The sequence below is a fragment of the Neolamprologus brichardi genome, chromosome 2, assembly GCF_056152115.1.
Source record: "Neolamprologus brichardi isolate AB-2024 chromosome 2, ASM5615211v1, whole genome shotgun sequence".
Taxonomy (NCBI): domain Eukaryota; kingdom Metazoa; phylum Chordata; class Actinopteri; order Cichliformes; family Cichlidae; genus Neolamprologus; species Neolamprologus brichardi.
Window position 1 is genome coordinate 8336641 of NC_142105.1, and position 142667 is coordinate 8479307.

The 142667-nt window shown below is 43.0% G+C and overlaps 6 protein-coding genes across 9 annotated transcripts in view; 3 read left to right on the top strand and 3 right to left on the bottom strand.

Annotated features, from left to right (window-relative positions):
* Positions 1 to 4413: 4413 nt before the first annotated feature.
* On the top strand, positions 4414 to 14455 carry rest (RE1-silencing transcription factor). The gene is made up of 6 exons (XM_006798918.2): positions 4414 to 4542; positions 6801 to 7080; positions 7818 to 8390; positions 8519 to 8679; positions 8793 to 8876; positions 10220 to 14455. The coding sequence occupies exons 2-6, from the start codon at positions 6836 to 6838 to the stop codon at positions 12073 to 12075; spliced, it is 2919 nt and encodes a 972-aa protein (XP_006798981.2). The 5' UTR covers positions 4414 to 4542; positions 6801 to 6835; the 3' UTR covers positions 12076 to 14455.
* Positions 14456 to 14783: 328 nt separating this feature from the next.
* On the bottom strand, positions 14784 to 20328 carry noa1 (nitric oxide associated 1). The gene is made up of 9 exons (XM_087846959.1): positions 20083 to 20328; positions 18538 to 19512; positions 17830 to 17994; positions 17652 to 17762; positions 17305 to 17396; positions 16882 to 17013; positions 16027 to 16143; positions 15832 to 15949; positions 14784 to 15750 (listed from the first exon to the last, which is right to left on the bottom strand). Exons 1-9 carry the CDS (start codon positions 20261 to 20263, stop codon positions 15512 to 15514), a joined length of 2130 nt encoding a protein of 709 aa, XP_087703085.1. The 5' UTR covers positions 20264 to 20328; the 3' UTR covers positions 14784 to 15511.
* A 644-nt stretch (positions 20329 to 20972) lies between these two features.
* nipsnap3a (nipsnap homolog 3A (C. elegans)) lies at positions 20973 to 29481 on the top strand. The gene is made up of 6 exons (XM_087846963.1): positions 20973 to 21236; positions 28216 to 28423; positions 28517 to 28678; positions 28763 to 28912; positions 29004 to 29090; positions 29174 to 29481. Exons 1-6 carry the CDS (start codon positions 21168 to 21170, stop codon positions 29248 to 29250), a joined length of 753 nt encoding a protein of 250 aa, XP_087703089.1. The 5' UTR covers positions 20973 to 21167; the 3' UTR covers positions 29251 to 29481.
* Positions 29482 to 30792: 1311 nt separating this feature from the next.
* abca1b (ATP binding cassette subfamily A member 1b) lies at positions 30793 to 72695 on the bottom strand. Its single transcript, XM_087846951.1, has 49 exons — positions 72614 to 72695; positions 68502 to 68620; positions 67346 to 67439; positions 60949 to 61090; positions 59299 to 59417; positions 53465 to 53586; positions 52663 to 52866; positions 51343 to 51432; positions 47940 to 48180; positions 47481 to 47620; positions 47268 to 47384; positions 46937 to 47131; positions 46646 to 46851; positions 45191 to 45367; positions 44881 to 45103; positions 44520 to 44741; positions 44236 to 44440; positions 43891 to 44004; positions 43579 to 43753; positions 43362 to 43493; positions 42987 to 43264; positions 42687 to 42907; positions 42349 to 42424; positions 42019 to 42269; positions 41857 to 41908; positions 41657 to 41779; positions 41302 to 41450; positions 41089 to 41213; positions 40904 to 41002; positions 40576 to 40765; positions 39920 to 40014; positions 39713 to 39745; positions 39519 to 39624; positions 39120 to 39194; positions 38410 to 38579; positions 38120 to 38297; positions 37925 to 38040; positions 37657 to 37801; positions 37435 to 37558; positions 37197 to 37326; positions 36971 to 37097; positions 36362 to 36424; positions 36148 to 36254; positions 35235 to 35376; positions 34917 to 35051; positions 33272 to 33375; positions 32844 to 32936; positions 32419 to 32662; positions 30793 to 32340 (listed from the first exon to the last, which is right to left on the bottom strand). Exons 1-49 carry the CDS (start codon positions 72678 to 72680, stop codon positions 32185 to 32187), a joined length of 7011 nt encoding a protein of 2336 aa, XP_087703077.1. The 5' UTR covers positions 72681 to 72695; the 3' UTR covers positions 30793 to 32184.
* A 10519-nt stretch (positions 72696 to 83214) lies between these two features.
* Positions 83215 to 114551, top strand: slc44a1b (solute carrier family 44 member 1b). 4 transcript variants are annotated; one of them, XM_006797601.2, is made up of 16 exons: positions 83215 to 83308; positions 87780 to 87869; positions 93027 to 93169; positions 95151 to 95287; positions 99981 to 100074; positions 100155 to 100324; positions 100448 to 100537; positions 100627 to 100784; positions 100870 to 101056; positions 101515 to 101683; positions 103316 to 103472; positions 104494 to 104577; positions 104653 to 104790; positions 105456 to 105692; positions 111064 to 112458; positions 113455 to 114551. In XM_006797601.2, exons 1-15 carry the CDS (start codon positions 83252 to 83254, stop codon positions 111490 to 111492), a joined length of 2340 nt encoding a protein of 779 aa, XP_006797664.2. In that variant the 5' UTR covers positions 83215 to 83251; the 3' UTR covers positions 111493 to 112458; positions 113455 to 114551. The 4 variants fall into 4 exon arrangements, with proteins under 4 accessions (XP_006797664.2, XP_087703093.1, XP_006797665.2 ...); XM_087846967.1 differs by lacking the exon at positions 83215 to 83308 and adding an exon at positions 87011 to 87381; XM_006797602.3 differs by lacking the exon at positions 83215 to 83308 and adding an exon at positions 87011 to 87381 and having other exon boundaries at positions 111064 to 112454.
* Positions 114552 to 125957: 11406 nt separating this feature from the next.
* The window catches only part of tbc1d2 (TBC1 domain family, member 2), a 21986-nt gene continuing 5276 nt past the window's right edge, over positions 125958 to 142667 (bottom strand). The window contains exons 2-17 of the mRNA XM_006797606.3: positions 141590 to 142598; positions 141390 to 141504; positions 133739 to 133859; positions 133514 to 133629; positions 132111 to 132367; positions 131759 to 132028; positions 130157 to 130285; positions 129847 to 129957; positions 129548 to 129720; positions 129259 to 129370; positions 128710 to 128910; positions 128412 to 128599; positions 128208 to 128328; positions 127938 to 128123; positions 127197 to 127318; positions 125958 to 126867 (exon numbers count right to left, since the gene is read on the bottom strand). Of these exons, the coding sequence (XP_006797669.2) occupies positions 126666 to 126867; positions 127197 to 127318; positions 127938 to 128123; positions 128208 to 128328; positions 128412 to 128599; positions 128710 to 128910; positions 129259 to 129370; positions 129548 to 129720; positions 129847 to 129957; positions 130157 to 130285; positions 131759 to 132028; positions 132111 to 132367; positions 133514 to 133629; positions 133739 to 133859; positions 141390 to 141504; positions 141590 to 142597 (3432 nt within the window). The 5' untranslated portion in view covers position 142598 and the 3' untranslated portion in view covers positions 125958 to 126665. The remainder of the gene's footprint in view (positions 126868 to 127196; positions 127319 to 127937; positions 128124 to 128207; positions 128329 to 128411; positions 128600 to 128709; positions 128911 to 129258; positions 129371 to 129547; positions 129721 to 129846; positions 129958 to 130156; positions 130286 to 131758; positions 132029 to 132110; positions 132368 to 133513; positions 133630 to 133738; positions 133860 to 141389; positions 141505 to 141589; positions 142599 to 142667) is intronic.

Below are 142667 nucleotides of genomic sequence, written 5' to 3' on the forward strand. Positions count from 1 at the left end.
TCTCCGAACTCCTCCCACACCCGAGTTTTTTCTTCAGCCACTGCCCGAGCCGCATTCCGCTTGGCCTGTCGATACCTGTCGGCTGCCTCCGGAGTCCCACAGGCTAACCAAGCCCGATGAGACTCCTTCTTCAGCCTGGTGGCTCCCTTCACCTCTGGTGTCCACCATTTGGTTCGGGGATTACCACCACGGCAGGCACCAACCACCTTGCGGCCACAGCTCAATGCAGCAGCTTCGGCAATGGAGACGCTGAACATGGTCCATTCGGACTCAATGTCCCCAGTCTCCCTCAGAATGCTGTTGAAGCTCTGCCGGAGGTGTGCATTGAAGAGCTCGCGGACTGGGGCCTCTGCTAGACATTCCCAGCACACCCTCACTACCACCTTGCGTCCACAGCTCAATGCAGCAGCTTCGGCAATGGAGACGCTGAACATGGTCCATTCGGACTCAATGTCCCCAGTCTCCCTCGGAATGCTGTTGAAGCTCTGCCGGAGGTGTGCATTGAAGAGCTCGCGGACTGGGGCCTCTGCTAGACGTTCCCAGCACACCCTCACTACGCGTTTAGGTGCACCGGGTCTGTCCAGCATCCTCCCCCGCCACCTGATCCAACTCACCACCAGGTGGTGATCAGTTGACAGCTCAGCCCCTCTCTTTACCCGAGTGTCCAGAACATATGGTCGCAGGTCTGGTGATACGATTACAAAATCGATCATCGACCTGCGGCATAGAGCATCCTGGTGCCACATGCGCTTATGGACACTCTTATGTTCGAACAAGGTGTTCGTTATGGCCAAACTGTGATTTGCACAGAAGTCCAATAACAAAACACCACTCGGGTTCAGATTGGGGAGGCCGTTCCTCCCAATCACGCCCCTCCAGGTCTCGCTGTTGTTACCCCGTGAGCATTGAAGTCTCCCAGCAGGACAACAGAGTCTCCAGGTGGAGCACCTTCCAGCACCCCACCCAGGGACTCTAAGAAGGCTGGGTACTCTGAACTGCCACTCAGCGCATAAGCGCAGATGACAGTCAGGACCCGTTCCCGAGAGAGAGAGAGAGAGAGAGAGAGCCCAAGCCATTCATAGAGGTGAGCCCGACTATATCTAGCCGGTACCTCTCAACCTCACACACTAACTCAGGCTCCTTCCCCACCAGAGAGGTGACATTCCATGTCCCAATTGCCAGTCTTGGCAGCCGGGGATCAGTACGCCAGGGCCTCCGCTCCTGGCTGCCGCCCGGCACATAATGCACCCGACCCCTATGGCGTCTCCTGCGGGTGGTGGGCCTGTGGGAGGATCGGCCCATGTCCCCTTTTCGGGCTGTACCTGGCCGGGCCCCATGGACTAAGGCCCGGCCACCAGACGCTCAACCTCGGGCACCCTCCCCGGGCCTGGCTCCAGGGCGGGGCCCCGGTAACCCTATCCCGGGCAGGGTAAACTGTTCCCTTGATGTTTTCTTCATAAGGGTCTTTTGAATCGCTCTTTGTCTGGTCCCTCACCCAGGACCAATTTGCCATGGGAGACCCTACCAGGGGGCAAAAGCCCCCAGACAACATAGCCCCTGGGATCCCTGGGACACACAATAAGGTAGCGATTCATGGAGATTCTCCGTGAATTGAACTTAACAATGTAATTTTAATTGGAAAATATTTCATTCACAAATGCAGATTCTGGACGAATGATCTAAAGCTGTTTAGTAAGTCTCTGAAAGCAGTTCAAAATGGATCAGTCTATAAATTACTCTCATTACTTTGTAATTTAAATTTAATATGTGTGTGCCTTTTTTTCTTTTTTCTCTGTCTTTTTGTATAATTTTTATTTATTGACATATTTATTTTTCATGTTTATATTTATGGATCATTGTATTTGGTCAGCCTGTGTTGTTACAATATGTTCAATACAGCTTTTTGCCTGGCAAAAAAGAAATCAAGTATCCATCCATACATTTAAAGTTTATGCTGGACTTGGAATCAGTTTGTGTGATGGCATGCCACACATGGTAAGCTCCACACCTCACCACCCGTTGATTCACTTTAGTTTAATTTACAGTCACTACTTTAAAATAGTCTAGTCTATTGTTCAATATTGTTTCTTTATTAAATGTATTTATTTTTCCATCACACCTTCCAATGTTTATATGGCGTGCACACATATTAACCTTGCAAGGTCAAAGTTCTGTTTTATGTTATATTAATACATCTTTCTTTGTTTGAGTTACCTGGGAGTTGGCTTCTCCGTCTGTCTGGCAAAAGGTGTGGCAAAGGGCTGGTAGACCTGAAGTACCACTGACAGCCTAATTGGATTGCACCACATGCTTCATTGTCTGGGGGGTGTTTCATGTTTGTTTAATTGTTTTGTATTAGTTGCTTATATGGCAGCCATTTTGTTTTCCCCCGTGTGTCATTTGATTTAGCTAAACCGGTATTTAAGTTCCCCCATGTGTCATTTCAGCAGGTCAGTTTATCTTGTGTTTGTTTGAGGTTTTGTTAATTATTATCTTCAGTTTAGTCTATTGAGTTGACCTCTTTTATTGGTCTGCCTATTTAAGTTTTGGCTTTGTTAAATATATTTTCATATTTTTTGGGTCAATAAAACCCCCTTTTTGAATTAAACACCTGTGTCCTTTATGCTTTACTGCTTGGTCCCTGACAGTTTCGTTATGTTTTTCCAGAAGCGTTTAGCAGCACCTGCAGTCTTCCTCGGCCGGCAGTCTTTGCTCTGTCGTCTGTGCAAACTGAAGGAGAAGTGATAATACCTGTAAGTAAGCTGCTGGTTGTTTCTCACTGTGGATGAAACTTTTAATGTTAGGCAGGCTCCAGATGGAGGCCCAGAGGTACCAAACCCCCACTTTCTCTCCTCATTCTCATTTCTTTTTTAAGTGGTAACTGCTCCAAGATTGTTTTAGAAAAATCTAAATAAATAAGGTTTGTATTTTGTTTTGTATCTCCTGTCACTTGTTTCCAGTAATGCTGCCCAGGTATCATCTTCTTGAATTAGCTGTGTCTCGTTACCCTGATGTTTTCTGTATTGCTGAATACTGCTCACTGCTCTTGTTAAACCCCAGGGACCTTGTTCTTGAAAATAGGTACCAACACACTTCTATTCCATTTCTCAGTCATCCTCTCCAGAGCACGCCTTCGCCTGTCCGGGCTCTTTTCCAGCTGTTCCCTACTCTCATTGTGTTAAACAATCTGATCAAAAGGTCCACTGCCCTCTCTCCTAGACATCTCCTTCGCAGGTATGTCATCTGGACCATCTGCCTTTCCACTCTTTGTCCTCATCATAGCTGCCCTCATTTCCTCCCTACGAATCATCAGCTCTTCCTGATTCACTCTTTCCACCATCCATCCTCCACTCTCTCTCTCATTTTCTTCATTCATCTCTTCTCAAAGTACTAATTTTGAGTGTTAGTACACTTCCATCTCTGCCCTTAACCACCCTAACCTGTTGCACATCCTTTCCAGTTTGATATCTCTGCCTAGCCAGTTCATACAAGTTCTTTTCTCATGCCATCCAACCTCCTATAAAATTCACTATCGGCCTTTTCCTATGCTTTTACCAGTCTGTTAGCACTGTTTTGATATACTCAGATGTTAATTTTGTGTTTAAAATCATTCAATAAGGAATCAAACCTGATTCACTGAAACAAAAATGATTCTGAGAAATCAGTGGTGTGAGCATTTTTAACCCTTTATTATACTGATTCATATACTTTCATCAATAATGGGATAATCTAGTTGAACGATAGGTGTGTATGGAGGTTTTACAATTTGTATAAATTTCATGGTCAGGTGAGGGTGAGGACTATGTACAGTTATGTCCAAAGAATTTGGGGAAGCAATATATTTTGTCTCTGTCCACACCACAGTGGGTTTAAAATAAAATTACAAACAAACAAAAAACAAGATGTGATTGAGGCACAGACTTTCAGCTTTAATTCAAAGAGTTTAACAAGAGCACTGCATTAGCTGTTTAGGAGACAGACATTTCTATAGTCTCCCATTTTCTTTCTTTCTTCCTTTTTTTTTTTTTTTTAACAGGAACTGGCTATTTGGTGTAGCAAGCACAAGAGTTCCATAACAATACAAGGCTACTTTTTGGCACGACACTGAAACAACAGAGTATAACTTTTTGTTTTGAATTAAAAAGCAAAACAAAAAACTGTCTTTATTGTTCCGTATGAGGGAAAAGTCATCTTCTAGGTAACTGTGACATTTTATATATTAAAAAAAATAAATCAACTGGATGTATCAGGTACAATAATCATAATAAAGTGAATACAATTAATAAATTATGCTATTTAATAAATAAATAAATACATAAATAATACGGTTACTTTAAAATAAAAGATTGGGAGCTGATTTCCACACCTCCTCGCGCTGTGTGAACGACGTGCTGACGTCACGGTCGTGCGTCGCTGTGGAGGAATGTGCGGAAAGTTGTGTTCACTTTTCTCCGTGCGCTGTTCGTCGAAGGGAGAAAGAAAAACTACAAACAGAAGCAGAAGTCCAGGAAAAGTTTCGTAGAGTTCGGACGTGAGGAGCCGGTGAGTGTCCGGGCTGCAGGGCGGGAAGTGTCGGGCTGAAAGCGCATCTGTGCGGGGTTTTTGTCGGAGCGGAGCGGCTGCAAAGTTGAAGTCAGTTTGGGAAAATGGAGGCGGTGAGGTGGTGAAGAAGGCGCTGTCCGGGGCTGATCAGGACCATGGCTAACACTCTAACACATCGACCCACACTTTCCCCACATTTTCCCGGCTGCCAGTTGCAGATTCACCGCTGGAAAACAGCTGGAAAAGCTCCTGTAACACTTTAGACCGACTCCGAAGTCCCGCAGTAAAATGTCGCTGTTTGATTCGACTTGTGCGCTTCCGCAAACGAAGTTTGGTGAAACTCCGTAAGGATCTGAAATGGTGGCTGTAAATTACAACGGCAGCTTTACAGCTACCATTTTTACACGAGTAAAATATAATCTCATGGGTTCAAGTTTAAAGTGATTTAATCAAACGTCTCAGGAAAAAAAATCGTGAGTGAGATTTTTTTTTTCTACAGAAAATAGTTCCTGATGTTGTTAGTCCCCAGACATCTTAAATCTGGGCAGATTATTGGACTTTCACTTTTTAATCCTTCACTTAAAACCTCCTTCTTTTGTCCACTCTGACCTTATTTATCTTAATCCAAATCAGCTGAACAAGTTTACTTCCACCACTGCTAATTCAATGTCGACAGATTTATGGAGGTATTTGTGTTTTTATGTGGCTGAGTTTTAGGTTTTTGCCACTTCTGTTTTCCCACCATAAATTCGGCTTATTTTCTGCTGAATAACTTTGACCTTTAGTTGGTGAGATGTGGGGTTTAAGTAGCTGCCAGGCGGCCTCCTTCCCCGCGGGGTGGTCCTCTAAACTTGGTGTTTTTCCAGAGGGACTTCTGTGTGGCGCTGTCGACTGAGCCGTGGTGCTGCTTTCAAAATGGCCGACAAAGCGATGCAGTGAAAGTTTTCAGTTGTTATTTCAGCGTCTTTACTGCAGGATGTTTATTCTGAGAGGAAGGAAAATTACCCTGTAATGACTTCCTCTTTTTCTATAATAGGAAAATTCATCTCCCGGGAGGCTCATTGATTAGTAAGAGCTAATATTTAAAACCGGTAAATTAAAAAGACCTAAGCCGCAAGTGACCGAGCTAAGCGACTAACATGACCAACGAATCGCTTTTTTTTATTATGAAAAATATTTTAAACAAAATAAAATAAAATGAAGTCCCATTTTTTTTTTACGATAAGTTAAAAACACACACATTGTATCAGTAAAATGTATCATACAGTCCAAGTATTACAAATATTTTTAAAAGGTTTTAGTAATACTAGGAAAAGAATACATTTTTTAAAAGTTAAGACAAGCATTGTTTCTATGACACATTTTATTCTACGTAGGAGTACTCTGTGCATATGCCAGTGATTTATCAGTAATTTTATACCTGACTGTGTTTGTACTCTACCCTCAAACTTAGATGTAACAGCATGAGAACAAATAGTGGCCCTTTTCTTAGGAAAAATCACAAGTCTTTAAATAGAAAACTGCTGCTAATAACAATAATAAAACCATTGTCGTTATTATTGCCCTTTGGTCATCATCTACAGTTTGCAAAAATCCCCCAAACAAACCATAATGTCTCAGTCATCCAGGTCATGTTAGCCTAGGAAGCTTTAGAAGAAGGCAACTGGACTCATTTAAATTTCTTGAAAACGTTTCACGTCTCATCCAAGAGGTTTCTTTAGTTCTAAAGCCAAAGTGGAAGTGATAAAGTGGAACCTTGCTTACCCCCCATTTTCTTGCCTTAGCGATGCAGGTTTCTCTCTTAAAACATCGTCACCACTTCCGCTTCAACTGGAGGTAAACTAGAGGAGTGATAGAGAAGTAGTGGCAGTATGCAGATTGCACAAGCCTGTTGGTTCAGAATGAGTCTGATTTAGTAACATACGAAAACAAGCCGGTCCACATGTTTTGTAGATTATTTTTTTTGCACAGGGTAGGAACGGTTCCACTCAAATATTCAGAAATGAGGGCCATGAGCTTGTGTGGATTTGCAGATTTGCATTTATCTGTAGTTATGGACATTATTAAGTAGATTGCACTCAAATCCTACATGAGAAAAACTGTTATCTGTGGTCCGTCTTAGGCAGAGAGGATTTAGAACGCTTCATGTTCAGTGTTACACATAAGTTAAAGGAAAAAATAACCAGAAACACATATGTGGTTATGATTCTGAGATCGCAGTTATTAAAAATATTCCTCCCGTGTCGTCGTCCCTGCAGCTTTCCGTGTGTCTAGGTGAAGCGCTGAACTCCACATGGCAGTTCAGCCTGTGTTCTCGCTCGATATGTTCCCCGTGGGTGTTCCTCTGATGGAGGATGGGCAGAATCTCAGCGACATGCCCAGGAACACGCTGCCCGCCCCTCAGTTGGTGATGCTGGCAAACGTGGCAGCGGTGACAGCGGCGGAGAGCGGCGGTGGCTGTGATAGTGAGAAGGAGATGATGGAGCTGAAGACCGTGGGAGGCAGCTACTCGGACAGCGAGGACGAGAGTGTGATCAGGTGAGGAAGTGAGAACGAGTCCGACCTCGGCTTGACCCCCATATTAACCAAGGGAAACTTTAACCAAATCTTGAAACTTTTTTTTAACATAGTAATTTAATTTTATTGGCCAGTTGTGATGCTCCATGGGTTGTTTGCTATTCCTGGAAACATCCAGCCGTTTCTATATTTGCCATTAAGAGAAAAAACCTTCAGCGACAGCTCCTCTGAATGGCAGAAATCATAATCACACTTTTTTTCTGTTGAGATTGCGTTTGGTCCAACATGATTACACACACAGGGTTCCTGCAGGTCATTAAAAAGTCTGGATTTAAAATGAAGGAAGCTAAGATCTATAAATGTTTTATGTTTCCCTGTGAAGTTGCAAAAGGCGTTACATATTCCAGTTAAGGACAGCCCGTGAAGCTCCCATGTGCTTCCAGTTCAGAAGCGAGTTATCTGCCTTTTTTGCTGTCATGAAGAATGAGTTGTTGCTTTTGTAGTCATTTTCCCTTTCCAGCAGCACTTGGTGTGGGTAGTTTGGTTTGATTTCAGCTTAACTGTGAGTGCGTATTGTGAGGAATTCCCTTGTTTGTGCAAAGGATGCCCACAGCAGGCAAAATATTTTAAAGCATGCTCTAGATTTTCTGATTGAGATATTACTGATAATAAAAGAAAGACCTGTTCTATAGAACCTGATAGTAATATTGCAGATACCTGTTTCATCTGGCCACTAACTCACCTGTGTGTGCGATCAGGTATGGCTACGAGAACCAGAATCAGCGAGATGCCGGTATTGAGAAGTATCCCGAGACTCTGGGCCCAGGTATCCGTGCTGTGGTTGTTGGAAACAGGACAGAGGAGAATGAGAACGAGGATGAGGAAGACAAAGCTGAAGATCTGTCCTGCCCGCCTCAGCCCCGCTCCTCCTCTGCCACCACCACCAAAACACCACCTCCCCAGGGTGCCAAACGCAAAGAGACCCCACCTGCTGTGACGGAGAGCACGAAGAAGAAGAAACCGTTCCACTGCAAACCATGTCACTTCCAGGCGGAAAATGAGCAGGAGTTTGTGGATCATCTAAGCACCCACAGTATCAGCAAGATGATGGTGGTGAACCGGGTGGAGGGGAGGAGCAAGACCAAGGCAAAGGAGGCGGAAGCACCCGAGGCCCCGGCAGGTGGGGAGGCCGAGAGCGGCGGGGAGGTGGCAGCCAATGCAGATGACATCAAAGGGCTGATCAGGTGTGAGCGCTGCGGCTACAACACCAACCGATACGACCACTACATCGCCCACCTGAAACACCACAACAAGGAGGGTGAAGACCACAGGTAAGACCTGCACTTGTGCACTGACACACACACTTTGCCTCGATATACCAGCATTTTGCAGGAAAATTAATGACCAGTAGTTTTACCGACCTGAGTAACGACTGTGTGCTGCCGCTGTGTCTCTGCAGGGTGTTTAAGTGTACTCTGTGTCCATACACCACCGTCAGTCAGTACCACTGGAGAAAACATCTAAGGAATCACTTCCCCAGCAAACTGCACACCTGCAGCCAGTGCTCCTACTTCTCTGACCGCAAGAGCAACTATATCCAACACATTCGGACTCACACTGGTACGACGACCCTCAGCGTTTCTGTCTTTTGCCTGTTTGAAGTCTTTTAGGCACTAAAAGTGTCTGTATGTAGGTGGTCGTTGGACCTCAGTGTTATTTTCTGTCTATTTCAGGTGTTCGCCCATTCCAGTGTCCATACTGCGACTACTCAAGCTCACAGAAGACCCACCTGACCCGACACATGAGGACTCACTCAGGTAAAACTAACTGTAGAGGCTAATAAATCAGTTGGAGAGTTGAATAGTAAACTGTTAAATCAGTTGCCAGCCAGAGTGAGTGGTTTGCTCTCTTTGTTTGGTACTTGTTCCAGGATTAAGCAGATGGCGTAAAGACCCGGGCAGTTTGTCAGGGCAGTAGTAGTAGTAGTTTCTTGTCCCTTGAAAGCAGGATTTGTCCCATATTTATAAAATACGGCCAAGTTTGACACCCTTGGTCTAGATTGTGAAATGTACCTTTCTTTCTTATCTAGCTCATAGTTGAATATTCCAGACTTGACAGTAAAACTGTTAAAGTATTAGTATTACAGTAGTTGTAGTGCTCACACTGCTGTACTTTAGTAGATGTACCATGGCGATATTAGTGATATATGATAGGACTAAGTAGAATTAATATCACTGATGTTTTCGCTCTGTTTTTGTTCCTCTGACTCACTCTGAACATTTCTGTTTGTGTTGCTCTCACTGAAGCTGTCGCTGTTGGACTAACATGGTAACAGCAGAACTATATGCTACCACCTCCTGTGTTGTGTTGTGTTGTGTTGCTCTGTGGGGCATTCACACCAAGGAGCAGATGAATCTGAAAACAGATCAGCGGGGTCAGAAAACGGCCTCTGATTAAGTGGTTTCAGTTTTATCTGCTCTTCTGTGATCCTCAAACTCCTGCATGAACAATCCTGTTTCAGTTGTTTGGCTTCCATCGGGATACACGAATAAACCTGAATGATTTGAAAGTAATAATTTTGCAGATTTTACTAAACAAGATACAATTTATAGATTTGCTGAGAAAAGGTTAAATAAAAACTCCACCTATAAAAAGCAAAAAGCACATTAACAGCAATTTGACCAATCTCCACGTAACCAAATTTTGTGAGGAGGGTAAGATGGTAAAGTTTTGTTGGTTTGGTCAGCAGTAATTGCCCTCCCTCACACCGTTGGATAAATGTTTGGTCTCTGGGCTCCAGCTGGAGACAGTTCAACTTCAGCAGTGATGATCTTTGGAAGCTAGTTTGCTCGATTTCACCATGGAGCTCATTCAAAAAACAGCAGCCACAATGGGAAGTTGTCCACAGGTGCACAAGGAGATTACTTTGAACTAGAGATCAGTCAGACTTATGCATGGTGTGTTTTTTGTTCATTATGGTTAAAAAAGGGAACTCAGGGTTGTGAATACAGACATATAGCAATTACAGACAAACATAAGGAATCAGTCTACTGACGTATATAGATCCTCAAGTATCAGACTCACCTGCTGCATGAAGCTTTTCTATATCCTACTGCCTTCACTGCAGGAGTGTAACACCTTCTCACTTTCTTGTGTGCAGGTGAGCGTCCTTTCAAATGCGAGAGCTGTACCTACCTGGCAGCCAACCAACACGAGGTGACTCGACATGCTCGACAGGTCCACAATGGCCCCAAACCTCTTTCCTGCCCCTACTGTGAGTACAAGACCGCCGATCGCAGCAACTACAAGAAGCATGTTGAACTCCACCTCAATCCTCGGCAGTTTCTCTGTCCCCTCTGCAAGTATGCTGCCTCCAAGAAATGCAACCTGCAGTATCACATCAAGTCTAGGCACTCTGGCTGCAATGTTGCCCTGGATGTTTCCAAAGTCAAGCTGCGAGTCAAGAAACCAGGTCCCGAGAGTGCAGAGGGAAAGTCAGACTCTGGAGCAAATAAGCTTGATGATTCATCCAGCATTGAGGAAGACCTGGACATGGACGAGGGGGAGGAGGAGTCGAGTCCTATCAATCTGTCAATCAGAAAGAACACTCGGCCCAGCACTGGCCAATCGGTACAGACTGAAACACCTGACAAGGTTCAGAAGAAATCAACCATCACATCTGAGAAACTGACAAAAGCGAAGGACAAAGTGGAACCAGAGAAAAAGATCACAAGACAGAAGAAGGTTGAGAAGGTCACTGAGAGTCCGGTGGAGAACGCATCTGTTAAAGAAATCCAGATGGAGACAGAAAGTGTAGAGAACAAGGTGAAGAGACGAGCCAAGAAGCTTGCAACAGGGAAAGTAGCTGTTCAGAACCAAGCAGAAGCACGTATAACCCAGAAAGACCCAGCAGAGAGAGAGAAATCTGACCAACAAAGACCAGAGGAGGCAAGATCAGCCAGGCAGAAGCTGGACAAAGAGGAACAAAAAGGGATGCCTGAGAAAGAGAAAGAAAACCAGAAGAATGACAGGAAAAATGCCAGCAAAGCCAGAAAGTCTGGAACAAAGAAGTCTGAGAAGACTGCAGAGCACGTCAAACAAGCTCCACAGAAACACAAGTGTCCAGAGAAAGGTCAGAAGGAAAAGGTAGTCAAGGAAAAGGCATTAAAGAGGAGAGCTGTGGAGGCTTTAGATCTTTCCAGCAAGCCCTGCACTCCATCCAAGACCAGGAGGGTGAAAGCCTCAGCTGTGGAGGATGTTCAGTCTAAACCTGCCTCACAAGACACCAGCAAGGTAACTGAGTCCAGTCTGACAGCACACAAGTCCAATGGGGCAATACCAGCAAAGCAGAAGAAGACGAGGAGCTCCAACAAGAAAGCCCCCACCCCTCAGCCTGCTGTGGAGCCAGCAGAGGGTCGAGCAACTTCAATCAACAGTCCATGCTCAGAGGCTCCGAAAGTTTCTCCTCATCTGGACAACTCAAAGGAAACCGCTCACAGCGACCCAACAGAACACAGCCCTGCAGCAAGAACCACCGCAAGTACACATGCTCCACCAGAGCCGGAAAAGACTCCAAACAAACCCTCTGAGAAGACGGACATTTCACCCACCTGCAGCTCCGGTGAGGACACGCCTTCTCCTGCTGAAGAACAACCTGCGCCAACATTCCTAAAACCCAAGTCACCACCTTCTCTGGTGCTCCCTGGGCAGCGAAGCAAACCCACAGAGCCTGAGGATGACGAGGGCATCCACAGCAGCCACGAAGGAGGGAGTGACATCAGCGACAGCGCCTCTGAGGGCAGCGACGACTCCGGCCTCAATGGCAACGGCGCCGGGTCGACTAAGATGCCCAATGACCCAGAAACACCCACTGATGAGATCCCAACTCCTACTGAGCTAAAGAGTCACATGTGCATCTTTTGCGACCGCACGTTCCCCCTGGAGGTGGAGTATCGGCGCCACTTGAACCGCCACCTGGTGAACGTCTACTACATGGACAGCAGTTCCCAGAAATGAGGAGCTGTATCCAGCACACTGTGCATCTTTAGGACCCATCTCTGCTTTAAATTGCAGACACTCCAGTTGTGTGAAATAAGACTGCACAAACGTATAAACTGAACAAATGTCTCATCATTTGGTGTCTGAGCACCAACTCTTTAAATTTAGCAGCTGATTCTATTCAGTTATCACCAGATTTGCTCTTGTTTTGCTGATTTGAAGACTTCCTCCTGTGGAGTCCTGGAAGAGGGCTATGTTAGGTGCTCAGACCCTTTTGAACTTTTACATGCTGGTCTGGTCTGTAGGGTCAGTTTGAGCCGACACACTGGCATGTACATATGCTTTTCTCTCTCTCAGATCATGTCCACCTCAACTCTGCTGTTGCACATACAATGAATTTTAACATCATATCAATTTTCATGACCTCCACAGAACATCTGGAGACCTTTTTGAAACCTGTCAGTGTCGTAAAGTCTCCATGTAGGGAAAAAAAAAAGATTTTCTAGTGTAAAAGTGGAATTTTTCCCTTTTTTTTAAAAAAAGAAAAAAGAAAAAAACATTCAGTGCCTTTGACAATCAGCTGTTGAAATGTTGCGCTCTTATTCTCATTTGTTTTTATATTTGTCATCTGAAGGTTCAAGTCTGCAGAAAAATGCTTTTCTCCTTTGGTGTGTTCAAACAAAACCTGAAGCAGAGTCGCTGGAATGTTTTTGGACCTTTTCACAATCACATATATTAATAGCCAGTGGGATGACTGCTTCTTAATAAACCTCACCAATACCTGGAGTCATGTAACATTCAAATGAAGTCCTACGATTACTCTCCTAATCATTTAGCAACTGGCTTTTCCTCCATTTCTGGCTTGAAGAGAATGGACAGTCTGCAGGAAAATCGACACAGCTCAAAGCAAATCTGTTGAATTTGCGTTCAGTTCTTCACAACCTTTTCCACACTTTGTTTGTAATCACGCTGCACTTAAACTTCACTTTGCATTTGGTCTGAATATGCCATTTTTGTGTTAGGGACTAGTGTTAGGGCCACTTTATGGAAAAGATTGATTAAAACCAAACTAAATAGTAAGTCTACTTAAAATAACCAGATTTTTGAAAGGATGAAAACCTGCTCACACAATTATTTTGTGCTTCCACAAAAAAAAGTGTGTGTGTGTGTGTGTTGAGCAGGCTTCAAACCACACCTGCTAAAGCATTTATTGCCAGGTTAGCACCTGAGCCCCACGCCTTCAGGATCAAACACTTTAAGTGTCTCACCGTTTCCTGTGGTGGCCTCTCACTATTGTGACCACTGATGTTCTTGCATCTGTGGATTAGCAGCTATTTGAGTTTGCTCAAATGTGTCTAACTGGAATAGCTGAATTCCGGATACTTTTCACCAGACTTTGCAAATTTGTCAGCACAGGCCATATTATAGAGGCGCCAACAGGAAGATGAATTTTATTCTCAAAATTCCTTTTTCCCTTAGTATGGCCCTGGTACCAGTTTGTGAATGCTTTGATTAAAGATCTGGTTATTACACCAGCTGTAGTAAAACATTAAATTCCATTAATGCTTAGGGGTTGGGGGGTTATTTTTCATTACAGTTTCAGTGCAATATTCCTTTTAGTGGAGACGCCAAAGTGTTTTCTTTCCGACTGTACAGAGTGATTATCATCCGAGGACTGTTATTATTACAGAGGCTTATTACTATCAAATGAAAACGACATCATGCGTATGAGTCACTGCTTGTAAAGGTTTGTGTCAGCAGCAGCTTGTGTAGTTTCTGTAACTTAACGATGAGGATGGTGTTATTTGATCTTTTCTGTAATTAAGCTCATTGGGGCTCATCGAGTCTTCGCTCTCAGGCATCTCTAAGCCTAACTGAACTGTGACAGAAAGATGAAAATGATATTTTTAAAGAAAGGAACAAAATTTATTTGGGGCTGCGTTCAGAGGACACTACATTTATGTGAGCCAAAAAATCTGTCCAGTCAGTCCCGAAACAGCTTCTGTTGCTAATTCACACTGTGATCAGAAGGTTCTTCCTGCTTCTACAGACTTTGTATTTTAGTTTCCGTCTTGAAGCCTCAACTTGAGCACTTTGGCCTCCACCATGCCCCATGTACAGCTGAATATCAGAGTAACTGAGTGATGAAAATGATCAGATAATATTACACCAACTTTATCGTTTACAAAGGTTTACAGCCTGTTTAACAAGATGAAACGTCTTCTCCTGTCAGGAGGTTTAAATCAAATTAGAAATGTTTGTCTAACTGTCTGATGTTATTGTGAGCAGCTTGAGTGCGCTCTTCAGCTAAAAACTAACCGATTAAAGCTTTAATCTGTAACGTACTTTCTTCTGCTTTTTTGTAAATAAAGATTTCCAAACACTATCAGCAACTTCAGCATCTGTCTGCCCGTTTTTAAAGTTGGAACACATTCAGAATTAACCGGAGCTCGGAGTCTATTAAAAGCCTGTTTAGTCCTTAAAATCAGACATCAAAGAAAATCTGGTGTGACTTTAAATATAATCTCTATGCTGGTGACAACATTTTAAAATATCACACATGGATTTGTTTTTGCACAGAATGGAATCAAAGCATCACGACCAGCTAACACCAAAACTCCCCAAATTAACGGTTTGCCAACAAATCTTTGTGAATACGAGTTTAAATAGTAAAAAGATTTAATGTGAGGGTATTTCCACCTAGACCTCTGATTTTACACCTTACATTTAAAACAAATTAAATTTTATTTATATAGTGCCAAATCACAACAACAAGCATAAAGACATAAAGATAATCCCAACAATCAAATGACCCCTTATGAGCAAGCACTTGGTGACAGTGGAAAGGAAAAACTCCCCTTTACCAGGAATAGACCTTTAGCAGAACTGGCTCAGGGAAAATTAGTATACAACTTAATGAAATACAAAGTCTAATGTCACTTATGAGCTACGTCAATAAAATAAACCATTTCAAAGAAGATGCTCTGAAAAAAACAAAACAAATGATGAACACTGTCCAGGAGGTTAAAGTCTACCAGAGTGAAAGAAACAGGAGTTTCTCGGGGGAAACAAGTGAATTATTTATTTAAGAACCACAAATAAAGAAGTGAAGAAACTGCACTGGAGGCCCAGTTTGTGAGGATGTTGGTTTAAAAGTGTGAATTAAATTTTATTTCGATAGTATAACATATACTCATATTCATATTTATTGTGGCTGAATTTCAGCCTGTCACTGTCAGAACATTAAGACCCAGCTGTATAAACGCCATTGACGATAACAGTATGAAATATGTATATTTATTTAACAAAACGACACACATCCTCCAACAAAGCCAAATTGATCCAGAATCACATTCCCTGAGGTCAGAGGTCAGTTCTTTAGATGTGGCGCTACAACCACCTGCAGAGAGTCTTGGTGGTTTAGAGCGCCTCCTCCACATCCTCTACCCTTGGCTCAGTTCTTCTTCTTCCTCTTCACCTGCAGCCTCTCGGTTCCTGCAGCCGACAGTCCGCTGTGCAGCAGACCCACGGCTTTCATTGGTTTGTATGCAGCAGACTTGCGGATACGTTCTCCTTTCAGAGAGATGACGTGAGGAAGCAGCGATGGCGTCCTCAAACCGAAGCCTGCAGCTTGCGGCCCGTGAACTCTCAACAGTAGCTGATCGCCCTCCACTGCTGTCACAGCCACCCAGCCTGCAGAGAGACAGAGAGAGAGATGGGCAGGTGAGGCAGGTGAGACACTGAAGGTGCTGCAGGTGATGTTTATGAATTTACCTGCAGATGACAGTTTGATGTCAGCAGCAGCCTCCAGGTAACCCCGACCCTCCAAACTGAACTCCTGAGGAACCAATGCAGGAAACTCCTTCATGCGCTCCGAGCCTCCGACAGGCACCTGAACGCAGCATGGACACAAGCATTAATAATCACAGGCACTTGAAAGCAGCACTGTGCAGGGCTCATGCAACTCACCCCCAGCAGCACGTGTCCACCGTGTTTCTCATAAATGCTGTCGGCTTTTTCCAGGCTAGTGATGTGAACCGGCACCCGATCGGAGGCCACGACAGAAAACCAGCAGGACTTTTCTCCCTGTTGAGGACAGCGCAGATCAGCAGCTGATCAATCACTTATTAATCGCTCAGAAGCACCAAAGAGCTCATTTCTATTTGTGGCAGCAGCTGCTTCAGGCACATCCACATGTTCAAGTACCAGTGGTGCCGTTTCAGAGCCCAGGCTTACGTCCATGTGCCACTGTGATATTTTTAATCCTTAAACATCTCCAATCATGAATGTATCAATTTATTTAACAACATCTGGGTTTATTTAAACAGATACTGGCTCGTTGGTGTGGTCAGGATAACAGAAACTTGAAGTGTTCTTTGTCCAAAGTGGAATTATTGTACATCTTTAAAGACTTCAAAGGAAAAAAAAAGGTTGACAAGTTTGAAATTTATTTTGGATTTTCCCTTTAATTTTTTCCCCAGCCAACTGTGACATTCACACTCACGGTGAGTGGATAAAAACGTCTGACCACACCTGTACTCGTTAATAAATAAATGACTGAAGAATACGTTCAGTGGCCTCTCTAGCAAGCCTCATCCCGCTATTGGACTCTGATCCAAAAGTATTCCTTGTTCTGCCTTGCCGTACCCCCTCCCCCAAACTTCAAGGACTACAGTCACTAGCTCATCCAGCTCAGTGGAGATGGAGTCCGCTCTCACTGGTGCTGCTCCTCCACTCTGACTAACAGCTTGCTTCTCTTGCTCTTTTTCACTCTTCGCCACAGTTGTTGGATTTCAGTTCTTTTGTTCAGCTTCTTCTTCTCACCTGCAGGAAGTCGATCCTGGCCAGAGCTCCCACAAACAGACTCGTGCCGGGCTTCAGAACGAACGTTCGCGGGACAATGGCCTGGGTGGGAACCACCAACCTCACTTCCTGTTCATGCAGCAGGTTTAGAATCTGAGAAAGAGAGAGAGGAAAAGAAAGATTTGTGAACATCCAATGTCAGGAACACACTGAGGAGAAGTCTATTCAGTGGAGCAGTGCCCCCTGCTGTGTGGAGGCTGGCATTTACAGTTAACATGTAAAATCAGAGCTTCTGCCACTGATTTATAGTTAATGAAAGTATAAGGGTGACTCCAGAGATATTTGCTTAGAGAATGAACTCAGGTGACTACAATAATTGGGACAATCATAAGAAAGTCTTCTTAAAGGACTAGCTCCGAGCCTGAAGATTAAAATGAGCCTCACATCAAGCTCTTTCATGATTCCCGGCGTGTCGTACAGCCAGTGGGCGTCTTTTAGCTCGTTGTGACTCAGCTCCTCAGTTGACCTGCTGGCAGCTGGAAGGCAACGTCACACAGAGGTCAAAGGTCAAATCAGCAGTGTAGTAAAACTCTATAAGACTTGTAATAATTTATGAGCATCACAACTGGAGGCTTAGATGGGAGAGAAGATTAATGGAGTCTCCTGTGGAGTAAGTAAATATCAGGCTGAATACAGGAAGAAGGTAAAGCATGTTACAGCAAGATAACCACTTAAACATTTTTGGATTCTCATAAAATGCTTTCGACAGATTCCTGCATCAGTTCGCCCACCTGTTGTCGTCTCCTCGCCATCTTCGTTTTCTCCAAATGCCAGACTGTCAGGATCAAACTGGATCTCATTCGGTCTGAATCCTTCAACCCGGAATGTTCTGCCAATGCGACCTGAAGAGATAAACACGTGTTCAGACAGGAAGCACCTCCTCGTCTTTCCTGCTCCTTCACCACTTACCCACTAAGTATCCCTGCCTGCTGAAGTACTGCAGCCTTTTTAGCTCTTCCGGCGACAGCTCGCCCTCCTTTTGCTGCGATGCCTCCTTCAGTCGCTCCTGCCGCTTGAACATCCTGTACGGAGTCGGGTTGATGATGGGGAACTTCAGCAGGTTCAGAGTCGTCCCTGAATGCACCACAGCAGGAGGAAACAGTCACATGATGATGGGAAACTCAACAGTTTAACCAAGAGACAAGAATATCAGAAGTAATTGAAGAGGAGAAGAATTAAATCATTAAAACAGTATATATATATATATATATATATATATATATATATATATATTATTATTATTTTTTTTTTTATTGCCAAATGTCTTAAAATAAAAATAAAAATAAAAAGAGACTCTCTGACTCAATCTGTCGTGGGTGCAGCTGTCATTAGTAACTGTTAACTAAGCTCCTTTAAATCATTCTACGGGAAAACAGGAAACTCAAAAGAATAAATATGATCGGAGAAGATTTAACTAAAAATATAAAACCAGTAGCATTTGTCTTGAATGTATCTCTGACAGATTTGTTTGTGACAGAATTTTTTTTCCACCTGAATTAAGCAGCAGCCACTTCAAATTCATAAACATCTCCCATCATGCTCTGGGACTTCTCTGTGTCTGGATGAAAACAAAGATACGATAAATTGGGGAAAATGTACATGGAGTCTGGTGCAGACCTGGCCACGGTGAGATGGTAGCCTTGTGGATGACGTTTGAGGCTCTGGATTTGCAGTAGTCGGACTCCAGCAGCGTGTTGAAGAGCGTTGACTTCCCGGCATTGGTGCTGCCCACCAGGTACACATCGCCTTTGTACTTCCAGGACCGCTGCAGACTGGAGATCAGCTCCTCTATGCCGTACCCAGTCTTAGCACTGATCAGGTGGACGTCGGTCACCTGATCGCCAAAGCCGGCGTCCTTGCAGTACTGAGAGAGCTGCCGCTTGAGTCGCTGCATGTAGTTCGGCGAGTCTCCGGGCAGCAGGTCGATCTTGTTGCCAAGGACAACAATGTGTTTGTTGCGTCCCACCAGCTCAGGCAGGTCAGGGATGATGGAGTCCGGCACGTCGAGTAGGTCGACGATGAGCAGCACCAGAGCCTTGTGCGGGCGGATCTGCCGCACCACGTCCCGGTACTGGTCTTTGGTCAGTTGCAGGTTCAGGGCCTTGTGGTGGTGGGTGAGCAGGTGGCAGCGCTGACAGGTGGCGCCGCTCAGACGACCCTCCTGGACCAGCACCTTGTATTTCTCACTGGGCAGGTAGCCAGGGACAGCGGCGGCCGTGCAGTGCAGCACGGCGCCGCAGCCTGAGCAGCACGTGTCGCTGACCGGCTCGTCCACGTCGGGGGTGCCGAAGATCTTGTGCTCGCCTTTCCCCACAGACGCCTTCTTTTTCTTCTTTGCAGCCACGATGCTCTCGTCCAACGGGAAGTCCACATCATGGAACTGGATCAGGGAGTCCAGCTTTGCCTGCGGCTCCTTCAGGACGCCATCCCTCAACAGCTGCAGCTGACACTCCAGAGACCTCAGGTGTTTCTGCGGGGACAACTGAGTATCGACCAATGATCGGGGCGCAGCAGCGGAGGAGGAGGAGGAGGTGGTGGCACTCAGCTGATGGAGGAGCTCTTTCTCCTCCTGACTGGAGTCCTCATCTGCATCTGAACCAGGAGAGAAGAAGATAGACTCATGACACCTTTGCAGCAACTCTGCAGACACCTGTCCTCTGAAGCTGGAATTGGGGCTTAGCAAACTTTAAGGCTCGGTTTTCAGTGAGTGCACACCTAACCTGCTCCAGAGCAGCTTATGTTACAGAACCACCACCAACCAATCATTCCACTGTCTGTACCTGTTGATCATATGAACATAGCAGAAGACAGACAGGTAATGCTATGCTAATACCTTCACTGATCCAGCAGAAATAATAATAATAAATGAGAAAAGACTATTACTATAAACACCTACCTCCGGCAGGTAACCGGAGAGTTCAACTTTCCAGTTAAGGTTGAACTGTCAGCTGGTGCTTGATTTTAGTGTTTCTCTTTGATAAACAGATATATCTCCACATTTAACACATAAACAGAGATACACATAAACAGATATATCTCCACATTTAACACATATACAGAGATACACATAAACAGAGATATCTCTACATTAAACTGTTGCAGAACATCTAACCACCTGCTGGGCTGAGTCTGTTCTAATCCCTGTAGCACCTGCGCGCTCACCTGTGCAGTCCAGAAACACGAACTGCTCCTCCAGGTTCGGGTCTACGGTGCAGGTCCGGACCCCGGGCCGGCTCAGACCGCGACCCCCCGCGGCCACAGAGCCCCTCTGCGCTCCCGCAGCAGAAGAACACGCGCTCCTCCACAGGTGGCGGCGGACGCACACCTGCAGGACCTTTAGCATCCCGACGGCCGCACGCGCACCGACACTCAGCACACGCGGAGGAGCCGACCTCTCTGCTTCAACTTCCTCCTGTGGACGTGACGTAAAGCTAGTGGTTTGTTTATGTTCCGGTTTAATAAAAAATAATAATTTACTTAACATTTACTTTACTTTTTAAGCAATCAAAAATCAAACACTGCGCGTGAAATAGTGATAATAAAGTAATTCATAAATTCAGCCAAATGGAAAACGTTTTAAAAGTCGTGACGTCATAATGTCCTGCTATCTGAGACGTTAGGACAGGAGAGCTCACTCCGCCTCAAATTTAAAAAACAAAAAGCAAAAACAGTGTTTACAGATTGGCCTTAATTAATTTGCTTATTTTATTTTTTAGCACAGACAATTCACAATAAATATTTGTCACCAGATAGTATTTAAGTCTTATTTGTGTCTTTACTCCGTAGGTGGAGAAGCCTGGAGGCAGCTAGCAGCTACAGCCAAGTTATCTATGTGTTAATGATTGCTGTGGGTGTAAAATCCCTCATCGTGTCTCCACGTACATTGAAAAGGTACTGTCAGGCGTGGTTGGAGCCTTCTGAGTAACTCATTCAATGACCCCAGCTGGTGGTAAAGTAGGTGGTGGTGCAGCTGGATTGGAGCAGGGACTTGGTGCATCAGGCCAATCAGACACAGGGATAGTAAGGGGGCAGGTAAGAAAGAAGAGACATTAGGCAGAGTCAGTGCAATGTCCATTCCTATGCAGGGACTGACCAGTAGAATTAAAAAATACCCTGATAGGAATCATCTCATTGAGAGGGAGCGGAAGGAAGTACTAAGGAGTGAGACCTCACGCTCATAGAGGATCTGCACACGTCCTGCCTGAGTTTCTTCCTGCAGTTGCACTCGTTTCGGACACTTTGTCAACATGTTGAAGTTGAGCTGCTCTCTGAGGTCCGCCGCGCTACTCCTCAGACCCGCTGCTGCTGCTGCTCAGGTGAGTCCAGTTGCAGCCCAGAACCAGCCCAGCAGGTCAGTGCACCGAATCTGCACAGTGACCCTGACAGTGCACGCACGTCCGAGCTGGAACATGTAAACTTGAACCTGTGCATGCGCACATTCCTGCTCTGGACTTCATGTTTGTGAGCTCCGTGTTTGACCTGCTGAGCTTTGATCTGGGTCAAAGGTCACAAGTTTAAAATTAACCAGCAGCAGAAAAGCAGTGGGTTTACGTGAATACGCACACGAGTACACACGGAGACGCAAACAGAGCCTGCTCTGTGGTCCACGGTCACGTATCCCTCAGCTGCAGTGTTTTAAAGAGCCCAGCAGGTGGCAGCAGGATACAACTAAAACCGTTTTCGTGACGACAGTTTTGTGTTTATTTTTATCAGTGTCTGTCCTCCCATGCTGGGTTCTGGATGTTCCTCTAACACTGGTCATATCTCTAACACAGATTAAAGGGCTCACATGCCCCCAATACAGACTTATATACAGATTGTTTTGAGTTTTTGAATGTGGGACCCAAAAAGGCACGGGAGAAGGGGAGTGGTTAAATAAGAAACATCTCTGACAAATTAAAAAAAAACAAAAAAAAAACAAATGACCTCCTGCTACCTTAAACATGCTTTATGAGTTCTGGTTGTGGTTCTGCTGAAAAACAGCATCTCACAGAGGAGTTAGTGATATTAGGTACGCAGAAATAATTTCATGACCCTCACCCCCAATTTTATTTAGATAAAGGACAGTCTGATGTGATCCTGCGTTGTGTCTGATAACTCTCCCACAGGGGAATTGTAGAAAAGGGCTGGCATTTATTTTTACGTTGAACATAAAGTATGGATTTACACGTAACATATTTGACATAAGATAAAACAAAAACAACAACATGAAATCCGACATACCTGATCAAAAAAGGTAAAAGAAAGAAAGAAAGGCCTCCAAGTAAATCATTTGCCCACTCCAGCTCCTACGACCAAATACAAACAGTGGGGAAGAGGGTTAGCTCAACCCACCACAACTTCCAAGCTAGCATTTATGGCGCCTAAAACACATTTATAATACACACATACTACACGATGTCATGTATTGATACGGCTATGTCTTAATGTGATGACCTTTGAACCGGATGTTGTTGTCCGAAGGAGGCCCCGTTAAGTGGCTAGTTGTTAGATGGACAGTATTCAATAAAGCAAGATAAAGACCGTGCTTTATGTCCTGATTCAATTCAGAGTGCTCTGCCTAATTTAGTAATAAGGTGGGCACACAACAATGGCGACGAGGATGACACGGACCTGGATTTGTTTTTGTGAAAAGTAGACCCAGCGGCGGTACGGTGTTAGCGAAAAACTTGTGGGCTAACATGGAAAAGTCGGGTATTCAACCGTTCGCCTGCTACACTGATCCAGCTACGCTCGGACCGAGATGGACGCGGTGGTTAACATCCTTAGAGTTGTTTGCTGATGGGAAAGGTCTTATTTTGACGGATAATGCTACAGACGCAATCAGACAGCGGAGACGCGCTCTTCTACTGCACTTGGCCGGACAAGACGTGCAGGACGTCTTCTCCACTCTACCACAGACGGGAGAGGCAAAGGATTACACCGCTGTGGTGACTGCACTCAACACTTATTTTGTTCCTCAAGTGAATGCAGCATACGCACGCCAAACTTTCCACAAATTGTCCCAAACACCAGGTGAGACTGTGCAACAATTTTGTACACGTTTAAGGCGAGCTGCAAAAGACTGTGACTTTCAAGGTGACAATGATAACCAGATACGGGACGCTATCCTGAGTAAATGCACTTCTGAATATGTACGGAGAAAGCTGCTTGAGGAGGGTCCAGGCTTAACCCTAACTCGCACGTTGGAGGTGGCTTCACACTGCGAACGCGTGGAGGAGCAGATGGCGGCGATGAGCGTCGCCGGGGAAAAGAAAGGAGAGGACACGGTCAGCCGGATTTTTACAGCAAAGAAAGAGAAGAACAACAGACCAAAAGGAAAAATGAGAGATGATAATAAAACAGACAGACAATGTTACAGGTGTGGTTATACTGACCACATGGGCAAAGATCCCAAATGCCCAGCACGAGGACAAACATGTCACAAGTGTAATGGTAAGGACCACTTTTCAAAAATGTGTCGTACCAAAAGACAAAAGAAACAAAATGTGAATGCTGTTGAACAAGATGATTATGCATTTACTGTAAATGATGATAATGTACCTGAGAAACTTACCTTTTCTGTTGGGGGAATAGAGTTGAAAATGTTAGTTGACTCTGGAGCTACAAGTAATGTGATGGGAGACAACATATGGGAAAAGCTAAAAGCTGAAAAGATAAAATGTCACTCATATGTACCCAAAGAGCAGAGGAATTTATATGCATATTCCTCAGCACAGGCACTCACGGTTAAAGGTGCATTCAGATGCGAAATCAAGATTGGTGACAGGACTGAAGAGGCTGAATTTATTGTGATTAGAGGTAATGGTGAACCACTCCTGGGGAAAAAGACTGCCATAAAGTTAGGAGTGTTGAAAATAGGTGAAAATGTGGCGGCTGTCACAGATTTAAAGCACACTCTTAAAGAAAAGTATCCAAAAGTGTTCAAAGGAGTAGGAAAGCTAAACACCAAACAGATCAGCCTGTACATTGATCCAAATGTGAAACCAGTAGCACAGCCACTGAGGCGCATACCTTATCATTTGAGGGATGCAGTGGAGAAAAAGATTAATGAACTAATCGACATGGACATTATAGAACGTGTAGAAGGACCTACACCTTGGGTAAATCCTGTAGTGGTACTCCCAAAGAAATGTGACAATGATATCAGAATGTGCTTAGACATGAGAAAAGCAAATGAAGCAATAATCAGGGAAAGATACCCCATACCCACTGTGGATGAAATCTTGCAAGGACTAAACGGCTCTGCAATCTTCACCAAACTCGATCTCAAGTGGGGATACCATCAGCTAGAGCTTACCCCGGAGTCAAGAGAGATAACTACATTTGCAGTGCACAACGGAGTATACCGGTACAAAAGGCTAATATTTGGAGTCTCATCAGCTAGTGAGCAATATCAGCATGAGATTGCCAATGCACTAGCTGGCATTGAAGGAGTTGAGAACATTTCAGATGATGTAATCATACATGCGCCAGACCAGGAAACCCATGATAAGTGCCTGCATGCTGTGATGAAGAGACTCTCTGACTGTGGCCTGACACTAAACTCAGAGAAGTGTCAGTTCAACATGGACAGACTCGTGTTCATGGGAATACTGCTGACACAGAAAGGCATCGGCCCAACTGAAGAAAGAGTGAGAGCTGTGGTGGAAGCCCGAGAACCAAAGAATGCTACTGAGGTGAGAAGCTTTCTGGGACTGGTAGGCTTCAGTAGCAGGTTCATACCACAGTTTGCTACACTCTCTGAACCACTTAGACGTTTAACTCGAAAAGAAACTATGTTTACATTCGGGCCAGAACAAAAGCAAGCATTTGAAAGACTAAAGACTGAGTTAGCCAGAGCAGGTACCCTAGCCTATTTTGACAAAGAAGCCCCAACCAGAGTCATAGCAGATGCGAGCCCTGTAGGCTTGGGCGCAGTGCTAATACAAATACAGAACGGAGAAGAGGTACCAGTGTGCTACGTAAGTCGGAGTTTAACAGACTGTGAGCGAAGATATTCTCAAACAGAAAGAGAAGCCCTAGCACTGGTATGGGCATGTGAGAGACTACATCCATATGTGTATGGCAGGAAGTTTGACCTCATCACAGACCACAAGCCATTAGAGGTCATATATAGCCAGAGATCTAAACCTTGTGCACGCATAGAAAGATGGGTTCTCAGACTACAACCATATGATTTTAAAGTAGTGCACATTGCGGGAAAACAAAACATTGCGGATTCACTGTCAAGACTGCTGTCTGACACCACGTCAAAAGAGATACATAAGCATGAATCTGAAGAATATGTGAGATTTGTTGCAGTTAATGCTACTCCAAAAGCACTCACAACAAGAGAGGTTGAAGAAGCCTCTGCTACAGACTCAGAATTAACAGAAGTGCGAAGAGCTATTGAAAATGGACATTTTGAAAAATGCAAAACATATGCTCCCATTGCAAATGAACTGTGTGTCATCGGCTACATAGTTTTGCGGGGAACTCGAATTGTATTGCCAGAAAACCTCAGAGTTCAAGCACTTTCACTAGCTCATGAAGGACATTTAGGAATTGTTGGAACCAAACAGCATCTCAGAACAAAAGTTTGGTGGCCAGGGATGGACAAAGCTGCAGAAAAGTTTTGTAAAGCTTGTCACGGATGTCAAATAGTAGCCAGACCAGATCCACCTGAACCACTGAGAAACACACTGTTACCGGATGGACCATGGCGAGATGTGGCGGTAGACTTACTGGGACCGCTACCTTCGAACCACTCAATACTTGTACTGATAGATTACTACAGTCGGTACTATGAGTATGATGTAATGTCATCTACAACTGCTGAAAAAGTCATTGACTCTATTGACTGTATATTTAGCAGACATGGGCTACCAGTTACCATGAAATCTGATAACGGCCCACAGTTCAAATCTGAGCTGTTCAGAGAATATTGTGAAACTAATGGAATCAAACATATAAGAACTACACCAAAATGGGCTCAAGCAAATGGAGAAGTGGAACGGCAAAATGCGTCATTGATGAAAAGAATCAGGATCGCACAAGCCGAAGGACTTGACTGGAAGCGAGAGCTAAGAAAATATGTAACAGTGTATCGCAGCATTGAACATCCAACCACGGGCAAAAGTCCAGCAGAACTCCTGTTCAACCGCAAAATGAGAGGAAAGTTACCGAACATCGGTGAGGCAAAAACAACAGAGTTAGACGTGCGTGACAGAGACGCTGAACAGAAAGGAAAATCAAAGATTTATGCTGATGAACGAAGGGGAGCTGAGTATTCAAAAGGTGACACGGGAGACACAGTGCTGGTTCAACAAGACAAAGTGGACAAGTTTACAACACCATTCAACGCAACACCACACAAAGTTGTAAGCAGAACTGGAAACCAAGTCATTATTGAATCACCAACAGGAGCTCGCTATCACCGGAACACCACACATGTGAAGAAATGCGAGACAAATGAGACTAGAGAAGGACACTACGACACAATACCTGAAAGGCAGGAAGGTGAAACACCCACAAAGACTGACACCTTCACTCCAACACCACAAGAGGGCTCCCAGGGGCCAGAGAGATCAAGTAGATCACAAAGGGCTAAAAAGATACCTGAGAGGTTTCGTGATTTTGTGGTGAAATAAACTATAATATGTTAAGGTGAAGAGGTAACTGAAAATGGGCAAGTTTCAAGTTGCAAGTTCATATGTGTATGTCGACATGTATATATTGGAGAAAAAAAAAGGGGTACGTGTGGTGAGACAGTTAGAAAATATAATTGTTAGAAAGTAAGACAAGAAAAAAATGTTCAATGTTGAAGAGAAAAAAAAAAAGACATCAAAGTTATTAAGACTAAAGTTTGAATCTAAGGAAAAGGGGGATGTCATGTATTGATATGGCTATGTCTTAATGTGATGACCTTTGAACCGGATGTTGTTGTCCGAAGGAGGCCCCGTTAAGTGGCTAGTTGTTAGATGGACAGTATTCAATAAAGCAAGATAAAGACCGTGCTTTATGTCCTGATTCAATTCAGAGTGCTCTGCCTAATTTAGTATTAAGGTGGGCACACAACACACACTTATAACATCTAACAAAAACAGGCTTAATAATGACAATAATCGAACTAAAATCACAATCAGAAACATCCAGGTGGCTAAATATGCATTATATGAGCGTTTTACAGTGTTGGGAAAGAAATGACACCCACCTCTCCCACAGGGGAATTGTAGAAAAGGGGAGAGGCAAAAGGGGTACACTGTATTTATAGGGTTGCACCAAAGAAGAAGAAGAAAAGAATGAGGAGGGGCTCTAACTGATAATGAACATAACTACAGGCTTGGAGGTCCTAAAAGTCAGGTATAAAAGGAACAGTTTGGGGGTTTAGGACACATTTTGTGTAATTATAACAATGTGATTCATGACCCTGTTACACAGTGTTTTAAAGAGCCCAGCAGGTGGCAGCAGGATACAACTAAAACCGTTTTCGTGACGACAGTTTTGTGTTTATTTTTATCAGTGTCTGTCCTCCCATGCTGGGTTCTGGATGTTCCTCTAACACTGGTCATATCTCTAACACAGATTAAAGGGCTCACATGCCCCCAATACAGACTTATATACAGATTGTTTTGAGTTTTTGAATGTGGGACCCAAAAAGGCACGGGAGAAGGGGAGTGGTTAAATAAGAAACATCTCTGACAAATTAAAAAAAACAAAACAAAAACAAATGACCTCCTGCTACCTTAAACATGCTTTATGAGTTCTGGTTGTGGTTCTGCTGAAAAACAGCATCTCACAGAGGAGTTAGTGATATTAGGTACGCAGAAATAATTTCATGACCCTCACCCCCAATTTTATTTAGATAAAGGACAGTCTGATGGTACACACTCATTTGCTTATTTATTATAAAATTACCCATTCACACTGTTAATCTTCATCCTGTCAGTTTATGAGGGAGTATAGCCCTGTACACACTTCTGTACACTTCATTCAGCAGTCACATCATTAGTGATGTTTCCGGAAGTCATCCGGTGTTTCAGTCCTGTGACATCAGACGTCCTCGTTCAGGTGACCCAGCCAATGGCGATCGGTCCCTGACTCGTGCCCGAGCAGCATTGGCCCATGATTCAGACCTTTTGATCCAAATGTGTTTCTTTGTTTGCTGATTGGCTTGTGTGTTCTTGTTGCTGTATCATACAAACGTTGATTTTAGGACAACAGAAACCAGGATGTGTTTTGAGTATTGGTGAACTCCATGCTCCTTCTTTTCTGTCAGAGTGAGACCTCTGCTCTCCTCCCTCGTCTCTGCAGCCACGTGCGCACTTCGGCTCCGGTCCCCAGCAGAAACACAGAACCTTCTATGAGTTGCGCACCTACTGCATCCGCCCGGATCAGAATGCCGCCTTCCTCAAGCTGACCAATGAGAAGATCCACCTGCGCACTGCCCACTCCGAGCTGGTTGGCTACTGGAGCGTTGAGTACGGTGGCCTGAACAAGGCCTTCCACATATGGAAGTATGGTGAGGACCTGTTTCTTCTTCTCTCAGACAATATGAAGGTGTTTCTTCTTCATGGGGCTTTTAAAAGGTAACGGGTCCCTACCCACTCCTCAGACAGTTACGCCCAGCGGGCAGAGGTCAGGGCGACGCTCGCTCAGGATCCCGCCTGGGTGTCAGAGTACCTCTCCAAGGCCTTACCAATGCTGACGTCACAGGACAACGAAGTCACCTATATGGTTCCTTGGAGCCGCCTGCAAAGTCCGTTGCAGGAGGGTGGTAAGCCCCGCCCTCTGTGTTTCACGTGTCAGTGACATCATCCCCAGCTGGTCAACACTCACCTGTTTTGTTTGTTTGTTTCAGGTGTGTACGAGCTGGTTTCTTTCCAGATGCGTCCTGGTGGACCAGCAGTTTGGGGAAAGGCCTTTCAGGCCGCTATCAATGCCCATGATGCACCTGGGTACGGCAAGCTGATAGGAGTTTTCCACTGCGAGTTTGGACTGCAAAATAGAGGTAATAGAGGTATTGAGGTGACGATGTCACTGTGTGTGAGTGATCATGGGACTGTGAGTGGTTGACAATGTCACTGTGTGCATCTCATCAGTTCACGCCCTCTGGTGGTTTGAGAGCCCCGACCATAGAGCTGAAATCCGACACACAGCTCACCATGATGCCAGAGTGGTGGCTGCAGGTGAGACTCCGCCCATAATGACATCGCACACTGACGAAAATCCCTCATACATTAATCAATAATCGATAATCTGTGTCTTTCAGTGAGAAACAACATCGTCAATCTGGACTCTCAGAGGAACCAGCTCATGTTGCCGTGTCCTTTCTCGCCTCTGAAGTAACTTCCTGTCCTGATGCCCGCCTCTCACCCAGAACAAAGTTTAGCATGCAAACCTGATCTTTAGTTTGACCTACTTGGGCCTCTGTAGACGCAGACGCGCTCAGCAGCAAGTGTTGGCGACAGCATCCAATTGCACGGTGTGACTGCTAAAAGGTGGGCGGGGCTTCTCTTTGCTTTAGGTTAACTGACTGGCTGCTTTAAAGTGTGAAAATAAACTGTCACGTGCCTCTCAGACTCTGTGGACTGTTTTTCCGCTCATGGATGGAATTATTTTCCACAAAGCTGGGACTAAAAAATATTTAAATAAAGGAGATGATTTACACGTCATTTCACGCCTGTTATCCGATAACATCTGGAGCAGTTTACACATTCACCTAACAGGTGAAAGGTCCCTCATTTGGCTCAGAGAGTGGTTGCATCAGCCATGTATGGAGCTACCTGCTGTGAATAAAGGAGCAGCCCAAAGTAGCTTTATATATGATAATATCTGGTACAAAGACAACCTATAAAAAGGCTGAAAACTGAGAATCAAGTAGAGCTGGGTTAAAATCTGGAGCTTTTTAATGTAATTTTGATCGTGTTGTTTTCTGAGAAAACTTAAATTTTATCCAAAATGCACTTTTTAAGGCATTGTGTCACCACGTGTGATGGGTGGCTGCTCAAAACAAGTTGGAACATGTGAAAATTCCCATTTTCACCTATTTTTAACACCAGGATCAACATCCAGTCCCTTTTCTTCCACCAAAGGGAGAGAGCATGTAATCGGTCTGTTTGTCTGTTTGTTAGCAGTCAGGCGTCCACAGTTTAAGGTTTCATTTTTAAATTTTGTGTGATGGTCGCGGGTCAAGGTCACAGCAACTGTGAAAATCAGTAGAAACGTTCTACTTCCCACAATTTTTATACATAGTCTTCAAACTTTATATCAATACACAAAGGCCATGGGGGGCACGAGTACCAAGGTTGGCTAAGCATTTGATCTTCATTGTTGGGATCCAAGGTCAAAGCTGACCTTGGAAAAAAAAAACATGGAGTAATATATTATATGAAAAGACACAGAGACGCCATAACAGGTTGGTGGCATCGTGTGGTAATACAAACATCAAAGTTTTAATGCAGCCTTTAGCCTTCAGGGGGCGATGTGAGCTATGGATGCTCTCCTGCAGTTTTACTAGTATTCAGGTAAAATCAGCTGATTCTGATGAAATGACCCTAAAAGCTTATTTAACCCAGTGGGAAAGCATCTCATTCAAAATAAAGAAGAAAACTTAAGATTTCTAGAATTTGAAGATTTCTTGGTTTTAACATGTTTTCTTTTCTTTCACACAAAAACTTCAAACTGTGTGTAAATCTGAATTCTGTCTTTACAGTTTAGACTTTATTTTTATGCATGTCCGCCTCAGGGCCTTTAACCTTTGGCCACATGGATTATGAACAGTAACATTACTTGGTTCTTCCTTAAAAAGTGGGTGGACAAGCAGAAACCTGCAAACTGATCAGCACTGATAGCCAGCACGTCACAGAGAACTGCAGCAGAAGAAGAGTCTTTGCTTGAAATTTGATTTATTTGCTAATAAAAGCCTTTGAAACATGAAATGCTCACGATTGTTCTTCACTACAGCATAGAAACATGTAAAAAATAATAATAATAAAGAACATAGTGGCACAAATTTTGTTTCCACAAACATTTTTTAGTCATGAGCGTATATGAGAGGTCTGAGGAGATTCATCGGGATCCATCCATCCATCTTCCTGCCGGTTATCCAGGTACAGATCAGTGGGGCCAGCAGTCTAAACAGAGACGTCCTAACTGTCCTCTCCCCACACACCACCTCCCAGTCATCTGTGGGGATAGGGAGGTGTTCAGAAGCCTCCTACCTGTAGGGACATGGTCAAAATACCTCACAGAGGTGGTGTTCAGAATTGCTGGGTGAGATTCAGTGTCAGAAAGAAACTGATTCTGCTTTTTAAACTGAACTTTTCCAACTTTTCCAAACCTGAATTTATTTTTTACTGTTAGTGATTTAAAAAAACCTAAGAGAGGAGTGTGTGTGTGTGTCAGAGCGAAGTAAAGAGCCGGTGGAGGCAGGAGATTTGTTTCAGTTTAATCCTGGTTGTTCGGGTCGTAACAGCTCTTCATCCATCAGCCGCACGGTCAATAAACGTGATCAAGTTTGATTTCAGTGCAAAGACAAACTGATGGTGTTTGAACACTTCAAGTGCTGCAGTCACAGAGAGTCACCTTTAGCAGCTCGCCGACCAATCAGAGCGCCGATCGATCAGCAAGGCTGCTCATCAATACTGTAGTGTGCTTCAGAAGCTGATGAGGTATTTCACTGTTTCACACCCAAACTCACAAATCGGCTTTTCTTAGTATCCTTTCTTTAAAAAACAAAACTATAAAAATCAGTACATGTCTCCTCTGTATCAGGTGCTTTGATTGGCAGTTAAACACTACAGGAAACAGTTAATGACTCTGTCAAAATAAAACAACAAATTACACATGTCTCTTTTCACTACACATATAAATAAAGTCTGACAGTAGAAACGGAATCAAATGTTTTTTTGTTTTGTTTTGTTTTTTTAAACGTGTGATTTTATTTCTTCAAACAGCCCTTGGCTGTTCGAAATGATTCAGATTCTTCATCGTTTGTCACCAAAAACAGTCGCTCGCGTTCTTCGCCTTCAATCAGGAAGAGAAGAAGAGTCTCGGAGCCGCGGGAGGTCTGAAGGCACTCGTTCAAGTGTTTAAGTCGGCGCTGTCGGCAAAGCGCTCCCCGCCTCCAGAGGAAATCATTTGCATTGACTGGCATAAGGCAGCAGGTGACTCCACCCACTGCCATTTTTTTTTTTAAAATCAGTGTGACATCAGAGAAGAGGAAGGTGTCTTCTCTGCTGCGGGTCAAGTCCAGGCTGAAGCTTCAGCCTCACAGTGCGGTCACATGACGCTCTCCGACAGCCCGCCACCATCATGCGAGGCTCCGCTGGTCGAGCTCAGTACCGGGAGGTCGATGACGACGACGTCCTTCCGCCTCACAGAGTTGTCTTTGGAGTGATAGTCGTCGCTCTGGTCCTTCGCGAAGTTTACAAACACCTGAAAGTACAAACATCAGTCAGAGCCTCTGCAGGCCACACCCCCTTAGTACCGTCTTAGGTGCGTGCGAGTCTCTACCTGGTCCAGCGTGGTCTGAGTGACGGAGTAGTCCTCGATTCTCAGCGTCTCTTTATTTTTGGCCAGGATGGAGAAGATGTGAGCGAGCGAGGTGAGCGAGGACGGCAGCTGGTACTGCAGCATGTTCCGGTGCTTCTCCTTCAGCGTGCTGCCGCTCAGCTCGCTTTCAATGAACTTCATGACGGGCAGCAGGTCGGGGTTCGGCCCCGCCACCCGCAGGATGATGGTGTACCCATCGCCAAACCTGAGGCACAAAACCGGGAGTTCAACACTGAAGATACTCATTTAAAATAAACTCACATTAGAGGCTCTTCAGTATCCTGAACCTCTGAGCACAAACTTCTCTGACCGATCGATTTAAAAAGCTGGATTTGGAGGATGAATGTGTTTAAGTGTAGCTGCTGTCATGTGTCTGTGAGCGCTACCTGTTCTTCAGGTGCTGGACGCTGCCGAGACATCTGAACCTGCCGTTCACCATGATCGCCATCCTCGTGCACAGAGCCTCACATTCCTCCATGCTGAAACACACACAGCCGCTTTAATAAGCACATGCAGAGGGGACGCCAGCTGGTGTCACGATGACTGTTCAACATTTAAATGTTTGGCTGTGCTTGTAGATATCTATTACTGTTTTTATCACCAGCCAAAGGGTTAGTTACTGGTGTCAGCGAGCAATTTTGGAATCAATAAAGCTAAATCTGATCTGGAAATATAAAAGTGCCAAAAATGTTCTACAGATATGGTAAAAACATGTCTCAACCTTTCAAAATCTCTACCAACTAAACTGAGGGACTGACAGACCCACTATGAGGACGCATTAACCATGAAACCATCTGCCTGTCCTCGTGTTTACCTGTGCGAGGTGAGGACGACGGAGCGGCCCTGCTTGATGACGCTGTGGATGCAGTTCCAGAGGGCTCGGCGGGCCTTGGGGTCCATACCCGTGGTCGGCTCGTCCTGTAACGAGTAGGATAGCCAGGTTGAGGTTGGCCCACAGATGCAGCAGGAAGCAGAAGGTAAAGGTGAGAAGGAGGGGGAGGAGTGTCATTGTAGCCACACCTCCTCTACCTGCACCTGACAAAGTGCCGGCTCTCGTCGTTCTGTGCTTCAGACCTTCCCGTCTCCTACTCCTGTTTTCCTCAGCAGCTCCTTTAAATCCTTTTCCCATTACACAACCTCCACCCTTCCAACTCCACCTCACCCCCACACACACAAATCCTACTGTTAAGCATCTGCACTGTGATTGGCTGCCTTGGTTCTGCTGCTGTTGTGCAACAGCCTGTTTCTTTAGTTACAAGACGAGTGACAGATTAAAGGAAAAACCTGCAGTCTTGACCCCTGCGGTGAATCTGTGGCTCTGCTTCGATGCCCCTCGTGGTGATCTTACTGAATCTTACTTCAATCTAGTTTTACCTTTAACTAAAGTTAGGCAGTGAGGTGCATCTTACTCAGAGATGGGCAGTAACGCGTTACTTGTAAACCGTGATTTTTTTTGCGAGAATGTCTCATGACAGTGACGTAAGCAAGTGCGACGTTCGTGACAACAGCTGTGTGCAGATCAACAATGGATAATATATCGAGTGCGGGAGAGAGTATGAGCGTGCAGCGTTTAAAGCGTGGAAGTACTGACCTTACTTTGAGTTTGATTCCATAAAAAGTGACAAAAACATTAGTGTCCGTTGTGCGTGGGAAGAAAACTTCTTTTTACAGCGAAAAAAACCCCCCTAAACTTCCAAGAAAGCACCGAGTGCGCTACCACGTAATGGGAAACTCACAGAGAAACTCGTGGATTCTTCCACTGACCGCTGCGGCACACCTGCACCAGGGTAAACCTCCGCCTACCCCACTCCTGCTTTACAGGTGAAAATAGAGCAAAAGGACCGCTGAGTCTTTGATTTTATTTATTTTCTGCTGTGTTTTACTTGCATCTATTTGAAAGAGTGAGTGTAAACACAAATAAATATTTTATTTTATGTGCTGGAATGTGCAGAAAATTACGGAAGAGGATTAGGGCCACTGGAAAAAAAATCTGAGAAAAAAGTCAGAATTCTGACTTTTTCATCAAAATTTGTTTTTCTCAGAATTCAGGAAAAGAAGAAAAAAAAAAAAAGACGTGCCCACTTTTTTTCCCCCAGTGGCCCTAATCCTTTAAATGTTAAACAAATTTCTTCCAGTCAGAGAATGTTGCATATAATAAAATTTTTGCTTGATGCATAAAGTTAAAAGATTAAAACTAATAATAATAATAGTTTTAAAAAGAGACTTTTCCATTTGATTACATTTTATATGATGAATTATGCAGAAAGTAGAATTGGGCTGAAAGATCTATCGCTTTATCACCTATTCAGGTTGTAAATCGTGTTTTTAAAAAGTAACTAAGTAACTAATTACTTTTGAAAAAGTAATCAGTAAAGTAACGGGATTACTTTTTTGGGGAAGTAATCAGTAATTAGTTACTGATTACTTTTTTCAAGTAACTTGACCAACACTGATCTTACCAGAAACACTACAGGGGGCGCTCCGATCAGAGCCATGGATGTGGACAGCTTCCTCATGTTTCCTCCGCTGTAGCTTCCAGCTGCTTTATCTGCATACTTGACCAGACTCAGCTTCCTGATACCCCACTCTGCTACCTGTCAATCAAAAAGCAGCAGAATCATCATGATGAGCATTATCATGGGTAGCAGATGCACAGCAGTGTGTTGCTCAGGGTGTCTTATTATTTAAAACTGCATATCTACAATGTGTGTTGCCAGTGCATGTTTGCTTTGTGCTTTTGAGTGTTTGCAGTCTGTTGGCAGTGTGTTTACACTCACGTCACACACTTCCTTCTCAGGCACCCCTCTGAGGATGGCGTACAGCTCCAGATGCTCTCTTCCTGTCAGCAGCTCATTGATGGCGTCAAACTGAGGACAGTAACCCATGTTTCGATGCACCTCGTCGATCTCCCGCAGGATGCTGCAAACACACAGATATTAGCATGAAGAGCAGAAAAATACTTTAATTTAAATTTAGATTAATCCTCTTGCTGTCCCACCACTGCACCTGTGCCTAGTGTGACTTTTTGGGGGATGGAGGACGGTGTGTGAGGGCGAAGGCCCCGCAGGGAACATTGCGCAGCTCTGCACGTGAATTGCTGACAATTATAAAATAATGGAGCAACTTCCTGGCTTTGTTTTATCAACTTTGTTTGAGCTGCTGAACGAGGACCAGAGCAGCGAGTAATGAGCTGCTCGGCTGTTAAAGCTTCAGCTCAGGTTCTGTTTGCACAGTCAGAAGAAATCACGAGAAGACAAAGCCCTCAGAGATGAAGAGGCTCATGTCTTTAGTTAATTAATCAGTGTTCATGATTTGGAATAACATGGCGGCTGGCTCCACAGATTTTAAATCCATGATTTCTACCTTAGATGTTCTTCCTGATACAACCCCAAAGAGATTTCAGGATCGATCCAGAGATCTTTCACTTGTTTGAAACTTTTTTGAAACTTTTTTATGTGTCGCACATCGTCCTACCTTCTCTTTTAAAATGAGGTTAAATTATTTAATTACGACTTATGGCCTCCAATTTTAAGGCCCAACCACGTGAAGTGAAATGAGTTCTCAGTGAACTAAATCCTCAGAATAAATCTGCAGGAAACCAGGTCAATCCCCGACTCCAACACACAACAACAAGAACCCAGAAAGTTTCAGCTCCAATAAGCTCTGAGCTGCTTAGACCTTTGACCTCACCTCTTCCCAGCCAGGAAAGCCTCTCCTCTGGTCACTATGGTGTCTCCCGTCAGCATCTTGAAGGTGGTCGTCTTTCCGGCTCCGTTCACACCGAGGAGGCCGAAACACTGAGGACGCACATTTTAAAATCACCATTCACAGGTTAGTTTTTATGAAAGGTGATGGTTTGGTTTTAGAGGCTGAACTGAAACATGAGACTGCAGATTGAGCTCACCTCTCCGGGAGGAATCCCGACACACAGTCGATCCACCGCCGGCTTCTCCTTCCTCTTAAACACCTGCAGGACACAGTTCACTCGGTCACGAATCATTTACGTTGGATTAAAGTACTTCCTATCTCCAATAAAGATTAACAAGCATCATAAAAATACACATACACAACAACAGATTTGTTATAATCTGGGAGAAAGACAGAGTGACTCATTAGGTTTTTTTTCTCAGGCTCCTCCAGATTTGAGGAGGAGCCTGAGACATTCCCAAAAGAAGAATGGGCTGTGCTCAGGAGACGTACACGAGACTTGTTAAAAACTACAAGAAACGACTGCAAAAATTAAACAAAACTGACTGTTAGGATGGGGGCTAATGATCTTGACCCTGGTAGTTTCTAGTTTTGGTGAAAAAACTCTGTTTCTGTGTGGAAAGTAAAATAACGTAAGCATCTGAAATAAAACCAGATGTTTGGAAAAGTTAAAATTTCCTTGTGTTGGGTAACAGCTCTTAAGAAGTACTTGCTTTGTTTCATTAATATAGTTTATCAGCGTCATTCAGCCTCTGACTGTGTGTTTGGTTCAGGTGGAAAAAACAAGTTGGATAAAAATCTGCACCTTCGTCAGCTGCCGAAGTTCCACGATGTCTCCTTGTCCGAGGCCGTGGACGATCCTCTGTCTCTCTCGGGCCACGTCCTCATCCTCCTCACCCAGAGGTGCCAGTTTGGTGAGCTTACTGACCGGCCTGCACACACACAGACGCACAAAGACGGCGCTCATACCGGCTTTCCTGCAAACTGGTCTACATAAGACAAAATGAAGCAATCCAGGTGTGCTGACTCACTTGGGTTTGATGCAAAACCTGTACTGAATGAGGACGGTGATGAAGAAGAAGACAACTCCCTCCACAGCCATGGCGAGCAGGTTCTTTCCCACCATGTCCCACTCCAGAGGAGAGCGGAACCTGTTCTCACCTGGAACACGACCACAGCGTTCACAGAACCATTCGACAGCCTCACATCACGCTGACTGACTACAGACAACAAATAAATAAATGCTGCGATCAGAAACTGGAAAGCTACCGAATCTCTCGAGGGCGTCGGCCATCGCCTGGTTCTTCACCATGTCGATGAGACCTCGACCGAGACAGAAATGAGGGAAGATGAGGAGGACGTTTTTCAGGATGTCGTTGATTCCTCCGATTTCCTGAAAAGAATGGGAAGTCAAACCGCTGCTCTCGGGTTTATTTTCATTCGATCTGTGAATCGTTTTAAAATCTAGCGTCGGCGTCCGTGAGGACTCACGTTGTTTCCGAACAGCTCCATGACGAAGGTGGAGATGCTGCCGTTGATGCCGATGAGGATGTTGACGCTGGTGAGGACGACGTACGCCGTGCTGGGGATCTTGAACAAGAAGGAAGCCGGGTACATGAGCGGCGTGATTGACCAGCTGGGAGAAAAAGGAAAACAAAGGTTTCTGTTAGAGCACAAACTGGCTCAGTGCCACTGTAGTACGATACAGTGGCAGCATGCAGTACGCTGCAGTACTTTGCAGTATTTTGCAGTATCTGACCCGTAGAGCAGCAGCAGCAGGGCGAGGGTCGGCAGATTTGTGGATGATACGTAGGCTTTTTGTTGGAAGCAGATGAAGATGAGGATGACGAGCGTTGCCGGGACGACGTAGTTACACTGCAGAGACAAGCAGGCATCAGCAAGCACTCAGGCGCACAAACACACAGGACATAGGGGCACTTGTTTCGGGTCTCACCATGTCCCATATGAAGTTGGCGGTCCAGTAGAGCAGCGGATGGACGCCACTGATGAAATGCATGTGTTTGGTTTTGCTGACCCGCTCCTGGATGAGGAAGACCACGAAGCTCGCAGGCACGAAGGACATGGCGAAGATGACGCAGATGGACACCAGGACGTCCACGGAGGTCGTCACCCTGGAGATGAAGAGCAAAAGGAGGTGGTGGGGAGAGACAAAGAGGGGGGGTTAAGAGGACTGAGGTGCAAACAAAGACTGCCGACAGGTGTGTCGTTCAGGTGCGCACTCACAGAGCGACCTGGGACAGCTGCTCCTTGGTCAGGTTCAGCGGGTGGTTGACGGCGCTGATGCCGTACTTGCTGGCGTCTCTCCCCTGAGGGAGGTTTGCCCTGAGGATGGCGTTGTTCATCACGTTGATGAAGGCACCGATGCTGTGCCAGCCTTTGTTGTTAAACCAGATCTGAGGAGAGAGGATTTAAGGACAAACCAGTGAACAGCCTCTTCAGGTTAGCTGCGTCCCCTCCTCCCAACAGAGCCGTGAATGACCAGTTTTAATCAGCAAGTTTGACTAAACTGACTCTTTCAACAGTCAGTGGGTGAAGTGAGTCAAATATTTGATTGAAGGACTGATGGTTTTGTTTCTAACATGTAATTAGTAATAAAATAAAAACATATTACATTACAAACAAAACAACAAAGAAAAATGACATCAAGTTGTCTGTAAACCACACAATTTACCTGCCGCACGTTCATGTTGAGTCCACAAAAGTCCACTCGTATTATTAGATTTCAATAATTGGAAAAACATTTAACTATAAAACGATTTTAACTTAAGTGTTTCTCAACCCTGAAAAAACTGTCTTAATATCTCCTGTTTATATAAAGCACGAAATGCTGGAACGCTAATTCATAGTATAAAGACCAAACAGACCTTTATTGAAAATACTACAGTTATTATTGCAGTCATAGTCCTGAGGCCGGCGCCACCATGTGTTCTCACCTTGACATTGTTCTTTGTGTCGAGACCGTTGATGAAGCCAGACAGAGTGTCCAGGAATCGATCTCCAGCGGCTCCCTGCAGGAAACAGCAGTCACATTTCAAAGTCTTACTTTCCCTTTAAAGAACCAAGGACTGGTTCTGGATCAGACAGGTGGACTGGCTTTCCTCTGATGAACTTCATTAGACTAAAGATAAATTATTTCTGACCTAAAATATATCCACCATCTCAACTTAGACTGATGGTGTAATTGTCTTTTGAGTTCATCAGCCTGTGAGTTGAGCCTGAAGCCAACGTGTTTTTAGTAAAACGTCTGCTTTGTAATAAACCTGACAGCCTGGAGGAATGTCTGGACAATAAAAGCTGCAATGAGTCAAACATGTTGTTTCTCTCTGACTGACCTTCTGTAACTCAAAGATCTTTCGGACTCTCTCTATGGCGTCGTCGATCTCGTTAGCCGGAGGGAGGACTTGAGTGCTCCTGGCACCCAATGAGAAGCCTCCGTACCTGTAAAAATACCAAAAGAAAACAGCTGAGCACCTACAAATGACCAACAGATGGTGTTTATGATTTCAAAATAAAACCAGACACTGACCTGAATTCATTCACCCAGACTTTGTTCTTCAGGCTGTGAAAACAGAAACAAACTTTCAGTCTGGCTTGTGTTCAGGTGTGTGTGAGCAGGTGAGTCCTCTGAGTGTGTATGTGTGTGTGTGTGTGTGTGTGTGCGTGTGTGTGTGCGAGCAGGTGAGTCCTCTGAGTGTGTGTGTGTGAGCAGGTGAGTCCTCTGAGTGTGTCTTACCTCTTGCCAATGATCTGAGCGTAAGTCTTCACCAGGTAGTCGGAGATGTTTCTCCCAGTGAGGTTCTGCAGGATGTCCGTTTCACTCAGTTTCATCTGAACAACAGGAAGAGTCCCTTTTTATTTAACCACAATTTCACAGGATGCTGCACACAGGTGGGTCAGGCTTAGGTCAGGTAAATCTAAGACTAAAGTTGGGCCAAATGCAAAAAATAGAGTTTTTTTTAAAAACTATGTTAAAACTAATATTTTAATATTAAGTGTGTTCAGGTGATTCTTTTTAAAGTTTTTCTAAGCTTACAAAAAATTCCCCTTCAGAGAGCTCAAAGTGAAAAAGATTTGAGTGTTCTAATTCTTCTAGTAATAAATGTTGGGATGCTGTGTAAAATGTAAATACAATCATTTAAAGCGTCTGCATTTAATTCACAAAATAATTTAAAATAAAAAAATTGCTCGTCTTGAATTTGTTGTAGTAAGATGGCTTTGATAAAGTTATTACAGCTAAAAAAAACCGATTACACTAAAAACCTATTGTTGGAACATCTGCCAGCTAATGAGGTTAATTAGCAAGTTGACTGGGTATAAAATGAGCATCCCATAGAGGTTGAATGTGTGCGTCATCCTTTTGTATCCGCCCACCACTCCCCGTGCTCTGACCTCAGGTGGGGGCAGACCTCCAGCTCCAGCCGGGCAGTCTGGCAGCATCTTCTTCTTGCCATCGCAGCTGCACATGCAGGCTGGAGAGGGATCGTCCATGGTCCAGTTTCTGGAGCTAAAGAGCTCCAGGACGCTTTCAGGAACTTCAGGAGTGTACCAGTCCTCATCGCCCATCGTACAGGGTGCCTCTCTACAGGGAGGAGAGGAAGAGACAGAGGGTAGAAAAAAAATGCAGTGAGGTTTCAGGTGATTCGCTCACACGTTGATGAAGACTAGTTTAAAGTGGAGAAACAGAGAATTTAATGCTCAGGGTGTCGAAGTTTCTTACGGGATCGTGTATCCGTCCATGCAGCGAGTCCCAAATCCCGGAGCATTCAGCAGCGCATCTAAAAGCTTCTGCATGTTGGCATTTCCAGGAGCATCATCACTGAGAGGATGAAAAACACAACCACAGTCAGATCGCAGGAAATACCTCCGGATAACTCAGTGAGACAGTTCAGGGCAGTCATGGACCTGATGAAGGTCGCTTGTTCCTGGTACATCCACGGCTGCAGCTCCAAACTGGGATAAACTCCAAACGGCGGCACGATGAGACTGAAGACCAGAGCGATGCAGACGAACACGGCTGGGAGGACGATCTGAAACAGATTTTTTTTCCCGATGAGCCGCAGCAGGCCGGTTTGATCAGAAAGCAGCAGCGGGTTTTTATCGCTGGTGACGGCATACCTGAGCGAAGAAGCCCTTCCTGGAGCGCCGGGCATACAGAAACCGCTTCCACATCAGAGCCACAAACTGCTGCCTCCTCAGAGTCCAGCCTGTCACCTGATATGAGCCTTTACCATCAGTACAGTTCAGCCAGTCGGTTTCTTTGCACTCTGAGAGGAAACGAGGTCACATGATCAAATAAGAAAACTTGGAGAGTGCGCAGACAGGATGTTACAAACTTCTCATATTTGCACTCGTTACTTTGTACAGTTGGTGCTTTATTTTGAAATTCCAGAGTCTTTTGCGCCCCTGATATTTTATCTCATTGTAACTCTCTGTGAATAAATTTTGCTTTGCTGTGTGTTTTTTTTTGTACCTTGGTCTTCAGAATCATTGCAGTCATCAATGTCATCATCTGTTAACGGTCTCAAGCAGCTCTGAGGGTCTCCTCCACCGAAAGCATGAGTCCTCCTCCGCCTCTGAACAGGAAGTGTCCCGTCTAAACAAAAGAACTTGGAAATGTGATTTCAGGCTCTTATTTTGACATGTCACAGTCAGACATCACTCCTTCCTCACCTGAGGTCACTTCAGTGTCGACTCCGTTGTCTTCAGCCACTTTCAGAAAAATCTAAAGTGACATAAAGCATTAAAACTAATGTCATGCTTTTGTTTTCATGCTTCACAGTGATTCACTGAGAAGAATGCTTCACAAATCAGATTTACTCAAATGTGTCCCACCTCCTCCAGTGTGGTGTCCGACACTCCGTAGCTGGAAATGCCGAGGTCGGAAAGATTCGTGTCCAGATCTTTGAAGAGCTCCACGAAGGCTCCGTCTTTGGCAGCGCTGTATGGCAGGACATAGGTCAGCTCGTGTCCCAGGTCCTCCACCAGGCGGGCGTAGGGGACGTGACGCAGGATCAAGGCAGAAACCAGCGACACGTCCGGGGGTACAAAGGGGATATTGCAGATGGACGCCGCTGGGCCATTTTCTGAAGACGGAGTCACAAAACAAATCAGATCCACTGGACAGCGAACCAATCAAACGCTCTGTGGGAACAGAGAGCTCACCGATGGTAGCGGCCTCACTTTCATGTTCGCTGCCGAGTCCTGCGTCGCTGCTGCTGACCGAGCCGCACTCCTCCTCCTAAAACACAAATGGTTTTACTTTAAGTTATTGCTACTGCACAGGAAGAATTAATATTGCTAATTAATATTCCAAATGCTAAAGAAAAATACTATAAGGAGACAACTACACGGTAAAGCTAAAATACTGCAAAAATACTTTTCACTAACAGACAAACTGCTGAAAATTAATTAATTGTACTGGAATACAGTGTAAAGAAAGACCTATAAACTGCTGAAAACTGCAGAGCTAAGCATTACTAGTAAATAAATTCTACAGAGACCTTCTTGGTGAAGGAGACGGTGCTGGCTGAGTTCCTGCAGGAGCTGAGTGATGGCTCTGGGTTCTTCTTCACCAGCGTCAGGTAGTAGCCGGTCCCCAGCTGATTCTTCAGGTACAGAGATGAGCCCACGCAGCACAGCTTCCCGTGGCTGATGATGGCGATGCGGTCGCCGAGGATGTCCGCTTCGTCCATGTGGTGAGTGGACAGGATGATAGTCCGGCCTGAAAGGAGACCCAATGTTAAAAATCCAGTCAAAACGAAGAGAGTAGCTAAAATCTGACCAATCTGGGAGAACCTTACCCTGGCGGTACTTCAGCAACAAGTCCCAGATTCCTCTGCGGGCGTAAGGGTCCACGCCGGCTGTGGGCTCGTCCAGGATTACAACCTTTGACCCGCCGACGAAGGCCAGGGCCACGGAAAGCTTCCTCTGCATGCCCCCAGACAGAGTGCTGGTCCTGCAGTTGCGTTTGTGCGGCAGCCCTGTGTCCTGCAGGATCTGCTCGATCTCACCTTTCACGCGTTCCTCTGGCAGGCCTTTGAGCCGTGCGTAGAACCAGATGTGCTCCTCCACCGTGAGCCTGCAAAAGGTGCCACAACATGAGCAAGGTCACATAACAATCGAGGTAAAGACGGAGCGAAGACAGCATAACAAGCATGTTGAGGAAAAGCACTCACATGCTGAAGAGGACGTTGTGCTGTGGACAGACTCCCAGACTCTGCCTAATGGCGCTCAGCTCCGTCCGGATGTCTCTGCCCAGGATGTAGGCAGTGCCAGAGGTAGGTGGGAACAGGCCAGTAAGTATGGACCTGCAGGGAAAAGAGAGGAGGATGTTACCTGCACCAGGACCTGTGGCAGAATCTGTATCAGCAGTGTGGTGTGTCTGGCACTCACATGGTGGTGGTTTTTCCGGCTCCGTTGTGTCCCAGGAAGGAGGTGATTTGTCCCTCGTAGAAGCCGAGCGTCAGTCCATCCACCGCCAGCTTCTTACCATGACGGTAAACTTTCACCAGGTTCTCGATGTAGACTCCAGGCTCCAGATGAGCCGGCTCCTCCTCCATGCACACCGCTGCAGACATACAGACACATCTTACTGCACTGTTCAGGAAGTCTCTTTCACATTAAAAGCTCTGTTTAAAAATAAAGAGAACTCAGTTGTTGGTTTTTAGGAGGAAGTTCTGCAGCTTCGCAGCACAGCAATCTCACCTCCGGGGTTTCCTTTCCGATTCAGTGGGAGTTTGTTGGACTTTCCGTCCTTTTCTCCAATCCAATAGGATTTAGTGAAGGGGAAGTACCACGGCCGAGGGATCCCATACTGACCTGAGGAGCAGAACGAGCTTTATGGAGTCTTTGTTGTGTATCAGAGATTTTTCATGGTCAGTGTACAAACAGCCTGTGGACTGATCGATAGTTTGAAGAACTGGGGATGAGCTATTCAAAGGATGTGTTGATTATAACCGTTAATAATGTATAACTGACATTTACTTCTTGTAGCATGCTAAATAATGATGACTGCAGTTCAATAAACATATGAAGAAGAAAAGCTCTCACCTGGAAACACGGCTTCAAGGTACCAGGTCAGGACTCCGTACAGGAAGGAGTCAAAGTACATGATGATGATGGCGGTGCGGAGGCTGAAGTCATCCTCCTCCAGTGGGCTGGACACCAGGTTCTTCCACTGGATACCGACTCCCTGCTCCTCAAACAGGGCGAAGTACTCGCAGCCGAATCCGAACGCCACAGGGGACAGAAGGCTCTGCAGAGCGAGAGGTGGGCATGTGACTCGCCCCATCACATCACAACAACAAAATCGTGAAAAAGATGCGCAGCCTTACAGCGAAGACTTTCGTCCCGAAGCCGATGTACTCTTCCCAGGCGACGCAGAGCACGTATGGCAAGTAGAGGGTGAAGTAGATTATTCCTCCACAGGCGGCGGCGAGGTTGGCACGGGCAAATGCCGTGCTGAGCAGGAAGCACTGCATGATGGTCACCACAGCGAAAGACCCCAGGAAGAGGAATATGACGCCGGGGTCGCTGTAGGGTAGGAGGTTCCCCATCTGCACAGGAACCACGAGAAGAAGAGATGGGAAATTATTAATATTGCATTCTTGGAGATGTGTATGTGTGTGTGTGTGTGTGGATGCTCTGTTTTTCTAATGACACTGTTTTCTATGTATTTTGGTTTTTAGTCATCACCTTGAGCAGTAACACTAGCAGCCCGGCGCTGATGAGCAGAGGAATCAGGCTGCTGATGAACCAGCTGAACCACAGGATGCCGTTATCCAGACCCATGATCCTCATAGTCTCCTTCAGTCGAGCCTCCTTCTCATACACCACGCTCTTCAGGATGATGGCCACTGAGTACATCCAGGCAAGAGTCATGAAGAGCGGCATGGAGCGGCTCATCACCCGCAGGAAACTGAGACAGAGGACAGGAAGGACGGGGTTACAGACCGAGAGCGGCGAGGAGGGGACCAAACCTGGGAAATGATGTGAATAATCTCACATGTCATCTACGTAACACGGGTACGGCATCTGCTGGATGTAAACTCCCGTCTTCTCCTTGGTGCCCGTCACCGCTCTGATGATGCCTTGCTCAATAACGTCCTGAAGGTACGAGAACCCACCCCAGATGTAACGCATGTCCTCAAACGGGTCGGCACGAGGACCCGGGTCCCAGTATCTGAGAAGGAGGACAGAGTGCAGGAAGTGCTGCTAGTTAAACAGCAGGATGTGATAAAGAGCTACAGAATAGTACAAGACTGAGAGAAAGGTAATGCTCAAGCAAAGGAGCCAAGGCCATGACAATTTAGACCTCAAATGCATTATTTTGCATTGTAAGGTCTGTAACTTAAAAGTACATTAAAAAAAACTGTTGTTGTGAAAATGTAATTATTATAAGACAAATGTTAAGTGTTAAAATTTGCTCCAATGAATTTTAAAAAACAAACCTAAAACTCTGGTTTGCAGAGCATCAGCATTAGCACCGGATAACCTTTCACCCACATACTGTTTATGCTTTCTCTACAGTGTTGCCAGATACAGTTTTTACCTGTAGCTTACATCAGCGGTCTCCAACCCCCGGTCCGTGAGTCGTTTGGTACCGGGCCGCGAGAGGTGTGAAATGTATGGTTTTCAGGGTTTTTATCGGTTTTTAGCGTTATTTTGTTATCGTTTTTTTATTGTTGACTTGGTTTTCCTTGGTCTTCCTTTGTCTTTTCACGTGTGTTATGAATAAATCTTCTTTTTTTCGGTACCGGTACTAGTTTTATTTTGTTGTATTTATCCGCAACACGGATCCACGGTCTCACGGTCCCCAAAAGGTTGGGGACCGCTGGCTTACATCATTACAGTATAAACCAAAAAAAAAAAAATCTCAGATTTAATCAGCTTTAACGTCCGAACCTGAACCCCTGTATGAACTAATATAACTGAGATTTAAAGCTTCAGTCCCCACAGTGTTGGTGAGCATTCAGATCCAGGTCATCCTAATGCAGCTATGCAACAACACAAAACACTGAATCTCAGTCTTTATTTTCATTGAAGACTCACACAGTGCCTCAAGATGCACCATTAAATCAGCCATAAACCCGGTATGCCTACCAGAAACCCCAAAGTGAGCCCTGATAAAATGCACCTAGTAGCACCTCCAAATCTGACCGATTAAACCAGGTTTAAAGTTTTTTGGGAGGGGTTCTCTTTGAAGGTTTGTTTTCCAGGTTCCTTTGTAGCCTAATTTTGGTTTTCATGAGTCTGAATGCTTAGAGACAATAAAATCAGTTTCTTTTGCCCTGAAATTAAATGTTTTACATTACGGGGATGTCCTGGCTGTTACTGACTGAGAGGCGAGTCCTCACACGGACCGTGTACAAACCCACCTCTAAACTATTTGTGCTGGCTTTACTGGAGCAAATTCTGGAATTTAGGACACTTTTATCTGCCTGTGTGTGTGGCTCCTTACGCGTCTTTGATCTTATTGGTCCGCTCCACGTTGTCGATGTCCATTCTGATCTTGTAGTTGAGTTTGGGAGGTAGCTCTGTGGCGTTGGAAGGGACATCCAGAAACACAATCCCTGCCCAGAACTTCCTGTCTTCCAGTAGCTTCATGGACACGTTCACCATTCTCTCCTCGTTGGAGACCGGCTCCAGTTTGTCCAGGTTCACACACTTAAAATACACACAGACACAGATCAGGTCATGTGATCTGTGGACACCAACTACAGCCAGTTGCCCTGCATGCTTGGATACTGACCTCCATGAAGTGGGAGATGCTCATGATGGCCTGATCGGTCTCGTTGAACACATCCCTCCAGGTGAGGGTGCTGCCTGGTGGCTGCTGGTTATCTGCCTGCTTGGACAGGAAGTTGGAGATGTCCTCTACGGTCCAGTCCGTGTCAGCAAGCTGAGCGCGGAAGACTCTGGCGGTGATGTTGTTCTTTAGCAGAGTCTGAATGAAAGATAGGAAGGACAGAAGAAAGGAAAAAATGAAAAGGTATGAGAACATTTTGTCTAAAATAAAGCAGATGAGTTAGAAAGACATCGATGATGAAGAACACGTGAGGTGGTGGGCGGAGCCTGCTTACCCTGATCACGTTCATCTGCTCGCTGTTCTCCATGAAGTCCCAGACTTTGGGTCTTATCTCCTCCCACATCCCCCCCAGCTCCCTGAACACACCGAGCTCCTGGAAGGTCCGATTCACCTAAACACACCACAGAGACTTTTTACCCTGGGTTACTAGCTAAAGGTGACCAATCAGTTGCAGTCTGGAGCTTTTGCACAGGAAGTGACATCATACCTCGTGGATGATTTTCTGCGTGGCGGGCGTGTGGGGGGTGTACAGGAGCTTCCCTAACAGCAGGGGCTTCAGGGCCTGCCAGATCATCCTGGACATGGGGTTTGAGTCCATGTTCTTCACCAGGCTGTTACAGTACGGAGCTACAACACACACGTGATGGAGGTTACCACATACATGTAGCAGGCGTGTTTCAGGAATCACGATAACACAAAGAAAAATAAATACAGAAGTATCATAGTCTGACTTTAAAAGCACCGAGAGTGTTTGAAGTGGACATAATAGCTCATGTCCACCTCAGTGTTTTTATTCTTGGACTCGGACATATATCTGTTCACAGGAGGCTGTTATATAGCAGGATTTTAGTTTCTCTGACATGGGCTGTATTAGCTGAATGTTTGTCTACTGAATACAAAAGCTTCATTGGGGTTGGAAGGTCCGAGGATGACCCCGAGGACTCACTGGAGGAGTTGTCGTAGAGCGACGCCGACTCGTCCTCGCTGCTGTTGTAGTTTCCGAACAGAGCCTTGTAGTTGCTGTCTTCGTACCAGTTGAGGGATTTGATCTGCAGGCCGCCACCTTCAGGGTGACCACACACGATCCGGGAGACGGCCTGGTACATGGTGCTGGGCGACGACGTGGCGTTCTGCGTCAGGAAGACTATCTCGTTCCTCAGATCGATCCAGCTCTTCATACTGGCCAACTGTAGACCCAAGACAGAAGATACTGGTCAGACTGGTCGAGGGAGACTCGACTGATAGCTGAAGCTGGATCACGCGACCCTGAACCCTCCCTTAATTTACGCTGCTATATGCTCAAGGAGATGGGAGACTTCCCATCATGCACTGAGCATCCACTTCCCTCTTCAAAATGTTACATTTTGTCTGCACTTGACTGTAGCTTTTGTTTTGCCCTGTCTATCTACACTCTCATCTCTGTTCCTTCACCCCTCAGGTCAAGGCAGATGCTCCTCCCTGACCCAATGTTTGGGTTCTGTCTCTGTTGTTATGAACCAGCGCTAGATTTACATAAAAATTCTAAATTAAAATATATAAACATGTAATAAATGAAAAATATCAAAGTTAAGGCTCAAGTGGAAAACAATGCGTAATTAAAAATGAAATAAACTTTTAAAAGAGTCTGAACTCAGGAATTCGAGACATTTGCAGAAGGTTAAAAACTGAACATGCTAAAAATGGATCACAGAATGAAGCTGAACTCTCCCCTAGCTAAAAACTGCTGACAGTAAACTCATGTCTGGCTGCGCTTCCTGTTGAAGCTCAGACTAATTTTATACATATCATAACAAAAGTGTTGTAACAAAGCAAAAGTTCAGATGCAAAGAGCTGAGCCAGTTAATGTAACAAAAACAAAAAAAAAAAAAGGTTTAAGGTCCACATGCTTAATTTGAAGTAGCTTTTAAAAGTCTCACAGTTGTAACCAAAATATCTGATAACTCATTAGCAGTTTGGTTTTCTGCTCACAGATTAATCATTCGGTCCTTAAACCACGTCATGATTTATCCGTCTGCTCAGTCTCTAAAAATATCTCATTTAAAGGAGAATAAACCAAACAGATTTACAGATCTGAGCATCAACTTTTGCTTGTTTGACTCAAAATCTTTCCAGTTCTGCTATTTCACCTGTTTTTGGTAATTAGGTCCTTTTAAGCTCACAGATGTTCCCCAGGTGTGTCACAAAATAGGAACCAGAAAGAGCACATTCTTCTGTAACAACGTGATTTTCTTCTAATTTGACGGGAACACCACAGGAGTTTTGGTGCCTGCTGGCAGAATCTAAATATCAGCATTAAAAAAGTACCAATAGAGGAAAGGTAAAAGGAGCTTCAGATGTTATTATTTTTATTGCCTCAGGAGGAAGGAACCTCAAAGAGGAAGAGCCGCAGGTTACTTTAGGTCAGCGGCATCAGCAGAAGTGAAACTGCTGCAGCTCCAATCTGAGGAAAAGGGTAGTTATTGTCCCAAACATGTCCTCAATATGTCTACAGTTTTGTCCCAGTATTTCTTCAGTTTGTCCCCACCACCTCTTCAATATTTATCCGGATTATCTGCAAAAGTTTGAGTACTATGTGTCGAGTATCTCTAAAGTTTGTTTCCAGTATTTCTACGCTGGGTTTCCCGTTTTTGTCCTCAGCATGTTTATTGTTTCTCTACTGTCCCCAGCCTTTGTTGTCAGTGCTTCTATAGTGTGTCCCCTGGGCTCTGGGAAATTCAGACAGGCATGTTTTACTATTCATGTTAAAGCTGTTCAAGTTATTGTTGAAAGCACTCTTTTATGAACTGATTAAACAAATAAATATATTAACCAGGCAGTAAAATAAGGACAAATTTATTGTCGCCATATCATCAGATCAACATATCGCCTTTAAACCTCACAGCTGAGACGCTTGAAAGTAGGTCAGGTTTTGACAGCGTGGGCGTGTAAACTACGTGTTTACCTGTATGTGTTTTTCATATGACTGGGATCCTATCAAACAGATGGAACTCCAGATGTTTGAATAAAGTTATTTTAAACTGGGAGTTTTTCACAGAAAATGTAAAATGGGTTTTGTTCTAATGGTCCCATCACAGCTGAGTGTCTGAGTGTCTTCATCACATGATTTTTAATGCAGTGCTGGGAAAACACTTCCTCTCTGACCATGAGAACAAAGCAGAACGAAGGAGATAAGATTGTTAAAGTTATTTAGCTGTTCGGGTTTTTTTTTTTTTTTTTTTAACTAAATGTTGTAATTTCCTGGATTGCCAGTTCAATAATGCCCATCTTAAATCCCTTTTTCACAGGATCACACTCGTCCTGTCCCTGACTCAGCGCCTGCACAAACCAAACAAAACACTCTGTCACATGTTTTCACTTTAGCCCACAGAGCGATTGTGTGTACTGTGTGTTTTAAAGTGTGTGATAACCTCGGGGCAAAAAACAACAATCTGGGGAAGTCTAACTGAACTTTACTCTGATTATCAAACTGTTCACGCCAACCACAGTCTCCCACTCAAACTTTATTTCCAGTCTATTCCCACTGTAATCCCAGGCTGGAGGCTCTGCAGAGCTGCAGATGTGTCGCAAACCACTTTCTGCCGCACAATGCAGCTTTCAGAGCCCCCTCAGTGTCTCTGTGACCTCTAACATGGTCACTAAAGGCTGCATGCAGCCATCTGCGGTCTTCAGCGTCTCAGCAGGACGTAGACGGACGCTGAGTGTTTGCTGTTTGTTTGGACTCGTGCTTTCTCCTCCTGAGGCGGCTGTGAAGTGAAAACCCACTGAGACATTTGAGTCTTTGTTCAGCTGGGAACTCGTCTGTCTCTGCTGCAGGGAAACTGCTTTTATCTGGACACAAAGACTCGCAGAGACACTCGGAGCTGCCAAGTAAACCCAGTGGCCCCTGATGGTGCTGACGTGGCCCGGAAGACTCGATTGGGGGACGCGCATGTCCAGTAAAACGCTGACTGTGATATTTTGTGCCCTGATCTTTGTTCGTGAGACAAACACCATCATTAAAAACACATGATGAAAAGACACAAAGAAAAACTGACTGATGATCTTTGCATCAGCCTGAATCAAGCATCAGCCATAAGGGATGAAAAGTTAAGCTAAAGCTCCAGTTCCTCTAATGTCCACCAGAGGCTCCAGCAGTGAGCCAGTCCCCAAAGAGGCCAATTTAAAGCAAAAATAAACACCTTCAGAGCCTGATACAAAAGGGGAGTGGCCTCTTTGACTGACAGGTGGTTTAAGCTGCTAGCTTATGCTAAGCTAAACCTCAGTGTCTGAACTGGACCTGTGAACCAATAACACGGCTGCTGAGATATTAATCGTGCTAATAAAGGTCTGAGCTCCTGCTGATGACTTACCTCAACTGCCAGTGAACCCAGACTATCCAGCAGGTTGTCGGTTGCCCTGGCGACCTGTTGGACGGCCTCGGGGTCAGCCCTGACGTCCCTCTGAAAGACACAAAGAGACATTTTCAGTTTCAGCTCAACCTTGGCTGAAATAAATAATAACCCACTCATCTATCTTCAGTTTAGTTATTTCAGTGCATTTTTATTTTTACGTTTCACAGTCAGATGAGACAGAGACCTTCCCAGCAGTGTTGAAAGATACTGACTGATGACATAAGTCATCATATGAACGTTCTCTGGACCCTGAAAACAGAGAGATTTAGCACTCGTTCAGCAAACTGAACTCTTTAGGTGTTCTGCACTTCTAGCAGATCACCTGAACTCTGCTCGCTGTTGTTTATTTTTGGCTCATATTTGTGACGATTTCACTTCTCTGTCTCTGAGTATCTAACATTTCTTTGCTTTCGTGTTGTCCACTTTTCTCCGAACGTTGTCATTTGTCTGATTTTTAATCAAGTTTTAAAAGTTGCTGTGTCATAACTGGAGATAAATGCACGGCAATAATGGGTGTGGGAGATTTCCCCCTAAAATCTGGCTTTTAAGTCTAGTTCACTCTGTTTAAGATTCCTATAACTGATAACTAGCCAAACACCTATGACTTCTCTGAGACGAGGCTGCTGGATTTTCACGGACTTCGTTCTGTGCTGCTGTGGAAACTCGCACGGTTTCAGCTTCGCAGTCACTCGAAGCGCTCGTAGATTTCTGCACACAAAAGAGGCTGAGGCCTCTTGTGACATACGGCTGCATTGAATCCTTCAAACTCTTTAAAACTGGTCTCCGGGCTACGAAAACTGAGACTGTAAAGAGCCGGGACAGGCCGAGGCACGCCTCCTCCCACACACACACATTTAATATGCTGAGGACACGCCACCAGCACACCTTTGCTGTGTCACCTGAGCGGGGGGGGGAAGAAAGGAAAAAATGCCTTTGGACTATTCCAGTGTAAAATTCACGTTCTCAGACAAGTTTGTTATTTCAAGTATGTTAGAGGCAGCCTGAAAGACACACCTGCAGGCAGAACTCTGGGCTAAAAAGTGCTCAGTGTGCCAGTTCAAGTGTTTGACATCTATAAGGAACTTTATATCTGAGAAAGTATTTAACAGAAAAGAAGACAAGTCAAGATTTGAAATGTGTTCATACAGGATAAGCTGAAACGCTGCAGGAAGTGGTTTCACACTGGGAGAAAAAGTTTCTAAAAGTTTCAGGATGAAAAACCTGCTTTTAATGAGCAAAACATGAATCATATCAGTGGATTAGCAGGGCCGTATTTACCCGGATGGGTTTGAGGAAGTCCAAGTTGTCCAGAAAGTGCTCCTCGGCGTGGTTGAGCCAGGCGGGCGGAGCCTGGCAGATCTTTTCTTGAACCATCGCTGACACCTGTTTGTCCGAGATCGTCACAAATTCCTTCAGGCTCTGCTTGCCCCCCTTCCTGGGACACATGTCCCTCAGGTGGACCCCGAACCCCCCGAGGAGGACCTGAGACAGAAACAGAGGCCAAAGAGGGATTTCTTTATCTTCAGGTTTCGCTTCATATAGTCTGACTAATATTCTGAAATTAGTTTCAATCATTGTGTTTATTTCATGTTTTACTGTGTAACACGTACTCCAACATTTCAGTCTTTTATTCCATATACTCTGCAGATTTTCTGCAAGTCAGCAAATTCTATTTCAAGTGTTTAATCATTCACAAACTTTTCCTCCTTATTTTTTTTCCACCTCTCCACTTAATTCATATTTGCTTTTTCTTTCTTGTGTGCTGTACACCTGTTCACAATATTCCAGCTTTTATTGCATATTTTTTATTTATTTATTTTATTTAGTCTAACACTTTCTTCTTCTTTTACTCCATACTGTGTTGTGTTTCTGTGCATTTTATATATATTTTTAATTTTACCTATATTTTCAGACTTTCATCTGATATCTGTCAACGTTTTTATCTCGTATACTGTGGATGGTTTTACTCTACACTGTTAGTTTTCTCATGAATGAAAGTCGGAGTAAAATTCCTCCAGCTGCCCGTATCCATGTAGGGCTCACAGGGGTCAGACTGAGCATGTGCAGAATGCCTCCTCACCTTCTGCAGGTTTATGTCGGCCTCCGTGATCTGCTGGACGCTGTGTTCGGAGAAGGAGGCGTTCCTCAACAGAAAACTCGACAGAGTCTCATTGTCTCGCAGGAAATGCTTCAACTTGAAGCCTGTGGGAGAAAAAACAAAAACAGACAAAACAGAGCAGGTCAGAGAAACCTGACTCCTCCTTCTCCTCCTCCAGTAAATCAGAGGGTTTTGTCTTTTAAATGTGAACGTATTTGTGGCCACAAAGCAATTGTGTAATTTTTTTACAGAGGAGGGGGTGAAGCAGTTCCCCCAGCACATTTTTAAAATGACATCTCTGCTTTTGGTTTGACTAAAATCCGTCCAAGCTGAGAACGAGACAGGCTGATAAAACATTGGTTTCATTCAAGCTTTTAGGCCTCTCAGGTGACACACCACTGACTCGTGATTGGTGCAGGAGAAAGACTAACAGGTAACAGTCAGGCCATTAAACAGAGACCTTCCTCTATGTTCTTATGACATTGGTAAGTAAACTGTGAGGAATCCCTGAAAAACAAAATCCCTCAAACACCCCAAAAAACTGCGATGAGATAAATTCAATTGCACAAAAACACAGATCTGAGATTAAAATAAAGAAAAAAAAAACAAAAAACAGGTGTGACTGTTGGTAACAGAGCCGACTGCTACAGCAATAGAAACCTTTGTTGACAGATATTTGAACTATGAATAATCCCGGGAGATTGAGAGGTTTTATGTGTTTGGATTTGGACGGCTGGAGTGATTGTTAATGGTCCGATTTTCTATTTTAATCTGATGTCAGTTTGAATCTGAAAGTCAGATAGAAATCAATTTAGTGAAGGTACAGATGCTATAACTGCAGCCTGAGGAGGCGTTCGGACCATATTTGGGCTTGTCGGGGACACGTCCGTACCCGAGCGGCTGCAAGTGGGCCTTACGTTCAGTCTTTGCTACGTCATCGCTGCTCTTCGTTCGACCTGCGTGCCCACACACGCCTGCAGCTCAAACTTTCCACTCAGCTCCATCACAGCAGCTGGATGCACTTTTGCATGAAGCCCCCGCACGCATACATGTCCACCCCTCCCTGTCCTTTCTTCTTCTTCTGCAGGTTTGAACAGGCAGCTGCAACGAAGGCTGAGAGGAGCTTCTCTTGTCATTCATTTGAAACAAACAGGAAGCTAACGTGTGAAGCTTCTCTGCCTGTGTTGCTTCACTCTTTCAAAACGTGGAGATTTAAGATGACGGATCATCCAAGATTACAGTCGTTGCCGTGTTGCTGTCCTCCTGCCTCCAGCCTGCTGAACATCAGCAAACCACAGAAATGTATCGATCGATTGGTTTTATTTGCAGCTTTATGGACATCCATGAAGAAACGCTCTAACTGGTAAAATGCGGCTGCTGATCCATCAGCCAGCTTCCATCAGAAACCCTAAAATTCAATAAAAGCATCATCAAGCTTCCTCAGAAGCTTTTATCCTCCAGATTAGAACGACGTCACCGTTATTAATCGGCTCCTTCATCACTCTGTTTATCAGCAGGAGAGCATCAAACTGAGGCTTTTTATCCCTCTTCTGCTGCATTTTCCTGTTTCACTTCTTATTTTCCAAGATGTGATCTGTATTTTCATACATCCAATTAATATTTTTACCCTTCTATTCACAGACTTTATAAAACATGGACAAAGCCATTGTGCTGTCACACAATTGTTACCTTAGCTCACTCAAAGTGACTTAACATTAGTAGCTTGGCTCGTGCCGTGTTGGTTCTTTATATTCATATTTTATTACAGGTTTGTCACAAACGACCATATTTGGACCGGACAGTACAGGTACTTCCGGCTGCTTCCTTATTTTCCCCAGAGGATGCCATGGATGGATCTGCACATCTGCTTTCCCACAGATTTTACGCCTGATGCCCTTCCTGACGCAAACCTCCCACTTATCTGGGCTTGGGACTGACACTAGGAGTACGCTGGGTTGTGACAGCCCACACAATTTTCTTTACATTTTCTTTTAGTTCAGTTTTCGTGTGACAGCTTATTGTTTTCACTAAATGCACTTTGTCTTTGCACTTATGTCACGTAGCACAACTTTTTGGTTTACAAGCTTCGGTAAGCCTGGACGATCTACCATTTATCTATTTAAATTTTCCACTTTTCATTCAATGTTTGCAGACTTCAGCATGTTCAGCTAAAATACAGAGATCATATTTATGATTTATGTGATTTTGTTGTGAAAGAAATTATTTAAAATCAGCAGCCGTCACTCCTCAGCCTCAATCTGATTTCAGTGCCAGCCCAGATCAGCTACTCGCTTCACTTCCTGCTCGAGCAGGAGGAACCCTGAACAGATCAAGTTCAGGCAGGACCGCCGTAAAAGCAAGGAAGTATCATATGTTCTCTGATCCGTCTCTAATAAATCAATTGATGATTAATTTTCCTGTTTCAGCTCGAAGGCGACAATCATGTGGTGTTCATCTGCGCTGAGCGGAGGTATAGAGGCTCTTTGGGGACAAAAAGCGTTGTGACGGGTTAGTGACGGGTCAGAGGACGGGTCCAGCTGTCTGACATCAGCAGCTCGCAGTGATGTGATTGGTCAAATGAGAAGCAGTTTCCAGCAGAGAAGCCCGTCTGCTTCAATCACAACTTGCTATCATTAAACCGCCACACCACCACGTTCCAGTACCACATTAAAAAACTGGTTCTTGTCTGCCGCTCATCATGTTTGAACTTTTTGATAGTGTTTCAGAAACTAAAGATGTTCAAAGAGTCCTCCACTTTCATGACTTCAAGATCGCCGGATGGGTTTTAATCCACAGAGGAACTAACAGTCAGCTGCTAAACTGTACAGTAATGGTTATGTGAGATGCCTGCAGCGACCCAATCCAGGTTCAGGTCTGATGTGGACCCCCTTTAAGGCACTCTGAATTGCACGTTTGTACAGCTGCAGGGACACATCTGAACTCAGTGACGCTCTGCGGGATGGCGCCGAGCCGAGCAGCAGAAAACCCAACACGACATGGCGTCGCGAACATGCATGATACACACTGACCCTGTCAGTCCACCTGCAGGGGAGGGGCCACAGGGCCAGCCAATCAGAATCGGCTCCTGCTGCCACCCTTCTACCCCCCTCAGCAGAGTCAGAAGAGAGTTGTGCTAATATCAGAAAACTGCGTGTGGAGTGACGGCTCGCGATCAGATGACAACCGAAAGACAAAATCCACAACAGAGAGAAAACAACACAAAGTGGAAAAAAATCAAACACGAAGAGGGAACAATCTAATAGAAAGATGCAATAACTGAATACAAAGAAACAAAAACAATCACATAAAAATAAAAAAAGGACACAAAGTGGCAAATAAATAACCCATAGAACCATAGAAAAAAAATAACACAAACAGACACAAATCACAAACATGAAGAGGCAAAAACAAGATAAAAAGAAACAAAAACCAATAAGACACAAAACCACAAAAACAAAATCCAACACAGAGACAAAAACCAACTACAGAGAGCCAAAAACAACATAAACAGCCGAAAAAAAAATACAAAGAGAAGAAAACCAACACGAGACAAAGACAGGACACAAAATGACAAAAAAAAAACTACAAATAAATAAACCAGAGACAAAAAAAACATGTCATACAAAACAAACCAAAACATAAGACCAAAAACAACAAAACAAAACAACAAACCCAGCATAATGAGGCAAAAAACAACCACAGACAAATAAAAACACCACAAAAACAAAGACAAAAAACACAAAGAGGAAGAAATCAAACAGTAAGAGGCAAAAACTGGATACAAAGAAACAAAATATCATACAGAGACAAAAAGCAACTAGAAAAGAGACAAAAACAGACAAAAAGACAACGAATTAAACATGAAGAGACAAAAACCAGGACACAAACACAGACAAACAAAAACAACACAAAGTGACAAAACAAACTATAAAAACCACCAGAAACAAACAAACAAACAAAGGAAAAACTTTCAGTGTGTTTCAGTGTGCGGTCTTTGGTCTTAACGCCTCGATGTGAAAGTTGGAGGTCTTGGCTCATTTGAAGCTTGATAATTAACTGATTAGCTTTCTATGCTTGCTTTAGATTTAAAACTGACATGAAAATTGTCTGTCAGATGAAAATCTGTTTTATTGGTGCTGAATAAACCGTTAAAGGTCGCTTGCTGCAGAGAAACATTTGCATTTTCGCAAATCTGTTTCTAAGGCCTCGGGCTATGAAGTTTCCTGAGAACTGCTGAATCCTGGTTGCTGCCCTCTAACCAGGTGAGCTCACCTGGAAGGTAAGCAGGTAAACCTGCTGCGGCGTGTCATGCCGCCCCCTCATCACACCATCGCTCCACCTGACCAATAAAACTGCTTCATTTATTAACAGATTAGAGGGAATAAAGAGCAGAAACGTGCTGATGCTCAATCAACAGGGAGGAGAAGCAAGAGAGCCGGCAGGTCGGTGCAGGTAGGGAAAACAAACGCCCCCCACAGAGAGTCAAAGCTGCAAATTAACGCACAAAAGAGAGAAATTCTTTTTGTTCAGCGAGCCTGAAAACTCCTGCGGCAGAGAGAGGACGCCTAAAAACCTGCTGACCTTTGAGAGGCTCTGCAAAGACTCGCTAGCTGTTAGGTTCCTTCAGCGAGCTGATCTCAGAGATGATTTATTGACGAAGGTGGCATTCAAAAAAGAGCCTGCCCACAGTCATGACTCACAGGTTTATGAATTAAACTGTAGGATTAGTCAAGGCATTCTCTCCAAACATTAACCTCTGGGGCTAAAAAATAAAAGCTAAGGCTCCAGTTTCAAAAGCTGTAGTTCCTCTAACGTCCACTCGAGGCTCCAGCAGTTTTTTAATTTTTAGACAATTATCCGACCAATATTATGGCTGCTGTTAGCTTAATTGTATGAATACGGCGTCCAAGTTGTCTGTTAACTGTTTGTGTCCTACTGTACAGTCTATAGGTGAAGCTTGCTAACCAATGTAGCCAGCATTAGGTGAGAACTTCAGTCCATCTTCTCCTCTAACATGGTAACCTGGGGTTAAGGAATTCATCAGGTGCGTCTTAAAAGTCTGAAAAGACCAAGTCCTATAGCTGCCATAAAATCAGCACAAGAAATGTTTAAACCTTTGCCTCCAGCTTCCATGTTTTGCACGAGGAACTGTTCTCACAGAAATATGGAAGATGGGTGTTATGTGGCTGGTTTCCGAGGCTCTCATCTGACCCGAAGTCTCAGTCAGTTTAACTTCTTAACACCAATCAGGGCCCAGGTGACCAGTTTTAGGGTTCTGCTGGTTTTTTTACAACATTACTTTTCAAAATAAGTGCATGCATTTTGGCCTTTAGGTTCCTCTGTTAAAGGAATGGCGATAAAACCTTCACATTTAGGCACTGGCTGGATGTTAAAAGAAAATGTTCTACTTCTTTTAAATTCTGCATTTGTTCTGTTATACAGTTTTAAAATAATAATAATGAATATTATTACTATAGTCATGTTGACACATTAAGATTTTACTTTTCTTATCCAAAAGCTCCTTTTTTTAAAATCTTTGTTGCCGTGTGCAGGTTGTTAAGATTAAAACAAGAACATGTGTATAAATACACCTCATAGCTGGAACTTTCACCATTTAAACACGCTTTGAGTTTTTATCTACAGTGTATTTCTTATTTTGTGATGACGTGCATATCAGCCGTAAGGCTGATATGTCTGCTATCACTCCAACCCACACTGATGCTCAGATTAGCGAAATCAAACAAAGTCAAACTGCATCGCTAACCCTGATCTGAGCTCATCCCCACACAGTGAGGGTTGCGTTTCGCATGTCATACCTGAGCGGCTGGACTGCAGCACCTGCAGGGCTTGAGCCAGCTCCTTGAAGCCCTCGAGGTTTTTATCATTCTGACTGTACAGGAGGATCTTCTTGGCGTCCGAGAAAAGGCGAGAAATTCTGCAAAATAAAAGTAAAACATCAAACGTGAGCGACAAAGGAGCTCTTAGCATGCATACAAACACAGAGGGAAAGACCCGGCACATGCCAGCTTACAGTGAAAACAACAAACAGGTTAAAATGACACATTTCTGTTGACACTCAAAACAGTTAAAGTGTTAGTTTGTATGGAAGCAGTGACTAACTAAACTCCAGAGTTTAAGGTTTACATTCGCCTAACAAGCAAAAGATCCCCCGGTTTGATCACAGATCCAGTCTGCTGCTGAAGTGACCACCTTCTGAATAAGGGATCAGCCAAAAGTAAGTTCTAGATAAAAAAATAGTAGATATCTAAGGATACTACTTCAGTCCACAGGTTCAAAAGCTAACCTTCTTACACTGACTGTCTGCAGACAGAAAAGGGAGGAAGGTGTCAGCAGATGGTGCCATTTAAAATATGTGAAGTGAAACAGTGGAAAAAGGTTCAAAATTAAACTCTACAGGAAGTTTAAGTGTCACTTTAAAACAAGTAAAGAAACATGAAGTATTAAAGTGAAAAAGCTCAGATAAGTAATTTATATCGTAGTTTTAAGTCTTAAAAGTAGTTGATGTTTATGTGTCACAACATCTGAGAGTTATTGAGCTTCTGGCTCCTTAGGAGAATGAAAAAGTAGCAGGAATTTGATAAGCAACCAATAAGATTAAAGATTTGAGGCCTCAGTCACACAGGCCTAGAGACCAGCGAACCTCCAGCGACCTGTGGGTGATATTGGCTCACAAAGAAGATGTTGCACCAGAAACCTCTTTATGATCGATCTGGTCACCAGCAGATTCCCACGGTACACCACAGGTTGGATGAAAGATGCCGGTTAGTCTGCAAACGCTCGCCCACTAACCACAGAGTGGTGGTGAAAGTCAAAAACATACGACACAAACCAGAAAAAAAACAATGTTCGCCTTCAAAGTAAAAGCGACTCCTTATTGCTGAAACCAACACATTTCAAAAGGCCGCAGCTTTTACTTTGAAGGTCACTGTTCCAGTACCGCTTAACGAGCAGCTCCCGAGTGTAAACTAATAGCGAAAAAAGCGACCACAAAATCAGCTGATGTGTGTGATGTAATCAGTCATGATGAACCCTTACTGAATTTGGGTTTAGGCCATGAAAACAGCTGAAGCGTCAGCTTATACACAAACACTGAGAGCAGATGACCTCCCGGTGTTGGTTAGAGGTAAAAGCAGCTGAATTCAGTTTTGTCTGTTAATGTGTGAGAGGAGGAAAGTTAAAGTGTATCAATAAAGATTCAGAAATAAAGTCACTGACAGCCTGTTTCAGCTCTACAGATGGCATTTATGTAAGAACTGAGCTGAGATTTCACTCTATATGTAAATGTAAATAACAAGAAATGAAAGAATGTGAGGTACTATCAGAATAAAATTCATTTTACTTAAAAATGTCTGCTGATTAGTAAAAGATGAAACCACAAGCACGCTTTAGCAGTTTAATAAAGATGAGAAGTTTTCAGAATAAAAGCCTCTTTTTTGGCCACTCACATTGAGTCGTTGAAGTTGCCGACGATGCCCGGAGACTCGCCCGGTGTCGGATGTCTGAAGCAGGGGTTGTTGGCATTGCAGAGGATTCCCTGAAGCCAGGGCAGCGTGCCGGCTGATGGCATCGCCTTGTTTGGAAAATGACCTGCAGACAGGAAATGAAAACAGGAAGTCACAAGAAAGTCGGAAGATCTTGCAGTAAAAGTGACAGGAAAGCTGTGACCAGCTCCAAACAGGCTCACGGGAGATATAGTGCACATTTTTAGGCGCCCTCCAACTCACCTCTGCACTGTAACATGAAGAGAATAAAGCCCCTGTGTTTTCCAATGTAAGATATGCAGGTTTTAAAGCCATAGATGTGGTTTTGCCTGTGTGCTGCGGTCAGATTTAATCTGAAAGATGTTCTTTATCTTTCTGGTCTGATGGAACAAAGTGTTCCCACGTTCACCTGGACTCAGAGGTGTCAGATAAGCTGCAATTGGTTTATTGTCGCCCGCAGTCGAGCATCAGCGGCACCCGCTGCAGGTTGAAGCCGAGGGCAGAGGCACGAGCGGGTTTACTTTGAGAGCAAAGACCTTTACCCCTTTCTCTCATTTAGCTTCACCGTGTCAGCTGTACGCGCAGAGAAGGCGCTGATATCAGGGAACCTTTAAGACTGCCAACTGGCCTCTTTTTAATCAAAACACAGATAAGATAAACGAGAGGCGCAGATTCACTTCACTCGACAGCAGAGTGAGGGCCACACAGGTGGAACAACAGCTTCAGGATGAGCTCAGGAGTGAAAAACTCCCACAGGCTCCAGACCAAAACACCAGAGCTTGACTTGTTAAACTGGGTGTAAAACACACACTGCAGCTTAAATCTGTTAACTGATAATGCTCATAAAACATGTTAATAAATGGCCTGTATTTGTATAGCGCTTTACTAGTCCCTAAGAACCCCAAAACGCTTTACACATCCAATCATCCACCCATTCACACACTGGTGATGGCAAGCTACATTGGGGCGCACTGACAGAGGCGAGACTGCCGGACACTGGCACCACCGGGCCCTCTGACCACCACCAGTGTGAAGTGTCTTGCCCAAAGACACAACGACCGAGACTGTCCAAGCCAGGGCTCGAACTGGCAACCTTTCAATTACAAGGCAAACTCCCAACTCTTCAGCCACAAGTGCCACAGAACAAATGATGAACTGTGTGCTGCTTAATCAATTAATAGCTCGAGCAAAAGCTCCACCCGCTCGGACCTCCCTCCTGGTGTTTGTCAGGTTCAGATTTACATCGTAAGCAGGTCCATATGCAGCGGTCTGCCAACAATCCTCAAAAACAGGCAGGTAAACATAAACATGCAGGTTTAGGCAAATATTTTAATAAACTTATCACTACTGGTTTCATCATGTCTGCTGCCCGTGACAGAGAAGTCATGTTCATACACATAGACAGGTCAGATTAAGATTTTTCCCACTGGGGCTGAAAAAGAAAAAATTAGAGGAAGAAAGAAAGCTGAGGTTATGTGGGTGTTATGGTTGGTAACCTACGCTAGCTCGCTATCAGTGACGTCTGAATCATAGCCATAAACAGCCTTTTACACACTGTAATGAAAATAGTTATACTCTAAAGATGGCGCTAGTCTAGGCACAGACAGACTAAAGGGATATCCTTCAGTCCTCCACCTGTCCCAGCAGCAGGTGGAGACTCTCTTGTCTGTGCCTTATTATGAAACAGAACTTCTGTTTCGTGCTGCCAACTCAAACATGTGGATCTACGCGCTGTGGCCTGACTCTGCTGTGATAACTGCGTCACACCATCCACATCATCACGTTGTTTTCTTTGCAGTTATATTCCAGCGTGGTTACACCTCAGTCAGCTGGCTGCTTTATTTAGTAATTTCACTTATCATGGCCCCTGAGGTGTTCAGAGTTTGCTGGAAGTTGGTAAAATAAACTCATTTGGACATACACACACACACACATATATATATACACACACATGCAGATGTACACTCATCCCCCCTCCAAACGCCTTCGACGCTTATTCCCTTCCGATGCCGATGGTGGATCAAGGAGACCAGCACTTATGCTGCAGGCCGGATGTACTGTCTACACTGGCTGTCTCTCACCCTTTACCCACCCCTGTTGCTTGTCATGTGTTTCTTTGGTGTATTAAGAGTTTTTTCATGTGCTCTTATGTGCAGAGGTGTTTTTTTCTGTTCTAAAACTGATCTCCCTGTTGGAGCTCAGTCTGGGGGGAGTTATTTTTTTCTCCTTATCTTTCCTCATGTGGTGCATTTTCTATTGTTATACCTCTCTGACCTGTCTTCCCCATGTGATGTTTTTGTGTAATGTATGTATGGTCGGGGGGTAAGACGGCGCCGCTATTGCGTGCAATAGGTCGGCAGCCTTAACATGAAATTTCCCACTCGTGGGACTAATAAAGGTATCTTATCTATCTTATTTGCTCAGGAGCACAGTTGAAGTATTTTCTTCCCAAAGCGCTTCTTTATCTGGTCACTGTGCAGCAGGTGAGTTTTTCAACAACGCCTTAACTCTTAAATCACCTGTGAGACTTGGCGATGCATTCAAGTACACCCCTGAAAGGTCAGAGGTTTTGGAGTAACACGTTGGCGTACAGATGTGATGCACCTCACCCGTAACAACTTCACTCAAGCGTGTTAACAACTGAATTTGAGAAAGAGCTGATATTTTTAAAAAGACACTTGACGAGTTGCTTTACGATGAAACATCCACACTTTGGTTTTACTCTTTAAATTTTAAACACCATCTAAACTTTTTTTAGATGCTGTAAACAGAGTCAACTGAAGTGAATAATGTGGAAAAACCTTAAAAAGAAGCCACAGATGAAGGAGACTGCCCTCACATGACTGATTCAGACTCGTTAAAGGTGATGTCAACAGCCACATTCTCTTTAGAAATTAATCTTAAAAAGTAATTTTATCCTGTTGACTCAATCACATCCATTATACTTCTGATGATGGCCGGCATGGTGGACAATCGCCTGAAAGAAAAGTGGGATCTACAGCTGAAAGCAGCTCAGCAGCTCTGAATATCTGCCACAAAAACAAACAGAAAAGTTTCCACAGAGCAAATGATGAACTGTGTGCAGCGGAGCTGTCGTGTCACGTCAAGTCACATTAATTTGTACTGCACGTTTAGCACGCGGTGTTGACCCAAAGAGCCCACACAGAGGGATTAACCATTATAAATTCGTCTCCATGAACATGTTCAAAGCTATGCTGGTGTGTAAAACTGGATATTAAAGGATCGAGCGGGCTCCAGCTCGTCTCTGATCCAGCGTGGCGAGTTTCAACACGTCCCTGCAGCTCACATGCTGCGTGAATCACTGCACAACTATTCTCATACAGCACGAGAAGTGAAAGTACTTCAAGTGCCCAGAGCTTCTGCTTTCACGGGGAAAGAGGAAGATGAGCAGCTTCCTGCTCCGTCTTCATCTCCTGATGTTGACGTTTGGCCCGAGTGAGGCAGAGAGGCGCTCCTCCTCTGAGATAATCGGTGAGGAATGAAAGCATTTCCTTTTGTTTCCTGTCAGGCAGGTTTCATTCATCCAGTAAAAAAGTATAGCCTGAAGCTTCTGATTCTTCATTTTCAGCCGCTGACACCGGATTATCTCAAGATCCCCTCAGTCATTTTAAACTTTGGCATTTTACACCCTATTTGAGTCGGTTTATGCCGACATGTGTTACACTTTAAAAGTTTAACTGCGTCGTTTTAAGGAGGAATTACCTGAGCTTCAACAGAGCGAGATGAAAAGACGGCTGAAGAGTCAATTACAGCAAATTGCTGTTATTAACTGTGACAAATTCCCAGTAAAATCACAGATATTCCCGGTGCAGTGATGCCAGATTTAATAGTAAAAAGTTAACACTTAAAAGCATTTCTTGATCAGGACAAGTTGCTTGAATGCCTTTACGGTAAAGATTTCACGGGGGTGGAATAACAATAGGTCTCTAAGGACAGCAGTGTGAAAAAACACTGGTATATTTCCACTGATACCACTAATTTCTCTTAAGCAATTTTAGGCTGTTCTTCCTTTGTTTTTCAATTGAACTGCTCAAAAAATGAGAAAAATTACTTTTTTTTCCCCTTCAAAGTCTCGGCATGAAAACACACGACAGGAAGTTGGGGTCGTCCCAGATCGTGACTTTATATCTCACAGGGTTCATTCGGGTTAAAATATGACTGTTGGCTGCACAATATCGTCTGCAGCTGCGGAAGAGTTTACCGATCAGTTGATGGGAAGAACGTGAACTGATCAATCGTGAAGTCTGTTTTTGAGGTCTGGACTGTTGGTCGGGTGACGTCAGCTTTCGCTGAGCGGACGTGTCAGTCAATGCTCAAAGTAAATGAACAAACAGATGGGTGGAAACATAATTAAGTTGCTGACATGTGACTAATAAATGGAGTTCCCAGCAGATGTTCAGTTTTTCTTCATTTTCACAGCGCTCGCCGGGCGAAAAGGCCTCACATCACACAACCATTCGCTATAGGTTTAAAGTGGACATTGGCTACTGAGTCACCGCTTCACGTCTTCATATTTTGCTTTCAAGGAGCAAAATCCAGTTTTTCTCTGGACATTTGCTGCTTTTTCACTCATTTTCAGTCCAGTTCTTATACCTGACCATTTTTAACCACTTAGCGTTAACAAATGAATCACTCAAACATAAAAATTCACCAAACTCAAGAGATGAACCGGTGTTGAATCTACACATAACAGAAAACTTAAAAAAGACCAATTTCCATCTGCAGTTCACTCCAGCTTCGAACACCTTTGATTCAAACTTGAGATCCTTTCCATGTGGAAGTAACCTGGAAAATGTTTTCCTGCTTTCTCTCTCTGTGAGATCACCATAACTTCCTGTCTGAGTCAGCGTCTTCTCTCCAACTTCTCCATGTCCTTCGTCATATTTCCTTTCAGGCTTGGCAAGATGTTCAAAACATCTGGTTTCAAACAGCTGATTTATTTATGCAACATCGAGGTCTGCGCTGAGACGGAAAAAGAAGACGCTGAAGTGAGGTTTAACCCTTTCGTGCAGTTTAGCACTCCTATCAGAACTTTTAGATTGTTGATGGATTACTGTGACCTTCACGACGTCTGATAATGAGCGATAAAGAGCAATAAAAAACAAGCTCCTCGTGATAAACAACACGGGGAGATTCATTTAGCACATGGAGCTTTAATTTGAAATCCTGCAGCAGTAAGCAATACTGCACTTCCTCCTGCTTCCAGAACCACTGTCAATCAATAACCTCGGGTAATGACAAATCAATCAGTGTGAAACTGATATCAGATGTTCCTAAAGGTGCAAGGGTCTGAAGAGAGATGATAACCAGCATAAGATATTCCAGCACTCATCTGGCCGCCCCTGGACCCTCCAGGAACACCTGAAAACAGGACTCCAGCTGGACTAGGCTGGAATGTATGTGCCTTCAGCCTGATCGCCTCTTGTGTGACCACCAATAACTGACACTCTCACTGCCACGCTGGGGGAGGAGACGGGATCAGAGTGCACAAATTAAGGTAGCTCTATCCCCCCCTCCATGATGATGCTGGGGTCAGAAACACACCTGTAACTTTGTTTTTAAAATATACATTTTTTAAAAAAGGATATAGATTTAGCTTTAATTCAGATAATAGTCAACAGGAGTCAGCTGAACATCACCCTGGCTCTGGGGTTTTTCATCATTCATTTCAAAGAGGGCAGAGCTTTGGGCAAGAACACACAAGTCTGTGTGTGACTTATCTGCACATTAATGTTCCCATTAATGAAACAGAAACGTGCATTCATTGATAAAAATCAGCACAACCCAACCCCCGCTACACTTATATATTATATTGTGTGATTTATATAATGGTGGTGCACGTCAAAGCAGGAACGTTCTACATTTGAACCTTTGTGTTCATGTCTCTCACCTCCAGCGCGTACTGGCACCACCTGACTGGTGCTGGTCCAGTTCTGTTTTGGTTTGAGAGTGTTTCTAGCAGAAGCTGTGCTCATTTTTTATGCAAAGAAAATCACTTTCGTAGCTGAAAAACGAAGTCAACGTAGATGACGTCCAACATACGTCAAACACCGCCTGATGTTGTCACCACCATGTTTACGACATCATCATTTTTAGCCCGAAGCTCCGTGTGCTGGGTCAACCATGACAAGCATAAACTTCGCGTCACATCAAGATTTGTCTCCCAGATCAAACAGACACGATGCTGCAGGCTGATTGGATGAGGATGCTCTCTGACATCACTCTTCATCACTTGAAACTTTGTGAAACTGGGGCAGCCGTTGCCTCGACGGATCGATCGGCTCAGGCTCTGAACCAGAGCGCCGTTTGATTAGCGTTTAAATAAAGGTTTTCAACTCACACTCATGCTGCTCGTAGGGAGGGTAGTTCAGCCGCACAGAGATGAGGATGAAGAAGATGAAGAGGGGCCAGACGATCTCCGCCAGGAGCTGGAGCTGAAACACACACAGACACACACTTTAACACGTAATCCAGCTAGAAACAGGAAACCATTAGAGAAACACAAAAAGAGTGCGTGCATGCGGTCTAAAAGCCTCCTGATTGGCTCCTTTTAAGCTTCATGTGTTTATTATCAGAAGTTATTCATAATTAATGAAAAGTCACTGATCGATCAGCAGCAGAGCACGGAGCCCAAACCAGGTTACTGATCAGGGTCGAGTGAAAATCCCCCCCCAAAAAACAAAAAACCCCACATAACTCCAGAGAGGTGACCTTAAACCCCCATCACACTGACCGCTTTGTTTCTGTGGTCAAACATAAAACAAGTCAAACAGGAGGATCTATCCAGGTAACACAAACTGAACCAGTTAAAGTCAGCTTCATCTCAGTTTGCAAACATAAAAATGTAGAAAATAAAAGTATTTTTTTTATTTCCAGCTCCTCACATGATGCTTTGCAGAAGAGCATCATTAAAAAAATGTTTCTGTTATCACACATGTTATCAAACAATCAAGCGATTGATTTATCCAGAATCTGATCAGCTAAATAACATTTAATCTAAATTGCTATACAAGTAGTTCTTTCTCCAAGGACAGGCACACACTGATAACATATTCAAACAACATGGCATTTATTCCACGCTTTTAGACTTTTCTTCTGTAACCATCTGTAAAAATCCCACAAACGCTTTTTCCTTCAGCTAAAGATATCGGCTGTTTCAGGAACCGCATGACTGATTAATAAATCCAACATGTCAGAGCAGAAGAAGGTGCAGTTTCTTTAAGGACAGGAAGGTAAAGGCTCATAAAAGCAGCCTAATCGACTGTTTTGTCTAGCAATATTTTTCGTTCAGTCCAACATTTAAGATTTTAAGGGTCTAAAGGTCCTCAAAGGTTATTTATGGACCAAGTGATTGACTGAATAATGCAGAAACTGAAAAAAAAAACCTTTAAAAAGACTTTTTATGGACCAAATGACACCCTGATGAATGAAAAGTGATGTAAAGGTTGACAGGCTAAGCCCTGATGTGTGTGTGTGCGTGTGTGTGTGTGACTGACCGTCTGTCGTCGTCTGTAGGTGAAGTTCTTCCACAGCAGCAGACGCAGCTGTGTAGTGACAGACATTCCTGCTGCCGCCGTCGCTGCTCCGCCTGAATGATCGTCAGCTGCCGCTCGCTCTGCGTTAAAGCACACACAACACTGAGCTCAAAGGTGCAGGGGTCAAAGGTCACATCAGATACTGAAGCTGCTGATCTCAGTCCAAGTTATCAGCTGAAACACAGTCAGCAACTGTCCCAGTGTTTCCCATCAGAGTCATCCTCACAGGGTTCCCTCTTCATTCTTAGCGAGAGCATTTGGAAATAAAACAGGAAATATTTCACAAATAAAACACGAATTAAAATCTTATCAAACATTTTTAAATTATCTGAGGATTTTAATCAGAGACCTGACATGTGTATTTTTTTTTTAGGTGATTTGAATCCTGACCCAGGAACCTTTGGAGCAAACTGCACATCTGCCGTCACATCTTTACAAACACATCGAACTGAAATCAGAACTGTGGGCGTCTCCTGGATGATCTCAGGAGAACATCACAACCCGTTTCAGATCCAGGTATCCTTCTGGAGTCAGGATTTCATCTCTTCAGAATTATTTATAGTGTAGGTGAATCTAAGAAAATCTCCTTTTTTACCCTCTCAGCTCTCTTGTTTTCCTCCCGGGTTTACTCCACCCTCTCATCCAGATTTGGTCACTTCTGGCTATGAATCCAACGTTCAGGATTTAAAAATACACACCTGAGGGTCTCTCACACCACAAACTCCAAACTAAGGTTCACGTTTTGGTTTCATGCACTCAGGTTCGCTTTAGCTTGAGTTTGTAATCACGCAAAGGCACAAAAACAACTTCACCTCGCATACCTCCACCCTGCCATCATCATTTACATGGGCTGGGTCTCGCTTTGAACCGTGATGACTACTGCCTTCTATTATGACTTTATTAAACAGAGAGCGCATCCATCTTGTTGCCTGCCTGTAGGCGTTACTTTACTTTACTTTATCCCACTTTGTATAACATCAAACCATCATTCAGTAAAAACTTGATCCCTTCCTCGTATTTTGACTTTTTTTCAGGTCTGGATCTGCAAACAGCCTCCCACACACTAATTAGCAGAAAAGGTAGAGAACTTAAGGAAGGTCTAATACCGAGAAGCTGCAAATAAATACGTTTCTGCATCTTCAAACACATGCAAAGTGATTTTGTTTCTCTTTGTGGGTTTTTTGCCATAACTGCAATTGGTCTGAAAGTCTGAACCAAACGAAACACTCCTGCACGCTAATAACAATCTGAGCACCTGTGATTTAAACCCAGCGTGTAAGCAAACGCCTCAAAGTGCACGCAAAAATCTATACCATAAAGCTTGAAACAAAAGCTTTATCTCTTCCTTTACTGCGGCATGAATACGCACTTAGATACGATATGCGGTGTTTAAGGTCAGACATTTCAATACATAAGAGATGTCAACTAAAGCTCCCGTCAGCAATATTCACCCATGTGACGTCAGCCCCTGTTTCTGAGAACTTCTCGTGGGCTACTGGTGGTTTTCTTCACAAAAAAGCAGAACACACACAACGTAAGGCAACACGCAGATGCAATGCTGTCTAGTTCTGTATTTTATTTTGTATTGATTTTAATCATTCACCTCCCATATACTGGTGTGGACACCGAGAGCTGCAGAGCCTATGGATGTCCACGCCGAGCCCCACCCTCACCGTCTGATAACAAACTTCACGTCACCCTGCAGACTCTCGGATGCAGAAACAGTAAAACTTGATAAGAAAATAAGAACGCGAGCTGGTTTTACACGTGCGCTACAATAACCTGAGAGTGAGCCACAGGTGTCGCTCTTTAACCTGCAGGTCTCGGGTTTAAAGTCTGGGTGGTGTGAGAGGTCATCATGCGTCCTGTCGCCGGGTTTAGGCAGCTCAGGTGTTACTCGTGGTGTTAATGAGATTCAGGACATGGTAACAGAACAGGACCCTAAGAAGGGGACCAGGAATTAGGGTCTAGGTGACTCTCACAGTCTGTTTTAATGGGTAATAACCCTTACAGTCAAAAATGCCCAGAATCCATCCCTGTGTATCCCAGCAACCCCGACAAAGACTTTTCTTCATCTTTTAATTTTTTTATTTGAATTATATTTCGAGGAAGATCCTTTTGAAGGAATTTTAGTTATTATTCACCTCTGGCTCTAGTGTGTCTTTATCCTGTCTTCCTCCCCTCACCGCTAACCGGTCGCAGCAGATGAATGACCCTACTCAAGCCTGAAAAGGGAGCTTTTTGTTGCGTCTTGTCTCATCACAAAGCAGCCACTAAAGATGGAGTCTAAAAGGAATCGATGTACGCTCTCTGGACATCTACCTGCTGCATCACCGCAGGGATCAGCTGGACGTCAACTGGGAGCTGCAGCTTTCAGGCATGATTAATCTGATCTGAGCAAACACATGTGGAGAGCTGCAGTGCATGCTTAAGAAGTGATGAGTGCTGAGTGTTTAAGCTGGAACTGATCTTCTCAGACTTCAGATAGATGACTAAATTCATTCATTTCATTAGACCGACCATCCACAGCAGGGCTGTCAGAGCCTGGTCTGCACCTGAAACGCACCGCTCCTATCACCGCTGCTATTTACAGGCATTCATGCCTATCACCTGTATGTTAGGATCACGTCTTTAATCTAAACTGCTGAGCTCGATTTCTTCTCTTTCTTTTGTGCCGTGCAAATTATCAGCGGTGTTGTTTAAGTTTCTTCCGTCCTTTGCCATCGGGGCAGCTCCTCAGGCACGTCTCTGAAATAAGACTTAGCGTTACCTAGGCGTAGTCTTTAGTTTTGAAAGTTACAACTAATCTGCCTTAATCTTTGAGCAAAGTCGAGAATAGTCTGAGCCGCCCGTGGTTATAAATAAAGTTTTCACTGATCTGAAAGTAGTTTAAACAGCAGTGGAGAGTTTAATCAGCACTGGCCTGACTGATCAGTGTGATTGGGCAAAAAGGAAGGAGACCACATGGAGACACAAACACCTTTACTCACAGTGATCAATGAGCTGCAGCTCCGCCTCTAACACACACAAACATACACACACACACACACACACACACTTGTTTCTTGTGGTGTGCCCATGATTAAATCAGAAGGTCAGAAACGGCCTACGGCACAACAGCTGCTTCATCTATAGCAAACTTTATCGATAAAGCTCGATCAGGTAAATCTGCAACTCCACATTTCATCTCTAAAATGCCACACTGTCATCGTCAAAGTCTGAACGAATCAATGCAGTTATTGATTAAGGTAAATGATTAGAATCCAATCATCAGTGATAACACTCCCAGACTGAGGATTTAATGTCTGTGGGTTCTAACAGACAGCGTGACACACACACACACAGAAAATATGACAATAATGCAGCCTGACTTGGCATCATCTACAACACATAAAAACTGAGCTTGTCTTCAGAGACTTTCTAAAAGCAGATTCTGCTGCTGGTTTCAGCTCATCAGGTCTGGATTTTACTCCCCTGGTACTCTGAAGGAGGCTGTGTGGCTTTAAAAAAAAAAGGTGAGTAAATATGAACATTTCACACACACTGACTTAAACATTTCCGGGCAGATAAAACATGCCAGAAGCTTTGATCTGCAGTTCGATGCCGCTTTAGGAGTTTGATTCATAAAACCTCAACTACGGGCTGCTGCAGCGTCCCCAGCGGTACGAACACAAACTGCACATTCTGCTTCTATACTCGCTTTAAAACTTTCTTTAAAAAAAACAAATAACCCCCGCTAAATGCTTTAAAATGCACTTTAAAAGCAAGAGTTTATTCTGTTTTTTAAAGAGTCTAAAGGTTTGACGTAAACCGGGTTTACACCCCGATCTCCTCCTCCTCTTTACTGTCTCACTTTTTGTTCTTTTGAGTATTTTGGAGCCTCTTCTATGCTTTTTATTAAGTCCGAGAACCTAAAGCGAACTTTTCCGTTTCCCCCTGAGAAAAAAAAAGGTGACGCGTTTAAACCGAGTCCTGTGTTCCCGCTGTACCGCAGTTAAACCGGATTAAAGAGCAGAAGCAGAGGGGAGAACATGAAAGAGGAGGACAGGAGGAGAGAAGCGGAGTGATCTCACCTGTGTGGCTAGCAGTCAGTTGCTCGGTCCGGGACTCCCTGTCTCCTCTGCCTTCACTCAGCAGCATCTGCTCCTCATAGAGCAGCAGCCGCCGGACAAAACTCACCGGAGTAAAGCCTCAATAGTCACAACACACTTCCGCCTAGCACCTTCAAAATAAAACCCGACCGCCAAGGAGGAAATGAACTACAAGAATGTTCAAGGTTCAAGGTTCTTTATTCGTCACATGCATATTTATACAAGTATAACACACAGTGAAATGAAACCTGACACGTTCCTCGACTTGTGCAAAAGGGGGCAGGAAGAACATTATATATAATATATACATTAAGTGAATGTGCAGCAGCAGCATGTAGGAAGCAGGTGAATTCTGTACATTAAGTGAATTAAATAAGAATAGACAATCTGAACATTTTACAAAATAGACAATATTTAAAATTAAAGGAATTCGAAATGTACATTGTGCCGGTGGGTTTAGAGTGTCTAGAAGAGAGTCCTGTCTCAGGGGGGGTAGGGCTTGGGGATAGAAGCTCCTCTTGAGTCTCTCTGTTCTTGCCCAGATGATGCGGAACCTACTACCGGATTGCTGAAGTTGGAACAGTTTGTTGCCAGGATGGGACGGGTCCTTCAGTATCTGCGCTGCTCTAGTCCGGCATCTCCTGTTGTAGGTGTCCTGAAGCGAGGGGAGATCAATCCTGCAGCATCGCTCTGCTGTACGAATCACTCTCTGAAGACCTGTTTGGTCCTTAACACAGCTGTTCTCAAACCAGGATGTCATGTTCTGTGTGAGGATGCTCGCCACAGCACCTGTATAGAAAATCCTGAGGATCTTTGGAGAGACCCTGAACTTCCTCAGTTGTCGTAGGTGGTACGCTGCCTAGCCTTTTTGGTCTGGACCTGAATGTGGGCAGACCATGTCAGGTCTGAGGAGATGTGGACACCGAGATACTTGAAGGACTGCACCCTCTCCACTGGAGCTCCATTGATGATAATGGGCTTGTACTCTCTGTGCTGACTCCTTCTGAAGTCCACCACCAGCTCCTTGGTCTTGCCAACGTTCAGCTGGAGATGGTTGTCCTGGCACCATGATGCCAGATTCTTCACTTCATCCATGTAGGCCGCCTCATCGTTGTTGGAGATGACACCCAACACCACTGAGTTCTGCCAGTGAGGAAGTCCAACACCCGTACTGGTAGAAGTTTTACAAACCGGTGTGTGATTTTGTACTTGTTTATGTTTTGGAAATAATTAATGAAAAATTTATTCAACCAGGATAACAACAAAAAACACAAAACAAACAAATGTCAAAGCTGAGCAACCCTAAAACAACAGAAAAGTCCATGAAAGCAGTCATTGATGTAATTGCCTCCAGATCTAATCAAAGCAAATCTACTTAAATTCATCTACATAGACAGGTTTATTGATTTTTGCTGTTGACTTCAGGTGGAGGGTAGTGAGCATGTCAGTGCAGGTCAGATGCAAATTTAAAAATTTAAAGTTAAACCTGTTAAAAAGTGTGAAAAGAAAATCGTTTTTTATATCGCTTTTATATTTTATATTGCTTTTATATGCCAGTGATTCCTGAGATTAGGGACAAAACAGGTTTTAATTTTCTAAAATATATTTTTTGATTTTTCAAAAACATTTACATATAATTGTTACACAAAGTTTTGGCTGTCTCACCATGTTTTGGTACAGGTGTAACATTTTTTAATAATTTATGTTTTTGCTGGAGAAGTGCAAGGTTTTTGTCAACACTGTCAGACACAAAGAAATGCAAAAATATATATTTTAAATTAAGTTGTTTCAGCTATTTTGACTATTAGCAGCTTCTCTATTCTATTGTTTATGCACATATGTTTTCAAAGTAATTATACCACATTTAAAAGTAAGATTGTTTTGGCTTTTTATTATTAGAGTTACAATCAAACATATTTTCAGAAGTTTGTATTTAATCTGTATAAGAAACAGTCATATTAAGCAGCATGCAAATTACACATTTATTGAGAAAATGACGTATTTTTATTGGAAGATCATGAGGGAGGAAACTATATGGTTCTCCAAAAGAGAAAAATAAACAAACACTCCATATTATGGAGTTGACAAGGTGCTGACGGTGGTAACACACTAGTAGAAAACAAGATATTATTTCTTTCAAAATGACAATTAAACCTTAACAACCTTTGTAATATCACAAGACACATCATAACAATTCTGTTTTTGCACATGTCAAGTTCTACATCTGTATGTGACTACATTTTCCTACAGGATTAATAATGTATGCATAAACAATGAGATTCAAGATAAGGCAAATTTGATAATATTTGACACATCTGTGAAGCAGAAATATCAGTAAAATACACAAGAAGTAATATGACTGAAATATTAGTAAAAAATAACTTAATATAAATGGTGAATAGCACGCTTTTGTGACATTTGTCAACACCATTAGAAAAAGGGTCAACGCCGTCAGACAAAACTCCTGATGGTGTTGACATCTGATGGTGTTGACAAAATACCCTACTTTCTCTCATAACACATGTTTCTCCGACAGAAGCCATCTTGTTTTTCATCATTTGCTTATGGCCTCTACAATCTACCTAAATGAGGCTGTTTTTACAAGACAAAATAATGAAATCTTGGATTACATCGACTTTGGTGTTGACGCACTATGGTTGTGACACAGAGTTTTATCAGAAAGGTGTGCAATAAATGAAATAAAAACAAACAAATTATCACAGCAGTGACCTCATGGCATGTGTACCAAACAGGAAGTGGTAAAGGGGTCCTCAGAGTGTAAGCTACCCACAATAATTCCTGATTTTTTTGTACTTTTAAAAAAATCTGACAGTGTTGAAAAAAACTCTGGACACGATTTTAATCACTTAAAAAATATTTTAAAATAAATTTTCAATTGCATATTTTGATATTATATAAGGTATTGACTTAAATACTTAGTGACGAGAGCCATGATGTTTAATTTTACATTACTTTTAATTTTTTTTCTGTATTTTAATATTATCACACCTGCTTCTGACAATGGATTTTTAAGGTACTGGTAATGTATTGTACCATTTAAAATAAATATATATTTATAAAAAATGCAAAATCATAGTTTTGTTGTATAAACATTGCCTTGGTTTGTCTTTTAGGCAGTTGGGTTAACACTTGTATGCATATTTTTAACCACAAAATTGGGTTTTATCTGCCGGACATGTATTGTCCCTTATCTCAAGAATCACTGATGCTTTTATTGTGGTAGCAACGCTTCCGGTCATTCTGAGCGTCCATTGATGGAACGCTCACTTTGCGGGGTTTCTATCGGTCACCAGCAGCTGATATTTCACAATAAGAGAGTTTCCGCTGTGATTCATGTGAAATGAGAACACTGAAGACGCAAAGTACTAGATCTTTATTTATTTAGTGATCTTTAACCTGACATACACATTGCTTACTCCATTTTGTAGTTTCTTTATTTTGTTATCTTGTTTGTTTGTTTTTTAAGTCTGGAACTGTGTAAATGTATTCACTGATTAGAGCTCATTGATTGCTGAAAAAAATATATTGTTACTAAGTTGATGTTAGTTTTACTGATCCAGCCTGCACTGAAGTACCTAAGGGGTATTTAGAATTTTGATTCATTACACGTTATTGTGGTTTGCCCTTTTAATGTATTTTAAGTTGCTTGCCCATTTTACTTGGTATTTATTTTTGTTTTACTACATTTTACACTAACTAGTGATAAGGTGGTGATCCATTGAGGGTATCTGGCCTCTCTGGGAGAGATGAGGAGGAAGGTAGGGGGTTGGTCATATTGGAGAAACTCAGAGCAGAACTGCTAGTCCTCGACAACAAAGGGAGCCAGCTGAGGTGGTCCAAGGACCTGAATAGACACATTAAATTGATGGATGACTCACTGGTAGGGCATACTCAGAAAATAAAATGAATCTCAGACAATAAAAGAAATCCTGATATTCTCAAGCAGGAGTCTAGATGTCTTTAGATAATCCAGGAAGATGTTTATTTTTAACTTTATGGTTTCTATTAATCAAAAATGAAACTCAACTTATCAAGATTCTGCTGATGCACTGTTGTCAGCAAAACTGACAACTTTTACAATGCAATCACAGCATTGTAGGATGGTGAAAGATATACTCTTTCTCAATTCCTGTGAGTACATCTTTGACCATCTTATGATGCTGTGATTCCCCAACTCTCTGTGAATGGTACTTAAATGTTTGCAAATGTATTGTTTATAAGTTTGGGCGAGACTGAAGAAGTTACCTGGATGACACATTTCTCCCACAGAATCAACTTTTTGTGATTTGATTTTCTTACCTGGATGATTAACAATGAATCAGAATGTTCCAAATACTAAACCACAAACTAGTAAAATGCTCACACAAACTATATGACTTTTAGTAGGTGAGAGTGGAGCCATTTCATTGGTGTTTGTACAGTGACATCACAGCTTGATTGCTGACCCAGAGACCCGGCTCCAGATGATCACACAGCTGGATACGTGCGATATAATCATGGGAATGCATCTGAGCTGTTGTGACACAGAAACACAATCCCTTCAACTGTCACCCTAAAAATCTTCTGCCGTATACACTCAGTGTTCACACAGACCTGTCACAGAGAAAGAGCTGCTAGAGTTATTATTTTTGAAAAATCTCTTTAATGTCCAGAGAATTTAAAAAACTTTAGCATCTGTTAGGTATTTGGCACTAATATTCACTGATATGATGATGTACAGACTTTACTGACTTTAATAAAAGTGGACATTGTTCCATTATGAAGCAGAATCCCAAAAAATAAAACAGCACATCATCAGCATATAGTGATATTCTCTATTTGGTTAATAAAGTTGACAGTATCAATGTCAAATATCAACCGCCTGCACTGGGGATCCCTATCCACTACTCATATATCATATCATTCTAATACAGTTTTTTTGTCATCTTTTTTTTAAGTAATATGACCAAAATTGATCAAAATCTCATCACGTTGTGTTCAGTAAGGCTTGAAACTACAGACTACTACTACAGGCCATGAACCCATCAAGAAAGTGTTCAGTGGGGTCACAGATCAAGTGAGTGAGAGAGTCATTTTCTCATGTATTTCTTTGCTTAGCACTTTTTATTTTTATTTAAGTGTTTGTCTTATCGTATATCTCGCACAAAGTACCGCAGCAATTTTCTAATGTTGTAAATCTGCTCAAAATTTGGCAATAAAACCCTTTCTGATTCTGATGTACTTCTATACAACCAGCCTTCTTTTCAAAACCAGAGTTACCCCCTGTTGGCAATCAGAAAGAATTCAAGTCCTTTTAGCATTGTGCAAGTTTCTAGCTTATCCCAGGAATAAATATCCTGTAACTATTCCCATGTCCTAGGCAGGTAGTTTCCCAGGTGGTGTCATGCGGTGGCCTCTTGATGATGTGTATTAAATGTAGGAAATATGTTGACCCAGAAAAGATCAATAAAACAGATAATGTCATTTTACAAGCTCACGCTCCTGAGATTGTGAAGTGATGTTCACAAACAATTCCAAAGGTTTTATCTCCAAATCACTTTATGGACCTGAATAACAAATGCAGTTTGTACAGGAGCAGTAATTATTTTGGACTGATAGGTAGTAGGACCTCTGACAGTTCGTATCTGTGCGTTTTTTCTTCCCACATCCTCACTGTAACTGTCAAACATATCAGCTATTCCAGTTATTTTGAAGAGGTCAAAGCCAACTTTCTGGCACAGGCATCACACAACTGCTGATTCCCATAAAACACTGGAATCACGGTGGCTGTAGAAGGGACTGCTGTGACCTCATTGCAGCTGACAGATATAATAATTTTTTTGCTGATTGCTCTTCCTAGGACTGTGCTCTTCTGGAGGGAGATCTCTGATGTTGCTCCCGGAGTCTGCTGGAGCCACTCGCCTAGCTTTGGGGTCACTGCACTGAATGCACCGATTTACCATGTTACCTTCCAGGAGTTCCATTTAAGCTTCAACAAAGAAGAAAAGAACAAGAGTAGAAGAAGAAGACAGATTAATATCAATAACATCTGTGTAATAAAAACACAACCTTTGACCTATTGACTGTTCTCATCTATTGCTGCAACTGAGTCAACCTCTACATCTTTTCGAGCTCTTCTCTGAGCCCTTGGTACTTCTCCAGCTTCTCGTGTTCCTTTTTCCTGATGTTGCTGTCACACCATGTAGCTACATGTCACTGCAGCCATCTCCATCCGCTTGTCCACCACTACTTTGTCTTGTACTTTGGCTATCACTAATTTGTCCATCTGTATCTGGAAGTCCCTCAGGACTTCCAGGCAATACTTGGCACAGATATACTATACAGGTATACTATGCCGGCCACTTCAGCATTTTCAGGAGCTTCCTTGTCTTGAGTTAGTCCACGTTAGTGTCGATAAATGTCAAGTCCAGCGAGTGCATGCCTGCGGTAGTCGAGTGTCCTGACAAGTTGCCTCTTTGTTATTTTCTCCAGGAAGGAGCAGTGAAGACAAGAGCAGCGAGCACGGGTTGCGGGGACACACAGGAGCGGAAGAGCACCGAGCACGGACTTGTGGGTGAAGACACTACACGGAAGTCAAGGGGAAAACACGGGGATCTATTTACACCACTGTAAATAAACGCACTGCCTTCATCATTAAGTCCTGCATCTTGGGTCCTCATTCCTCTCATCCCCACGGTCTGTGTGGCAGACATCTGGTATCTGTAGCCAGTCTTTTCAATAATCTCATTGAGGGGTTCTGGCCTATGTAGAAGAGCAGTGGGCACAGGACATCTCCTTGGTAGATTCCGCAGTTAATGGTGATTTTTGCTATTGGCTTGAAGTTAGCCTCTAGTGTTGTTTTCCACATTCCCGCTGAGTTCTGTTTTGGGTGCTTAACTACATGTTATTAGGATACACTCATGTGAAAAAGAAGGTTTTCACTGGAAAGAGTAGAGTCCTGTGAAAATTGTATGTACATTAGTGTTTCTTTCAGTACCTCCTTTGTTTCTGTGTTTATACCTTGGTCCCTTCTGCTTCCTGGTCTCTTTCATCTCGGGTGTTAGTAGTCATGTTCTATTGTTTGGCTATTTCCTGTTTTATTTTAAAGTTATTCCCTGATTGTGTTCACCTATATGTTCAGTTAAATAACTGAACTAATATAAAGACATTCATACAGATATTTTTGTGTTCTCATTTTTGCTTAGCTTTTATCCATTCAATAATATTTTTTAAATGTATTTTCCTCTAAGCTGCTCTATTTCACATCCCTTTTATAAGATTTTCATGATTTTTCCTTTGCACCACCCATTCTGTGTTGTCACTGTGTCTTCTGCATATTTCTCTGTATACTTGTTGTCTGGAAAGCACTTTGAGTAAACTCCTGATTGTTTCTAAGTGTGCAACAGAAATAAAGGACCTGAATTCAAGTCTGGGCCACAGAAGACCACTGCTGTACCTGAGCTCTTTTGTGGGTAATTACAAAAGGGTACTTATCACCATGACAGCACAGCTGCACAAATGACAACCAGCTGTTAGAGTTTACTTCCAGCTGCTGCCCCCAGGAAGCATTAAAAGATGTTTGTTTGAACTTTAGCAGACATTAAAGCACACTTTTAATAGATTTTAGCTGACATAAGATTTCAGAAAGCCTATAATAACCTGGTTGTCTATAACTGTGAAATAAAGTAAAAGCTTGGAAAGTTTAAATTTGTTGTCTTGTTGCGTTTTTCCCGACGATGATGAAGCATCTGCTGTGTCACACTGCCCTCTGCTGGACCAGAGTGAAACTGCACCCATCACATCAGTTATAAATACGCAAGGTTTCTTTGTTCGAACATGTTGGATGATCCTGTTAATAAACTTCTGTTCAATTCAATTCAGTAAAAGTTTATTTATACAGTACCAAATCACAACAGCAGTTGCCTCAATGTGCTTTCTATTTTAAGGTAAAGACCCTATAGTAATACAAAGAAAACAGAGAAAAACACAACAATCATATGTCCCCATATAAGCAAGCACTTTGGTGAAAGTGGGAAGGAAAAACTCCCTTTCAATAGGAAAAAGCCTCCAGCAGAGCCAATCTCAGGGAAGGGCGGCCATCTGCTCCCCGACTGGTAGGGGTGAAGGGAGGATGCTGTGGAAGAGAGCCAGAGATTAATAATAAGTAATGATTGAATGCAGAGAGGTCTATTAACACATATGAGTGGATCATGGGGATCCATCAGCAGTCTACACCTATTGCAGCATAACTAAGGGAGGATTCAGGGTCACCTGACCCAGCACTAGCTTTAGCAAAAAGGAAAATTTGAAGCCTAATCTTAAAAGTAGAGATAGTGTCTGTTTCCTGAATCCAAACCAGAAGCTGGTTCCATAGAAGAGGGGCCTGAAAACTGAAGGCTCTCCCTCCCATTCTACTTTTAAACACTGTACTGTTTCTGTACTGTGATGAGCTTTGAAACCCAACTGAAACTCTTCAAATAAGCATGATAACAACAACATTTAATAACAGCGCTAATCTTATGGATAAATACCAAGTCTAGCCAATACCAAGAACTATTATTATTTCCCTACTCAAGAAATTTTATACAATTTCTTGTTTAATAAAGCTGCAGCCTGTGCAGACTTAATTCCAGACTGTTAAGCATGCCTCATGGACCTCATGGAACTCAAACAGCAATCAAATGATTACGTTTTTATTTTTTTTATCTTTTGTTTTTTGTATTCTGAATTACATTTACCAATAAAGTGTGAAAGTCTGAAATAAAAACAACAAAACAATAAACCACTTACAAACAAAAAGTCTTCCTCATACCACTCTTGGATATTCGTTTCCCAACAGCTGTAATAACATTTTTAGTGCTTAAAAATGAAAAGAAAGCATAATTTTTCAAATCCAGAATTTCAGTCTGCTGAAACTTTACAAAGGTACAATGCTCAGTGTCTCTGTGGTTTAATAAGATCAGCCATTCTCTCTGAGGCAATACCCAAGTGTTCTCAAGCAAGTGGCAAAAAGCTCATATGATCCCTGTCTCGTGATATCCATCCATCCATCCATCCATCCATCCATCCATCCATCCATTCATCCATCCATTCATCCATCCATCTTCTTCCACTCCGGGGCCAGGTCGCGGGGCAGCAGCCTAAGCAGAGAAGCCCAGACTTCCTTCTCCCCGGCCACCTCCTCCAGCTTGTCCCGGGCCAACCCTGGGTCCCCCTCCCTGATTCTATATGATTCAATATGTATTAACTAATGGAGTTTTTTCCCTTTTGTTTGTTTATTGTTATTTTCTTTCTTTGTTTGATTTGTTTGATGGCCTATTAGCAGCTCTTTTATTCTGCTTGGATTTGTGACTAAGGTTGTTTCACCTTGTCAGACCATGTAATTCCTCCTTTCCCTTGATAAATGCATTAAACACAGAAGTGGCTGAAGTGGACTGATGAATTTACAGCCTGTAAAAGCCCCAAACAAACATCTGAACACTGCTGTGTCTCCATCAGAGTCGGACTGGACACCGGCAGCTAGCACATTGGAACCATTATGGATGAACCCGTGTCTAACTTCACAGGAGCTTTGGTTGGTGTAAAAAGATCAATCAACTCGACACAACTCAAATCCTCCAAACAGACCCAAGAAGTCAAAGGGCACCTCATTATGTCAGTCTGTTTGTTTTAGAGAAGATAACAAAGGAAACTCCATCTCTAATAAAAGTTTTACATTGTCTACTTTTTCCATTTCCAAGAACACAATCTTTTTTTCTTTTTGAAATCAGAGACCAAAAATTGCACAGAGTTGAATATTTATAGTGTTTCTTTGTGAACATTGTCATATGTCATCTTTGCAAGAGTTGCTTTGTTTCAAACTAATTCGCAATTTATTTTGTAATCTTTGGTTCTTCTGTATTCCTGCCATCTCAGTGTTAAGGGAGGCAGAGTAAGAAAGGGAGCAAACCTTTATTGCCCCAGCTCCATCACCATCACCTGCTCACAATCTGTTAATAACTCTCCAGTATTTAAACTCCTCTGTGTGTCTTTTGTCCTTTGCAGTGTTTTCTTGTTCTCACCAGTTAAGCCTTCCAGAAATTTCTTTGGTCTTGTTTGTTTCATTCCTTGTGTGTCTGCCTGTCTTTGGATTTTTGCCTCTTCCTGACAGATTTGTTTGGTCACGATTGCTTCCTGCCTGATTCAAATGTGATTTTGAGAGAAGTTAAATATTTCTGCTGAACATTGCTGCCTGTGAACTCTTTAAATGAACACACACAGTCATGACGCCCTCTGAAGGAATGGAAATATGACTGTGTGCGTTAATTTGAGACTTTAATGAATCTTAATAAAACTTCATGATTTATGTATGTATATGAGGTTCAACTGCTTTACGTGCCCGAAATGTGACCGCGTGCTTAAGTGTGGTTGCTTAAGTTTAATCTCCCCATAACAAGAAGAACGCAGGAAAACACATGCCCACACCCCCCAGTGTTCAGCCTGGTACAACAGTAAACAATAAGACAAAAGCTCTCTGTCCTCTGCAGCCTGATCAGACCTACATCACTGCCGTCTTCAGTCTGACAGCAGCACCAGGACTCTGCGGAACCCTCCGGGACCCTTCAGGACTCCCACAGGAATATGGACCCCAAGCGCCTCTCCTCAAGCTCTCAGCAACAGGTTCGACTCAGGCAAAAGGTAAAAGATCTGCTGCTCTTCACACAGCAAACGTGATTATTTTACATGAACACACACACTCAAAAAAAAGCAACGCAAAAATGAACAAAACAATAAAAAAGTGGGTTTGGTTTCACTCAATGACTCAGCGAGAATCTGATTATTATTTACAGGAAAATTAGTGTGAGAAAAAAGTGAACTTACCTCCAAAGTACTACAAAAAACACAACAACAGTATGATAACAAAGCACTGACTGGACAATGAATACAGGAGTTTCTAAACTGACTGCAGTACCTTCATTGAGGAGTTAAAGTGTGATTTGGAAGGTGAGGGAACGCTTACACTTTGTTTCATGAGCTTTGTGTACAGGCTGTGATTTGCTAACCCTGCTGCTACTCCAATATTCACCGTCCTTTGTGGAGAATTAAACTTAACAAGATGAAAGCAGAGAGCTTCATGGCTCAACAATACAAAGCAAGTTTTTTTTTTTTTTTTTTTTAAAAGCACTTTAACCCCTGATTTTAATCATCAGAAACAATTTGTTGTTGAGGGATGACCTGAGGAGGTAGGGAAGCTTTCACTGCAGCAAATGTATGAGTAAAATGCAGCAAAGGAAAACAACTGCATTTAAACACAAAGTGCTACTAGAATCGGGGAAATTGACTTATTTTAGCCTATGAGGGGCTACAGGAAGTTAGCAGAGTGAGTGCAGCTTTAAAGACAAATACAAAAGTGAAGGAAACTTTGCAAAATCAGTGTAACACTGAATGAAAATCAGCATCCTCACTGTCTCACACTTACAGTCACATCAGCACTAAAACAGTTTAAGGAGGGGCACTCAGTCTCCTGCAGAAGCTGCCGTCATGAAGACCAAATCCTTTACTTCATGGCAATCAGAGAGAGCACGAAATAAACTTTCGTTTTTAGTCTTTGGGCGGGATGCCATGACAGCCTATAAAAATGCTAAAAAAGGTGATCACGGCTGAAGGCACGCCCACGTTAACAGATGGTTTAATGAATGCCTCAAAGGAAAAACTGAGAATTTCTTTAAACATTCAGATCAGATTTCAACTGAAGGAAAATCCTCCTTTAAATTTATACCAGCAGTAGCAGGTCAGCTCTCAGATAAAAGTTCAAACACTCAAGCTTGACATGATGAAAGTTGAATCTACAGTTTAGCTGTGATTGTAGAAGTTACACAAACTTGAAGAAGTCCTTTCTCAGAAATCTAATATCTAGTGTGAGAATGTGGTGTGTGAAGAATTCAAATGCAGGACACAATCAGACCAAAAGTGAGTCATTTATTTGGCTGTTTGAAATTTAAGGTAAACAAAAACCAGAAAGAAACGGCAAAACCAGCATCCACAACGGGCACGAGGAGTAAAAAAATTAACTTGAGGAATACAGGAGCACAAAGGAAGAAAAGGTTGCAGGACAGAGCACAGGTGAAAGCAGTTAATAGCAAATGAGAATAAGGGAAATGATTGTGTTAGTGCAGAATATAAATAGTACAGCCTGCAATAAATAAACAATATAGTTACAGTAAAAGTGCCACAGGTGCATAGTATGATGTGCAAAATTTATGTACACAATAGTGATTAAAACAAACAAATAAAATACAAACATTAAATTAGGTTAAGTTAGACAAGTTAAACAACAGTGCAAATTGCATTAATAAATAATATGTACAGCTGCAGGTCAAGTCCTCATGGTAACTTACAAAGGAATCCTTTTTTTCATGGCTCTGTCTGTATTTATAACAGTTCCATTTCTTAATCGCTGACAGATACTCTAAAATATTTTGACATCATGCATTATGATTTTCAGTCATTTTATGAAAAAAAAACAAAAACCCAAACAAACCTGCAGTTCTGCCATCATAGTTTTCTCAGAAGGGATGGACTGCCTGAAACTGCACCTGGCTCTGAAAGCTACCAACTGTTCAGAGATCAGAACCAGGGAGACAGGCCCAGCTACAAACATTGTTCAAATATTCCTGAAAGGTTTGTTCACCATCTGCTCTGGCTGCTCGATTGTCAAACTGCAAGTACTTCGGGATATCTTCGAGTCTTCTTCTAGATCTGTCTCTTCGAAATATCAGAGTGTAGCCATTAGAAGTCAAAAATCAGAACAAAATCTGTATAGTGCTAAAAATATTTCCACACAACTTTCTGTTTCCCTTTCCTTTCCTTTCCTTTCCTTTCCTTCTTCTTGGAGGTATATGAACATGTAGTGATGCAAAGTTCAAACGCCAGCATTTTTTCTTTCTTAGCTATGACAGTGATGTGTCCAGCATGTGGAAGAAAGCATATGTTGCTGTATGATGGTGTGTTGTGTATGTGGTGACTGGTGGAGAATGTCAACAGTGCATTGAGTGTTCGCATGGACGTGAAACAAAGATGTCACTTCTTTAAATGTTGCAGGAGCTCTGCGTGGCAGTCTGTCAGTGGAGGTCAGAGGTCAAACTGCTTTCTTTAAAAGCTTTATCAAAATCAGCAGGTTTACAGTGACAGACACAGTGGCTTTCTTCAGCATCAACAGCAAATGCACACTGAGGAAGAGGAGGGAAATTAAAAAGTACATAAATACATACATGCAGGGGAGCTGACGACACCAGAGCAGCTTCTTCTGCAGCACAGGTCAAACTTATCATCCCGACAGTGAAAACATTGAAAGGATAAACAGTATTTGTAAGTGAGGAAGTTTACTGAAAATTAATCTTCAGCTCCTCTTATTTTGGTTGCCACAGATGATCATTTGCCTCCATCTCCACAAAAACCCTCTGTATGTCCTCCTTCACGATATCCATGAACCTCCTCTAACGTCTTTCTCTTTCCTCCTGCCAGCCGGCTCCACCTTCATCATCATTTGTCCAGTACATTCACTCTCCCTCCTCTGCACATGTGCAAATCATCTCAGCCTCACGTTTCTGACTGAGCTGTCCCCCTGATAGACTCATTTCTAATCCTGCATCCTGTTCACTCCCAATGGAAATCTGAGCACCTTCAGTACTGCCACCTCCAGCTCTTGTGTGATTCATATTATGTTATATCATGTTACAAAAAACAATAAAAAATACAGTCAATAAAATAATCAAAGCAAATACACTGCTCAGTGCTCGGCACACTGAATTTAAATTGAATTAATTTTGCATCCATCTCTCTTCTGTAGTTAAGAATGGCAAGTGAATAAAAGTATTGATCCATTAATTTTCATATCAGACAATGCTCCATTATCCTTGCAACACATCACTGATTGCACTCCTGACTAATCTATATTAAATACATTATATAATAATAAAATATTCTATTGAAAAATAAAGCTTTAAAATAAATAGGGTAGAGTACGACGTACAGTATTAGTATTCAAACTATTATGTTAAATAAGCCCACACCTCTGATGGGTTTATGCTTTTATTGAACCTTTCATAGCAGATATCAATCTGGTTTGCAGAAATGTATAATTGCGGGATTTTGGGGGAGAAACTGAGGTTTAATTCTTTATTTATTGCATAGATTGTTGCTTAACTTTGGGGTATTTCACTCACTCTCACTGTTTGAGAAAACTGTTGATGATTACTTAAAAGATGTGACTGTTTAGAGTATTTTGTGTTACTTTCTAGTGTAGATTAGCTCTACAGGGCAAACAGCGGCATCTTGCCTTTAGAATGGATTTAGTGGTCAAAGCGGGTACTGCAGCTGCAGGTCAAAAACGGCTTTGTTGTTCTGCTCCGCTCACGGCGCGGGCACAAGCGCAAGCGCAATGAGATGAATGGCCGCAGCACCTGACGGCCCACCAGGAAGTGTGGCGGACAAATCCTCGGCCGTTAATCCCCGCTCGGTTAGGTACCCGGAGTAGCCTCCGACAAGTAGAATGCTCAGCGGGTCGGAGCGTTCTGTCTGACCGTCGGGACCGTCTCCGCTCCGGGTTCGGCCTCCGGGATCACGCGGGGCTGGTCGTCTCCTCCTCGCCCCCCACCCCCCCGCCTGTCGGGCTCCAGACCCCGCTGCTGCTGAGCTGAAGCTCTGTGAAGCTCCGTGAAGCTCCGGGCACCTCCACCCTGACTGCAATGGGATGCTGCGGTAGCACGGAGGTAAGCGCGGCCTGGTTCGGTTCGGTCCGGTCCGGTTCGGTCCGGTACCGTGCTCGATCTTCTAAGCGTGTCCTTCAGCAGAGCGCCGGTGTGTGTTTATTTTGTGACCGTGAAAGGGAAACCGGTCCCGGGGACCTGAGCGGGCCGAGCTAGGATTAGAGCCAGCAGCTCGTTTAATCCAATTAGCTCCAGCCGGGAACAGGCGGGTAACCGCGGCCTGTGAGCGGCCCCGCTCCGCTCTCTGCGACCGTAAACACACACGGAGCTGGGGGATGGAACCGAGTTAGCAGGCCGGGGCAGGTGGGAAAGAGGGAGGGATGGAGTTCCTGAAGGCCCCGCTGTGCTCTCACCGTGTGTGTGTGTGTGTGTGTGTGCGTGCGTGCGTGTGTGTCTTTCAGAGGACAAAGAGAGAATGGAGACCGCTGGAGGACCGGAGCTGCACAGACCTGCCCTGGTTTCTGCTCTTCACCGTCTTCTGCGTCGGCATGGTAACCACAGAAACCCTCCATCAGCACCCACATCACTCACAGTACTACAGTAATGCTACAGTAATAAAAGACACAACACTACGATGATAATATGGCGATAGTAACCTGGTATTCCAGTGATATTACCTCAGGAGTACATACAGTAATGTTGCCACACAACACTACAGTACTATTACTGTAATACCCTGGGTATTATACCTCTGAACTATAGTAATATTACATTAATGATATGCCTAATACTACTACAATGATAACAATGTAAATATTACAGTAAAGATGTTCTCATAACTACAGTAATTTTAGAGTATTAATACCAACTAATTGTACAATGACAATAAGGTATTAATATCCTATTATTACACTAATGATAACCTCAGAACTACAATATTATTGTAGAAATATTGTTCTTGGTACTACACTGATACTACAGTAACATCCCAGTATTACAGTGATGATACCCTCGGATATACAGTATCAATACAGTAATAATACCACACAAAACTACAGTGATACTCCGGTAATTGCAGTTAATTACAGCAATTACAGTAATGGTACCCCAGCACTACAGTAATAATACAGTAACAATACCCTCAACATTACAGTGATATTATAGCAATAAGAGTTCCAAACAATAGTAATAGTGCATTTATATTACCTCACAATAATATAGTAGTACCACAGTAATAACACTTCCTGTACTACAGTGATACTGTAGCAATAGCACTCTCCTGTATTACAGCAATTATACCACCAATGCTACAGTGATATTACAGTAGTGATACCTCATAAAACAGTCATACTATGCTAATAATGTCCACCAGCACTAGCTGCTAAGTAAAATAAAAGCACAAATTATAGTAGATTTTTGGGTAAATAAGAGCCCACTTGTGATTATGAGCATAACTCTTCTCTTTGTGTTGCTCGCAAAATCATTTTATCAGTTTATGAAGGATTATGTTCAAAATCTCTAACGATAACTGCAGTAAAAGTATTTTCACTGTTACCAATCTTGATCCCATATTAGCCATTATTTAAAAGTTACTTGCTTCGTTTATGCATATTTTCTGAGTTACAGGCGGAATAAATTTTACTTACTGAAATAAAAACTAGACTTAATTAAAAAATGAAATGATATTGTTACTTATTAAATTCACCTTGGATATTTTGCCCAACGTGTTCTTAACGTGTTCTTTGAAGCAGGTCATATAAAAAAATAAGGTTAAAATCATCACTTCATTACGAAGACTGGAAGAACATAAACAATAATGAATATATAGCTCATATACGGTGAAATACAATGCTTGTCCTTCCTTCTTGAGAGACGATCGAGTGGTTTTTATTAAGGCTTTCTGTGGCTGAAGTCAAATTAATTAATAATAAAAGTAAAAGTAACACAGCAACGGTCATACCGAGTAGTAAGGACAATTCAATTCAATTTTATTTATATAGCGCCAAATCACAACAACAGTCGCCTCAAGGTGCTTTATATTGTACAGTAGATCCTAGAAAAATAGATACAGAGAAAAACCCAACAATCATGTGACCCACTATGAGCAAGCACTTTGGCGACAGTGGGAAGGAAAAACTCCCTTTTAACAGGAAGAAACCTCTGTCAAAACCAGGCTCAGGGAGGGGCGGCCATCTGCTGCGACCGGTTGGGTGAGAGAAGTGAGTGCTGTGGGGTGAGGACATAGCAAAGAAACTAGGACAAAGCTTAGCTTCTTTTTGATGACTTTATCTAGCTCTTAATCTTCATTTCTAAACCTTCTAAAGCAGCGGTCCCCAACCTTTTTTGCACCACAGACCTCTCTGCCCCTTAATGCTCTCTGGTCACTATGGTAACACGGAAATATTTATTTCAAAACCGAGTTAATGATAAAAACCCTGAAAACCATCAATTTCACACAATAGCCTCAAGCTACCAAACGACCGGTCCGTAGCCTGGGGTTGGGGACCGCTGCATTCTTCACATATGACAAAAACTTCATAGGAAGCAGATGTTATCAGAGCAGCGTAACGTTCACAGTTCACCTGTGTGGGATTAACAGCCTGTCCTTAAAAGCTCCAAATGCACAGTTAATAAAACATGATTGTGCCACTTGTGTTGATGGTCTTTTTTTTCGTGAATAGTCGGATGTTCGATTGGCGCTTGGTTAGGAAGCTTCCCGAAGCAAACTGGACTAGTTTAGTCTTTGTGCAAATATGTCAACACGACACACCTGTGGAGGCTTTGGTGCATCTGTTTATTTATACTGGGATATGTACCTGACACTCAGTCAGGTGTTTGTTTGGTGTTATTGTGTTACCAGACAGTTCCACACTTCCTAAATCTTACAATCTGACAAATACTACACATTATACAGTCATTGGCCACCTTTTTAAGGTTGGACCTTCTTTTGTCTTTAGGACTGCTTTAATGATTCATTTGCTGGAAACATTTGTCAGGAATTTTGGTCCATATCAACGTGATAGCATCACATAGTTCCTGCAGATGATATTAATCTTATGTTCCACCATGTCTCAGATGTGCTCTATCCATATCTGGTGACTGTGAAGGGCGTCTGGATACAGTGAACTCATTCTTATGTTCCTCTTTGTGACATGATGTGTTATCCTGCTGGAAGCAGTCATCGGAAAATGGGTACAGTTTGGTCACAAATTCATGGACAGCTCAGGTAGACTTTGATGTTTATATGATGAGTGCAGTTGGTACTAAGAGTTCCAAAGTGTGCCAAAAAATTCCCTCCACACCATTACACCACCACCACAACATTCTCATTTTGTTTACACTAAATTCCAGGCAGCATTTTTCCAATCTTCTAGCATGTGTGAATTGAAGCCTCAGTTTCCTGTTCTTAGCTGGAGTGGCACATGGTGTGGTCTTCTGCTGCTGTAGCCCATCTGCTTCAACGTTGTGTTTAGAGATGTTTCTTCTGCATGTCTTGGGTGTAATTAGTGGTTATTTGAGATACTGTTGCCTTCATTTGAGTTCAAAGCAGTCTGAACAGATGTAACCAGTAAAGTGGCTGATGGCTGAAAATGAAACTATGTTTGATTTTGTTTTTTAAACTTAAATGAGCAAATTTTATTCACTGACACTAAACCAAAGATTTTAAATGAAATAAAAATACAAATTATTATGAATCTGCATCTTACTGACCGATAAGCGTTGACCCAGAAAATCAGGCGAGTGAATTTAGCATTTTCTGATGTTTGTGGTTGAGAGTTGGTGCTAAAATGTGGAACAAGCCTGTTTTTAGTCTAATGTTTTTCATAAAGAACGGACTCTGAGGCTTCTCTGTAACTGGGATTTGGCTGAGCAGCGTGAGAGCGCATGACGGTATAAGCAAGACGTGGGAGATGTGTGAACACTTTGAGAGAAAAAAACATGTATGAAAAGTAAAGTCGGTGAAACTTGCCTTTACAGCTTTGTCTTGTTAAGAATCGACTTGAAGAAACTGTTTGCACTGTAGTTAGAAGCCCCTTCAAACTGCTGCCTGCCTCTGTAATATGTTTGGTGTTGTTGATGTTCTAACAGCGTTTCTGTTTGAGTTGATTTATGAGGAAAATTACTTACTGGACATGCAGCTGAATACTTTTCTGCTGCCACAAGCACAGATACAGAAAATCTTTACCAGCTTGTGCCACAGTGACTGCATTCATTTTACATTTTAACCCCTTATTGTAGATTTTGACTTAATAAGTCTTCAGTTTTTTCTATATTTTATATATAGTTAGCCATTGTAACATAGTAATCGCTGACGATGGATTACTGCTGAAACGCCGCTGAGTCTTTGCCCTTTAATTAACATGGTTAAGTAGTCTTTCTTCCTTTTCAGCTTAGTAATTACACAACTTTTGGGTTCTCTTACATCTTAAATTTCTGTAAAAAAACCTCAGAAATAAAGAAAAGACAGCACAGATTGCTTTACTTTTCAAGGTGAAAGAGAAAGATGTTCATTCGCTGGCCCTGGTGGGTTCAACAACTCAAGCGTGTTAGAACATCAACAACATCTCCTGCCAGACTTATTGAGGCAAGCAGCAGTTTGAAGAGACCTGTAACTACAGCACAGCAGTGATAAAACTCATTTTTATTTGCGGCACGTCTGAAGGCAGAAGGCCAGGCTGTATGATGTGGGCAAACACCCTGATTATTTAGGTGTATTATTTTTTGACTCGGCACCACGACATGTTTGGTTTTATTAAATGCCTCAGATTCTAAGATTATTGTGGTAACAGGAAGTAGCAGCAGGAACAGAGCAGGCAGCTGATTGGCTTTTAGAGCCTCAGGCAGAGCTCTGACTGGTCAAGAGTCGTTTGATTTTACAACTGAAGTGAGTACAGGAATAGATGCATGAAAATTTTATGATGAGTAAATGGACTGGTTCTTATATAGCGCTTTTCTACTTTGTCCGAGCACTCAAAGCGCTTTATACAGCTAATTCATTCAACCAATCACACAAGCACTTCTAAGCTTAAGTGCTAAGTATCTAACATTCATACTCCGATGGATGCATCGGAGAGCAACATGGGGTTAGTATCTTGCCCAAGGATCTTTGGCATGCAGACTGGAGCAGCCTGGGATTGAACCACCGACCTTCTGGTTAGTGATCCGCTCTGCCACCTGAGCTACAGCCACCCCTACAGAGGGGTGGCTGTAGCTCAGGTGGTGTAGCTCAGGTTTATTCTCTACTGAGCTACAGTGGATCTGAACCTGTTCAGGTCAGAACATCTGCTATTCAGCCCTGATTTCTGTGGATTTAAACATTTTAGATGTCACGTGGTCTTAGATTTTTCACAGTGATGTCCTGACGGGGTTTTTACTGGAACTCATCCTGAGTTTGGTTATTTTATGTGCTGCTGAGATGAGAGTCATGAAAGTTTCCATATATATTCATAGTCTGGTGCAAGTATCAGTACAGATAAAACACAACAGATTTTGCCAACCATGCAAAAGCTGTAGGCCCAGATTCAAATCTATGCAGTTGATCAGATTAGATTATTGACTGAAGATAAATTAACATGTAACTGGAGAATGTGACAACAGTAGATGGGATACAGTGCACTGAGGGATGAGATTCAGTGAATATAGACAGCAAGAAACGCGCCTGTTGCTAAAGGTGTGTTGCTCTCGCTGACTCTCTTTCTATCCTCCAGGGCAGCATCTGCGGGTTCACCATCGCCACCGGCGGCGCCGCTCGCCTCGTCTTCGGATATGACAGCTATGGCAACACCTGCGGCCAACGAAATGAACAGATTGAAGGCGTCAGGCTGAGTGGCCTCGACCACACTGACAGGAAGTAAGTACTGAGGTTTTTACTGTTCCTCATACAGTTAAAGTGTTGAGTTTGTTACTGTTTGACAGGAATCTGTGCATTTTGAAGTTACTTCTGACTATTTGAGAAACAAAAATGTGATATTTGAATAAATATATACTCCCCTTAACAAAGCAATGTTTAAAAACAGGTTATCAGAGGAGAGATTTTGTGTATGAATTTGTCTGTCGGAAAAACTCGCGACTACAGGAATTCTTTAGTTTGGCGTATCTTGGTTTATAGGTTGTATTAAGGTGTTCATCTTTACAGTTTATAAAGCTCTTTCAGTGCATAGCAGTTTCGATTATTGTGTTGATATTTTATTGCACAGTGCTGTGTTTTGTGTCTAATAATTAGGATTTTATTGCATAAATATTTTAGTTTTTTTTAAGTTAGCAGGGTCTTTTTGCAGTTTTGTTTAATTTATTTTGTGCTGCTGGTGGTGATATATGTAAATAATTTAATTTCACTGTAATTCTTTAGTATTTTTGTTTGTATTCTGGTTGTGTTGCACGTCTGTCCTGTACAGTCTGTCTTTGTTAATTTGCAGTATTACTGATGTAGTACTTGGGTATTTTTAGAGCGTTGTGGCAGCTCATCCTGGCACTTTAATACTCGATGCGTTTGAGGTCCTGTGGGAGAGTTCAGCATTGATTATGCTGACACTAGCTGAGAGCTGTGACTCATCTCACACACACACACACGCAGAGCTCCACCTGCTGGAGGGTGAGCAGCTGTTGGAGTTTGGAGGCGATGTCAGACCTACTTTTACACACGGTACAGATCTTTGTTAGACATCTGTCAGCTCTTTACTGTGTCAGACTGTTTGATCTCTGAGACATTCTGACTGATGTGGGATCAGATGTAGTCCTTCAGCTGATATAAACCCACGGGAACACGAGGCTGAACAGAGAGCGAGGTGATTTCAGGTGAAGTGAGCGGGATCACAGGATCACAGATTCCTGCGCCTGTAGGAGAGGAACGGCGAGGGTTTGAGTCTCTGCAGGCTCTTTGTGGCTCTTTGTTTCCATTTGTTGTTGAGTCACACGTTTCTCCCACATCTACATTCCTGCATTCTGCTCAGCTTTAATCCTCCTCTGCTCAGTCTCAGCTTCTATTTTTACTCAAACACTTCTGTTCATGACTCAAGTCGGGATTATCAAACTGGGCAGAGTGGGCAGCACTGCCAAAATTCAGCAGTCAGTTCAAGTCTACAGTACGTGAAACAGTCAGATAGTAGCAGCACTGATACACGATGGACTGAAGAGCAGGCAGCTGATGTAGTGCTCGAGCTGGGTTTTGTATAATAATGAGGTTGATTAATAATAAAATGGATCATGAGTATAAAATTATAACTTACACTCCGTTTATCCAGTTTTTAAAGTATATTTGTGTGATTGCATTCTATTGCAGTCTCGACACGCCTCTTTTAATAGAAATTAGGTGTAAAATATTCCTGTTCTTAAACATTTCTGCAGTTGATATTTATTTGAATGTGATCCTTTAAAACTGATACTTTAAAACTCACTTAATAAGTAGGTCCATTCAACCCTACTGAAGGCCTTCCCTGCACTTAAAGACACTTAAAGGACTTTATCAGAAGCTTTTTTGCTTTATTTATAATATTTGGTACTCTTCTAAAATCGGGAAAAAATGCATTGTGTTCTTTATCAGCAATTCCTGAAATTAAATTTTGATAAAGTTACTGGCTTCATGTCTTCATATTTATTAGAAAATGGAGATTTTTCTGGTTTTAGAAGCACCATTTGTTAAATGTTTTAAATGCCAATCCACTGCTGACCTATTTGGTCTCACTCTTTTTTAGATTTTAAGGTCTTTGGAGGCATTTACCTGTGTTTATATATATATATATATATATATATATATATATATATATATATATTGAGTAATTTTTTCTATTATAAATGTCGATGTGCTGACTTCCTGTACTTTTTGTCGCTTACAGGTTTGTTTTCTTCCTGGATCCCTGTAACATCGACATTGTTCAAAGGAAAATCAAGTCGATGGCTCTTTGTGTGTCTCTGTGTCCCACAGAGGAGCTGAAGACCTACCAGGACCTGAAGAGGTTCGCTATGGTCAATGGTGAGGGCATAAATGTCACACGACTCCTTGCACGCTTGAATAGGTGTCTGGATATCCAAATATAATTTTACACGTCTGAGCTGAGGGACAAAGAGGCTTTGTTCTAGGCTTTAGAGGCAGGAGAGGGTGTTGATGGGAAATGTATTTGAATCTGTGTCTTTATTTGTTCAGCAAGGTCAAACATTTAAAGCAGGTAAAGTTTTTGAGGTATAAACAGATTATATGTTAAAGATGAAAACAGGTGAAGCTGGCCGGGGTGATGTGTTGGAGGTGAAAACTGAAAGGTGACGATTGTGTTGAGATGTTAAAGAGTGTTAAAGAGGAAAGCCGATGAAGTATTGAAGCTTAAAGCAGGTGAACCATTAAAGATAGAAGTAAGTAAACAGCTGGAGGTGAAAGCAAGTGATGTCTTGAAGTTGTGACGACCCTTAGGCACTAGATGTCCCTGTTTTGGTTTTGGTTTTGTGGTCTTGTCTGATTTGGAGAGTAATTAGCTGTGAGAGCTAGGCCCAGTGAAACACTCCCTCCTGCCTGCACTTGCATTGCTCCCTGTCCTGGTTTGGATTTGAAACCAACCTTCTAAACTGGACCAGTTCAGCTGCATCATGTTTTCTTGTGTTATTTTTTGCTTTGCACACATTCTGCAGCATGCATGTGCAAGCTTTACACTTCTGACAAAGGCATTCTCTGTAATGATTTTTTTTATAAATAATCATTTTCCAGCATGCAAAAGTGTTAAAGATGTAACGGGTGATCTGCTGAAGGTGAAAACATACAATGTGCTGAATCTGAAAGCTGGTGTTAAATATGAAGGGTGGGTGATGCGTTGGAGGCGACAAGCAGGTGGAGTGCTGGAAGTGGCGGGGGATTGGGGGGTGCACCGTGTGACTCGATGTTCTCACAAAGACCGAAGTACGAACATGTTGCTGGTTTTAAAGGAAGCAGTGATGTCAGCACTTGGCCGACCGCGCGCCATCGCGTCACCGTGATGATTGAATGTCTGCAGACCGGACACACCAACAGTATACTGAACTTACAGTACAGTAACAAAGGCAGCATTAATGCGTGCCGTGTCATTGGTGCCACTCTGCTCTGCTTCTCCTCCATCATGGCTGCTCTGTGACTCAGAGCCTTCACTGTTCACTTGAGACACAAACGTGTTGAAACATGACGGCAGACCCTCGGTCAGGTGACCTCACAGCTCCTCCGGCAGTCGTTTATAAAGGATCCACTGTCACAGATTCACACAGAGGAACTAGTTTCTCTGCTACACCTGAGCAGCCTGTCACAGAGGCCCAGCTCCAGCACGCTCACACTCCGTTTGTTCATACAAGCGGAAATATTCATATCTGTGTTTCAGATTAAACTTTCAAAATAAAAATCAAATCAAGTTCACAGTCAGGAATGATACAAACTGGGCATATTAGTCAAATGACTGGGCATATTGGGGACTAGTTTCTCTTGGAGCTGTTTGCACTGGATGGTGTTTTTTTCCCCTCTTCAGCCAAGACATTTTAATGATTGTAGTCATCTGAGCTTTGCATGTTTCTTTTGTTTGAGTTCTTCCCTCCTAAGAATGGTGCCTTTGGGTGGTGATTATGTATGGCAGCAAGCATGATCACTGTGGAGAGCAGAGGTAGTGATACCTTTTTGATACAAATATGTGCAATTTTCTGCAATATGTCTATGTTGCACCAATAAATGAAAGCGCAAGTAACTAACTGGTTTAAAAATAGTATCATACCACTAGAGTATATCAGTATAGTATATCCATGTACACTTCAGAGTCCATCTTTAACCAGCAGTGGCCTAGTGTCACTGGAAGCTAAACTGGTCCATGCATCACACTGTCTAGACTGCACACTGTATGGATGTGGTTTGCTTCAGATCCTGAGCTGTTCAATGCCTCCTCCATCCATTTTCCCTCCATCATTACTCTACATGTTTATTTTGGTTTTGTCTGTCTGCTGTTTCAGAGCTATAGGTTTTGCGGCTTGTGCTGAACCCACTGGAGTTGCTCTCTGAAGTTGTGTCTTTATGGTAAACTTGAGCAACAATATGTTTACCTCCTGGAAAGTGTTCTTTTTTCTTGACCATGGAAAGGATCCTATGATCATCCTTCACTGTTGTCTTCTGTGGACGTGCAGACCTTTTAGTGCTGCTGGGCCCAACATTGTGTTCGAGTTTTCTTCTGAATGTACCAAACTATCGATCTATCCTTGCCTAGTGTCACAGGTCGTGGGAACAGTGAAGGATTTGTATTGTGCTTAGGGTAGTTGAACTGGCTGCATGCTGTGGGTTCACACAAGCAGCTGCCAATAGCAGATGGACCTGGACTCATCTATCAACCTTTTAGCTGTTTAATTTATGATGAATTAATGAAACTCTGTACCACAGGTTACATTTGGCCCCTGGAAGTTGTCTATGTAGTACAGACCTATAAACTTTTCCTCCAGATGTCAAGGCCAGAGGGCCAACATGAGGGAATGGACTTGAATGCAGACCACACTTGGAGTCAGGGACTGTGAGCAAAATAGACTGTTATTACAGAGCGTGAACTGAGGCACAAAGTGTACAGAAATGCAAGGAGCGATAGCAAGTATACCATAAACTTAGGGCAAGTGACAAAGCAAACTAGGAAGCTACTACTCAAATAATTCTTTGATACATTATGAACAGGAGTAATACAATAATGTACTAGTTCCTTGAACTGTACCATAATCACGTGAAGTATACTATGAAGCAAAGAAACAACACTATAAAAGTCACACGATTGCAAAAACACTGAAATGAGTGGTTAGTAAATCACTACGTGAACTGTGACATGGTCTGTGAGGGAGCGTTGGGGTTGTTGTGGACGAGGGCTGGGGACCCAACACTGGGTAACATCCAGTGCAGGACCCATGGGGTGTGGGACAGAGGGAAAGGGTGTGGCGTAATTCTCAGAGTCACTGAAACAAGGGAAACAAGTGTTAGAAGGGATGCCAGATGCGGATCCAAGGCGTAGGTTGCAAATTGCAAACAGTCTTACTTTTCACAGGCGGCGGCGAAACATAGAGGGGTTGGTGCGGATGGGGTGTAGAGGTACTCCGATGAGTAAATCCGTTAATGTCAGAGTGCTGGACAGGAAGGCAGGCAGGTGAGTGTAAGTGGAGAAGCTGCGTGCTGACCAGTGACTGAACCAAGACAGGTTATGGCAGTGAGTTTCAGCAACATCCAGAGGTTTTCTGTGAGCAGAAGGTACAAGGGTAATACAAGAATAACTATGGCAAGATACTGTCACTGTGGCGGCCTTGACTAACGAGGCTTAGCAGACGATCTGGTGGGGAGTGAATATGAGCACTGATTTCAAGAAGCCAGCAGCCCAGATTACACTCAGGTGCAGCCTGTCAGCGGTGATGCGGCAGATACGCTCAGAGTGGAAAACCCCAGCGCTCACCCCGACCATCAGCTTGGATGTGAAAACCATGAAAGTCTGCATGTTAAGATCATACTGATTCTATAACTTGAGGACTAGAATACCAATATTGTGAATATCAAAAAAAAACAAATTTAGCAGAACAGCAGAACAGCTTATAGTTGAACAGTGGTGCCTTTTTGTACTTTTAGTGACTTGATCCCATAAGTGCATCTACTAAAAATCTTGGATGAGTATCAATATTGGTGACCTTGACCTCAAGGTTAAGGTCAAAGGTCATGTTTACTAAAAATCTTGTGAATGCAATAGGTGTATTTACACAGGAAGAATATAATATAGGCTTCTCATACTAATAACTTAACTGACAATCTCTGACACTTTGCAATTTGACAATCTTGATCCGATTCATGCATTTTTGTTTTGCAGGTTTCTCAATGACGCAGAAAGCAATATGTAGTTAAAATGGTGTCAGTGTTTCAGTGTTTTGACACAATGACACTCAAAGCTTTTTCCCAGTTTACATTCAGGGAATTTTCATAATGATAATCACGCTTCTGGATGTTCAGGCCAGGGCACAATTTGATTGCAAAAATGTTAAAAGATGTTAATGTTGTTTCAACATTATACAATAAGCATAGAACAACTTTTAGCCTTGTTAAAATGTAAAAGTGGGATTGTGCCACCTAAAGATTCAACTGCCAGGAGGCTGAGGCGCTGGCACCTGCCAGAATTTTATAAAGTTTATTTTACTGAGTGCTTTGAGTGCTCAGTGAGAGTAGAAAAGCGCTATATAAGAACCAGTCCATTTACCATTTATCTGAATTGTCCTGTGAAGTACTTTGTTCTGAAAAACAGTTTATAAATAAAGATTATTATTATGTTTTATTGTTTTTAAAATGGTTAAGCCAGTAAAAACCTATTTCAGGAACTGTTTGATTTACTGAAACAGATGTGCTTCCATTAGGTCATGCATATTGTCTGCAAACATCAGTCTGACGCTGTTGGCATAAACCAAATTATATTATCAACATATAGTGATAGTTGATGGTCAACGTGTCCTGTTGTTAACCCATAGATTTGTGGGTATGATTGTACAGTTACTGCAAAAGTGGAATTGCTAGTGTAAACAGCAGCGGTAGCAGAGGACCATCCCAGTGAGACTTTAAAGAACTAGGATCATTAAACCTTGTCAAAGACCTTCTCTGCATCTAAAGGGCCGTATTAGAAGTTATTTTATTATTATTTAAAATATGATGGTGTTTTTTTTTCTTTCAGGTTCTGAGCTGTGCTCCTATGAGTTAGCAGCTCATAGATATCCTGTTCTCGAACAGAGGACCACTAAATGCCCCAAACTACCTGTTCCACCAAGGTATGTAGCAGCTTTTCACCCCAAAGTCGCTTGCTTTTTTGCTTTTTCTGTGACCTCTGACCTCTGTCTTCCATTCTCAGTAAACCGCTGCCCGTGTTTAATCGCTGCACTCCGGTGGACATCTCCTGCTACGCAAGGTTTGCTGAGGCTGTGGTGACGTTTGTCGGGGATAACAGTGTTCTGCACCGACTGATCGCTGGCGTCGCTGCCAGTAAAGAGATCATCATCGGACTTTGTGTCCTCGCACTGTGTGAGAACAAGCATCAACCTCTAAGACGAAAATCTAATTCTCATATGGAAGTGCTAAAAACTGCAATTCTTCTAATGGCCACTTGAGGCTCTAACATCACTTTTTTTTGCCTGTCTTTTTCAGTCCTCTCCATGATCCTCATGGTGATCATTCGTTACATCTCTGCTGTCCTCGTCTGGATCCTCACCTCACTGGTTGTCCTTGGATCCCTTGGTGAGATCACTTCCTGTCTGTTTGTTGCATTAAAAGATATAAACAGATGAAATGTGTCTGAAATCAGGGCTCTGCTTTTTGTGTCTAAGCGGGGACTAGTGTGCTCTGGTGGCTCTACATTGACTACCGGCTATACGGGAACGACACTTCCTCTAAAGTACTGAAGGAAGCGAAGGAGGAGGTGGAGGTCACCAGAGATAGCGGACAGGCGCTGCTTGTCTATGCCGTTGCTGCCACTGTATTCACTGTATGTACTCGACATCAAACAGAGCATAGAAAGTGTGATCGATTGGTGTTTTAAACCCGAGACTGACTGTGTGTTTTGTCTCCAGATCATCCTCCTGCTGCTGATGCTCTTCATGAGGAAACGAGTAGCTCTGACCATTGCTCTGTTCCACGTGGCTGGAAAAGTCTTCATCCACCTCCCCCTCCTCACCCTGCAGCCCTTTGTCACCTTCTTTGCCCTCCTGCTCTTTTGGATCTACTGGATCCTGGTCCTTCTCTTCTTGGGAACCACCGGTCAGTTGCAGCAGTCAAAGAGAAAAGCTGACATCATAAACACGGAGCTGTCCCTCTGATGTGCTCATTTCTAATCCTATCTCTCCTGGTTACTCCCAGTGAACATCTTAACACCTTCAACTCTGCTACTGCTACCTTGGCCTCCTGTCTTCAGTTTAAACTACAATGCTGTTAGATATTCATCTTTGTTTTGCTAATAAGTCAAACAGCTGGTATATATTTGGTTGACATGTCCAAGATCTACAGTTTCTCTCTGTTCTTGTTGTACCTTTTGGTTGTACTGACTCATTCGTAAATCATTTATCCTATAAATTATGCTTGAACCAATTTGGGCGAATCGCGGTACTGGAAACTATCTCTGTGGATTTGTGTTTCTGTTGAACGTTGAATGTAAAGTAGCAGATTTCATTTAGCTTTAGTCATCAAATTATTCTTATTTGCTCTGTGTGGTCGTGCAGGTAACCCCGTACAGAACGAGGAGACGGGGCTGACGGAGTTCAGACTGACCGGTCCTCTTCAGTACTTGACCTGGTACCATGCTGTGGGCCTGGTCTGGATCAGTGAGTTCATCCTGGCCTGTCAGCAGATGACTGTGGCCGGCGCTGTGGTCACGTACTATTTCACAAGGTGAGTCTATACTACACTTTACATACCTTTTTCATACTTGATATTTCACTTGGGAATTTGGTATATGATGGTATTTAAATAGAAAAGACAGCTTCTTTTCGCCTGAGCCACTGACTGTAATCGATGTAGTAAAGCAACATGGTGGAAAGTGGCTAAAATCAGCTTGGATACTTTTAGGAAAATGAACAGCTGGTCTGTAGGTATTTGGACAATGACAGCAGGATCACGTGTCTCTCTTTCTCCATACCTTTCTTTAGCAATCGTTCTGGTATAAATTTATCTGTACAGGCTCATTAGATGTTTTGTCATAAAGTCTAATCTAAGATAAGATAAGGTGACTTTTATTAGTCCCACACGTGGGAAATTTGTTTTGTTACAGCAGGAAGGGGACAGTGCAAAGTTACATAGCAAAAATTAGAAAAACACTGGAATAAGATAAGAATAAGATACTGTACACAATAGAATAGCATAAAATAAAATAAAATACTATATATAATAGAATAAAATAGAATACAAATGCTATATACAACTGAGTATAATACAACGATGCCAGAAAAGAGTATTGCACTTAGTATTATTGCTTTTGCACATGTGTGGATGTGTGTGTTTGGTCAGTTGGAGTCTTTGTTGTACAGTCTGACAGCAGTGGGGAGGAAAGACCTGCGAAATCTCTCCATCCCACACCGTGGGTGCTGCAGCCTGCCACTGAAGGAGCTGCTCAGTGCTCTCAGAGTCTCCTGCATGTGATGGGAGATGTTGTCCAACAGGGATGACAGCTTAGCCACATTCTCCTGTCACTCACCACCTCCACTTGTCAAGAGGGCATCCTAGAACAGAGCTGGCCCTCCTGTTCAGTCTCTTCCTGTCCCCAGCAGAGATGCTGCCACCCCTGCAGACCACACCATAAAAGATGGCTGAGGCCACCACAGAGTCATAGAAGCACTTCAGTAGTGGGCCCTTCACTCCAAACGACCTAAGTCTCCGCAGCAGGTACAGCCTGCTCTGCCCTTTTCTGTAGAGGGCGTCTGAATTATGAGTCCAGTCAAGTTTATTGTTCAAATGAACACCAAGGTACCTGTAGCTGTCCAGAGTCTCAATGTCCATACCTTGAGTGTTTAGTGGTTGCAGTGGAGGATGTTTGTGCCTGCAGACATCTACCACCAGCTCCTTGGTTTTACTAGTGTTGATCTGGAGGTAGTTCTGCTGGCTAATCTGGTCCTCTTATTGGTTGTAAGCAGTGGGTTGCGGCTTGTTGTAAACAAGCTGCAAAAAAACAATATTTTTGAAGGTTTCTCTTGATTGTAGACATTGGCCGTGATACTTCTAGAGAGTGCGCTTCAGTCATATCGTAATTGTTTGAAGTAAAGTACACTGTGGAGGTGTACAGAGTCAAAATTACAAAAAAATTATTATGCTTGTTTTTTCTCAAGGTATTAAAATCATACTGTCTGTATTTCTAGTCACTCTGGTATACAATGACAGCATAATACTGCATCTTTTTAGCCTGCCTTTTTAAACTCTGGGTTTCAGAGTGGATTCTCCACATGCGTACCCCCTCGTTTCAGGAAACATAAAGGTTCTTCTAAATGTCTCCTGGCAGGAAAGACTCTTAACCAGGACTTTGTGTTTCAGGGACAAGAACCGACTCCCAGTGACTCCAATCCTGTCCTCAGTCCTGAGGCTGGTCCGGTACCACCTGGGCACAGTTGCTAAAGGATCCTTCATCATCACACTGGTCAAGATCCCACGACTCATCCTCATGTACATCCATAATCAGCTCAAAGGAAAGGTACAAAAACTTTATTTACTAGACTGTTAAGATAAGATAAACCTTTATTAGTCCCACATCTGGGAAATTCTTTGTGTCACAGCAGAAAGTGGACAGTGCAAAGTTACAGCAGCAAAAATTAAGAAAAACAATGGAATAGAATAAGATAAAAGAATAACATACTATATAAAAATAGAATAAAATGCTATAACTAGCACAAAGCAGTAGTGCATGATGGCAGAATATAATTGCTAAGACTTAAGTTAGAACGTTACAAGAAGAGAGGAAAGAGGAAATAAGAAAAAAGCTCAGAAATGAGCAGAGCTGCCGTAACAGGCTGCCACACGCCAGAAGCCTTTAAAAAAATTAGTTATCACTTTTACTAAACATGAAGTAATAAAGCAATAAGATGCAAACAAAATACCTAAAATCAAAGTTTTATTTATTCAAATAAATAATTTTTAAAGAGGACAGTGCTTAGTATAAACTGAATATATACCAAGTAAATGTTATTTCACCAGATCCCATTAAATTTAAGATTTTACATTGATTTTATGTAACAATTAGTTAAAGAAAGCATTTAGGCAGATTTTCTTATTTTCTGTATGCCCTCTTGAAACTCCTGATGAATACTGAGATGTGCGTAGGTTTATGGATTTAGTAGGGAACCTTACCATGACATTGTCACTTAGAAGAACAATGTGAACCTGTCAGTGGCGAACACACTGTTGCTAAGATTACACGGAAGTGATTCATTGAACAGTTTCACCAATTATGATCAAACTGGAAAAAAAAAACATCAGAAGAATGACTTGATGTCCTTTAAAGGTTTGGTAACAATACAGACCGAAGGGCATCCATCTCTATGCTGATGATGTTTTGGTGTTCATACCGAAGTCTCCTCATCACTACCACACCATTTCTGTTGCATTAACAACTCGTTCGTCCTTTTTTTAAATGATTACATGTACAGTGTGTTGTATGTGACATGTAAACATAAATACATTTTATATATAACCTGATATTATCTGTTGTTTATCAGGAGAATGCGTGCGCTCGCTGTATGCTGAAAACTTGTATCTGTTGTCTGTGGTGTTTGGAGAAGTGCCTCAACTATCTCAATCAGGTAATACTTCACCCTCTTCTCTTCTCTTCTCTTCATTGATATAATCATCTCACCATATCTGGTTTTATTTCCCAGAATGCATATGCAGCCACAGCCATCAACAGCACCAGTTTCTGCACGTCTGCACGTGACGCCTTCGTGATCCTGGTAGAAAACGCGCTGCGAGTCGCCACAATAAACGCCATTGGAGACTTTGTGCTCTTCCTGGGGAAGGTGAGGCGGGAGCTTGATTTTTCATTTTTTCTGCCAGTTTGTGCTGCTTTGGAGGAAGGATCTTCACTTTGACCGTGATCACCTAACTGAATGTTGCTGTAAGAGAGCTTTGAGTGCTCAGCTACAGCAGAAAAGCACTATATAAGAACCAGTCCATTTACCATTTACAGTTCTGTGAGATTAAGTTCAGAATTTCCAAAATATTGACTTTAAACACTTTTACTGGTCCCGTGAAATGAGATTTGATGCCATGCCTAAATGTTTTTTCTATACTATACGTATACGCCAGTATAGGTGGGGAAAGGAGCTATTAGCTAGCCAGATCCAGAAACAGTGCTATTATGTTCATCTTCCTTCCTTTTCTTTGCATTTGTTTTTTAGCTGTAAAATCTAGTGGCAGGGAGGGCTTTCATCTTGGCTTTTGTCCACCATTCTCCTGTCACTCACAGACAGATAAATTTCTAGCTTACAAACACCCCAGCAGAGCTGGAGCTGATGTTGACTGGTAGGTTACCTGTCTAAGGTGTTCTCGGAAGCTCTGTTGCTTTCTGTCTTTAGTAGGAAAAAAGTAGCTAGTGAACTTTGAAGCATCACCGCATATGGACAGTGGATTTCAGTTTTTCTTTTCCCACCTGTCATCAGTTTATTTGAATATATCTCCTCAGATCCTGATTGTGACGACAACGGCGTTCGCTGGAGTCCTCCTCCTGAACTACCAGCGGGATTACGCAGAGTGGCTGCTGCCGCTCATCATCGTGTGTCTTTTCTCCTTCCTGGTGGCCCACTGCTTCCTGTCCATCTTTGAGATTGTGGTGGACGTCCTCTTCCTCTGCTTCGCCATTGATACAAAGTACAACGATGGCACTCCAGGGAAGGAGTTCTTCATGGACAAAGCTCTGATGGTGAGATCTTTCGTCTGTCTCCCTCAGAGCTCGGTGAATTTACTAAAAGGACTGATATGGTAACATTCAACTCTGAAAATATGTTAGTGTAATGATGACCTGCAGCAATGTTCCCTCTAAGCTGTGCGCATGCGCAATTGCGCACTGCTAGCACGGTCTCTGCGTTAAAACTTTAACAATTCTGTTTTGCAGTGTTAGTCAGTAAGTGACTGGCTGCTGGGATTAGAACGATGCCACCTTATCCCATAGTCCAGCCAATAATGCGATTCACATTCGTATATATGCAGCTAATCAACGTCGTTGACAGGCTATGACAGCGTCCTTATGTGCCGACACCGGTGTTCAAATTCAAATTCAAATTTTATTTGTCACATACACAGTCATACACAGTACGATATGCAGTGAAATGCTTAGACAACTGCTCGTGACCTAAAGAAAAAGGGTAAATTTAACTAGGAAGGAATAAAATAAAATAAAATATAAAAATTAGGTTAAAAATGAGATAACTGTACAACACAAATTAGAATGAAGGGTAAATTTAACTGGGAAAGAATAAGATAAAATATATAAATTAAAGTTGAAAATAAAATAACTGTACAACAAAATACACAATACACAGTATAGAAATATATAAGAATGTATGAAGAAATATAAATATATATATTCACAATAACAGTAGCTGTACAAGTATTAACTGGAAATGAGGAATATAATGTCCAGTGTTGTGCAATCCACATTATTTAGTGTCTTGTGCAGTGCAAATATGCTTAAAGTGATTTAAGTGATGAAGTGAAAACAATGTCCAGAATGTCCAGTGTGTGTGTAAGAACTATATGTGTGGGTCAGTACTGTGTGGTGGTGTGATTGAGAGACTGTATCGCCTGCGGGAAGAAGCTCCTCCTCAGTCTCTCTGTGTTGGTCTTCAGGGAGCGGAATCGCTTTCCTGACCTCAACAGAGAGAACAGTCTGTTGTTGGGATGGCTGAGGTCCTTCACGATCTTCCTGGCCTTGGTCCAGCACCGCCTGCTGTAGATTGAGTGCAGGTCAGGGAGCTCGGAGCGGATGTTGCGCTCAGCTGAACGCACAACCCTCTGTAGAGCTCGTCTGTCCTGCATGGTGCTGTTCCCGAACCAGGTTAAGATGTTTCCCGTCAGGATGCTCTCTATGGTGTAGGAGTAAAAGTTCCTGAGCACCTTGGAGGGCAGTTGGAAGTCTCTCAAGCGTCTGAGGTTGTAGAGACGCTGTCGGGCCTTTTTCACCACGGTGTTGATGTGACAGGACCATGACAGGTCCTGCGTGATGTGAACTCTGAGGTATTTGAAGCTGTCCACTCTCTCCACTGGGCACTCGTTGATGACGGGGGTCTGGTAGTTCCTCTCCTGCTTAGCGCTGAAGTCCACTATCAACTCCTTTGTCTTACTGACGTTTAGAAGGAGGTTGTTCCTCTGGCACCAGTTCTCCAGATTCCTAATCTCCTTCAGGTAGGGCGTCTCGTTGTTGTCAGAGATCAGGCCCACCACGACGGTGTCGTCAGCAAACTTGATGATGGTGGTGGAGCTGGTAGTGGCCACACAGTCATATGTGTACAAAGAGTACAGCAGGGGCCCCAGAACACACCCCTGGGGGGCTCCAGTGCTGAGAGGTGTGTTCTGAGCCCCCTGCTGTACTCTTTGTACGCATATGTACACATATGTTTTAGCTAGCAAAGCGGCGTGGCTAATGTGGAGTGAAGCCACGTTAATGACAACGTGGAGATGTGAGCAGGACAGACGGAACAATTGACGGGAAAAGTGTGGACTTTATACCAGTTTTTAAATTGTGTTGATAGGCCACGTAAAACCAGAGTTATGATAAAAATATATGCAATGTTTGGTTTTCTTCCTGAATACTATTGTTGTTTATATTTACTGCGGGAAGAAACGGTAAAAACTGCGTTTTATAAGGAAAACGCTCGAAAGCCTGTGAGCAAAAACAAAAACAAAAACAAAAACATGGAGGAAGTGGAAAGAAAGGCTCTTGGCTCTTTTAAAGGGAGAGTACCCAGCCACTGGTACAGATACAGTGGGGCAAAAAAGTATTTAGTCAGCCACCGATTGTGCAAGTTCCCCCACTTAAAATGATGACAGAGGTCAGTAATTTGCACCAGAGGTACACTTCAACTGTGAGAGACAGAATGTGAAAAAAAAATCCATGAATTCACATGGTAGGATTTGTAAAGAATTTATTCGTAAATCAGGTTGGAAAATAAGTATTTGGTCAATAACAAAAATACAACTCAATACTTTGTAACATAACCTTTGTTGGCAATAACAGAGGTCAAACGTTTACTATAGGTCTTTACCAGGTTTGCACACACAGTAGCTGGTATTTTGGCCCATTCCTCCATGCAGATCTTCTCAAGAGCAGTGATGTTTTGGAGCTGTCGCCGAGCAACACGGACTTTCAACTCCCGCCACAGATTTTCTATGGGGTTGAGGTCTGGAGACTGGCTAGGCCACTCCAGGACTTTCAAATGCTTCTTACGGAGCCACTCCTTTGTTGCCCGGGCAGTGTGTTTTGGATCATTGTCATGTTGGAAGACCCAGCCTCGTTTCATCTTCAAAGTTCTCACTGATGGAAGGAGGTTTTGGCTCAAAATCTCACGATACTTGGCCCCATTCATTCTGTCCTTAACACGGATCAGTCGTCCTGTCCCCTTGGCAGAAAAACAGCCCCATAGCATGATGTTTCCAGCCCCATGCTTCACAGTAGGTATGGTGTTCTTGGGATGCAACTCAGTATTCTTCTTCCTCCAAACACGACGAGTTGAGTTTATACCAAAAAGTTCTACTTTGGTTTCATCTGACCACATGACATTCTCCCAATCCTCTGCTGTATCATCCATGTGCTCTCTGGCAAACTTCAGACGGGCCTGGACATGCACTGGCTTCAGCAGCGGAACACGTCTGGCACTGCGGGATTTGATTCCCTGCCGTTGTAGTGTGTTACTGATGGTGACCTTTGTTACTTTGGTCCCAGCTCTCTGCAGGTCATTCACCAGGTCCCCCCGTGTGGTTCTGGGATCTTTGCTCACCTTTCTCATGATCATTTTGACCCCACGGGATGAGATCTTGCGTGGAGCCCCAGATCAAGGGAGATTATCAGTGGTCTTGTATGTCTTCATTTTCTGATGATTGCTCCCACAGTTGATTTTTTCACACCAAGCTGCTTGCCTATTGTAGATTCACTCTTCCCAGTCTGGTGCAGGTCTACAATTCTTTTCCTGGTGTCCTTCGAAAGCTCTTTGGTCTTGGCCATGGCGGAGTTTGGAGTCTGACTGGTTGAGGCTGTGGACAGGTGTCTTTTATACAGATGATGAGGTCAAACAGGTGCCATTCATACAGGTAACGAGTGGGGGACAGAAAAGCTTCTTACAGAAGACGTTACAGGTCTGTGAGTGCCAGGGATTTTCCTTGTTTGAGGTGACCAAATACTTATTTTCCACCCTGATTTGCGAATAAATTCTTTACAAATCCTACCATGTGAATTCATGGATTTTTTTTTCACATTCTGTCTCTCACAGTTGAAGTGTACCTCTGGTGCAAATTACTGACCTCTGTCATCATTTTAAGTGGGGGAACTTGCACAATCGGTGGCTGACTAAATACTTTTTTGCCCTACTGTATATAGACGACACCTGGGTCACAATCAAAACACAAGAAGTGGAATCCTTCACTGTGCACATTAACGCCGTGGATAAAAACATCAAGTTCACCAGGGAAGACACAAAGGATAACTGTTTGCCTTTCCTGGACTGCGCTGTGCACATTGAAGAGAATGGCAACCTCAACATTGAAGTTTACCAGAAGCCCACACACACAGACCAATACCTCCTCTTTGACTCCCATCACCCTCTGGAACACAAACTTGGGGTAATCAGGACCCTACACCACCGGGCAGAACATGTTCCCTCTAAGCCTGAAGGAAAAAAGAAGGAACACACACATGTAAAGGAAGCACTTAAAACATGCGGTTATCCTAATTGGGCGTTTATAAAGTCAGCAAAGATGCACAGAAAAGAAGATCAGACATCAGCGAGGGAGGATAAGAAAGACAGACGCAACAACATTGTCATCCCCTATGTAGCCGGTGTATCAGAGAAACTCAGGAGGGTTTTCTCCAAGCATGACATCCCAGTGTACTTCAGACCCAGCAACACGCTCAGACAAAAACTGGTTCACCCGAAAAACAAAACTCCAAAACACAAACTTAACAACGTGGTGTATGCTGTACAGTGCAGCGAGGAATGCCCAGACCTCTACATTGGAGAGACCAAACAGCCACTTCACAAGCGCATGGCACAACATAGAAGAGCCACCTCCACGGGACAAGACTCAGCTGTCCATCTGCATCTTAATGTCAAAGGTCACTCTTTCGAGGATGCCAACGTTCACATTTTGGACAGAGAGGACAGATGGTTTGAAAGAGGAGTGAAAGAAGCCATTTACGTCCATCTTTGAACAGAGGCGGTGGTTTACGACAACAACTCTCTGCCATCTATAATCCAGTTTTGAGATCCCTCCCTAGGCGCCTTAATGCCCACTCACATCCTGGGCCATCTGACCTCAGGAAATCACATGATAGCGTGGGGCCAGGTTTCACAATGAGCTCACCCGAAACCCTGGCTGATTGTGACCCACACCCGCTTTCACACCTTGGCTCATGTGATTAGGTACAGGATCATCAGGGGGTCCTTTGTCCCTCTTTGGGGGGAAACTCCCACTAGTTTTATATCTGGGACTCTCCACCATTTGACCTTAGAACTGAAGAAGCTTCTCGGATGAGAGGTGAAACGTCTTCAAGCAACTCAAAGAAGTCCAGACGCTTTTCTTTCCAAGCTCCTTAGACTACTTTCAATAGTGTTAACATACTACACAGGTCATGAACAAGATCTTTTAAAATTTTCATTTTAAGTGGGCTAAAGCAGTTAATTAAAAGTAGTCTAACATAAATGTAAATGCTGTAATTTGATTATTTTAATAAACCATGTAACTTGGATGGATTCAATGCTGGCGTGACCACAGTGCACACGTCTAATGTTGCTCACAGTGATCCAAGGGACCGCTCAAGGAGTTTGTGTGTTCGCTCAGACACATGAAAAATTAGAGGGAACATTGACCTGCAGGTGTCAGTTCAAGAAGGGGGAGTTGTTTGTTGTAGAATCTCCAGTTTGCAATTCATCATGGGATGTGTAGTTCCTTTATTGTTAAACATGATTATGTTCTAAATAAAGTTCTGATCATGATTCCTCATAAAAGGACTTTCTTGAATATCAATGGGGCGCAGTGTTTTAACGTGTTTGGTCTTCGTCCACCCTTCTGTGTTCCTGCAGGAGTTTGTGGAGAGCAGCCGGCGGTTGGAGCGTGCTGTGGAACGTGGGCGGAGTCGGGTGAAGGAAGTGGCATCAGAAGGGGCGGAGATCAAGCCCATGGTGAGTGACAATGACACCAGAGGGGGCGTGGTCAGGCAGAAGAACTCGTTGGAGGAGGCATCGGTGGGTCCAGACTGGGGTGGTGACGGGGAGTGGGAGGAGCATCAGGAATTCCAGGTGTACTACCTGTTGGTGGGGGTGCTGGTGGACTGGATGCTGATGGAGCAGAGCGACTTTGTCCTCTGTCTCAGCGAGGATGTCGTCCTCTTCCTCTGTGTCTACCTGCCCACCTCCACTCTCTTCCTGTTCGTCAGCCTGCTGAACACGCCAAACCCCGCCCCCTCTCCCCATTCACATGTTAAATCAGCCGCCGTAAACACTGTGTGCTAACCTATACATGCTAACTGATGCATGTGGTGACTCAAGCATGCTGACTGGATGGCCCACTGACGCATGCTAGCCAAACCCATTTACACCGCCGCCATCATCACCATCATCATCATGCTGGCTGCTTCCTCAGAGACTAAACTCCTACTGACTTTTTGTTTGTAATCTATTTATTTTTTACTTTTGTAATTTTTATATTTGAAATATATTTTTTTATAAATGTGTTGATGTTTTGTTGCTGTTTGAGTGAACTTCTGTTCAGCCTTATTTTCTCACTGTGGTGCTTTAAACGAGAAGAAGGACTCAGCAGATGGTAAGCTGCAGCTTCAGGTTCATGGTTCAGTCTCAGGCTCCCTTTATGCTTCTGTGATTCTGGTCCTGTCATCACATTTTTAGATATACTACCCTATGATTGGAGATAAATTCTTTAAACTGAGATGTTTACTCTGCTCTTTCCTGCTGATGAGAATGATCGAATAACCATTAAAATTGGAACAGATATAAGACAGGTTAGTTAATTTTTAAAATATGAATCAAAAATGTTTACAGAGTTCAGTTTATGGACCATAGATTTAAAAACAATCTATTTTTCAGGAGCTGATTGAGGTTAACTAAAGGTGGTTTTTAGAAAGATGCTTTCTTCTGGGTCCTAGCTTCCTATTTGGTTTCATAGAATGATATTTCATCACTTGAACTCATGTCCCTCATAGTTCGAGCAGCTTAGGAAGAGCTAGGTCTGACTCAGAAATGAATTCTAAAGGGTTCATTATTTTCCCCACCAGATGTTTGCTCCTGGTAGAGTGAGACGAATTAAAAACCAGAAACCAGGTGGTTGTCACATCCTGTATGTTTGTCCTTCAGCGACCCCCAACAATCAACCAAAGAAAAACTGCAGAGAAACAAAAAACAACCAAATCTAGAAGCGCAGCAACAACAGAGAGATGCAAAGGACCACTCCAGCTCTTGTAGGTTTGTGCAGATTGTGTTTCAGTTTGTGAAAAATCCCCAGTATTCTGTCACGGTAGTAACAGCACTGGAAAAATAGCTGTGGTGGATACACTTTACCCTGAGTCGCTTCTAAAAGTTTAACAGCTAAAATGGTTATTTCAACTGTTATAACACCAGTTCATTGTAATACCGTAACGTCAAAAGCCTACAACTTTAAGAAAGAGGTCCAAAATTCAGACAAAACTTTTATGAACAGCACTTGGGGATGATGGAGAGGAAGAACTCCCTTTTAACAGGAAGAGACCGCCAACAGAACCAGGCTCAGGGAAGGATGGACTGTCTCGATCAGTTGGAGGTTATTTGGCAGCTTCTAGGCTAATCTTTTACAAATATAACACTAAAGTCCTTCAGTTAGTCTTACAGTGAAGCCAATTTTGCCTAAAAACTATCATTGTTTTGCTAATGGTTGCTCAGTTTAGGATTTATGACAGGAGGTCGTCCTTTGGTGGCAATAACTACATAGATCTTACAAGTGTTTGTAGACAAAGTGGTGGTTAAAGGTGATGCTATCTGGAAACTTCTGCTTGTATGAAGCCAGATATCAGAATGTAAGATATAGTAAATGGTGCTGTAGTACTCGAGGAAAGGGATTTTACCACAACATTTACCCCTTTTAACTAAGTCCATAGAGCCCCATTTATTCTAAGCATCCCCATGAGCGTCCCCATGAAACAGGATGCCCAGAGATTGGAACTCGCGTGGAAATAAGGGACCAACTGAAGAATTGTTACACCCCTAATAATGATGATGATAATAATGATAATAATAATAATATTAAAAACTTTTAAGTGAGTAACTTAGTGAGAAAAACTAGGAAATAAGCAAACCCTGCTCCAGCTATGTGGACCTGACTCACCTTCATCTCCCATTATGCTCTGCTCTCTCCTCCATACCCTGTGTGACTGCCTGTAATGTGTAATGACTTGTGTTAACCATATGACCGTTTTGCTGTTTCAGGCTCCGGGGACGAGTTCAGCTTGACCAAAATCAGCCAATGGGACTTGTTAAAAAGAGACATTCCAAATGTTTATTTTTACCAACGTGTAACATGTTTACTATGGTTTCACTCCAGGGAAAACAATATTTTAATAAGAAACTGTAAAAAAGTAACAATGTAATGAAGCACTTTATATTGAAGCGCTGCAGATTTTAAACCGGCTGATGCATTTTTTCGTAGTGATGTCCTTTTTTATAAAACTCACCCCAACTCATCGCTCACTCTTCAGTTCCTAACAGTTTTCAGCCACTTTTCCGTTTTTTGTCTTAACGTTTGTTCTGGAGACGACCCGCGCATCGCCGACAACAGCTCGTCAACCAAGTCATCAAAGGGGCGGGGCCTGTGGACAGGCGGAACAGCAGCCATAAAACTCCATTTATTTGGTGGATGAGATCTGTCCAGGTCATGCCGAGGCTGTCAGACTCTATGTGGGATGGATCACCACGAGTGTGCGGTTTGGTTTTTTCTACTGTAGTTACTGCTACAACCTGCAAGGTGTGGGTCATGAGACCAGTCATGTGACTCCTTAATGCAGCACCTTCAGTTTGCTGAAGCCTGAAGTTCTCCTGCAGCTAGGAAGGACAACAGAGCTTGTGGAGAAGACGGGGTTAGTGGCTCTTTTTTTAAATCCACCAGACTTGTTTGACAAAAACAGGGATTTTTTTAACACTGAAAATGAGTGTTATTGACCTATTTGTGTGACTTTTGCTTTTTAATGCATTAGTTTTGGTCCGAATTAATGCATTATAACACCAAAGCAGCACAATATTACAAACTATTCAATTGTGGCAACAGTAGATGAGTAACTCCTGTGTTCTTTGAGGTAAAATTACTGTTTTTATGAATGGGGTCTGGTGGAGTGTAACAGCTTCAGTTACTTGTTTAAGAAAAGCTGTTTAATATGGGTAAAGTGGAGAAAATCTTGTGTACATAGCAGCTCATGGTTCTTGTTTGTGCATCTGCTTGTGGGCGTGGCCTTCTGCCACCCACTGCAGATAACATATTGACTGTGAACAATGGAAAATAATTTTAAAAGGTTTCCTGACTGATAAATCAATACATTTGAAATCACGCTCTTTTTAAAAAATATCAATCAGTCATTTCAAACACCAAGATATGTATTGTGCATTGCCTAAACATATCAGGACAGAATCTTTGATGCATATCAGACCTATAAATAGCCTATAGAAAACTGTCTCCATCAGTCACATGACTCTCACCTCGTAGGCTGTAACGATCAGCCGAGTCCCCTTGTGGTCGGGGCTCAAAATGGTTTACTGGAGTCAGAGACGGATGCTCCAACAAACAATCACCCGGATCCCACTTCCTGTCCAGAGCCGAAACCGCCATCTCTGAAACCGCCACAAATCAAATTGTTGTTTCCATCGAGAAGACGGTGGGAGATGTGACGGCTGAGTTCAGTCAGCAATAAAAAAAACTGCATCATGTGACCACATCAACAACGACAACAAGTCTTCCTGCTTCCTTTTGTTCAACATGTTCCAGGTTCAATGATTAATTTCGCCTCAGGCAGGAAGTCCGACCAATGGCTCGACTGTAAGAGGTTTGATCTCCTTTTATTGTTCAACAAGGCAACTCATTGGGCAACCTGAGAAAGAAAGGTTGCCCAAAATGTGAGTTTGAGTTATCAGAATGTCTTGAGTCAAGTGCTGAAGAAAGTGAAACTTTTGATTTGAGAGCAACGGTGCTGCCGAGGCAACTGCTTTTCCTGGTTGGCCAATATGTTGCCTTGTTGCACTGCAGGTTAAGCTGTGTGTGAGGCTGAATCCAAGCGTCCTTCCTTCAGACTGAAATACAGACTTAACCCAGATAGCAAACATGTCTGGCCTTATCTGGGCACTTTGGGGACTTACAGCTCAGTTATGTTGTGTAGACTGAACACTCCTATATCATCCCAAATCCTAAATAATTATGATGATCTGCACATGAGTACCTCCCATTGGAAACCTGATTCAAAATGGAGGGAAATTAATGAAGGTTTAGAACCTAATTAGTGCTGCAAATAAAATCCTAAAATTTCCCTCACCAAAACTGAAGCTCAGAACATTTGGACAGTCAGATAGTACAGAAACCTCACAGCAGCCATATTATTGGTCAGATAATTGCATAAAAAATGCTCCAACAAACACGGTGCAGAGGTCCAGTTCTAACTCCAGTTACTTGAGGTGAAGCCTAGCAGCTAGCTAGTAGCTACAGTCACCTGTATCACTATCCAGCTGTCAGTCAAATAGACCACACCCCTAATTATGCAAACTTCAAGCCTTAATATAATTTAAAGAGGTGAGTTATAAAAACATTCTTGACCTGTAGACGTGTTATGAAGGTGTAAATTATCTATAGAGACAAAAAACGTTTTTATATAAATTGTAAACATGTTTATTTCTGCTGTAAAGTTTTAACATGGGGGTTTTTTGGGGACTGACTCACTGCTGGAGCCTCCGGTGGATGTTAGAGGAACTGCAGCTTGTGGGCACTTTACCATTTGCATCAGTGGAAACAGAGCAACTTTCATTCACATTATTCAAAAAATGTTGCCTTTACAAGCTGTTTACAGTAAACTGAAGCTGAAGGTGTTTCCATGGAGACATCCTAAGGATGAAGTCTGGAGTTTGGACGTTCTCTGGGTTCAGTCAGTTTAAAGTTTGTTGTGTTCAAACATCGACCTGCTGACATGTTTCTGGTCTGAGTCTGCTGCTGTGACGATGAACATCTGTGTGCAGTTTAACACTTTTTGTTCCTGAGATGTTAATGGGCGCAGCTGATTGGCTCCGACCGGCGGTGTTTAGGCTGCGACTGTTCCCATCATGCACCTCTTCTCTGCCAAACACCTCCTTCACTTTGACAGATAAACCGCTCAGAGAGGCCAAACTGAGGAGCGTCTCCTCCAAACAAAAACAAAACAACCCGACAGATTCACAAGCTGTTGTGGGAAATCTCTCCGTGTGCAGAAAACTGGACCTCAGTCTGACATTCAGCTTTCAATTATTAAGCGCATGTGTGTGAAAAAGCAGCGAGGCCGTGGTCGCCGCACTCGATGCTCCGAGCATGTTAACTAATTGCACTAAAGATGGAGTTCATTCATCACTGACGTCCGTTTGAATTAGCTGTAAAGTATTTTAGATGAACAGTGTTCGTAGCTCAGATATTACCACACACACTTACACTCTCTCTCACACACACACACACATTTATTCATGTTTAAACGTCCCAAAAAGAAAAAACTAAGAGCAATCAAAGGAAATATTTAACTCCTGCTATTCAGATACACTTAGATTAGTTTGGACCATGTGACTGCTGTGCCGGGCAGATTAACCTGACTGCAGATTAACCTGGAACTGAGAAGTTTCATTCCAACATCAGAAAAGTCTGATCATTTCAAGTATTCAGTTAGAATTTATACAGATACTTATATACAGGACATTTGGAATAATGACAAAAACGAGATGGAAAACAAACGTGGTGATATAAAAACAGTAAAATCCTCATCAGGCTTTAAGTGGTGTGTCTCCTAAAACACAAACAGACTTCACTTTGGGGTATTTTTGTCCAGACATCTCTACAGAATTGTTTTAATTGAGAAACTTTAGAGGGTTTTCTGGCGTGACCGGCCTGTTTAAGGACTTTATGTAAAAATCATGAACTAACAAAGCAAATTTGTTATTTATTTAACTCTATTTCTTCTTGGAATGAAACATTTCAGCTCCTCTTCCTTGTCTGCTGATTAATTATACGTTTCATTTACCAATTTCAATCCATCCAGTCGGCACGCAGAGGTCAAGCTGCTGCTGAAGGTGTAGGGGCAGCAGGTGAGCTGTGGGTTAGTGACACTCCAATCAGAATCTTTGTATCGACTGACTTATGCAGCGTTGTCATAATCAGACTGTGATTTTTAGTTTTTTTTTTCAGTGGATTTTATTGTGTTTTTTTTTTAATTTAAACACAGGGTGCATCTAACTTTAAGGTCAAAACTGTCAAATTTGCATAAAGAAAACAGCTTTTAAAAAAAGAAGCATCAGTTTGAAATCACACAGGTAAAAAAACAAAACAAAACACAAATTTAAGGCTGATTTAAGTCAAATTTTGTCTCGTCTCAGAAGGTAAAGAATGTTTCCAAAACCTGAACTGAGCCCCAGATCTGTCACAAACGTGACCTGGTGTTTGTGATGTTTGAGCTGCTCGTAGCTCAGTGACATTTAGGTTACAGCCTATGTGAAAACATTTCACCTCTTCTTTAAAAAGAAGTATAAAACCTTCATCGTTACTGCAGGGTTATCAGGTTGCATCTCGTCTTTCTACTTTAAGAAGTTAGAAGTAGTAAGAAGAAGCTTTGAGTCTCGACAAATTTGACCAAACTCACAAAAACTATCCAAATACAAAGTAAATTTCATGTATTTTTTTTTTTTACTTCACAACATTGTTTCAGTTCATCACCATTATTTTTTCCCAAAGTTTTGCTTCATGTATTTCAGTTAACTAAAGTGTTTTTTCAGGCTTTAGTTATTATAATAAGTGGTCTGAACAGGAGGTGGGTGGGGCTACTGTGCCCTACGTCATACAGCTTCAAAAGAGGAAAACAACTCTTTGAATCTAAGCCTTTAGAGTGGCAACCTGAGCTTTTGGCTCACAGGGATTACTTGAGAAATTCTTTATTTGAAACCTGTTCAGTATGACAGGAAATAACTAAAAGCAGAAGAGCAGGTGTATTCAGGACGACTTCCTCTTGTTTGAGCTGGTTCTTTGAGTTTGTGTGAGCAAGGTTTTAGGTGGTCAGTAGTATTTCAAAGAACCTGAAGAGGACGGTTTACCCTGACCTGCCCCCGTTTCTGCATGCCGCTCTTCAGGTGTGATATCATATCTTTGGTATTTGGAGATCTCGGCAGTCACAGCTAAAAATGGTCTTATTTATTCTCCTGTGAAGTTTATAGGTTCATTTGTCAGAGCCTTGAAGTTGTTTCTTGCTTTTTACCCCTTAGCCATAAAGGGTTGACCTTTTAGTGACCTCAACTTCAATGTGAAGGCCAGAGGTCAAGTTTTCTGAAAATGTTGTCGTAGGTGCATCTGCTAGGAGGCTGGGGGTAGCACTTAAAACGTAACAACATTTTAATAACATGTTTGCATATTCTCTCCCGATTATTAACATCTCAACCCAGACTACTCTGATATTTTCTTAAGAACATCAGTGGTCAGTTTGATATAATGTCCCAAAATGTCCATTTGTATTTTTTATCGATTTTTATTACCCATAACACTAAAAAAGAATCCCAAATCTAGCTCTTTAAAGTTCAAAGACTTGCAACTTGAGCCAACCTTTAAGTCTGTGCACAGCTCTTTGAGTAATCCTGTTAACAGACCAACCAAACCAGTTACAGGTTATTTATTTTTATTCAGTTGTGATTTTCTGAGCCTTGGCAGTGATCTTTCTTTAACATTGGAGTGTCTCTAACTTGTCCTCTACGTGCCACCCTTCTCACTTCGGTTGTAGGTTTTAAATAAGGCAATCTGAGACTGTTTGCCTGCTTCCTCGGGCCCGGATCGGAGCAGATGAAGGGCCGGTGTTGTAGTAAAGTTGCATGTCCATGTGTCCCAGCTCCGTATTGCAGCGCGTCGTCTTCGTACGGTGTGAATAATCTGCTGTTAGATCCACAGCACTAAAAACTCTGACGTCTTTGTTTCCTTCGGATGTGACTCTTCGTCTTCATGAGGGACGGCTTCATAGCAACAAGAACAAGTTAAGACTTTAGGCAACACAAGTTTAACTGTCAGGTGTAACACTAGTGTTTGTTTTCTCTGCAGTACGAAGTGGTTTGTAACATTGAAGAACTTTTTCTTTGGCTCTGGGTTGTTTTTTTATATTTATCATTTCTTATGTATATTTGTTTTTTAAGAAAAATAATAAAAAGGAAAATTTGAATCTGTGCTTGGTATCTTTGTTGACTTTCAAGATCTGTGTGTTATCATATCAGAAGGGAATATGATTGACAGATTAATCGTTTGGCCTCCGAAATGCCCGAAAATATCCAACAAATGGTCCCACGTGGAAATGTATGTACACAACCTGACAGGACACGTTGGTGGTTATTTTTCTGTTGATCTGAACAATAATCTGTCTTCTTACCCTTTTGTGAGACTTAAAAATTTTTTTTTTTAGCCAAAATCCACATACCGACTGGCCGATTTATTAGGTACACCTGTTCAGCTGTTAACCCGTTTCAGGTGAGTGCAACTCTAGACATGAGCAAGACGACCTGATGAAGGTCAAAGTGTGGATCTGGATGTGGAAGAAAGATGATTTAATGGACTCGTGACGTGGTTGTCCATGCTAGACAGGCCGGTTGGGTGGTGTTGATGTCAAATGACCTGACTGCCTCAAGCCAATACAAAGGCTACAGCAACCAAAGTACGGAGGAGAGCTCCGAACATGTTGAAGAAGATGGAAAAATGACGCCCCGTCTGATGAGTGTCAATTTCTGCTGGTAGGATCAGAATCTGGAGTGAACGACATGAAAGCATTGATCCATCCTACACTTTGGGACCTTTAAATGCTACAGTGTGAGTATTGTTATGACCACATTGTACCTTCTTCTGATGGCTGATAGCAGAAGCGGGTCCAGACCGGTTCTGGTGTCAGGCCTACTGATATCTTCTGTCATTGTACCAAACCTACTTCCACCCCTACTTGTTAGGAGCTTTGGGCCCCTTGTTTATATAAGAATAAGTTATCATTTTAAGAAACGTCAAGTTGAATTGTAACATTATGTTAAATTGTAACATTATGTTTACAATGTTACAATTTTACATTATGTTTACAATGTTACCATTTTACATTATGTTACAATTCAACATAATGTAAAATTGTAACATTGTAAACATAATGTTACAATTTAACATAATGTAAAATTGTAACATTGTAAACATAATGTTACAATTTAACATTATGTTAAATTGTAACGGTTAAGAGTGGTGAGTTAGCGAACCCAGACGCAGACCTCTCGTTTAAGTTGAACAGTGTCTTTATTTACAGTGAAGCCAAAACCAATCCACAGTTATCCACAGTACAAGTCCCTTCAGTGCTCCTCTCCCCGTCTCCCCTCGTGTGTCCACAAAACTCCCGAGAATCAGTGAAGTCTCCCCTTTCGTCTCTCCGTCTCGTTCGCGTCCAGGCAGCTCAGAGCGGCAGCACTTACGGGTCGGAGGTCTCCCGTTGCTACGCGACCGCGTAACAATCGCAGCGGAGCCGGAGAAAAAGCAGAGCGAGAGAGAGGAGAACAAAAACACACACACACAGGTCGACCGGTCGGGGCACCGTCCGACTCTGACAGTAACATAATGTAAAATTGTATTATGTTTACAATGTTACAATTGTAAAACATTACAATTGTAAAATTGTAACATAATGTAAAATTGTAACATTATGTTTACAATGTTACAATTTTACATTATGTTACAATTTAACATAATGTAAAATTGTAACATTATGTTTACAATGTTACAATTGTAAATATAATTTACCCAATTAATTCTGTCATAACAGAAGTATGACTATAATATTAATCCCTATTAATATTATAGGGAAATTAATATCCCTACAATATTAAGCATCAGACTTTATCAAATTTTAAAAAAGACAATAGACATTTTTCCATCAATAGACTATGTGCACGTTAGCATATGCTACTTCCGGTGTGGAAACTCCTGTAGGGAGCTTTGTTTCCGGTGTCCTATTCGCGCCTTGTACGGTCCAAAACAAGTTAAGCAAATGAATGAATCAAGCGGCGATTTACATTTCTCTAGATGTCTTGGGCATTTACCCAATATATCGGTAAATGATGTTCATCGACATCTATATTTTTCCCCGCGCCTCAGAGCAAAAGAGAAAAGGGATTCAAATTTTATATTTCTCAGGATCTGTAAACAGCAGTTCCTCGTTAATCGCGGGTAGAGTTGCCAACTCCCTGAGAAATAAATAAGGGACACCTCGTGGCCAGGGCCGGGCGACCCAGTTGTCTTCACCCTTCCCAGTGTGGTGAATTTTTTAGCTCTTTTTTTGTGTGTGAAATTATTTTTTTTAACCATTTGACTTGAATTTGATTTAAGTAGATGTGTATTCTTTGTGATATCAACACATGGGAAACAAAAATCATTTAGCCATTTATTTTTAGCTCAAAATGACAACATTAACACAATAAAACAGGTCTCTTTCTTAAACAGAAGCCTGTCATGCTTAACTTTTGAGAATAAAAGTAAATCTTTCTTTAAAAGAACTCTGTCCTGCTTAACTTAAAATTATATAAATTAATAGAAAACAATAGAAAGAAAAATATTCTTGTAACAGTGCACATTTAGTGCATTTAGTGCAATTGGCTTCAGTAGAGGCATTATTTCAGCTTTTGCTCCCGTTTGTAAACCCACTTGTTCCCATGATTACGCATCATAACTCATCATCATTATTCATCTATGTATTACTTTTATGTATTACTCATCTATTTGTTGTAATCATCTATCCTTGCAGTTGTTTATTACACAAAATAAATTATATTATCACACTTCTGGCCACATAGCGCTGATATTCACTGCGCATGCCCATGTTGTGCCAAAGTAGGTATCCCCGACAGAATTTGTTTCCCCTGCGTCGGGAGCACACGCTGGACTGTCCAAATCACGGACAAACAGGATCCCACATTGTTGATTTTTAGTTTACAAACACTTCTTATAATGACTAACTACTCCTGACATTTTTGAGATGTTAGCTCTTTATACAACGAAGTTATAGTGGGATACAAATAATATCAGGCTGATCCTGCCACAATTTGTTCCCCCTGTGTAAATCACAGACAAACAGTATCCCACATTGCTGATTTTTCGTTCACAAACACTTTATATTATGACACATTACTCCTGAAACTTTGGAGGATTTAGCTCTTTATATAGTAAAGTTATAGGAGAATAAAAATAGTTATCAGCCAAAACGTTAATGGTTAGTTAAAAAGAATCCCATCTGATACCCGTGAGCAATAAATATATAATTTTCTGTTGTAACCCTCAAACTGAATGGTAATGTAACGATACTAATTTTTCACTTTTTCACAAAATGAAAACATCAGTACTTCTTGGTGCTCCCAGCACAGGGGAAACAAATTCTGTCGGGGATACCTAATTTGGCACAACACCGGCACACAGTGCAGTGCGCTTTATAGGTGTCATCGTGCACTTTTACAGCCAGGTGTTTTCCTTTCCCCATTCTTCCCTGTACTTTTGAGGCCTTGTTTTCTTTCTCTGAGAGGAACAAACATTGCTGGTCTAATGCTGGGCTTATGCCGGGCTCACACTGTGCGATTTTTGGCCCATTTTGAGCCGATTTTTGAGTCGTGCGACCAATTTGGTGATCGGCCCGATTTTGGGTTCATCGTGCATCGTGTAGTATACGTGGGGTAACGAGAAGCGATTAACACCTCACGACCAGCTCCCGATCATCAATCGCTCGTGAGGGTGTCACCGCAGCCGCTCACGCGCAAACACGTAAACGTCGGTGAAAAAGACGGAGCAGCAGTGCAGCGTGTGATCTGGACACAAGCGATGGAGGCACAACTTGTAGAACTTTGGAAAGCTCATCCGACGTGGCATCACCAAAATATCACGACTACAACCGTGAAAATAGTTGGATGGACATTGCTGCTCAATCACAGCTGCCTGATCATGTTTTTCATTAGCAGTTTAGCAAAGTTGATGGTGGTGCGTGTCTGTGTGAGTGAAAGACAGAGAGGGAGAGCGAGCGACAGATTTTCTGTTATAACCTTCATTTTATGGAGGCACAGTGTGACTCAGGTCGCATCAGAGCATCGGGCGGTATAGTGTGAGACCTGCATCGTGACCTACGAACTTATAACCCATGCGAGCCAATCGTGCAGTTTGAAAATTGCACAGTGTTTGCCCAGCTTCAGGTGTACTGTCGTCTGAGACTTGCACCGCAGTGTCGGCGTTTTTTCCCTGTTGGCCATGCTTTTTGTTGTGGTCATCTGTTGTCTTCCGGTATTTTCTCCGCAAGCGACCTTTCCTCAACCAACGAGATGAGCGGTAATCTGAATTGTCATACTCGAATTGTCATAAGTGCGCTGTCAGCTCATTGGTCACAAAGCAGGAGCGGGACTGGGAATTATGTTTTCAAACAAAGCGTTAATTACATTAAAACGTATAGACTACTTTTGATTCTCACTGTATTACGGGACAAAGTGCGGCCCTTATTAGCTCAATACGGGACGTGTACTTTTGTTTCTAAATACGGGACGATTCCGTTTTTTAAGGGACGGTTGGCAACCCTAATCGCGGGTGTTATGTTCTAAAAAATAACCAGCGATAGGTGAAATCAAGTAGCCAATTTAATTTTTTGACGGTGCAAAACGTTTCGTGGACATACAGTACTGCACTTCAGAGTCACACTCCTTGCTATCGATCCAGCGATTCTGTACTGTACAGGAGAGACAGTGTTCTGACAGCTTGATGGGTAGGACGTTTTGTCAGAACAACGGAACACCAGATGTTCAGCCTCCATCCTGTAGGCAGACTTATCCCCGTCTGAGAGGAGTATTGGACTCCTCTCAGACGAAGGCTCTCATTCTTCCCCAGCCTCACTGGTTGTTTCCTGTACATCAGGAAGTCAGTGATCCACCGGCAGATGGGATCAGGCACATTCATCTGGGAAAGCTATCCTTGAAGAAGGTCTGAAAGGATGGTGATGGCTGAAGTCCACAAACAGGATCCTGGCGTAGGTTCTCGGGGAGTCCAGATTCTGCAGGACGAGGTGTAGAGCCATGTTGATGGCATCGTCTACAGACCTGTTGGCTCTGTATGCAAACTGCAGGGGGTCCAGGAGGGGGGCCGTGAGTAGTATAGTTCTTATAAAGAAAGCCTCTAAAATCAAACACCAGCAGTGTAGCAATGTTGTTCACTTACACTGTGTATAAAACACTGATTTTGGCTACATACATTTTTTACTGTATTATAAACATTTTTTACATGAAGAGTAAAGTGTTTGGCATTTTTGTCATTGTTATTGAGCTCAGAGATCAGGCCCAGCCCAGTATCTACCTGGTTATGAGCAAGGAGCTGGAGGTGATAACTCAACAATAACCAGGCCATGCATGCATGGATGGATGCATGGATGGATCAGCTTGTAGGCTGTGTGTGGTCTGCAGCAGGCTGCTGGGTCTGGACCAAGAGGGAAAGCCCAGCATGTGAAACCCATCAGCAGAAGGCCAGAACAAAGGTGCGCAGACAAACGCAGCCCAGACACTTGGGCAGGACGAGTAAAATAAATGGCAGCAAACACAGTATGATGTGGTAAAATGTGCTTTCTTTCACAGATAGCACAAACAAGAATCACAAGAATCTCCTTTCTGGTTCTTGTTTTTCTTTTGAGTACATTAATAAAAAGTTGAAATAAAGTGGCAATAAAATTCATGCACTGAAGACCACACAAAACCCCAATTCACCCTACTACCTGTTGTCTTCACATTCCATTTGCATCCCTTGTCCACAGAATCAAAAATGACCCTTCTTCACTAAAGATCTAACATAAAACAATTGCATTTTAAATGGCAAGCCCATTTTGCATTAATAAACACTATCAGTAATCAGAAATTGTGTATATCAGAGTTCTCTGTTTTTACTGTCCTGAAAACTGCATTAATTCAGTGGATGCGGTTAGGTTCCAACAATGTAATTTAAGAGGGCAACCGATTCAATCTAAGAGGGATCCAATTTTTATCCATTCATGTACCAGCTACTGGCTTTTTGCTGTTATGTTCTCATATCGCGTGAGAGTTTATTTGCCAGGTGTCAGAAGTCTAATAATGATTAAAGTTCAGGATATCCTTAAAAACTCACCTCAGTATAGCCGTCATCAGAAGGAAGTGCGCTTCACTGACTCATCAACTTGTCTCAGGCTTTCCACATTTTTTCCAGTTGACCTTAAAGTAATATGCTGCAAGCTTACCTTGCAGTGTATTATTTTTTAAGGTCTAAAGACCTTAAAGTGCGCTATAGATTGAAGTGATTTGAACTGACAACAGGGCTAATTCAGCACTTGGAGTTAACATCAATAAAAGTTTTTAAATTTTACTCTAATGTCTGTTTATTTTCATTGTCTGCAAGTTGAATAAATATGTGCTATCTGTTATTTAGTTTTTATTATATTATTATATTGTTTTGTATGTATTTCTCGTTTGTTATTTATTCCTATTTTATTCCTGCAATTGGTAGGGAATTCACTTTTTTTTAAAAAAAAAAATGAAACTAGTGCATGAAACAGATCTCAGTAAATGTTCTCATAGACTGCAATGCACTGCCCCCTGCTGGTCATTATAAAGTCTGCAGATGTCATTTGACATGAATGTCATATTTGTGAAACAAAATAAAGGACTCTGTAAAATAAATGAAAATCAAATATTTATATACAGAATATTTATGTACAAATGCTGAAAAAGACATTTGAACAAAATGCACACCCAGCAAAATTAAAAAAAAAAGAAAAGTCAGTTTTATCATGTGACTATCATGCTGTCATTTCCGCACCATGCACTTTACACCAGATCAAAATAAAACACTGTGAGGTCGTTCTAACTGGAAGCCCAGAGAGCTTCGACAATGCAGCACAATGTCCTGAAGCATCAGCATCAAAATATACTTCAAGTACCAAAAAGTACTCATTGTGCAGAATGCAAAATCTTTGAATAGCTGGACATTTTAATTTCTTTATCACCAGCTGTGACAATCAACCATGTTTCATAGGGATGTGACTACATTTAGAAATGTCACGCATTTTTAGGTATAAAGCAGAAGATGCATTGAAATAAATAAGTGATCACATATTAATCCAAATGAATTCACTGAAATACATCTGCACATTTCTGCAGCCTGACTTATTACACACGTGAACACAGTACACATTTGTTTACTGCAAGCTTGTTTCAGAGATGTGATGCAGTTAAATCTGTATGTGTCTGTTTCCTTGTAGTGTTAGTAGAGATGGTGAACCTCACACAATCCTGTGTTTAGTGTGAAGGAAAACAGTTAACAGCCGGTTTAGTGAAATTCTCTTGAACTCATGGAAAACTCATCGTCGTCTCGAAGTGAGCAGCTGAAGCCTCCCGTGTGATCAGAGGTCCTCGTCGTCCTCGCTCACCATGACGTCGAGCTCTTTGTCTTTCCGTACGACGCTCTCGGTGATGAACTCCTTCTGCTGCTCCTCCAGCTCACGCAGCTCCGCCTGCAGGCGCTCCAGGTGGAGCACTCGCCGGTTCCTCAGCAGCCGGCTGGGGAATGGGTTCATGTCGTTGAAGGCGATGCTGGTCAGCTTCCTGCATGGACACACGCAGGTGGAAAGGACTCGATCACCAACACAGATAAACTAGAAACTGATCAGCTTGAGTGTTTCTGTTTTATGCTGCTTGATACTTCAAGTACTGCAGTTTGAGCAGGAAATACTGGACTGACTGGACCACATGTATCCAAGAGCTGCAGATACTTAAAAATCTTTAAATCGTTGTTACTGTGATCAGGGAAATTTAAACTTCTCACAAAATTTCAGTAAAAAGGGTTTGAAGCTCAAAGATTCAACAGCTACATCCGCTACACTTCTGAGAGTGTAACAGCTTGTAGATTAAGGCGGGTGGAGGCGAGTGCGTACCTGGCATTGGAGACGGTCTTTGTGAAGAAGCGTAGGTACTGGTAGATCTCCACGCTGTCGTGAATCTTCAGGATGTCGTCCTCTTTGTATTTGAACAGAGCCAGAGTGTATCTGAAGATCACCTGCAGCACAGACACGCATTTCATAACAGGACACTCACGCCACACAATTAATTGGAAACTTTGAGAAGGTGAGTCATAAAATTACTCTTTCAGTTGTGGTGCAGTTGGGCCCTTTACTCATTACAGCTCTGATCGATTTCCAAAAACCAACTTGGTTCCTCAGTTGCCAGATAATATTAACTTACTTGGTAGTTGAGCTTTAAGTTTAAATTAAACTTCTGGGTTGGACCTACGTGGCTGAAGCTGTTGTCAGCATTTATCCCTGTGTGGTATATATTTCTGAACTGTGATTTTATTTCCTGAGACAAACGATGTAAAAACTGTGCTGCATTTGTCACATTGCAGAAACAAGCCCAAAGGCATTGTCCCGCTCATCATCTGGATTTACGCTGCTTGTGGTAGACTGTGAGGTCGTTACTAGAATTACCTGTTTTCCCACTCCTATTTCATGTCACATGACAGTTCCCCATGCTTAGTAAACAATGTCTTATTACTCCTAAAATGTAAATAAAGACATCTAAAAGGTCAAAACAAAATCATTTTTGTTTCCATGGACACTACTGTGGTGCATTCAAGTGTTGTTTGCATTTCTGTCATGGTGTGTTCGGGTGTATGGTACCTTGGTACCCTCGTACAGGAAGGCGTCCCACAGAGGCATCAGGATGTCGCTCGGCAGACTCTCCACAAAAACCACCAGGAACCAGTTGAAGGTGACCAGAGACACGTCAATGTTGTGATCCTCAAAGTGAGATGCCAGGCGAGGAAGCTTCTCCGCCATGAAGTCCTTCAGCACGCGCTGGTCCGCCTGAGCACAAAGACTCACAGAGATCAGCCTCACTGATCACTAAAACAGATCACAGCAGGCAAGCAGGTGAGTGTGTCTGCTGACCTGAGAGGCCACCAGATTCTTGGTGTAGTAGTCCTGAGGCATGATGGCTTCCACCACTGCCACCAGACACCAGAAGGCGTCTTCTTCACTTTGGAGGACGAGCAGAGCGAGGGCCGCTAACCTGTGGACATTTATGGTGAGGTTCTGTCTGGAAGGCGGGTCCACATAAGAACTCAGATATAAAATTTATATTTTTGTTCTGACCTGTTGAGTCCCTGGCAGTAGCCAATGGCAGGGTTATGCCAGGAGAAGGCCAGAAGGATGCGGCGGAGCTGCTGGAGGACGGGGCTGGACGGCGAGGAGAAGTGCTGATTGGTCGTCAGGGTTCGGTGAAGGTCCAGCTGGATCTGCCTGGAGGCAGGATTAGGAGCTGTCCGACTCTTCTCACACAGCTGGAAACAGAACAGGATTACTGAGGGCTCGCCAGCATTCCCAACAGGAAGAAGGAGGAGCCACCTGTGCTCAGGTGCGGCTAAAGCACTCTCTCTCTCTACAGCTGTACCTGCTGATAGCGTTGCGGGTGGCGCTCTTGGCTTGTCAAAGTTCTGGCTCGGACCAAACAGCGCCACACTCTCTGCCGATACTCCCGAGGGATGCCTTCACGCACCAGAATTTTGAGCTCAGGTGAGATGATGAAGTCATCGTTGGACCTGCCTGCCAGGTACTGAGCCCAGCGGCTCAGCAGGGGGTGCTGCAGACCCTCCTACAGGGACAAACGAGACCGCCAGTTACTGAACATCGTAGCTCTTGATCAAAACTGGAAAAAGTTTCTTTGTAGGAAACTGCTTTCCGGTTCTGGACTGTCGGTCGGCTCTGAACAGGACATGATGAGCAAATAATATAAAATATCATTAATAAATATCATTAAACATACAAAATAATGTTGGTTATGACTATAAAGACTAAATCTTTAATAGGGGACAGGTGGAGACAGATGATTGGCTCTGGCAACCCCCTTGGGCTGATTTTTTAGCCCTGATTAGTGACTGCAGGCCCTGCTAGCCTGCTGGGGGGGAGGGGATGAGCGGCTGTAAACTTTGGTTTCTCGGACCTGGTGCAGCAGGTTGTGGGAGCGAATCTCCAGCGCCTGGATCTTTGCCAACAGCTTCATGTCCTCTACCTCGTAGTCTGGGATGATCTTAAAGCCGTACTCATCATGATCCCTGAGGACACAGCAGATGTTTAACACATTTATCAGGTCTGGAGTAAGCAGTGAAAAATTTGATCTATTTAGAGTTTCTTCTTCTGAGTTTTGAATTGTCATGTCAAGTGACTCTTGAATGAGAAAGAAGTAGGTTGTGTCTGTTATTTTGTCTACCCTGCTGTTCGGGTGCTCGTACCTGTCCACGCTGAGCTTCGTGACGCTCTTCAGCTCTCCCTTCAGAGCGTCCTCGATCATTTTCTGCACGGCCTCCCGCTGGGCCGGATGCAGAGATTTGATCTCCTGCAGCCTCCGCAGGACTCCCAGGTAACGGCTCTCCACCTGACAATTAGCGGCCTCCAGGAAAGCACACTGCAGCCAATCAGAGAGCAGGAAAAGGGGCATTAATCACTGTGCTGTAGGCTGTGGGCTGTAGCTGGCCCATAGCAGCTCTGTGTGGTGGAGTGTTTAAATGAACAGAAATGGCATCAGACCGACCTTCACCATCAGGTTCTTCTCCTGCTCTGAGCTTTTCCTCCACAGTTTGGTCAGCTGGTAGATCTCAGAGTTCAGAAACTTGTTCTGGGTCTTATATGCCTCGATGTCATCCTGCAGACACAAACACAGTCAGACAACCTGGGAGGTTTAAGAGGTTTTAGACTCAGTAACGTAATATCGTCTGTTTCTTCACTGTTGATAGCTTCAGCTCATTTTGGAAGGTTTTTAAACTTTCTTTAAAACACAATCACTTACACTCTGCACTTTCAAGTAAAACTTTAATTCGCTGTAAATTATCACTGTGCTTCACCTTGAGGTTGTTGTTCTCCTGCCGAAGCTGTCTGAGAGTCTGAGAGTTGATGCGGCCGGCAGAGGACGAGTCGGGGCGCCGCGGTTCTGACAGACACGCCGTCACCTGATCGGACAGCTTTATGATCACCTGACAGGAAACAGTCGCACAGTGAGTACAGCTGCAGATAGACTTCATGTTTTACTGTCACACAAAGCTCACAGGAAGCAAGAAAAAGTAACTGAGTACATTTACTCAAGTAGAAGTGCTCGTAACTCTAAGCACTTTCTATTTGTCTGCCAGCTGCAGGCGGTGATTCAACAACACAAAACTAGAATAAAGAATCGTTCAGCTTCATTTCAGCCATTCTCATGTTGCGTGGGTGTGTCCTGTTTTGGTTCAGGCAGGAAGAAGAAGCTGAGTCACACAGCCAGTTACTGCCTAGATACGATACGTGACCACTGGGTGGAGCAGTTGATTGAGCTATATGGTCATAATGCACGCCACACATAAAACAGAATTAAAATGAAACCCTGACAGAGTCAAATATGCAGCCCGGGGGCCGGATTAGGCCCACCAAAGGTCCCAGTGCAGTCCAGGGTGACTTTGAATAGAGTGAAAATTTAAAAGTTCAGATATCTGGAAAATAAAAACATCTCCTACTCACGGTGTGAGAATGCCAGCACAGGAGCAGAAGACTACGGGAAGTTAAAAGCTGCTTGAATGAAAACGAAATGCTATTTAAACCCGCGACAGCAGAAAACTGAGTGAAGTTGTATGTTTTAGACTTCGTGAGCAGCTCGCAGCTCATTAAACATGAACCTTTTGAGAATGTGTTTGGACTTAAAGGGACATAATTTCTTTCTAAATATTTGTCTTGGATTCAGAAATCTGCAGTAAACTAATTTCACCGATTTGAGATCAAACTGCAGTGTATGTGGCACTCAAACTGACACAGCTGATCATTTTAAATAACTGAAACAACTCATGATTATGAAGGACGAGCTACCTAAAGAGCCCTACTCTCAGCGCGTTTTTTATTTTTGATCGTCAGTCATAACTCCTGCAGCCTCCTCTCTCCTCCTGATGAATTTTAGGAATTGAGATGTTTCAGTGTGGCGTACAGAAATTCAAATCCAGGTCAAAGGTAGGAGGACGGTCCAAATAAGGAGGCACAAACTTGAAGAATCAGAAAATATTTTAAAAAACCACCTCTGAAGAGACCTGAGTAACATTGCAGAACACCAACCTGCCAACTGCTCTTTAAAAGTGGAGACATGGAGCTCGCTCAATGAGCATTTTGCTCTGTGATCTTCCTCAAACGTTCCCCTTTTTGTTCTTTTGGTTACAATTCTCAGTTTTCCAACGAATCACATGACACATCCATCATCTGGGCTGGTTATTTAGGTGAAGCGTTGAATGCACAGGAGAGGCCCTCTGTCTGATCTAATCAACATCCACCCACATTCGGTTTGTTTTGTGCTTTTTTCCTGAGCCAGTAGCAGCTCCAGGAACAGCTCCAGATCTCAGAGAAACTTTCAGTCATGGAAACAAACGTGCACGGGTTATTTTAACGTGACCAACCAGAGGTCAGTCTGACAGCAACCTCTAGTTTGTCCTCACCTCCTGTTTGGCGTTGTTCTTCTCCTCCAGCATCCTGTTGTTCTGCTCCAGCTCGGCGACCTGCGTGGCCTTCTCAGCCAGACTCTTCTTCACCGCCTCCACCTCCATCTTGGCCTCGTCGAGCCGCCCCCGGAGGTCGGCCGCCTGCCGCTCGCGGTGTCGGAGCAGCTCCAGACGTTCCTGCTCACCCTCCTCTGCCAAAAACTCGGCACAGGTTCGCTTCTCCAGCTGAGAAGCCTCCAGCGCTTTGTGGAGGATCCACACCAGCTCCTGCAGGAGGCGCTGTGTTTGTCACTTTTTTCAGTGGCAGCAGAGATCAATAAAATTTTATGATTACTGAACGACTGATCACCTTCTGAGCTTTGACCTCCTCCATCAGCATCTCTTTCTCCTGCTGCAAGCGGCCTATCCGGTCTGAGGACTGAGACGCCATGTCTCTGCGGCGGACAGGCAAGGTGGACGCGCTGCGAGCCTTCACCCTGCGGCTGCAACTCTCAAACAGTGATGGCGACTCCCTGCCATCTGCAGGGGGCGCCTGATCAGTGGCATTGAGCAACGGGGGAGGGGAGGGGCTCGGGGATTCAGAGGGAGTGCTGAGGGTTGGAGAAGCTGAGAAGTGACAGAGAAGGATTAAAAGAAGTCGCACGCCTGGATGCTGAAGCGGGTAAAGAAACTAATTGTGGTAATTTACAGGACAAACACAGACTAACAAGCTCTTAATAAAAACCTGAGGACTGAAGCGGACCACAGCCCAAATCGGGTACAAAATACTCAGTACAGGTGAGTCACAGTTCAGGCTGATGTTTATGTCTTAAGTCTGAAGTCAAATGAAAAAGTCCCAGTTCAAGTCCAACTTAAAGTCACAGGTAACTATAGATGCATCTTCTTCCTTCCACATCTGATGGGCACCGCAGGCCTCAACTTTATTTCTATATAACCCCAAATCACAAAAATGCTGCCTCATTATCTCAAAGTAAAGGCCTTACAGTATTAGAGAGACTTCAATGATTACATGATCCTCCATGTGGAGCACTTTATGACAGAAGATGCCTTCAACAAAAGCAGGATCAGAGTGGGGCAGCAATCTGTCTCGACCAAATGTGGGTGGAAACATTCATAACATGGTTTGGTTCACTGTCACCTGTCACCTGACACCTACACAACACTAACTACAAAGTTTACTAAAAAGAGAAATCTAATAGGAAAAGTAGAGAGTGTTCCTGAATCCAAACTGGGGAGCTCGTCTGTTATATTCTGCAGAATTTCAAACAGCTGAAGGCTTTTCAACGAGCTTTAAGAACAACCTGACAATAATGAATTCCAACAGTCCAGCCTAGAAGTAGAAAATCCGTGAACTAATATTTCAGCCTCACTTTGAGACGATGTTCTTAATTTTGTTGATGTTGCATATATGAAACAAAAAAGTCCTACATATTTGTCTAATGTGCGCACTGAGGGACATAACTGACTCCGAGACTCCTCACAGGGCTGCTGGAGGCAAAGGTAACACCATTCAGAGTAAGGATCTGGTTAGACACCAAGTTTCTGAGGTTTTTAGTCACGCGTACAATAAAAAACTTCAGTTTATGTGTATTTAAAAGGAGAAAATTTAACATCATTCAAGTCTTTAAGTTATGACTGTAGTTTAACTGATTTGCATCATGTGGTTTCATAGATGAATATGAATGGTATTACTGGCGTACTCTAAGCTCTGACTAGTTACTGTAGTACTGCTGTAGTACTGTATATACATACTGGGGGTGTTGACTGTGTCGGCAATGTTCGGGGGAATCCAGGGAGGAGCTTCTACATGAAACACGCTCTGACCCCAGTCCTGGGATGACCTCTTACGCAGACAGTGGACTGAGTTTCTGTACTCAGAAAGAAGAAACATGAAGACCAACAACAAAACAACAAGTGGAAGACATCAGACTGTCTGAGCCGTTTAAATGTCTCAGATTTGTGGCCGAGGGGACTTACTGGATCTCGATGAGCGGATGCTTGAGCGACACGTTGGCGAGGGGAATTCGCGTCATCGGCACACTGGCGGCCCCCTCCCCGACCAGACCGATGGGGCTCTTCAACACTGGCAGGAAGTCATCTGCACAAACACACACAGACATTCAACACCTCAGACACACGCAAAGCCTGTGTGTTTTCTTCTAGCTGCTTATTTCCAATGAATGTGTGTTTGATGTTTAAATACTTTTTATTTGACCTTTACTTATACACTCTCTTATATAGTCTCATTAAGACTCAGTGTCTCATTTACAAGAGTGACCCATGTCAGACAAACATTAAAATCACAGCAATAGAAGAAACAATAGAATAGCTAAAATTGTCTAATGTTTACACATTCATGTCAAAAACAGGAACAAGTTCCCAGGGATGAATTCACAAAGTCATTTGTACGTCTTTTAAAGTCTACAAGTGACATCAGCTGATGTCATATCGTGTATCCCACAAAGATGGGGCAGAAAAAGAGGAATGCCTTCTTTCTGAGTTCTGTATGAACTGATGGTGACTGTAATGAAGTCCTGAGACTGCAGACTATGACTAAACTGTTTGCATGACGTGTACTCTGATAAATAAGAAGGGAGTAAACCATACATAGATTTACAGATAAAATTATACCAATGAACCATCCTGCATATGGCCAGTGAGGGCCAGTCAACCAGAGAATATAAGTACAGCGGCGTGCCAAAGTTTTACAGCTGCTTGTAAATCTTAGTGCCCTGTGATAAACAGTCCATGAAATGGAGAGAAAGAGCAGAGGCGTTCATGTAAATTTTATCGCTGTAATCCAGGAGGGGTTAACAGGTGGTAATAACGAGCCTTTTCCTTGCTGTGAAAGAGAAACACGATTGATTTTTGGAAAAAGAAGCCCAACTTCAGCCTCAGTTTCAGTAATTTTCACATAAACTTGTTTTTTTTCCTGCATTCAAAAGCAGTCTGACCTGACACAGCTGTGACTGTATAAATTCAAAAGCTAGCTGTAATTGTTCAAAAACGATGTCACTTATATGAGCACAATAAATAATTGTATCATCTGTGTAAAAATTAACCGAAGCATTAAGATTTTGTCCACAGCCATTAACATAAATAGTAAATAGTGCAGGCCCCACTACATAACTCTGGGCACTCTCTGGAAGAGAGGCCACTGAGCTACATGCACTGCTGATGGTCAGAAAAGTCATTAGTAATACACCAAACTGCTTGGTCTGAAAGGCCTATGACCAGTAGCCTCTGGCATAAAATGCCACGGTCAATAGTGCTAAAGGCTTTTGACAGACCAATAAAAAGAGCAGCGCAGTAGTTCTTTGAAGGCTTTCAAGGCTCAATAGACATCATTAAGAACTTTTAAGAAAGCAGTTTCATAGCATTGCAATTTCCTAAAGCCAGACAGAGAAGGAGATAAAAAACTACTGTAATCCAGGAAACTCTAAGTTGATTATTTACCAGACTAAGATCCAGAGTTTGGAAACTGGTCTGTAGTTATTGACCATTGAAGAATCACCAGTTTTCAGTAGGGGGAGTAACAAAAAAGGCACACTTCCAAATCTCTGGTAAAGGATTCTGTTGTATGGAAAGATCAAAACACATCAACACTGGCTCAGCTATGATACTTGCGTCTAGGCGCAAAAAGAAAGGTGACAGGAATATAAAGATGTTCACTCTTTTTAAAACTGTTGGAAAAAAGCTCAGGCTAATTGTTTTACGAGTCTGAACCTTAGCACACTTCACTGACGGGTCTTAAATTGTTTAATTATTACACTGAACAAAAATATAAAAGCAACACTTTTGTTGCTCCCATTTTTCATGAGCTGAACTTAAAGATCTGAAACATTTGCTACATACACAAAGGACCCATTACTATCAAATATTGTTCACAAATCTGTCTGAGGCTACGTCCACACGTACCCGGGTATTTTTGAAAACGGAGATTTTCCGTTTTCGTTTTAAAAAATAATCGCGTCCACACGTAAAGGCAGAAATGAAGGATACCGCTGCTAGGAACATGCCAAAGTTACAGGTGGGGATATATTCCTAACCGTGTAGAAATGTTGGCCAATCAGAAGTCTAGAAGCCTCGGTGGGAAAAAGTAAACAAAGCTGGGGCATAGAAGCAGAACCGAGTCGTATGTGTGGAGGGACAGTAACTGTGTGTGTATATGTAAGCATTTAAACACTGCAGAGAGAACAATTAACAGTAACAGTATTGTAGAAATTCATTTCACCGAAACAACGTGGCGCACAGTGTGACATCAAAAAAGGCGCACACCTTTGACGCTGGTTTTCTCTGTTTTTCTCGTCCACACGTAAATGCAAAAACGAAGTTTTCAAAAATATCCACCCTGGCCAGAGTTTTTAAAAATCTTCGTTTTCAGTGACCAAAAACGCAGTTTACGTGTGGACGAAAGGTGCAAACGCATAGAAAAATCAGCATTTTCAAAAATACCCGGGTACGTGTGGACGTAGCCTAAATCTGTGTTAGTGAGAACTTCTTCTTCTTCTTGCCGAGATAATCCATCCCACCTCACAGGTGTGGCATGTCAAGGTGCTGATTAGACAGCATAAATATTGCACAGGTGTGCCTTAGATTGCCCACAATAAAAGGCCACTCTGAAATATGCAGTTTGATCACACAGCACAATGATACAGAAGTCGCAGCTTTTGGCATGCTGACTGCAGGAATGTCTACCAGAACTGTTGCCTGTGAAATGAATGTTAATTTCTCTGCCATAAGCCGTCCTCAAAGGCGTTTCAGAGAATTTGGCAGTACATCCAACCGGCCTCACAATCGCAGACCACATGTAACCACACCAGCCCAGAACCTTCACATCCAGCATGTTGTCATGTGACGACCTGACTGCAGGTCGTCACATGACAGCAGTTTGTCACATGAAAGCGTGTTCCAGTTCCTGCCAATGTTCAGCAACTTTACACAAGTACTGAAGAGGAGTGGACCAGCATTCCACAGCCCACAATCAACAACCTGATGAATTCTATGCCCATTACGCACCATTTGCCTCACACAGTGCAACACATCTCCATTAGATGTGTTGCACTGTGTGAGGTGGCCACACCAGATACTGACTGGTTTTGCGACTTCTGTATCATTGTGCTGTGTGATCAAACTGCATATTTGAGAGTGGCCTTTTATTGTGGGCAGTCTAAGGCTATGTCCACACGTACATGGGTATTTTTGAAAACGGAGATTTTCCGTTTTCGTTTTAAAAAATAATCGCGTCCACACGTAAAGGCAGAAATGAAGGAAAACGCTGCTAGGAACATGCCAAAGCAACAGGTGGCGATATATTCCTAACCGTGCAGAAATGTTGGCCAATCAGAAGTCTAGAAGCGTCGGTGGGAAAAAGTAAACAAAGCTGGGGCATAGAAGCAGAACCGAGTCGTATGTGTGGAGGGACAGTAACTGTGTGTGTATATGTAAGCATTTAAACACTGCAGAGAGTACAATTAACAGTAACAGTATTGTAGAAATTCATTTCACCGAAACAATAACGTGTGACGTCAAAAAAGGCGCACACCTTTGACACTGCGTTTTCTCCGTTTTTCTTGTCCACACGTAAATGCAAAAACTGAGTTTTCAAAAATATCCACCCTGGCCGGAGTTTTTATAAATCTCCGTTTTCAGTGACCAAAAACGCTGTTTACATGTGGACGAAAGGTGCAAACGCATAGAAAAATCTGCGTTTTCAAAAATACCCGGCTACGTGTGGACGTAGCCTAAGGCACACCTGTGCAATATTCATGCTGTCTAATCAGCACCTTGACATGCCGCACCTGTGAGGTGGGATGGATTATCTGAGCAAACGAGAAGTTCTCACTAACACAGTTTACACAGATTTGTGAACAATATTTGATAGTAATGGGTCCTTTGTGTATGTAGAAAATGTTTCAGATCTTTAAGTTCAGCTCGTGAAAAATTGGAGCAAAAACAAAAGTGTTGCATTTATATTTTTGTTCAGTGTATTTTTTGTCCCCCTTATATAAAATTCTTTACATAAGGGGGACAAAATTCTTCTACCCCCATTATCTTTTTCTTTTAAAAATTTCCATACTAGATGTCCAATAATGTGATTAATGTGAATTCTAGATAGTTAGCTAGATTGCTAGATAGATAAAAAGCTAGCTAGTTAGTTAAATGGATAAGATGGCTCGACAAATAGGCGTTATATGCACAACAGTGATAAAACAAAAAAAAATAAAAATAAGTTTAAGTTAAGGAAAAGTAGAAAGCAAGACAAAAATTGTGAAAGAGTTGCAGATTGTATTAATAAATAATGTTTAGACTATAAATAAAAGAAACAGCTACAAAAAGGTATAATCCAGAAATGTGTGTGCCTGAAAGGTGTTTTATAATATAATAGGAATGATTTTCTGAAGCAGCCTGGCTGAGTAATTTTGATGCCTAAACAACACAAACGTAGATAAAAACAATTTTAAAAAATTATTCTTTTAAAAATTAAGAAATTTTGTAATTTTCACTGTATATATTGGGATGAGTCTGGGAGGATCTCCAGGCCATGTCATAAAGACCCTGCAGGGGGCACTGAAAGATCTCCACACTGTCAGATTAGGCTCTGAACACCTACATGAAGGATAATTAAAAACAAACAAACAATGGAGCCGTCTCTGTGAGCTGAGCTGAGACGTAAAAGTGCTAAACAAGCTGGGACATGTACTGAATACCCGAGAGCCAGGTGAGCTGCTCCAGTAGTCAGACTGATAAACAGAGGAGGTTCAATGCTTGTTTTATACAAATTTTATCTCAAGATAAAAAAATGAAAGAATGAAGCTCTGAGCTGTGCGACTCAGTTTTTTTTCCTTCCAGCAGGTGTTTGCTCGCCAGTTTATATTTAGTCTGTGGGGGTTTCCTCTCATTCAGTCGCATGCAGCTGATCTGCAGTCAGAATCACTTCCTGTCCAGATGATGATGTAACTGAACCATAACAGGAAATGATCCTCAGCTCCACAGGGCGACATCACAGAGCATATCGACCACGCCAATATTTGGTGAAATGAGCCGTGATGGCCCCTTAAAAGTCAAATATTTTCAGAGCTGAAGTATTTGACTGCATGCTACATGGACTTGGACTGATACTTATACGCTATATGTAACACTTTTTAGTAGAAGCTTCATTCATGATTTCATTTAATCACATTTGCAGAATTTTTGCTAAGTGAAGATTTAATTTTTAACCTTTTTAACCCTCTAATGCGCTTACTTGTTAATAGACGACAGTAGAGGCACACAACAGAAGTAAAATCACACTTTTTACTTCATCTGCAAAAGTATAATTTAAGATTAAGCCACAGGCGATTGTGGCTCAAGAGTTGGGAGTTCGTCTTGTAATCGGAAGATTGCCGGTTCGAGCCCCGGCTCGGACAGTCTCGGTCGTTGTGTCCTTGGGCAAGACACTTCACCCGTTGCCTACTGGTGGTGGTCAGAGGGCCCGGTGGCGCCAGTGTTCGGCAGCCTCGCCTCTGTCAGTGCGCCCCAGGGTGGCTGTGGCTACAATGTAGCTTGCCATCACCAATGTGTGAATGTGTGTGTGGATGGGTGAATGACTGAATGTAGTGTAAAGCGCTTTGGGGTCCTTAGGGACTAAGTAAAGCGCTATACAAATGCAGGCCATTTACCATTAAAAAATTGTTTATTTGATCAAACACAGAAACTCAAAAGGCTGAAAGAGCTCATCAGAGTGCTTAATATTTTCAATTAGTTTGAGTCAGTGAACACTGTCACCAATTTTAACCTCGTCTGTCAGTTGGAGGCTGCATGACCGTATTTACCACTGCTGTCATAGGAATTCTCTGCTTTGCTTCAGCTAGTCTCTGCCTGCTTAACACTGACGAATAACTGACCGTAGGCTGTCTGTACAAGAGGACGTTCAACTAAAAGCTGATCAGTGAATCCCGACATAATGCACAGAGAAATAAAACCAGACTGGATTCATGTTTAGTGCCTTTCAGTGGGGAGGGAGCGGTGAATTTCCCCACCTGCTCCTCTGCTTAATTTTTAATGGCCCTGCTGGGATTTTGATGATCTCCATCCCCAAACTCAGGTCCTAATTAGGATGATAAGGGTGTAAGAAGCACAGAGAGAGACCCTGTCAACTCCTTCATGCTGACCTAAACAAAAAAAAACAGCCACATATATGAAGACACAATGAAAGGAAAAGCCGCTTCTTCTCTGTGACAAAAGTATAACCTGAAATATTTCTATGAAAAGAGGAACATAAAACCAGTCAGTGCATGCTAAATGACTCGCTTGATCCTTTATTCTGACGCAATTTTAGACTTTCAGGGAACGATGAGTCAGTCTGAGCCCCTCCCATGCCTCATGGAAGGATTTCCCAATTCTTGCCGGGACACAAAGGAGGAAGAGGAAGATAAACCACAGCAGTAACTCACTTCCTGAACATAAGAGACCAACATGAACATGAGAGGGCCGATAAAGACAAAAGAGGTGAAAGCACACCAGAAAAGGTCTGAAGAAGCTTCTGGTGAGAGTCATGGGAAAAGCAAGTTAGAGACTGAAAGTCTGTTTCAACCACAGACTGGGTATAAAAATGAGATGGGAAACTCACAGCTTTGTAGCTTCTGCATTCTGAAGCCTCAACATTAATAGAGCTAGAAGTGACCACGTGTGGATGAGAGGCATACACTGTACAGGTGCATCACACAGACACAGAGCTCAGACTTCTTCTGGGACCACAACTCATTTGGACAACAAATGCTGAAAGTTTAGTTTTAGTCAACTGAACATCATCAGACTAGGAGACTAAATCAAAAGTTGATTCGGATTGGATCGCCGCCAAATTCGTCCTGACAAAAGTTATGATGCAAATTATGAGTCAACGAAATTAATAATATCTGTTAGCATTAACCCTGGAGAACCCATGGGGTCAAATTTGACCCCATGGTTTCCCTAGAAAACCAATGGGGTCGGCTCTGACCCCATGGGTTCTCCAGGGTTAAAAAGGCTCCCACAGCACAAACGCAGTCTACAAGTCCAGTTCAGGGACTCCAATTAGCTGAGGTGAATACTACTAGCTACAGCCACCTGGCAGTCATAAACAGACACGCCCCCTTTTTAAAAATCAGGCTGTAAACATGTTTTTCTTTCGGGACTGACTCACTATGGCAGGGGTGGGCAATTCCAGGCCCCGATGGCCGGTGTCCTGCAGGTTTTAGATCTCACCTTGGTTCAACACACCTGAATCACATGTTTAGTTCGTTACCAGGCCTCTGGAGAACTGCAGGAGCTAATTTAGCCATTTAAATCAGCTGTGTTGGTTCAAGGACACATCTAAAACCTGCAAGGACACCGGCCCTCGAGGCCTGGAGTTGCCCACCCCTGCACTATGGGGTCTGCTGGAGCCTCTAGTGGACGGTGGTTGAAGCTCACCAAACTGTAATTTACTGATATTTTCAAAATAAGATTAGACAAAGCAGATCTTCTGTCAGTGTTCAGGGCTTTTGTTTTAAATAAACTTTTATTGTTGCTCGCTGTAACTACATCCTGGAGAGACTTTAAAACAGTTAAGTTCATGTCTCAGCGTTCCATGTAGAAGCTCGAGCAGCAGCTCACGCTGGTTTCTCACCTGCAGTGTTGTTGTTGTTGTTCGTTGGGTCTGAGCACATGGACATCATTCGGTGCTGCCAGCGCTTCACCTGTAGTTGCTGCAGCCAATAGAGCATCAGCTCCTCGGTCACAGCCTGGAGAGGGTGCAGGTGGATTAAGAGACTCCAAACACTTGCGACTCAAATCCAAAAATGCTTTAAGCAACATTTGGCCTCCTACCTTCAGTATGAAAGTACGTTCAGGTGTCTTAATTTGGAAGGTACCCGGCTCTGACTTCAGTGGGTAGGTGAAGGTGGCACCGCTGAGCTCCACCCACCCGAGCGGCATCACATCGTTTGGTGTGCGGTAGTAGAACAGCTGGTTCTTCTTCTCCTCGTAAGTGAACCAGCGCTGCTTCCAGGCCCTCAGAGGCCCGCCCTGCTTCATCAGGAAGCCGCACAGTTTGGGCTCCCCGGAAGGAAAACCTGCAGGGCTGGGCTGCATCTGGTCACAGAAAGCCTCAATGGTGAGAGGTGGAGCTGGTGGAGCCAGGGCGGATCTTTTAGTTGGAGGATCCAAGTGTCTTTTCTGGTCTGCAGGAGAAGGGGGAGGAGACTTGTGGGTGTTTAGGTGAGGAGGATCTTGGAAATGCTGAAGCCTCTCAGTTTTTTTCTCCTCTATGGACTCAGAAATATGGAGCTTATTCCGGACATCCTTTTCAGCTGTTAGCAAAGTTATAAATGAGTTTCTTTTCTCATCTTTAGTTTTCTGATCTGCACAAAAAAGATCTTTGTGGTTTTGACAGTCCTGAGAGTCACCTGGTTCTTGTTCATGTTTTGGTCTGACAGGATCTCCAAGGTTCCTCTGATCTGCCCCCAAACCAGAATCTGTTGATTTAGGAAGAGGATCTAGTTCGGTTTGGTCTGGAAAGAGGTTTTCTGGTTGTGGTCTGTCTGGTTTTGAGTCATTTTTTGAAGAAGTTGAATCCTTAGTCTTTAGCCTGTTTGTCTCTGGAGTATTTTCTGCGGTTTTCTCCGTGTGAGGAGAAAACCGCCGGTCTGTTTTCTCTTTAGCCTGTTTGTTCCCTCCTGGTCTCTGGTTCTTCTGTGACCCAGGCACACTGGCAGACTCTCTGCTCTGGTGGTCCTTCTTCGGAGACTCTGTCTTCAGCGTCCCCTCGTTAGCGTGGGCAGGAAGTGAGCAAGACGAGGCAGCGCTGGGATTTCCTGCTGAGCTGCTTCCATTCATCCTGCAAAAAGAAAGACGGAGGAAGGAAATGGAGTTTAATGATGTTTGTGAGGAGACGTTTGGCGGTAAA

Excerpts from the sequence above, each read along its gene's own strand:
- rest (XM_006798918.2), top strand. The coding sequence starts at position 6,836 with ATGGCAGTTCAGCCTGTGTTCTCGCTCGATATGTTCCCCGTGGGTGTT. Across the intron at positions 8,680-8,792 it reads ACACATTCGGACTCACACTG|GTGTTCGCCCATTCCAGTGT; the intron begins GTACGACGACCC and ends TGTCTATTTCAG. Across the intron at positions 8,877-10,219 it reads ACACATGAGGACTCACTCAG|GTGAGCGTCCTTTCAAATGC; the intron begins GTAAAACTAACT and ends TCTTGTGTGCAG.
- noa1 (XM_087846959.1), bottom strand. The coding sequence starts at position 20,263 with ATGCTAAAGGTCCTGCAGGTGTGCGTCCGCCGCCACCTGTGGAGGAGC. Across the intron at positions 17,014-17,304 it reads GAATCATGAAAGAGCTTGAT|ATTCTAAACCTGCTGCATGA; the intron begins GTGAGGCTCATT and ends TCTCTTTCTCAG. Across the intron at positions 15,950-16,026 it reads GTGGACACGTGCTGCTGGGG|GTGCCTGTCGGAGGCTCGGA; the intron begins GTGAGTTGCATG and ends TGCTGCGTTCAG.
- nipsnap3a (XM_087846963.1), top strand. The coding sequence starts at position 21,168 with ATGTTGAAGTTGAGCTGCTCTCTGAGGTCCGCCGCGCTACTCCTCAGA. Across the intron at positions 21,237-28,215 it reads CCGCTGCTGCTGCTGCTCAG|CCACGTGCGCACTTCGGCTC; the intron begins GTGAGTCCAGTT and ends TCGTCTCTGCAG. Across the intron at positions 28,679-28,762 it reads AAGTCCGTTGCAGGAGGGTG|GTGTGTACGAGCTGGTTTCT; the intron begins GTAAGCCCCGCC and ends TGTTTGTTTCAG.
- abca1b (XM_087846951.1), bottom strand. The coding sequence starts at position 72,680 with ATGCTGCTGAGTGAAGGCAGAGGAGACAGGGAGTCCCGGACCGAGCAA. Across the intron at positions 47,621-47,939 it reads GCTCTACGACAACTCCTCCA|CTCCGTACTGTAACAGCCTG; the intron begins GTGAGTCCTCGG and ends TGTGTGTTGTAG. Across the intron at positions 41,909-42,018 it reads CGGACACCACACTGGAGGAG|ATTTTTCTGAAAGTGGCTGA; the intron begins GTGGGACACATT and ends ATGTCACTTTAG.
- slc44a1b (XM_006797601.2), top strand. The coding sequence starts at position 83,252 with ATGGACCCCAAGCGCCTCTCCTCAAGCTCTCAGCAACAGGTTCGACTC. Across the intron at positions 100,075-100,154 it reads AAACTACCTGTTCCACCAAG|TAAACCGCTGCCCGTGTTTA; the intron begins GTATGTAGCAGC and ends TTCCATTCTCAG. Across the intron at positions 100,785-100,869 it reads TTGCTGCCACTGTATTCACT|ATCATCCTCCTGCTGCTGAT; the intron begins GTATGTACTCGA and ends TTTTGTCTCCAG.